We start from the raw sequence: 136,525 nt of genomic DNA on the forward strand, positions 1-136,525 counted from the left end.
GTTTCAGTTCAGTGTGTTGTGCAAATTCAGTCACTTTGATTTGTCATCCTGACTTATGGTTTGGTGGGTGGGGTGAGCCAAGCCAGTTGTGGCTCACTGTATAAACCATGTTTAATCAAACCATAGCTTAATGCAGTGTGTGAGCCCAGTCACTGAGGTATTGGAAAAATCTCTCCTTCCCCAATACCACTGAACCTCAAAACTGCAAAAAGACACATCCTCTCAAGTTGTCCAGGTACGGGAAAAAGAAGTATCCTAACTCTAGCACGTAAGAAATAAACTTTTCCTATAGTTGTACCAATACCAAATGATGAACAGATAGAGCAAGTCTTCTTTTCTCCACCTAGAGTCAGGTATACTATTAGGTGCAATAAAACAGATACTTCAGAGATGGATAGTTTGATTTAGTATATTACGTGAACCCAGTTGAAATTTTATCAGGTTCAGCTTGAGTTGCAACCCTGAATAACTCCTTCTTGTGTCCAAATGTGAGGAGTAAAGGAGTCGTGTCTTCCTTGATATTGTAGTGGTGTTAGAATTTCTACCCTTCCTAGTCTTTCTTGCCAATGAGAATGAGTTTCTGTCTATTGAAAGCTTGTTTTCCATTGTTAATGGCTCATAGTACAAGGACTAAGTTTCTTCCTTGGCAGTGAGCCCCGAGAGCAAGTTCCAACATGCTGTGTCCATGGCAAACACTGTTTATCTCTTCTTCTGCTCAGTACAATGTAATCAGGTTCTCTTTCCTAAAGGTGGGCACTGTTTCTGGAGGTGGTAAGTTCTGAACTTCAGAGAATAAGGTGGAAGTTAAGACACATGTAAGTGTATTTTTCATACAGAGACAAGGGTCAGAGGATGGCATCTTATTAAGTACCCCTCAAAAAGCTTTCCTTTATGTCTCAGTGTGTATTGCAGTTGTGTGTTCCAGCTTGTAGATTACAATGTGTAGAGAAGTAGCCAGGTTAACTTATTGCTGTAAAAATTAAAGTTGTGGCATTTTGAGAATTGATGTATTTATATGAGTGTAGCCTTTATAGGATAAAGACCACTTCATCAGATGTATGCAATACTGAACCCAGTTGTACGTATGTGGTGTGTATGGAGAGTAGTGGGAAGTTTGCAAAGTTTGGTATAGAAAAAAATATGTAGCAGTGACTTTCACAAACAACACTTTCTGGATTTTTGCCACTTGACAAAATATATTTCCCTTTTCTGGATAATGTTTCATCCATCTAGTTTATGAAAACTTATCCAGTACTGTATGTACATTGATTAATTTTTAAAGAGGCATAAGATTCTCTGCTATTTTGTTTTGAGGAGGGTTTTTTTGGTGGGGGGGTTGATCTGTCCCAAGATGCAATTATTCAAGAGAAAGATTTTCCCAATAGGTTTCTGTAGCTATGCAATAAGCTTTGCCCAGTGATTTTTTTTCTCAACAATTTTCCTTTCTCAGGTTACCTATGGCACCTGTGGAAGCTCTGTATACCATTCTTCAAGATGAGATCCAGTCCTTTGAGAAGCACATAAGATGTTGCCAGCAGGCTTTTGACATTCACACTCTTTACAATGTGTTGTTGCTGCTGCTCCATGAAGATGATGGTGTAGTAGAGATTCACAGCCTTGAGCAGCTGGAAAAGCTTGTGAAGTCCAAGAAATGTAACAGACAGGATATTGTGAGAATTACAGTTAGTGGTGATAAATCTGACATTGCCAACTACATTTCTTGGTTTGTCTCTTATGTGAGCTATCTAGGTTCTTTGAAAGAGGAGTTTGATGCCAAAGTTGTGTTTCCTTTGTGTGAGAACCTTTATGTTAATGATGACTCACTGGACAGATTGCTTTCAGGATTCATGAAAGGACGCAGGCCTCATGCCACAGTGTCGATAGCACATACGGCCAGGCAGTTGTTTGCCCTCAGAAGGAAATGGGCCTTGCTCCTGAAAAAGGGCTTGATCTGTGAGCAAGCCTTCCATACCCAGAGCCTCCTTGATCTGCAGGGCTTTGCTTATATCCAACCCTTTGTGAAGATCATGAGGCTAGTCCCAGATCTTTTTCACAAGAGCTTAGCAGCTGCTGAGCTTGCTACGCAGTGGGTGAAATACCATGCCAGCAGGCATAGCTCCCACCAAGAACACTCACATCCCATCCTAATCCGGAGGTGCAATGGCACAAGAGTGATGGAAGGCAGTTTGGACCATCACTGGTATGGTGCATCCTTTTGCCAGTCTGAACTACCTCTAAACCATCATGACTATATGAAGACCTGGCTACCACCTAAAGCCAACAACAACAACGATAATAGGGACATGTATAAGACAACAATTATCCAGAAAAGGAATCAGCTGCAGGAGACCTATGGGGAGCTCTTGTCCCTGCTCTGGCGGGAGGAACGTTCTTGGACACTGGAAGGAGAGATTCAGGAGGTAAACCAGAGGATTTCAGATCTGCATGTGCAGCAAGAGGCCAAGGAAAATGAACTAGAAGCCCTTGAGCAACAACTAAAGAAAGGCAATTGGAATGTATCTAGTGCACAGTACCAAAGAGACCTCTGTGAGCTGAATGCCTTACGGAGGCAGCTTAGGCTGGAGGAATACCGCAAGAGCATCTTGCAGGGAGATTGGCTACTGGAGTTGGAGGTCAGGCCAGTCCTTATACGACCAATTTATACAGTAAGAGTCTAGGTTAATAAGCTGTGGAAACTCAAGGATGGTCACAGTTCTGCCAGCTCTGGAACAAGATACACACCTTCCATTAGCTGTGGGGAACTGGGTCCTGAATAAATTCAAAGGGCAGTGTACTACATTGGGGGATATAGAGGCCTTCTCATAATGTATTAGTGATCTTGTGTCAAAGAATGAAGAAAATGAGTCCCTTTTGTTAGGTGAGGCTGTTAGGCAAAAGGGGCTATTCTGAATTACTTAATTCTGCTAGACTTGCAGAAAATACCATGTGAAAGATTCATGTCATTTTTGTTTGCCTTCCAGCTGCAGGAACGCTGCCAGAAGCTTATGAGGGTGTTGCAAGCCAAAGAAGAGATTCAACATGATCTCCAGCCAGCTGATAGAATTGATTCACACTCTTCCTGCAACTCAGTGGGTCTGAACATATTGAGTTCTTGTTCTTGAGAAGGAAGAGAGCTCTAGCCTACAGTGATATTGTTAATATACACTTGGTTTCAGGGGCAATGCCCCATCTGGCTTTCCCTCATCTTTATTCCACATAATATATCACCTCAGTCCTAGCTTCATAAGCTGTATTGTAATGTGTTCTACTAAGGGCTGCCATTGATGATTGTCTGGAAGCTGCAGCTGATGCAGACTTAGCAATACATCCCTTATCAGGGATGTAGATAATGTTGCTAAACTACAACTTTAAGGAGTTCTGTCAATAAGAGTAATGGTGAAAAATGCTGGGAATTATAATTAAAAAACAACTAGGAAAACCTTACTTTATCATCCCTGATAAAATAATTTATGTGCTTATAGTAATTCATTGTTGATATTCTTGATACTTTGGAATAGGGCAACTATATACAGTATATAACTACTGACTAAAATATTTTACTGTGGTATCTTGCTTGTTGGAAAGTGAACCCAGATAATGAGAGTCTTTCTCGTGTCCTGGAAAGAACTAGCCTGCTGCTTGGAACAGAAGTCCTTCCTGGACTTATGGAGGTGAATATGTGTAGCTCAGGGTTGAACTGTGGAGTCCTTGGGGTTCTCTGAGCTTGGTTCTTTTCCTGTAAATGTTTCATTACCCGGCTAGGTAACACCTTCAGTGCTGGAATGGGATGGGGTTTGCTCTCTGTTTATATACTCTTGCATGCCCTGCCAGTGTTGGTGGGGGGGGGGAGGGTTTGTTTTGTTCCTCTGGTAGTTCCTTGATTAGGGTATTGTTTGCTATTTGCTTGTGTGCCTAGCTGTAACCTCTGCTTATCTTGGTGATAATTGCTGGTGAGGAGCTGTTCTGATCTTTTGTCTCTTTTGAATAGTGTGTAGATGCTGTTTATCTCTATGTGTCTGTTAATTGCTGCCTTGTCTGAATACCAAGCTTCCAAGAATTCCCTTGCATTTTTGGATTTTGCTTGGTCTAAAATGCTGACAGTTTCCCAGTTAAAATTCCTGGTCTTGTTCTCTAGTTCTGTTTCAGCTACTTCAGCTGGGACATAATTCAGATTTTCAAACAGTTTGTGTGGTACAGAATGGCTGCATGATTGTAAGACATTCTGTTAAATCAAAGATGTATAATTGGGATGCTTTGCTGTGGTTAGACAAGTCATTTTTTCTACTGGAATGCTACATTTATCAAGGGGACATTCTTCATGGTTTGGGGGCATTCTGTATGCTCAGTTTGCAAAACTGGTCTTGCAGCTGAAATGACCACTTCCTTGGTAACAAGGAAGTATTTTCCCAGGACAGAATTTCATCCACCAAAAGGCTTTTTGGTCAAGCAGAGGAAAGGAAAACAGGAACCAAAAGCTGTGTGCTGAAGATAACTAAATCTCAAACAAGAAGTAGTCGCTGGCATTGATGAAATCAGTGATGACTTAAAGTCATGGCAGTCAAAAAATTCCTGAGCTAGCTGAAGCAGAGACACACATTGCTGACAAAGTTCAACCCTTTGTCGGGGTATTTTAGATCTGTAGCCCTGGGGTGTTCTAGGATTTACTCCTGCATCTGGAATGGCAAGAAATACTCCTCACTTGTCTTACTTGAGAAGGTTGCCACTGCTTCCAATCCGTTGAACCTCACTGTCATAATAAATGCAAGCTGTTGGTGCACCTTGCAGGAATGTGATCCTGTAAGTTCCTAGCTCAAGGGTGGGCAACTCAGGGGCTGCGTACTCTCTTGTAGCACTCCAGAGTTTGCATTCCTCAGATCCTTGAGTCAGTAGAAAAATATGTTGACATAAATGGTATTACCCCCATAGCCAGGTTTATGGATTTAATGCAGGACAGTTTCAGGCAGTGATTGGGGGATTCCTTGACTTCTTTACACCCTCTACCCAGCATTACCCACTTAGTAAGCAGGAAATCTACCTCCCCTTCCCTGCTCACCATACAGCGAGGTGGGGTGGGGTTGGCAGGATTTTGAGTAGGTGCCCAAGATGAAGGGTTTAGTTACCTTTCATTATCCAAGCAAGCACAGGCCTGTTGAGGGTTTGACATGGAATGCTAGTTTCCCCAAAGATCAGTATTCCCATGTTCAAAAATATTCTGGTCAGTAAGGTGGAGGAGAGTGTGGGGTGGAGCAAGAGTATCCTTATGGTCAAATTTCCTCCCATTTCATTCCAACCCGCTCCTGTATTCCACTGACTAGTCAGCTGGGGTTGTTTGCTTGTTTGTTTGGACACAGGAATGCCTTTCCTTTAGATAATCAATATTCCTGTGGCCCCAGATATCCCAGCAGACAGATGGGGGAGATTATAGGATGGAGTAGGAGCAGGCCCAAAGGCCTATCAATAGGGTTCCTTCCCACATCATCCTGCACCCTGCCTAGGTCCCATAGACCTGTCAGATGGGAGATTTTGTTTTTGAAAATTGATAGACTAGTGTTCAGGGCAAGCCCAAGGAGAAAGCGGAAACAGACTGAAGTCTTGTTGATTTTATCCTGCTGCCTTATATTCCAAACCTGTTTCAGTTTGGTATATCAACAACATCAGAGAAATTGGAGATTGAGATGATAAAGACTTTTGATCCGGGGTTAGAAGGATATTTTTTTTTCAGATTGGACTAGACTGAGTTGGGGGGCATTCCCCTGGGTGTGAAATGGGGTGGGTGGGCAGTGGTATCCTCTCAGGTCATTCTAGTCTATAGTTGATGTTGACAGTATGGTTTTTATACTATTTAGTCCTGGTGAGAGCAGGTTCAGAAGTGGGTGTGGTGTGGATGTTTTGATATTTATGATGGGAAGGGCAGAGGGTTTCTCTGGATCTGAAATACCACTGAGAGTGTGAGCTAAGGATTCTGATATGCTATCTGGACTGGGAGTGTTTGGTTTACATCTGGGAGTTAGATGGGATCCTTGCACCTGGGGGAGAGATGGTGATTGGAGATATGGTGGGAGACAGGGGTGGGCCACTCTCAGGAAGTCTTGCTCACTTCTGCTTCATTGACTATGCAAAAGCCTTTGATTGTGTGGATCACAACAAACTGTGGCAAATTCTTAAAGAGATGGGAGTACCAGACCACCTTACCTGTCTCCTGAGAAATCTGTATGCAGGCCAAGAAGCAACAGTTAGAATCGGTCATGGAACAACCGATTGGTTCAAAATAGGGAAAGGTGTACGACAAGGCTGTATACTGTCACCCTGCTTATTTAACCTATATGCAGAGTACATCATGAGAAATGCCAGGCTGGAAGAATCACAAGCCGGAATCAAGATTGCAGGGAGAATCATCAACAACCTCAGATATGCGGACGATACCACCCTAATGGCAGAAAGTGAAGAAGAACTAAAGAGCCTCTTGATGAGGGTGAAAGAGGAGAGTGCAAAAGCTGGCTTGAACCTCAACATTAAAAAAACTAAGATCATGGCATCTGGACCCATCAATTCCTGGCAAATAGAAGGGGTAGAAATGGAAGCAGTAACAGACTTCATTTATTTGGGCTCCAAGATCACCGCAGACGGAGACTGCAGCCATGAAATTAAAAGACACTTGCTCCTTGGGAGGAAAGCTATGGCAAGCCTAGATAGCATATTAAAAAGCAGAGACGTCACCTTGCCGACAAAGATCCGCATAGTCAAAGCTATGGTTTTTCCAGTAGTAATGTATGGCTGTGAGAGCTGGACCATATAAAAGGCCGAGCGCCGAAGAATTGATGCCTTTGAACTGTGGTGCTGGAGAAGTCTCTTGAGAGTCCCCTGGACTGCTAGGAGGTCAAACCAGTCAATCTTAAAGGAAATCAACCCTGATTGCTCATTGGAAGGATCGATAATGAAGCTCAAGCTCAGATATTTTGGTCACCTAATGCGAAGAGAGATCTCTTTGGAGAAGACCCTGATGCTGGGAAACATTGAAGGCAAAAGGAGAAGAGGACGGCAGAGGATGAGATGGTTAGATAGCATCACTGAAGCAATGAGCATGAAACTGAGCACACTCAGGGAGGCAGTGAAGGACAGGAAGGCCTGGCGCAATATGGTTCATGGGGTCACGAAGAGTCGGACACGACTTAACGACTAAACAACAACAACAGCCTGTAATAAGGCAGTCTTATCCATGATCTTATCAAGGATGTGAGGGCTGATTTGGTGTGTATACCCAAGACCTGGATGGGCATGGAGAATGTATATTCCCCTATCAAAAGATGTGCCCACTTGGGTTTGGAATGTGGCATCAGCTGTGACCCCAGGGCAGAGGCAAAGGCAGGGGCGGGGAGTAGCTATTGTCACCTGGAAGACTCTTGCAGCTTTCAGAGGTGCTGCTCCACAGATAACCAGATTATAAGACAGGTTTGTTTGTGAAATTGGACTCTAGGAAACAAATGGGATGGCTCCTACCATTCTGGTCCCCTACTTCCTAACAGCTTTCCTGTTGAGGTGCTTAATGTCATGGCAGGGTTGTCAGTGACATTTCCCAGGCTTATGGTATCGTGAAATATCAGCCTGCCTTCCCTAGCAGCTTGGAAGTTCATGGCCACCATAGCAGCTATAGACCTGACCCAAGTCCTTGAGGGCCTAGTGCACAATGGTGTGTGGTTGTGGTTGTGTGCGTGCGTGTATGTGTGTAACACATTTGTCTCAGGGCAGTGGCAACATGGTCTGTAGTTGGGGATGTTATTTGTTCTTTGTCATGGACGGATCACCTTTTGATTACTCTAGAGTTTTCTGTATTTGTCAGCTCAACTAGGTAGACCAGACCAGAAAATCAACTTCCCAAGAAAGCTAATGCTACTTTTATTGAGATTGGTTTTAATAACAGAATCTTGCAAGTCTGGTTATACTGTATTCCTCCTCCTTCTTATAGTTCAGTGAATTAGGGAGGCATCTACCTGAGCCACTCCCAAATGTTATCTTGTTGTTCTAGACTTAAAAATTGCTTCAGCTCCTTTTGCCTAGATAACATTTCCTGCATATTTCAGTCAAGGTCACCTTTTCTTCTCTTTACAATATTTGCTCCCCACTACAAGGAGGAAGGACAATTTGATTGGTCTGCCCCAGATACCTATTGGTTTCAGAGGGTGTTTGGGGAAGTTCTTAAAGATCTGGTACACAGTTTGACTGAATCCTTAGTCACTTCTTGTAATGAGAAGATGGCAATGACCCTAGATCAAATTGTGGCTGCATGCCCTCTATCTGCATGTCAATCCTGGAGGGTCCCTAGTTTTTAGAGGAACTTTGGTAGATGAAACAGAAAAGATACTTAGAGTGCTGCTAGAGAAAGAAGAGCAAAACTGATTGAACATGGGTAAGAGCCTTTATTAAAGATTTCACTGTGGTGATAAGAGTGGCAAAACATAGTCATTTTTCTATTTTTATTGTGTCTGTGGATTGCCATCTGGCAACCCTGTATAAGGTGACCCAGTCCCTCTCAGGGAAAGATGGATCAGAAAACCATCTGAAGGACCACTGTGAGGATTATTCAAAGCATCTGTCAAATAAAGTTGCCTGGATTTGCTGAGTTGGACTCCAGCTGTGCAGGTCTGGTTAGTTGACTGAGGTACAGTCTAGCAAGGTTATTTGGGAAGAGTTTGAGTCTGTTGGCCATGAGAAAGTGGGCCTCAAAGCTGTAAGCATGGTGATCTGAATATTAGGTCTACTTCTTCCTGATTGGTCAAGACCTCCTGTGAGGTGACATGTTGTTGGATTCAGGTAGTAATGATTGTATTCTTTAGGGAGGGAATGGTTCCATCAGCACTTAAGGAGGTGGTGGTCCATTCCTTCCTCAAGAAGCCATTGCTGGAATCAATGGTGTATAATTTCCAACCCGTCTCCAACCTTCCCTTTTAGGGGAAGATTGCTGAGAAAGCAGTCAGCTGGCATTCCAGAGGGCTCTGGAAGAAGCAGATTATCTGCACCCCTTTCAGTTGGGCTTCGGGCCTGGGAACAGTACCAAAATGGCATTGATTACACTTGTAAATGACCTATGATAGGCCTGGGACGGTGCATCCATCATGGCCCTCCTTGATATCTCAGTAGCCTTTGATCATGGTATCTTTCTGGACCAGCTGAGGGGGTTGGGAGTAGGAGGCACAGTGGTTCTTATCCTTCCTCCAGTGTCAATTCCAATCAGTGTTGATGGTCTAGCCCTCTATATAGTACCTCAGGATTTGATTCTTTCCCTGTTTAACATTTACAATCCTATGTTCTGCAACTGAAGATGACTTTGGATTCTTCTGCAGCATGCTGGGGATGAGACAGAGGGGGCATGACGTATAATTTAAACATGTTTAGTGAGATGTCTTTGTGCTATGGTCAAAAGAACATGAGGATGAGCCCTATGACAGCACCAACATTCAGCAGCAAAATGGCCAATTTCTAGCAATGCAGTTTTCATTTGATTTGGAGATTATTTTAAGTGTAGGGTTGGGAGCACAGCCATAAGACAAAATACTTCCATTCCCATAGTTAGAAAACCAACTCTTCCAAACCAACCAAAACACTGTGTGAAGCCCTGCCCCTTGTCCTCCAAAGGCATTTTGCAGCCCACAAGGAGGCTGAGACTAAGTTACAGCTTCCAACCCAGAAGAAATTGCCCAGCCCTGCCTTAGTTCAAACTTCACCTGAGGTATAGTAAATAATATAAGCAGGCCACCATCATACAGTTTTAGTCTTGGCTATAATATGGAAGTAATGATATTGGCCAACTTTACAGGATTGTTGTAACAATTCATAGGATAACAGTTTAATAGAATGTGTTTTGAACTTATGAAAAGAGCTATATTCATGCATGCTCCCTCCACTGGGAGGCAAGGAGGGGGTAAACAATGAAACGTGTTATGATATCGCAGGGTAAACTCTACCTCTTTTGTACTTGCATTGTAACGTTGCACACAAGTAAGGGCAGAGCATGCATTGTGACTGTGTTTTGTCATTCTGATGAAATCTTGGCTTGCTGTGGATCCCCTGGTACAAATGCTAAGGATGATCATAATCTTAAAACTGATATTCTGCTGACACTGCTCTTAATAATTTAGAAGCCATTTCACAACTGTTCGCTCCTTTTCCTAAAAGTAAAATTTGCCAAGAAAAAGAGGAGGAGAGGGCTTTGGGGGGCACAGTTTGAATAAACTTGTCTATAAAACTTGTGCCTCAAGGTATTTCATTAAAAGGTGAGTATGTTTTTATTTAAGATGGACATGCTTTCTCTAACAAAATCAAGATGGGTGCCTGAAAAGCAGTTCCAGGGGGGTGATATGGAGTGCAGAAGGATACTTCACCCTTTTCTCCAAGCTGTTTCTCTCTTTTCACAAGGTCCTGGGGATATTTTTTCTTTCTGGTTCCTCATCTAGAGCAATCTTCTAAATTTTGCTTACATTATAAGCATTCATACACAATGTATAGTTGGCAACTTTTGCACCCATACCAGAGCCTTGATAAGTTTTTTAATGTTACTTAAAGTTACTTTGTTTTATAGAGTTCTGCATTTGTCTTTTCTTTGATCCTAAACTGGAGTACATTTTTAATGAAAATTGGAGTACAGTTTAATCAACAGAAATAAATAGGACTGGCATAGCTTCTTTGGTGAGGGGAGCAGAACACATGCTATGCCTGCATAAAATCAAGAGATTCAATTCTGTGTGTTTCCAATTACAAGATTTCTGCTGGCAAGCCAAGGACAGGTGCCTGGCCGAGACATTTGAGAGCCATCAACAGTCAGAGTAGATTATTCTGATCTGAACTGGTACAGGAAATGGCAACATCGTTTATTTATAAACTGGACTGAGGCTTAAGGAACACAAGAACAACCTTGCTAATAACCATCTGTAGAAAAGGCAACTCAGAATGCATGCCCACATGTAAGAGTGGGAAGGAACAACCTTAGTTGAATCTTTTTCTCTGATTCTACTTGAGTGGTGCTTTGTTGCTGAATTTTCCATTTCAGAAGCTCAGAAAAGGAGCCAGGTACAACATACCAGTGAAGAGTTTATTGGTGCAGCCACATCCTTCCTATTACATTCAGAGGAGTTGTATTGGGGTCTCTGCCCCAACAGTTCAGGTTTGCTACACAGGGCACGATGGAGGTCACTGTCTGTGGGTGGGGTAAGCTGGCAGCCAGCTGGGAATGAATAGAGGAATCTATATATGGTTTCATGACAATCCAGCCCTCAACAGGCAACCCCTGAGGTAGGTGGGTAGGGACAGCCTCCATTTTATTAACAGAGAGAGGCAATGGACCAGAGTAGTGCCATGAACCAAATTCTTACTCCATATGGTTCTCTGCCTCACTAGAAGCAAGAGTCATGGTGGCCCTTTTGAGTATACCTTTTATTCCACTTACATAATCTCATAGAACAGATTTATGGAACAGGACTTCACAGTTCACTAGAGTCCCTGCATAATGACCCAGTAGGACAGCACTATTCGAATCTTGCGCTGAACTTCTGCTGCATGGTGTTTGTGCATATGTTTAGCCTATGGATCAAGCCACAAATGCAATGTCCATGACTGAACGGATGCAACTGAAAAAGGAGCAGGCTTTTCAGATTCTGAAAGTTCAAATTTAGTCTACAAAGCCAATGCATCTTTCATGCAGTTTAGCCCTACAAAATCTGATCTTTATATGGCAGTTGTAGAAGAAAGTAGCAGGACTAAAGAAAAAGAGAACTAGGCAGTTGTCAGTGGGAGATATAAGGATGATATGGGCTTGAGAAAAAGGCAGAAGGTTTTAGGGTCAGATAAAATCCAGGAGGTAGGAACTATTGCTTTGCCATATCAAGAAGCAAATGAAGATAATCCTTTATCCCTATAGAGAGCTCATACAATACAGTGCTTCAAAACTACAAATGCAGAATATTTTAGCTCTCCCCTAGAGACATCTTAGTTCACTAATTGTGAAGGCCAAGGTATCAGTAGCTTTTCTGGAGATGTGACTCTGTTAGACCAGCTAGGGCTGCTTAAAGAAATATTAAAATGAGTAATGCAATGACCATGGAGGGACCAATGAACAACACAAGAAGAGCAAGGAGGGTAAAGCATGGAAGAATACTAAGTGGAAAGGAGGTGACTGAGTACAACAAGCAGGCTTGGTGGATCAGATAATTAATCAGATTAGGTTCTAGCCTTAGCTCCTGAGATCCCTAGTTGTTTGGTTGCATGTCTGACTCCCTTTGCCAAAAAGGGGAGAAAAACAGCTTGAGAATAGTATAAAATCTTTTTTGGATTATTTCACTGTTAGAACTATATGGATCATACAATTTTTACTCCATCATTAGTCAGTTTGTTCCTGGTATCCAGGCTGTACCATCAAATTTTACTTGCACTTCTTTGGACAACCAAAGAAATGGCAGAGTACTGTGCCCAAACAGATGCATGTGCCCATGAATATTGCACAAATACCACATTCCACTCGCTGAGCAGATCAGGGTACTGAAAACCTTGCTGGTACACACTGCAATTTGTGGTCTTCAACAATCCTTACTGCCATTCCTCAAAAGGAAAGGATCAGAGTTTCCCATGAACACGAAATCCCAGGCAAGGATATCATGCAGAAGAGCAGGTGTAGTGCACTCTCTTGAACGGTTATGAGACTAAATGGCTAAAGTTCAATAAGGAAACACCAGCTATTCCTCCACTTCCTGCCACCACCCCAGAAAACTCTTAGTTCTGAAAGAATAGCATTGGGCTTAACATTCTGGAAGATTCAGTTGCCTCTTCCTTTGTTAACCTGCTGCTGTTTTCTGCACTGCAAAGCAGTGTAATCTGCTTGACTTCTCCAGACAGGAGGCTAATAACAACTGGCTAAGGTGTCTACTCAGGTCAATATATGGCACACCACTAATACAATAAGGTCTGTTCAGAAGGAGCATGGGTGACAGTGGCTGGAATTATATTCTGTGTCTGTCCAGAAGAAGGCAGCAACTCCTCCTGCTCTGCCTTGCCCAAGTTCTCTTGTGGTCTGGAGCCTCTGGGAGGGTTGTGACTCAGCTGCCGGTTGGACTAGACCTACGATCAGTTCAAAAGCCATTGCTTATTGGTGGTTATTCAGGAAGAGCATGAGGAAAACAGCTTATCCCACAAAGCCAGGAAAGAACCAAGGCCAGTAGACACATACCAGCTTGCTCATACTGGCATGTGAAGTTCATTGTACTCATCTCGCCCATCTTCATCAAAGTTTGGCTCTGCATCTTCTGAGTCTAGCTGCAAGTGAGAGGGAAGGACAAGAATAAGTATCCCTTCAATCACGGTGGGCATCTTTGTTACAAGTCAAAAGCCTCAGGGCATGGGAAAGTTGGAGGATGGTATAGAGATCTCTGGGAAAATGCATAACTGCTATTCCAGTGCAGTAAGGAAGGTAACATTAAATTGCTTGTTCTTCCTCTTCAAACGGCACTTGCATGGCACACTTTATAATACATGAGACCCACTTGACAAAATTAAACATGTATAATGGTCAAAAAGAGATTAGTTGTCTTAGCATCTTACCGCTTTGAGTTCTCTTTCCTGGAAGAAACGTGGCAACAGGAATCGCCGCAGAGGAACTGTCATGATCAGGACAAATGGGAAAGCCAGTGATGCCACTGTGGATTTTACCACCCATAGCAGTACAATGCAGGCTAGTTGGATGCATGTGAAGAGATTCATTCGCCAAGTCTTCACCTGAAGGAGGGAAGGGCGTTAGCTAGGCTAAGCAAATTGCACATATACCTGTCACCTTTCCTGTGCCCTTTAGAGAGGCAATAAAATGCCAGTACAGTACAGTACATCAAAATGTATAAAAGACAAAGGAAGGTTGATAACAAGAAGAAGGGATACTTGGAGATGATGATGATGATGATGATGATGATGATGATGATGATGATAAAAGTATCGTCACAGGATATAAGCTGTTCCAAGTAAAGTCAATTGCAAAAGGTAGCTTTACTTGGAACAGCTTATATCCTGCAACGATAATTTTAATACATCAAACAACAACATCTGCCTATCCCAGGTCCTTGGGAAGGACTCGATAGGTAGATAAAAATGCCAAATCCAGGCTAAACATCTGGCTGACTGTGCGATCAAACATCATCACCATCATCATCATTATCATCACCATCATCATCATATAAATGACTGTGGCAAAAAAAAGCAAAGATAGTACCAATAGTAATAGGCACCTTGGGTACAATCCCAAAACATCTGGAGCACCACTTGAACACTATTGGCATTTACAAAACCACCATCAGTCAAATGCAGAAGGCATCTTTACTTAGAACAGCTTACATCCTGCAACAATACCTTTAACACCATCAAACAACAACATCTGCCTATCCAGGTCTTTGGGAAGGACTCGATAGGTGGATAAAAATGCCAAATCCAGTCTAAACAACTGGCTGACTGTGCAACCAACAATAATAAATTTATATGCCGCCCGACTCCCAGTGACTCCCAGTAAAGAAAACTATGGGAAGTAGGAGAAAGAAGATAACAGGAATAGAAACATCAGACAGTAACTGTTATTCAAATACACAGTCTCTATATTCTTAATAAAAGCATTGTCTTTGTATCCCACCCCAACTTCCACTCACTACTTCCACCTATAGACACTCTTCACTTTGCCATCCACTGGACTCATCCTTTACCTTCACAGTTCCCTTGATATACTACCTTGATAACATAAACGTGATCAGGGTGATGCTTGGATGGCATGAAGATAAGGAGGAGCCGTTCATATAACTGAATGCCAGTCAATGACGTCACACCCATATACAGAAAAACCCCGAACAGCACAGCCAATGGAATCTGACGCAGTATATTTCCCATGGCAATGGACAGACCTGCGGACAGGACACAATGTTCTATTCTCTTTCAAAGATACCAATGTAACCATAGTGAGAGTATGAGACAACGCCGAAAATGGCACACATGTAACTTTCCAAGGAATTCAAAAGAATGGAGCTGGCATACATACAGATATACAGATTCATAATTTGGAAGGCAGAGGAAGATCTGCTGATTTTCATGTTTCTATGATTTTCACAAAATCATCTGCTCAAAACTTCAACCCAACTAAAGTATTAGAGAGAGTAATTAAACAGAAGATGCTGGCAGAGCAGATTCCATTAACTCCATCAAATGAACATAATCACCACAGAGAACATGTTCCTCTGAGAGGACCTCACCAACAAGGCCAGCGATGAGCACTCCTGTCACACGCTGTTCTTTCACTTCCTTGATCTTTGGCTTCTCACCCGGTGCTATGGCCTTGCTCATTACAGTGAGGGCATTGACATGAGTGATGGAGCGGACAGTGGCAGCCGTGAGCCAAGGCAACCCCAAAAGGGCACAAAGTCCTCCCATTGTCCCAATAAGCAGCAAATCAAGATGGAAGCCTGACCCCTTTATCAGCTTCCGTTCTTTCTTGCTGACAATCAGACTAGAAAAAAAGAAGATGACAGCAGAACATGTATGAGCTTCAAGGCCAGTCTAACATTGTTTTGCTTTAGTAAGGGGAGTATAAAGAAGGCATGGTTTTAACTGTTTTGCAGCAGCTCTTTTTAGTTAGGAGAGAGATGGGGCATATTGGTAATAAAGGAAAAAGCAGAGCCAGCAGTTAAATTCTACACTGCAGATAAAGCTTCTTGTGTACTATGCAAATTGTAGTTACTGGAAGCAGATGGGAACGTTTTTGTGCAATGTGGATAGTAAGAATTTTTAAATTCTTCATTGCCTTGATTCTGACTTCCTCACTATTTCCAGTGGTAGAAACTGTGATTTTTAACATTTACTTAGGACCCACAGGATGATAAATATGAGTAACCCAATCTGTAACATGAAGGCCTGGCACTTACGTGGTGATCTGGGTTTCCATAAAGATAAGGATGAAGACCAGCAGTGCAGGAATGGCAGAAGCAAACATCATCCAGAGGGGGAAGGCCTGCTGGCTCCCTAAGGGATGGATGAACCAACCCCGTTTATCTGGGGCTGTAACTGACAGCACTGAGGGCACATTCAGCTTCTGTAGTGAGAATACAAAATATCAACACACCAAATGTTAAGATGCTGCATGGGATAATAGCACACATGTAGATACACAGATTTTCAGTTCTTAATAAACCCTAACGCTACCTGTGCTACCAGGTTGCATGGGGTTAACTGCCTATCTTCATAACAGAAGTCAATCTTGCTTGAAAAAGAAATCTGTGTGTGTGCGTGTGTGTGTAAAATAGAAACTGCCCCAGTGAAACACTACTCAGAAAAGTTGCCATGTCTAGCACTGAAAGGCTAGTTGTACAAAGCCCACAATATCTCAATACCCTACTCCCTCATTTCAGGTTTACAAAGCTAGTAATTTGGCAGTTTTTATTTATTTATTAAATTTGTGTGCTGCTGACTCCGAATTACTTTGGGAAGCTCACAAACAAAAACATTTAAAAATTACAGTAAGAAACAAAAATAAATAATAAAAGATGACAAAGATGACAAGAAACGACAGGAAAAGGGAGAAAAGAAAAGAAAAAAGAAAAGAAAAGAAAAGAAAAGAAAAGAAAAGAAAAGAAAAGAAAAGAAACCCACATGGAACACAAAGCTGAATCTTCCAACATTCTACCTCTCTCAACACCTACTCACTCCCTACCTCCCCAGGCATCAGGAGATAGATGACTTATGCCTCCCCCCACCCCAATCTGGAGATTTCTTTAGTTCTGGATGGGGTTACACTTCACCAGACAAAGGTGGTCTGGGCCTTTGCACTATTCTGTCTAATTCATCAACTATACATGTTTCTGGATTGGGAGATCCTGCTCATGTACAATTATGCATTGGTGAACTCCTGTTTGGACTACTGCAGGATGCTGTTCTTTGGGCTGCCCTTGAAGACCATCTGGAGCTACAATTGGTCTAGAATGCAATGGCATACTGTAGTAGATCTATGTAACACCACTACTTCAGGAGCTGCACTGGCTTTCTATAGGCTTCTGGATGCATTTCAATGTGTTGATTATCACCTATTAAGCCCTTCATAGCATAGCATTGGGTTATTTGCAGGACCGCCTATCTCCAGTTATGTCTGCCCATATGTGGCTGTCTACAACAAACAGTGTAAGGACTGTAACAGCCACTGTGTAGGACAGACAGGCAGAAGACTAGCAGAGTGCATCCATGAACACCAACTAGCAGTCAGAAGACATGTTGAAAATTCCTTAAGTTATTTATTTATTTATTTATTTATTTATTTATTTATTTATTTATTAAATTTATATGCTCACAACACATGGACAGACTCAACCATAGTTTCAGCTGGGAAACTGTGAGCATCCTAGACCAAGCTAAGTCCAAAATGCTAGGGAATTCCTGGAAGCTTGGCACTCAGACACATCAGCCATCAATAGATACACGGAGATAAACCACATTTACACTCCATTCAAAAAAGACAGTAAGAAAGCTAGGAAGGAAATAAAAGACCAGAACACATCCTTACTAGCAGCCTACACCCAGATAAAAAGGGACTAACACAAGACAAACAATCAAGCAGAAAACAATAATCAAGGAGCTACCAAGGAGACAAACAGTCAAACAGACAAACAATCAAGCAGAAAACAATACCCTAATCAAAGAATTACCAAGGAGAAAACCACACCCCCGCCAACACTGGCAGGGCAAGCTACTGTACATAAACAGGAAGCAAACCCCACACCCACTAGCACTGATGATGTTACCTAGTCAGGTAATGAAACATCTGCAATCAAACAACCAAGCTCAGAGAACACCAAGGACTCCACAGTTCAACCCTGAGCTACATATATTCTGTTCTATTAATACCCTAACTATCTAGATTCACACCACAAAACAGCATTTGGCGCTATTTAGAAGCCCAGACAAACAAGTAGTTGTTTGTCCTTAGATGACTCCACATTCAGCAAAAGATCCCACTGAAACAGAGGTCAGTTAATCGATATACCTCACAGCATGACTGGGACACACTTTATTTTCTGCATGGCAGCCTTGTGAATGGAATGCTGATTAAAAGGCATGAATACAGGCTTCTGCACACACAATAGCAGACTCAGGTTAACCCCAAATGCCTAGAAAAATCAATGTCTCTTATTTCCCATGAGAATACTTGGGACATGCAGCACCAACCTGTGTATATGTATCGGTAATACTATAGTCTACCAGAACCATGACAAGTATGGAGATAGGGATTCCAAAATCTCCAATGATTCGCCGGGCCTACAGAACAAATATGGAAGAATGAACATAAGACAAATTGGAGACATTGCTGGGAGATCTTCTGAACCCAATTTTTTCTAACTTCTGAAAAAATGCTGATCATGACATAGAAGGATGATTCTCAGTAAAAATACATTGGTGAGGCGGTATAGTAGTAAATAATACACCTTCTGAAGGATAATGGATACATCTCTAATACTGTATGTCTCTTTATCTCTACATTGCCAGTTCCCATAGAAGCTACCTGGACAGATTCAAGATGATTTATTTTGAATGCTCTCCAGGTTTAAAACAACTCCAGAGCATTTTCACTTTTAAATATAATGGAATTTGAATACCCAGATTTCTATAGAGACATGTTCAAGTTCAGCATTGCAGGAAGGAGAGGGAGTACCATTTGATTCCATAGCTATGATTTTGGCCAAGCTATCTATTAAGAAATTACACAATAAGTGCCTCAGAAGGATTATCTTCACATTACTTTGGGGAATTTTAATTTCATTGGGTATCAGAATGAAGAAGACAGATAACTCAACTGAAATGGCTGCATGGGAGAAAAGCCACTATATATTTCTCCTTGGAACCAGATCTTAGGCTTACCTTTCCTCCCAAAAAACGGCTGTTCTTAAACTTGCGCATAAAGAAGGCAATGAAAAAGGTCCCCAACATGAGGATGAGGGACAGAAGGGCCGTGTTGGGCTGCATTCGGATATCCAGAGCCATAGAATCAGTAGGTAATACGCTAGAATTCAGATTTCTTTGAAGATACGGTGGATAGAATCGCAGCAAAGGATGTTCTGCAAATATCTGGGAATGCAGTATAAGAAAGAAAGGCATTTACTACTGTATCACTCCTTTCAGCCAGAGAAACTATAGCTGTTAAAACTTTTTATGCAGAACCAACATGAGAGGAGCTGGTAAAAAATAGATCAAAAATTAGTAAAGAGACAGAGCCACATGCCTACCATTTATTTTAAATTGAATCCAAGAGCTGGTATGAGCAGCTAGCCCCAAACTCCTTGGAGAAGGCTTACCTTGTACAGCTTGTAGAATGTTTCATAGATGAAGATGAGGGAGATGAGGAAGGCAAAGATCTCCTGGGTGAAGGGCGTAATGTAGCGCACTAAGAAGCTGCCTTCAGCAGCTACAATGATGACAATAAAGACAATGAGCCAGAAGCCAATCCACACCCGACCTGTCAAATATTCGATGTCCTGGCTCTGGCAAAACTGGCAAAAAAGAAATTGGGAGCTTAGAGACATCACCTAAATCTGCCTTCTCACATTGCATAGTTTCTTGCAATGACAACAATCACTGAGGTTTACCGGAACACTGCATAAAATTGCAGTAGAGATAGTATGAACCTCAGTTTGTATGTGGAGCAAGTTTCAAAGAACCAACAATGGGTTCCACTTAGCCCATTTTTGGTCAAGTACTTCCCAAAATCCACTGCCTTATTCTATCTAAGCCTTACCAGGTTGCTTAGAGATAGAATTGCTCATTACCTACCCAACCTTCCTCCCTATATAATATATAGAATCCTAGCCACATAACTGCCAAGCTCACTGAAGTCACAGAGGGACCCTCTGTGTGCAAAGTTCCTTGCATGCAAAGAGAGAAAGTATCCAAAGCAGCAGAAAAAGCATCCATGTTGGTCAACTATTGTTGTTCACTATTATAAAGCAACACACTGCCATCTTAGCTAAGGCAACACATTTATCTTACATTATGGCTTTGAGATCAATGCATAATTTGCTATGCCCAATTTGCTGAAATATGAATAATACACAATTAGACCTACAGACAACTATGGGATCCATTGGTAGTGATTATCAGACATTTTTTTTACAATATGAACCATCACTAACTTTAAAGAGGCCAAATCTAGATGTTACTTGAGCAGTATGATAGTTTCATAAAAACATGTTAGCAGAAAATAGCAGAAAGGTCTTTGTGTAGAATGACTGCTATATGTTTGGAAGCAAAACTCCCTCATTTGTAGCTAGCTTCAATGAGAAAGTAAAAATTGTTTCAGTACAGGTGAGAAACACTTCATACAAACCATTTCTCACATGGTCTTATCTGTTCAGTATTTTGACAGCAACTATAATATCCAGATAATGTGTGAATTAGACTATAGTTGAGATTTACAGGGTGATGACAAATATGTACACTGAAGTGCTATAGAGACACATCAGAAGCAAAATGTGATATCAAGGACTGTTGAAGTAAACCAAGCGAGAAATTATTTTCAGGTACCTTGTAAAAAGCTTCTTCAAAGACCAGCAGGGGCCCTGAGAAACCAATGATAAGGAGTGGCTGCGCACTCAGAAGTGAAAAGAGCATGCCCAGCACTGATGTGGAGATAATCAATTCCGAAACACCCATGAGACCATCTGTCTTCTCACCTGTAAAAAGAAAGCAATGTCTTTAGGACACACCACAGTGTTGCACATATAAATATGCATACAGTTCCTTTTCATATCTGGGTCCTAAATAAAAAAAATCCTATCTTTTTCTCTCAGTTGCCACTGTCAGTGAGTCCATCCATGCATATTTATTCTACTACCACACCTGGATTCTGGAATAGATTGCATGAGGTCCACAATTACATTCTGACAAAACACACACATACACACCTCTGGCTGGGTTCCTACATCACACTAAGCCTGATTTATTTAACCACAGCTTGTTGAATGATCCATTATTGCCTGGGTCTATATATTGTGCTAAGTTATAATTCATGGCTAATAAGCCAGAATGGCTAGAATCATATAAAATAATCATATAAAATACTGAGTCTAACCAAATAAACCACATCATGGCTTAGTGCAATGTATGAAGCTAACCTCTATGCATAGTTCTCAGGGCCAAATAACCTGAAGAGGACTCAAAAGAATTGATTACTTACCAGTAACTATGATTCTACAGTGGTCATCTGTGAATTCACACATGCCTGTGCAATAAGCAGTCATGTTCTATGCCTGTGCAATAAGCAGTCAGGAATGCTTCAGAGCTAATTTTTTGGCACCCTGTGGCAGTCTTTAAGGCAGGACTTACATCATTCTCCCACCAAAATCCTTAGCTCTGGAATATTCCAAAGTATAGGGGAAAATCCATATGTGTGAATTAGAGAAACCCTCCTGAAAAAAAATATAAATTAGAGCAGAACTTGGCTGCTAGATTTTGAGCTGATTCAGCAAGATAAAATCATACGGTGAACAAACTACATTGATTGTCTATCTGCTTCCAAGCTGAATTCAATGCAGTGGTACCTACCTTTAAATTCTTTAATCAGAGGTGGACAACCTCTTTTCTTTCAACAGCCCCATTCCTTTGGGAATAATCTGTAGGGAGGTGCATGTCAATGGAGGGACTTAAGCAAGCAGGGAAAGAGGGTTAAAGCCAAAACTGAAAAGGGCCACACATGACTCTGATTTCTATTCTGCTGCCCCTTTTTTACCTCCTCCCCATCCTCCAATGCAGCAGTCAAGACAGGGATGCTCTTGCCAGAGGTCTGAATAGCTTGATTGCAGAAATCCTGTGCTTTCTGAAATCAGGCTGAGGGCCACTCCTGGCCCTCCTGCCATGCGAGGCTCATCCCTGACTTAAAGTTGTGATCCAAATACTTATACCAGCTTGCCCATGTCTTAAGGCCTTCAACCTTCTTAAATGTCTTCTTCAGAAAAAGCATTAGACACAGTGTGCACTAAAGAAAGGGTCTTTCCTCCAATGGCATCTAATTATCAGTACAATTTTCCAGGCACCTCCAAGTGCAACGTCCAGTGCACTAATGAGATGAGTTAAGTTTTGGATAGCCTCACCATACATAAAACATCTAGAAAAAGAAAAAAAAAATCTGAAGTAATCCCTCCTATTGTGTGAGGTGTGACAGTGATGTCACACCACTGTGTGTAATATTTATTTATTTATTCATCATCTTTATATAACATCATGACATTACTCTAATTTCTTGCAGCAGTAGCCACCAAAAAACAATTTGATGTGTGTGTATAAATAAAGTCAATCCCTGGTTGTAGGAAAAAAACCACACTCCTGTTTAAACTGGTTGCTCCTAATATAATAGAATAAAAGGAAAACAATTTGAACTATCTTAGGAAAAAAAGAGAAAAAAATAATACCTCTCCCAAGTATGGCAGCTTTTTAAAATATAATGTAGCAGCTTATTTTAAGATGTTTTTATTTCTTTTGTTAGATTTATTAATGATTTTATATATAATTATATCTCCATAAAGGAATCCAAGAAATCTCCCTTTCAGAATCAGAACTGCTTAATTTGTTGTTACATTACATGTCTGATACTAAGCAAGTAATAAACATATTGGCAACTGTGACCATTCACAGAATAGGAAAGTAGAAGAACCAGATTCAAGGTTCCTCCCCTCCAAAACTGTTCAGTGGCGAAGAGGACATCCCCCGTCAGAAAAATGTGTTCTCCTACTGATAGCTGATTAAGGGATAACGCCTGTATACTTCTCACTGCTGTTGGGTAATGTACGTGCATTCATTGGCCTCTAGCACTGTGATAATGTATGATTAATAAGGTAGGAGTCTATTCTGATTTTCCTTCATCTGTCTACAAGAAGAGATAGAAATTAACTTCTCTCCTTTCCTGCCCTTATCCTTTCCCAGTTTAGACCCCTGGGTTGTTTGCTAACAGAAATCCCACTTTAGCAACATAGGGAGTGATAGAGCTTTTGTGGTTGCCATAGAAAATGAGACATGCAGTAGACTAGAAAGCCCTAGAGCCAAGTAGGGGTGAAACAGATCAAACTTGTCTGAATGCAGCAAGAGCCACATGGAGCCTATCCGCTAGGCCAGCACAGACAGGCACATGAAGCAGTCCCAGTCACTCAGCTAACAGAAGCAAAATGTCAACCTCCTGCTCAGCGTCTTGGGCAGCACAGAAAGACGGGAACTAGCTTGAGCAGAAAATGCGTGGGGAAGTGGGAGGTGAGGAAAAAGGAGGGCGGACTTGTTACCTAGCAGTCCCCCAAAGGTGATGGCAGGAGAGAGAGCAGCGAAGTAGATGAATAGCACGGCTGCGAGGCACTGGCTGTGCAGGGCATCTCTGAGGTCACTCAGATACTTGGGGTACCTGCGCTTTATGTCCCGCACCAAACCACCAAAGAAAATGCCGGTGCGCTTCAGAGGGTCATCCTCCTCCTCCTCGCCCTCTTCTTCTTCTTCAGCTTTCACCTCACATAGCTCTGGAAAGGCATAAGTAGAATAGCAGGGATGTGGTCAGAGAAGCTTGAGACAAAACATCTTTGCACACTAACATCCTATTGTTTGTAGTCAGTCAGGTGCTCAGACTGAGGTTTCCCTTATTTGCTTTCTACCAATTGCTATAAAGTCTGCCTTCAACATCTACTTTGTTACTGCGTCAATTTTTAATAGCATCACCAATATGTCAAGAGTATGTCATATCTCACCCATCCTACCCTAGCTACAGTATGAATCAGAAGAATTAGATACAATAGGCAAGGAGAGAAGAGACCTTTGGATTCCTGAAAGTTTGTTTCTTTGATGGACTTCTTCTGATCCCGCTCTCTTCTCTTCCTCAGCAGCACTTTCTGGAAGGTGGCAATTGATTTGAGCAAATCTTTCCCTTCTACTTCTGATGGAGGAATGACAATGCTACAGTCTAGGAACTCATTGATGGCATTAAGCAGATCTTGGCGGTCATCTGCCATGTAAGCAGCTTCATGGAAATGCTAAAAACCAATGGGGAAACATAGTGAGACACACTGACAGTATCTTTTCACCTGTCTCTGCCCACCCCAATATTATTGGTTGGTGGTGTAGTCCCCAACTCAAGATAGGCCCCTCAGTTCATTTTCAGAGATCAGTACTGATCCAGGATCACCACAGGTTCCTCTTAGTTCTTTAAATTCAGACTGATAACATAGTTCTGATTCAATGAGATGCCAACTATATATGTTCCAGCTGCCCCTACTTATCTGATATTTGCCTTTTATTACCATTTCGTTCCCATTTTGCCGTTTGGGGAAAGTGTGTGTTTGTGTGGATATGCATGCATGCACACACATGCATTTCTTTAAAATTTTATTGAAAAAAATTGTTACTAACTTTCTTCTAGAGTCTTTAAAGTTAACTTCAGTACACAGGCAATTAAAGGTAATCTTGATTCCAGTACATAGACAATTAAATGTATTGACAATAAAGCATCATCTGGTGCTGAGGTGAAAAATGTGATCTTCCAGTTGTCGCTGAACTCCAGTCTGCAGCAGCCCCAGTCAACTTGTCAATAACGGATACTGGGAATTACAGTTCAGCAATTTCTAGGGTAATATTGGTTTCCCATCTCTGATTAAACACACAGTCTTTTCACACAGTGTAACTTAATAAGATTCATATTCAACTGTTAAGTATGATAACTTGTTATATGGTAATTTCATTTTTCCAGTATATCTTAAGTTTTAAAAATGCTCTGTTTTCAATCATGGGACGGGGGGAGGGAGGCAGTGAACAAGTGGATTTTTTTCTTCTTTGCTTTAAAACAGATAGAACATCTGCTCTATCATAAGTACAATGAGATTTGTTATAAGATTAAACACTTAGAAAAATAAAATAAAATTGCTCTGGTCAGTTTGGTGTACCCTTACATCAAATAAAACAGGCTATTTCAGAATTAATAAGCAAAACTTTAAGCAGGTAGAAAAGAAGTTTCAGAAATTTTAGTATTGGGAGGAGAGAATTGAAATAGTGATCTTGGGATTTAAAAAGTACACAGAAGTGCTTGTTTTTCGCTCTCAAACAATGGAGGGAATGAAACTGCTATGTAGTATTTATTAAGTAGTCTTGGGCATCTAAAAGTGCATATCCACCAACATCTTTCTCCCTCTTCAGTACTACACTTAATGTACAGCAGAAGTCTGGAGAAATTATTACCAGAAGATTCATCCACATAAAAACATTGCTGAAAGCAAATAGACACATACAGCATGTGCCAATAAAAAAAAACAAAAAAAGAAACCCTGGATCAATTGCCCGACAGAGCTGGCCTGATAGGAAATGGGGGGAAATATACTTCTTATCACAGTGGTTTACCTCTCAATTTCTCCTGCTAGACCCTTGTGATTATTTGGAAGGACACTTTTCACACAAAACATATAACTGAATAAGAAAATAGAAACTAAAACATAGCTGCAGCTCTAAGCCAGCTTTTTTTGAAAATCAATCCTGTCAAAAATTAACGCCATCAAAATTGCCATCAAAAATTAACTTCAAAGGACGTAAGTTTAACGTGGAGGTGTTCATGTAGAATGTATCATTTTTTTCCCTCAGAAATCTAACATGTAGGACATTTATTTTCCTCCATACACTGCACTCTTGCCCTTGAGGTGTCGTTTATACCACTCCACACACCCCTTCATGCTGCTAAGATCTCCATTTATGCTTGAGCTTCAGCCTGAACCAATAGCCAAGTCTTTACCTTGTCTGACATAAGAGTAGAGATTGAACGTCCAATCTCATGGTAATCCACATTGGACTGACTTGGCCCTAGCAAGACAAAGATGAAGCGAACAGGAATTGGAACTTCCAGGACTGATTCCAGGAACACAGCTTCATTTAAACGGACAAAAGCCATTGATGGTTGTTCGAGGAATTCAACACAACCTATGAAGAAGGGAAGAATAAAACCAGATGTACTGGATCATATAAGCCTTTTGTAACAAGAAGCATTATTATTTTTGTAACTAGAAGTATTAATTGACAAGTATCCAAACTGGGGAGTCCAGGCAGAAAGCACATAGCACAGTCAGCTTCAAGTGACATCTAGTGATGCCTTATTACTTCAACTGCTGTTAATACATGGCTGCAACTAATATAGGCAACTCAAGTTATCTGGGCGTTCAGAGTTGGCAGTTAGTGTGTCCTACATTTTTGAGAGAGATACGAAGACTGAATTTAAAAATAATAAACTTTATCAGTGTGCAATTATTCTGATCGAAAAACCAATGCAGCAAAGCCAATTCAGAAATTGCACTTTTTTTTCCTACATACATAAATGCAGCCAAGAAGAAACAGCACATATGTTAATTTTTTTGGAAGACTGGCTTTTCTCAGTTAAGAATTTCTGGCTGAGGAGCTAAGGTTTCAGAACAAGCTCATAGTTAATAGGTTCCTGGCTGAAGTCTTACTACTTCAGTGGAACATAAGTTGGGCCCTAGCAATTCTGCAAATGTGCACGCGCACACACAATGATTGACAGTACCTGTATTCTGGCTCTAACATGATGCTTTTGGGCAGGCATGGAAATTAGTGGGACCATGCTTAGCTTCCTGGTGGGGCTCAAATTCCTGTTTTCCATACCTTATGAAAGTACTACCAGTGGTAATACTACTACTGTCAGTGAATGATTTGTGGTTTCCCTTATGTGCTCTGTTTCCCTCCTTTTATCTAATTACTTTGATATGGGCAGTGTGTGCTACTTACTGGTCTCTGTACTGGTAATGTATGAGAGTGGAGTGTTTATTTCATTTCATTTATTTTATTGATTTTACTATACTTATATGCTGCTCCAATCATGCCTGACTCTGAACAAGTTATACACCTCCCAGAATAGAATAAAACTAAAATTTGACAGTATAAACACAGTTGGAAATACCTCAACTACCCTGATTCCATGAGCCCTTCTTAAGGTCTTTGTACTGGATTTTGACTTACCAACAAGCACCACGGTGGCCTCAGCATCATCAGGAATCTTCTCCATCAACTTGAGGTATTTGCCACGATGTCCCTCAGAGCTGTGAAGGTGCATGTTTTTCTGTCTCAACAAGAAATATTTTAATTAGCCTGAGCTGTCTCTTTGTGATGACTTTCATATGCCATGATGCTAGAATAGCCCTTGACTTTGTATAATATATAAGCTACACTCTAGTTAATAAGGTCCTACAAGGTACAGACTTTAATCCCTTGCTTTTCTACATGTTTATTTAAGGTAAGTCTAAAGACTGTATCCCCCTTACACATTCATTCATTTGTTAATAAATTCATTAATTAATTCATCCATTCAATTCATTCTCAAGGCCACTATATTATACTAATTACTCTAATAGCACTTTCTTCATATATTCATACTCTTGATCAAGTCACTTCTCCAACTTAAATTTATGGAGTAAATTATGGAAGACCCTGAAATATGTGCAATTTTGCACTAGTGGTAAAATCCAGCTTTTATTTGATACAAGCTTTTTAAAAATCTTTTTGTTTGTTTGCTTTCAGTGCACACATACCAATTCATAATTCATATACTTACTTTTCTTGAACTTACACTCCACTGTAAATTAGTTTTACAATCAATTCAATCTGATCCTGTAATGGGCAGAAGGAATAACCTTGAGGAACAGGAGGAAGAGCCACTACCAAGACAACGGTCAGATAAAAGAAATCTGAGTGCGGGTCAGAACTGTAACCTGAGAAAATGTCTCAGACAGGATGCTCCCTAGTTCTCATAAAGATAAAGGGAGGAAGGGGGGAAGCGCATTCAGAGTTGCAAGATTCTATAATAAACTTACTACTTGTAATTGAAGTAGTATTAGCCTGCATGACTTGGGTTTCCTAGTCTGGTCTACCTTGAAGAGCTGACATATCCCTGTTGTTACTCACCTCTCTGTACTCAGGGTCATGGATTCGCGGTTCTGTCATCTCAATCCGCTCTTCTCCCATCAATGGCATGCAAGTGTCAACTGTGTGATTGTGATTGAGATGATGGTTTCCCACTATAGAATTCATGCTGGAGTTGGAATGGTTCCGGGGGAAGAATGCCTCCTTCTCATCATTGGGGTGGCTGAGGAAACAATGTGGATATTAAAGAAGCTAAAGAACCTTGGCCTGATTTCTCTAGTTAAAGAAAACAGTTGCTCTTGAAAGTTCTTCAGATAGCTGTCCTAAAACCTGACTGAAGTGGAGAGAGAGCATTGTTCACTCTTGGTGTGTCCACAACAGCAAATCTCTGCTCATCTACCTTCCAGCCCCTCTACATATTACAGAGCCCTGATTTTCCTGCATGTATGTAGGTTTTCTGGAACTTCATATATGTTATATTTTTCCTGTTTCAGGCCAGCCAGCACTTCTATGCACCCTCTATTCAATAACTTCTTTAAAAATTCACCAAAAAGTTCTCTTGTTCTCCTCAATTGCCTCTTATCATCCCTTGGACCTTGCTTAATCTTTAGGATGCAAATTTCTGTACTATGTCATAGTTACTTATACTTCAGTAGTTCTTCCTTTTCTATTATATCTTTATCCACAGCCCCAATTAACTATATTTCTAATTTCACCATTCCATACCGCACCACCTACCTATGCTTGAGCAGTAGGGCCCTCAGGACATTGGCTCTGTCTTCAGCCTTGATCTGATCTGAGATTATCATAGTTTCTACCACCAGATGAGCAATGCCTGGTAATGTTGTTTGTTCCAGGTCCAACAAAACAGCTCCTGAGATCAGAAAAACCAATAGTGGAAAGGCACAGGAATTATTTCATAGTCACAAAATTTCTCAAGCAGATTGTCTCCTTCTACTCTTACTTCTATTTCTTTCTCTAGGCTAAATAAATACATACATACATACATACATACATACATACATACATACATACTGAACTCATACTATGTTAGCAGCATCAGAAATACCTGCAAAATAGGCAAGTAAAGGCTTTGAGAAGCATTGTTTATTCATATGAATGAATCTGTTGTCATTGCATAGGTTTTGTACCACACTGGCCTTCACATATTACGTAATATCTTATAAAATTCTGAATCTTTACTTGGGTTCAAGAGTCTTATAAAAAAGATAAGGAAAAACAAAGCTGAATCTACATTTAATGATTTGGTGTCCTTTTCTTCTTCCATTATTACAGCTTATGTTACATTCTGCCACAGGACTAGGCTGACAGTGACTACAACCATTGATCATTTTCTCCTTTTTATAAACAAGTTTATTTCAATCCTAAAAGTTCTTCCTTTTAGGCCTTTAAAAAGTTTCTTTGAGTCAAGAAGCAGCTTGATGTCAATATAAGTTTCAAGCCAAAGTCTAACCTCATCAGGGTTACTCACCATGGGCAATAGTCTTCCTGAGCTCCAAAAGACTGCGAAAAGAGAGTGAGGCAACATGAGGCTTCCCCCAGCGTGCTGTATCCTCTTCCACATCCTCCTCAAATTTGATCCAGCGTGCTGTCTCCTTCCAGTGCATGTCCTGGTTCTTGTCCACTATTAATTCATTCAGCTCCACAAACACCTAAGAAAAGCAAGACAGCTACATTCCAGTACCCTGCCCATTTTTTGCTATTAGTTTTCTTTATAAGAATGGCATTCCTAACTGCCCTGTTATACGGATGCTGCAGGGAAGAAATAGTGCTCTTTAGCTCTGCCCTGACAGCACCAGATATTCTGTAGATGACAGATACTTAACAGCATCAGAAGTATAATTCAAGATGAAATGCGGGCCATTGCCTATCTCTTCATGCAGATTCAGTCACTCATGTCTTAGTCACCTCCCAACTGGATTACTGCCATGCAAAATGTGGCGATGTGGGCATTTATGGGTGCTGGTTCTTCAACACATGCGACACTTCTGCTTTGCGAGCTGCATGGGTGTGATGGGATGTAACTACAAAGAGGAGAGTGATGTGGGAGATCAAGGCTATCAGGAAGGAGGGGGTGCATTCCAGGAAGGGAAAGGAGGCAAAAGACAACAGAGTCTGCAGGGGGAGCGTGAGAAGAGTAAGAGATTTAGGATAGCCACACTCTAGAATCTCCCAGGGTATATCCGCTAGTTGTTGTAGTATAGATTTAGTTTGGCAAGATTCTGTCTATAAGGTGTAAGCAAATAAAGGAACTGTACTTGACTGGACTATTTCATCGTTATTTTTGGGCTGGGCCTGACAATGGGCTACCAGTGTGCTTCTGGGTGCAATTCAAGTTGCTGGTGGTTACCTTTAAAGCCCTTCATGGCTTGGGGCTGGGTTACTTACAGGAGTGTCTCTCCCTAGTGGAGTCTACCTATCCTGTTAAATCTCGCAGGAGAGGCATGCTCTGGGTCCCATCCACGGAAGCCAGGAAGAGGATCTTTTCTGCCATGGCACTTGCCCTTTGGAACATCATCCCCCTCAAGATCAGACTTCCCCTCACCCTGCTGGCCTTTCCCAAGGCATTAAAAACCTGGCTCTGTTGTCAAGCCTGGGGCCCTGATAATGTGGGTGAGCCCATTTCTTGGTTATATTGACTGCGGGATGTTGTGATTGTTCTTGATTGTTATTTTATGTTATTTGTGTTTTCAATTATTGGTTGTGTTTTTACTTTGTTTTTCTTTTGTTTCAATTGTTAGCCACCCAGAGTCATGTATGAGATGGGTAGTCATATAATGTATTAAATAAATAAGTAAGTAAGATGTGCCAAAGACATGCATAATGTAAGAGAAGGTAGCCTAGATTCACATCCTAAATAGTCTATAACAGGAGTGTATAATCTCTTCCAATAGTGTGCTGGAGGACTACATTCCAAAAGTTAGTGGATGAGGCTAGGACAAAAACGAAATTTGATTTTATGTCATTTATATCTATAGCTAATTAAAATTAAACAAAGGTCATATTATATGATAATTCTCTAGTTATGCATTTAATAATTCTCCCTTCTTTCACATGAAATATTGAAATTTTCAGATCACTCTGAGGGATGCTTTCAGGAGCCACACTTGGCCCTAGGACTTCAGGCTGTACACTTCCAACTTATAACTATAATTTTCCCTTCCAGACCATTTTTCCTCCCTGAACACATTGTCTCGTTTTATTTATGGAGAACCAGATAGCAAAATTAGACTGGGACTGCCTGTCTATACCCTAAAGCAATAATCTTGGTAACTAGGTTTAGGCTAATTCCTACAGACCAATCTTATCATCTTTGTTGTTCCTGCCCTTATGGAAAGCAATTTACCACCAAGCAATAAACTCAGCAATGCATAAAGGTGCTGGTGTTGCCATACACTGCGGGATTCAAGAGGGCAAGGCCATTATGGTACCTCATGGGGTTTTCGGTCAAGCTTCTTCTTTTTCTTCTTTTTCTTGAAAGACTGCGAGGACAAAGATGTTTTGCTGGATCTGTTAGTTTGGCTCCGGGATGGTTTCTTAACCAGATGTCTCCTTACTCCTGGATTATCTTCAAAACGATGGCCTGGAATAAAGGCAGGATAGGGCATGGGTACATAAAACAGAAATGTCCTTCTATAACCAGAGCTGCATGAATGCCATTAACTGCTCAATGGAAACACAGATCTTTGTTAAGGACAACAGAATTCGGTGCTCAAGAAATGCCCCATTTCCCAGTAATGCATAGATATAGAAATGTATAACTTTTGTAATGCATGATGAAAACTCAGAAGAATCATGTTTTATAACACTGGAGCAAAGTAACTATCAAATCCAGAATAAAATTATAAAAAATATACAAATATATATTACTTATTTTATTTTTATGAGTCACAAAAACCTCTTTCTCAGAGCCAAATCTGAGAAACCTTAAATAAAATGATGAATTTTTTTTTAAAAAAGTAGAGCTTGGTATATATGATTTCTCTCATAATTTCTTTCACCTCTGCTTCTGTCTCTGAGAATTGTCTTATGTTGAGTCAGACCATCAGTTCATTTTGCTCAGTACTTCCTACTCTAATTAGCAGTACTCTCAGTAGAATTTTCCCACCCAGACTATCCTTAGAGACGTTGAGGGATGAATCTGGAGATTTTCCATATGCAAAGCACTGTGATGAGCCATACCCCATCTCTGCCTTTTGCCTTCCATTCAATTTTCATTTAAACAAATTGCTATTGCAACAGAGGTAGCCACCAGAAGCTCATTTTTCACAATTATTTCCCTGTATGAACAGGTGCAGTTACAAGTGTTTGGCAAAATATCCCTATTTAAAAACAGCTATATGCAAGTATTGTCATGTATTCCATGAAGCATAGCAGAACCTCTGTTCCCCTGTTTTGTTAGATGCTACAAAAACATCAGTGAAAATCTAAGGTGGAAGCATTATGTTGTGTAACCCTTGGAGTCTCATTTGCATCTATGGGGAGTGAGAGAAAAAGCTTGTTATGGTGTATGTACCACCATAATAAGATTGCTAGCAGCATATAACCAGTTATGTTCTAAATCTATCCAGAATATAAAAGCACAGATAAAAATCCTTTAAAACTCAAACTTCTGGGTACATAAAAACATTTTTTGCAGAAGACTATATAACACAGACATGAGTGGGCCCCTTTGGGGAAGGTATTTTTCAGTTGGACAGGAAAGTTCTCTCCTCTGCTCCTTTAAATAAGAAATCTCTAATAAAACAAGCATCTGGAGCAGGGTCCCTTCAAGTTAGTGACAGCAGAAAGGGAACTCACTGTACTATACATACTTTATTATTATATTCATCAGTTTTCCACTCTACCCTTCTTTCAGTTTCTCTGATCCTAATGCAGCACTCTTAATTGTGTTATATTACATAACCACACAGTAGTACTCCTCACAGCAAACATTTTGACCACTGCTGATTGCTCATCCAGTGTAGTCCCTCTGCTGAGCATTACTTACAGGGGAATGGAGAAAAATCTTTGAAGAGCCATAAATCGATGAGCTGACTGCATGTTGTCTTTTAGATATAGGTTCATTAGATGGCATAAGCATTTATATAACTAAATAGTTTGCAATATGTTTAGCTCCCTGTTTCTTTGCTCCTTTCCCATTCATGAATATAAATTGCGAAAGGCATAATCTTGCATTTTGTTTGGTACCCCATCAAAAGCTAACGTGCTTCATAACGACAAAAGCAACCTCTGAGTACACAAGCACTGGATTCAAATGCTGCAATGCAGTGTGGGAGAGTTGTCTCCTCCAGTATAAAATGAGAATAAGTAACAGCTGAGAAGGGTGGATTAAGTGGGTGGTACAAGCCAAAGGCAATTCTTGGGAATTCTGTTTTCCCCCTCAAGACATTAGAAAGCCCAGATAGCTTGAAGCCTATTGCCTCATCCACCAATTCATTCTCCTGAAGAAGCAATGCTGACATTATATAGCTTTTCAGTTTGGGAACTCAGGCCGCTAAGTTAAATATAAATTAAATCTATATGAGCTGAGTGTATTGTTTTCCCCAGTGGCTCTGTCCCTGATTTGAGGCCTGGTGAAAACTAGATCCCAATCTTTCCCATTTTCAGCTGCACATGACAAAAACCAATAACTATTCATCAGTAATAAAGCACTGAAACTAATTAGAACTGTTACAGTGTACAATTATACCTGACAGTCATCATTTTAGTTGGAGATTTACATAGCTGACTGATAGAATGAAGAAACAAGGGAATGAATGGGTGAATGTGTGGGTGCTGCATATATTTTGTGGCTTTTGTGGGTGATGAACAGTGGGCGTGGGTGCAAGTGTTATTATCTACATTTAGAGTAGTATTAGCTGTACCCAATTTATAGGGTGCTATTCACCTATTTTTGTGGCCTCTTCAAGTGCCTGATATCCCCTTGAGAAAGATGATGGGTAGTACTCATTCTACAAAAAAAAAAAGAGAGATGTAATCTAAAACAAATCTAATGTTTTAATTGTCAAAACTGTTGTGGAATCCATTTCAGATTGTAGCAATTATTCTTCAGGAATGGGAGATAACCAGCTTGCTCCACAGAGCTATTTTTTTTAGTCTAATTGCACGTATCCACACCAGAGCGATTTGTTTTAGGGCGAAAAAGTTTAGCAGGAAAGATGCAGATTGTTGTACGCTGCCTATATTTTTCCATCCAGTCGGGCTAATAGCAGCTTTTGAGACACTGGATTAAGTCGTGCTCAAGATTAACTAGGACTCTGGACACTGTGTATAATATTGCTCATTTGCTTTCTGTCATAGATATTCATGAAGATCAAAATGAAAGGTTTTAGGCCCTAAAGGACAGAGTTTTGGACAAATCTGAGCACTCTCTATCCCCACTCTCAGCACATTTAACCAGTGAGCCTGCTCAACACTGATAATAGCAACTTCTAATGGGCTTTCAACCTATGAATATATGTTTATGAATGAGTTCATCTATCTTCAGTAAGAGAAACATGTCATAGCTCATAATGTACAATGTGTGTGTGTGGAGTGGGTGGATGAGCGGATGGTGGATGTTGAAGGAAAGATAAATTGCAGTTAGGCACCAAAGTGAGAACTAAAGATCTTGCTAGTTCGTTCACGGATGTGTGTGTCTGATGTATGAGTGAGGAAATATAGGTTGTAGTTAAATGCCTTCAGCTTCACATCTCCAAAATATTTGAACAAGTAGCCTCCAGGACAATAGAGAAATCTGAAAATAAACCTTTGGGATAGGGTAAAGTTAAGCAAATAAAAATAACTTTGTATGGGCAAAGAATCATTAAAAGCACAGGTGGACAAAATTGCTGTACCCTTAATAAAGTAATAGAAAAAAGAATTTTGAAAGGTACAACCTATAGTGATAAGATATATTCAAGATAAATGAAGTTTGTCATATTTTAAATCTGATTGTCCAATGGGGAAAAAACAGTCTAAGTGAAGTTGAGAGTAAATGTGTGAGAAGATGCACATATATATAGCTGTACATATGAATCCTAGCACAACTGCAGTACTTACGAGTCGGCTCCAAACTGGGATAACTCAAGTGGTTCTGAATGGCCTCCCATAAATCATAGTCTTCAAAGTTGAGAGCAAACTCCTCAAAGTCGTCGTAATCAAATGAATTATGGGCACAGACAGCTATCTCTATTTCTGGTCTGTCTCCTACTCCAGTGTCCTTTACTGTCTCCTTTCTGTTTGGAATGGCCATTGCTATGTTCTTTAGAAGATGAAAAGTCTTGGGTATGTGGCAAAAAATAGGATTTAGGTAGGAGATGAGTTCCTCTTCTCTGAAATTTTTCAGACAGCACAACATCCAGTGCCCAGTAATTTTGGATAGGATTTGATAAAAAATATTCCCACTGACCATCTAGTGAAAAAACTAGCACAGAGATTGCATCTGCTTGTTTAGAATCCAAGTGGGAATATATTCGTGCACACTGCCAAAGCCAGCAAGGGGGTTCTGTAGGAGATCCAATACATGATGTGCTGCTGTGCTGTTTTCCTTTGTGACACAGCCTACTGTGCCCCTTCACATGCTTTTGATATCTTCATCTACTGAAGCTTGGAAAGTAGCCTATTGACATCTTTGTGTCCTGAGGCTCAAAACTGCATTTCCATGACGTCCCTTCTGTGTTTTTGCATTGAGAGAATGAGAGAACTAGCATGTTCAGCTTTCGGGGAGGGGGGGAAAGTGCAGAACATAGCAGTAGATAGATATAATGTCAGTCCCAGACACACTGAAACTTTGTACGATTTGAGACCATGATAGACCCTGCATTAGATGCAGATTCCAACTCAAATGTAGCCACTCCCTCCAGAAATTGAAACACATAGTTCTCTCAGAACACAAAAGGCGAAGATAATTTTAAGGTAAGAAGGAGAAAGCAAAATCCTAAAGGTTCAGCAAGGAAGATACTGGGTTAGACCTAGCATCTGAGAATTAAATACCATCCAGTAAATTATGGATGAGTGGTAGTACAGGATATAAAGAGAATAAAACTGAGCTCTCAGGTAACAGAAGACCATATTGGATTGCAGATTGCATGGTCAAATTTGGAAAGCAAGGTAAGTATTTGAGAATTTTCTCTCCAACAAAGTAAGGCCTAGAGGGTCCTCATTATAATAGACTTTGAGTACAGTGATTTATAACATCTTGTAGGATTTATAACATTTTGTAGGATCCTCAGTGCCTAAGCAATTTGTCAAAATATTTCACCAGTCTTGCTGTCTTCTTTTCCTGACTTTTATCCCTCCCTCCCTCCCTCCCTCCCTTCTGCATCAAACACATCACATGTGAGATTCCTACCATAACAAGAAAAATCCCCTGCGTAGTCCTAAAAAGCAGAATTTACATTCATGTTTCAGATTTTAGGCATAATTGATTAAAGCCTCACAAGTCAAAATATCCTATAACTTAAAATCATGTATCTCCCTCTTATTCTAGACTCCTGTGCATTATACCTAGTATAGTCCTAAAATGACATTATTTCTGGGAATTGAAAGCATAGCTGACAATATTTCAAAAGAAGTATATTGCTTACTATGTTTTGGATGTATGTTTTTACTGAAATAGATGCAAGTCAGAGTTGTTTAAACTAACTTCAGAGAGCAAAGTAAACAACTGGAATCTAAGGAATTACTTAGATTTTTTATCTTAATAAAAAAAAAGGATGATCAGAGGGAACACAAATAGAATTTTACAAAATTGCAACTTGTGCGGACAGAGAAACTAAATAAGCTATTTTCTATTTACATTCCTTTATACATTTACTTAGAAGTTAAATATCAGTGAACCCAGAAGGATATTTGGGAATAAGATGAATATAATTGGGCCATGATCTACCTAATACAAAACAAAAACAAACCAGTATTACATTATGTTGCATGGCCATTAATATAATGGCTATGTTGTGATATCCAAAACCACAATGTTTTTCAGACTACAAATATACCAAAGTATATCAAGTGGGTATCCTGAGCATTAAAAGTCTACATACATCCTTCTGTCCCTCTCATTAAAACTATTACACAATCCAGTTGCTCGTTTTTAATGTAGCAGGGTAGTTACTCTGATGTTTTTATGGCCCTCCCATATTCACTCAGTGCTGCACTAAAGGCAAATTCCAGCAGACAAGCACTGCAGCCATCACCACCACTACCACCACCACTAGGGACAGAATCAAGGACCAAAGCTGAATCTCACTTTTCATATCATCAAGGTCAGCAGAAGCCAGCATCTGAGCTTCAGCTTCATCAGTGGGGATTCGTTGGTATGTGGCATTCTCTACAGCAGTCATGCTGCCAATGCACACTCTCTCCTTCAGGTCATAGTTTGACCGCTGCCCACTTGGCACCTGACTCCATGGTCTGCGTTTATCCCATCCCCGAGATACATTATCTCTGTATTCAGGAAAGCTGTGGAGGCAAGAAAGAGCACAATGATGGCACAGAAATAATAACTGAATAATTGAAAGTGAGGACTTATTCCTCGTAGGCAAAGTGTACTTCCAGAATTAGGAAATTGGAACAAGACTAGAGAGTTGCTCTGACTTCTCTTTTAACCTAAATCAGATGTAACCAATTTTTATTCTGTCAAGGGTTGCATTCTGTCAAGTGTAACATTTGGAGGGCAACACATCAATTCCACTTGCAGTAAAGCAAGTGGTAAGTGGTGCCAGAAACCAAACTGCGTGGTCCAATTCACTCTCTCTTTCTGACAACTTTTTTTCTCTTTCCCTCCCCCTTTCACTTTCTGGCACCCTCTTTTTTTCTCTCTCTGAAGTAGCAGCCTGCCAGGAAAATAATAGATTAGTTCAGTCCAGAAGTGTGAACTAAGTGTTTGGAGAGGGTTTTTGAAATCATGTTGAAGACTATAAAAGTCTTAGGTTGCGGATTGCCTATCTTTGTCCTAGAGAATTCTTCGACTAAAGGACCAGGTTGCAGGTTTCTAAATCTTTCTTAATCTGAAGTACAATATTCCCTAACTGAAAAGATAAATCTTGAAAAGCTCTTTCTCTCTTCAGTTGATAGTTCTTGTTAGTTTGGCAGCTATGACATCCTTAAGGTTCTGTTTTAGAAATCATACAGGTAGTCCTCGGGTTACAACTACTCATTCAGTGACCGTTCAAGGTTACAACGGTGCTGAATGAGGGGGACTTATGAGCAGTTCTAGGAGCTCCTGCTGTCGCAGTGTCTCCATAGTTATGTGATCGTGACCCAGGTGCTTGGTGCCTGGTTCATGATTATGATGTCACAGTGAACCACGGTCACATGATCGTGATTTCTAATGTTCCCTGCCGGCTTACCACAAGCAAAGTCAATGAGGAAACCAGCAAGAAGTTGCAAGTCGCTCCCATCCTTGTCACTTTTTTGCCCATCTGAGCTCCGTAGTGCCTACCTGCAGCACTCCCCCCCCGCACACCTGCTCACATTCTGTAGCACCAGCCTGCGGCACTCCCCATCTGTCCATAGCTCTCACCCACAGGCAAGAATTATATAAATCTATACTTTTATTAAAGTTTTTAATTTTTTAAAATTTAGATTAATAATTTTCCCTTTTCTAGTTCCTGCATTTCTGACACGAGACAAGATGAGACCCACTGGCCTTCTTGCCAGGGACTCCTGCCACTTCCTGCTTAACGGCCCGCACGGTCCTGGGGTTACAATGGCAACTGGGACTTTACTTCATGCTTTATGCGTATCACTTAGTGTCAGAAATTCCAGTCCCAATTGCCATTGTAATCTGAAGACTACCTGTATTCCTCACTGTTTAAGTTTGCATGTAAATATTTGAACCAAAGACTCTCGGAGTATATATGTAAACCTCTAGCAATGCAAGCTTCTAGAGATTTCTTCTAGATCAGAATGCATATACAATTGGTTTTTGTTTTGCCTTAGAGTCAGTATAGACTCCTGGAGACTGCCTGGACAAGTCCCAGCAGTTTTCTTGGCAAGGTTTCAGAAGTGGTTTGCCACTGCCTGCTTCCTAAACTGAGGCAGAGTGACTGGCCCAAGGTTGCCCAGCTGGCTTCATGCCTAAGGTGGGACTAGAATTCATGGTCTCCCGGTTTCTAGCTTGATGCCTTAACCACTATGCCAAAATGGCTCTCTACAGACAATTTACCTGTAAACGAATCCCTCCCACGTATAATAAGAAAGCCTAGAGGGCCAGATGGCTAAATTCCTGACAAAAAAACCAAGTTTCCTTGAGGTTAAATAGCCATGGAAGAGTTTGCTGGAGGCTTGTTTGTTTGTTTGTTTGTTTTCCTCCCAGGAGAAGCAACTAACTGTTGGGAAGGAAAAGATGGAATTTCAGCTTGTGCAGTTGCATCTTCCAGGATCCAGGAAACAATATAACATAACCCAGGCTTCTAGAGGTAGAAGTAATCAGAGGTATATTAGGACTGATTTTATTTTGCATGGGCTCAAGGCAAGTTGCCCAGTTTTCTTCCAAAACTAGCTTTTCTCTGAGGCTTCATTTCTTCTGGATGGCCCTACCCATTTTCCTTTGTTTACATCTGCTTTTTTGAATTCTAATCCTTTTCTTGAAGCCAAATACCTACACATGCTTTTGTAGCTGTGTGTCTTAATACACTCTAAATACTATTTTAAACCAATATATTAGTATTAGTTTGTGTCTTGGGAAGTTGGAATCTGGTAATATTCCTTGGAAGGTCAAGACCTCTGCAGATTAACTACCAATATTAGACTTAAGATGCCTTCGTATTTTTCAAATTAACGGAAGAAATAAGGCATTTTCCTTCTTTTGGCCTTCTTCCTATCATCCTGGTTGGAGGAGGAAAAGACATCCATACTGTTCTATGCTGGCTACATTACATTATTTCCTCAGTAATGAAAGAATATGCACTCTTCTTTAAACATTCTAGAATAGAAGATACATATTAAATTTAAACCTGGATGAGCTCTGTCTCAAATTAAGCTTATCCCATCTATACTACCAGAGTGAACTCTTGAACCTGAACAGGGAAGGCATCCTACTACTTTGTCCTGCATGCCTACAGCCTAGGAGAATTCCAAAACATAATTAATCTCATCTTACCTACTGGAAGAGGTAGGCCCTTTCTCTGGCAGCAGGCTGGAGAAACATGGGACTGGGGAGAGATTACTGTATTCCTCTGCCACATGAAATGACAAAGTGCATTGGGTGCCATGAGCTTCCTCCTCCTCTTCCTCAGCCTCCTCAGTCCCAATGGTAAACTGAAAGAAGCAATGCAAAGGGTCAAAATGACACAATATCCAGGAAAGTAATCTTCCTATTACTTTGGTTAAAGTTGAAAAAAACAAGGGACAACGAACCCTTAATACCAGGGGAAAAAATGGCAATGATCCCATTTTTTTTTCCTGTCTGCTTTTTATCAGCCAACAGTTTCATACTTACATTGAGCTATAGAGACTCCTACCTTTGACAAATGGGGCATACACATACCATACACACAATGCCTGATACCTCTTGATATATGGATTCAGGAATTCTTTTAACCTTCATTCCACCATATCTAATTCTTGTGCATGAATCTCAAGCCCATAACTCCTCTTGCAGTGTGGATTAGAAGTCTCTCACCTCAACACTTCTTTCAGTCAGTCCTGCTGTTAATGTGCCAAAAGACCTCTCCTTGGGAGAAGATTCAGTGTCAGAATCTGCTGAGATTTCCTTCTCTAGAACCTCTTCCCCTTCAGATTCTGCTTCTTCTTCTTCCTCCTCCTCTTCTTCCTCTTCCTGGATGGTTGGAGTGACTTTGGAGGGAGGCATAGACATCTTCCTTGCCTTTCTCTTTTTTTTCTTTTTCCTATTAGAGTGCAGACGCCTCTTCTGGGTCTTGGGGGGTGGAGGGAGGTGGGTGGACAGGGGGTGATGGATGTGGTGGGATGTTTGGCGATGGACTGTGGAAAAGAAACAGGGAAGGGATTGTATTTTGGAGAGAGAAGAAAAAGCTTCCTCCAAAGCTCAAAAGACAAAGGGAAAAGGAGAAGAAAGAGAGGAAATATATCCACCTAGTAAGAAATTTGGTTTTTCTTACCCCTACTGGGATTTCGATAATACCACTAAAAAAATATGTATTGATTACAATATACTAGAATCATATGTATTGATTTATACTGCATTTTTCAGCCACTATGTTTCAAAGAGTAGCTTATAGATTGATTGACTGATTGATCAGTAATAAAAAGGCATTTACTGTTCTCAAACTTGTCTAAAAATATATACTCCAGCAATGTTAATGTATTAGCAAAACTACTAGGTTCTAAACTTTCTGAAATAAGTTTAGCAAATCCTAATATCTCAAAGCTTCACATTGCATTAGGTATTGGTCTCAAATCCAACCTCCAACCTAAAGATACTGAAAGATAAAATGTCTATGTTTCTCCTTAATACAATGGTTGGGGGAGGGATCTTACAAGTGAATTTGCTATTTGGCAGTGGATCATATAGGTAATATAATATATTTATTACGGAAAATAATTTGAACATGAAATCAACTGTTCATTTTGTTTTGATTCAATATTTGAATCAAATAAATCTTTGAGTTTAGCTTTCCCATGCTGATAACTCTTCACATGTAGATATAAAAAACTGATAATCTTACTAATGTAACATAGTAGCTGGAAATAATACAGTGCTGTAATCTAGAAACCATTGCATTGGGAAGCTTGCTGTGTCTTTAACATTTGTCAACAATTAAATACTCCTAAATCTGTTTTTCATTCTAAGATTTAAGCTATGTCATGCAAATCAAGAGTTTGGAACAGAAAACATGGACAGCCTTACCAGTACATGACTCTAGATGGCAGTCTACACTTTTGCTAAAGTAAAGATGAGTATGTAGAAAATATGTAACAGTAATATATAAAGAAACAGACAGAACGTGAATTAGCAGCAGTCAATGGGACCAAGTAACTACTAATATACAGAGGAGGCAAAGTGTTCTGGGTAAGGAATCTTATATAGTTTCAGCCTACTACCCAGTGGGCTCCCTTCCTAAGCTAGGTAGAATAGTCTTATAAGAAAGGCAGGAGTCCTCCCAGCTTGTTCTGCAGGACTTCGACTTATATGTGTAAATCACCTTGAGGAATGGCTCAAGTTCATGACTCATTTAGCAGAGCACATATAGTACATCTAATCTGTACTGGATGGAATGGTGATGGTTTGAGAAGAAACTTTCTACAAGTCTGTTATCATGGACACATCAGTACCTGGAAGTATCTGCAGGGAAGAGGAACTGAATAATCTTGCTTATCCTGAGAAGGTGATGTTCAATTGGACTGGCACCCTTTTTTTAACCAATGTTCCTCTTATTATTGTTCAATTTGCTTCATTGCCATACTCCCTTGTAAATCAAAGGCTCATATGACCTTATCTAGCAGGAGAGGCTACTTGGATATGACCATGTCAACCATAAGTGCCAATTTTCCCACTCTAGAAGTCAAACGTGACTTTACTGAATCACCTACCAAGCTAATAGGAAAAATCTCATGTACTATCAGAAAGCCACTTGTCCATTTGAAGACTAGCCATAGTAATGATTGGGGGGGAGCGGGGGGAGAGAGAGCGAGAGAGACTCATTGTTCTCCACTACTCTGCAGTATCTGCACAGAGGTGCCAACTAAAACTTTTCCAGTAGTCAAAGTCCTTGTATTTGGGACTATAAGAGGAAAGTGTACACTATTGTTATGAGCAACTTGTACAATATTTCCAAGAAACAACTATTCCTACTAATAACAATGCATCCATAGTGTAAGTATGCTGCACGTACTTCCTAAGTGATAGGATAAGATAAATAAAATGTTTGCAAGATAGCCTCTAGATTGGAAATCCTATCTTGCATAGAATAATATGAGCATACTTGGTGTACAACTGGATTCTGATTAGCAAACATTAGAAGGGTATGTTGCATGTAGAATGGATATGACTAAGATTAATAATCTAACAGACATCTTCTGTATCTAACAGCAGTGCAGAATAGTAGTTAAGGTATCAAACTATAAGCAGGGTTCTAGTCTACCCTCAGCTTTAGAAGCACATTGAGTTACTTTAGGCCAGTCAACCCTTCTAAGTACAACCTACTGTATCTCACAGAGGAGTTGTTCTGGGGCAAAATAAGAGGGAGTGCTACATATGCCACTATGAATTCCTGAATGAAAATCAGGTAATAAACCTAATTAATAAATAAAATGTATTGTGTGAAAGTTCTAATTCACCAAAACCATGACAGGCAGCAGAAGTGAGTTTGTATGGGCCCACCTAATAATGACCATGGAATAGTGAAGATTACAACTTGGAATGTAAGAGTAAATAGCAAAGAATATGAATTAACAAGCAACATGGAAGGAAAATAAGTAGGTAAGTTACGCGTCTCTGAAACAAAGAGAAAGGAGAAGGCTGTAATAGAGCTGAATGAAGGTGGTCTGATCTTATGGAGTTGATGAATCCATGCAAAGACATGAAGGCTAAAATATACTGTATGTCAGAAGGTAGGAACTGATATAATCTAGGTTGTTGACTGTTGTTGGCTGTTGCATGTTCTTCCAATAATGGAGGAAGCAGGGATGTACTCTGGGAAAAATTACGGAACATTCTGAATGAATGAGATGGAGGGAATATTTTTTAAGTGTTATGGATGGACAGATAGATGCAAACAACATGATAGAGTACAGAAAATATGATTGGACCTTTTGGATTCCCAAGAATGAATAAAATGGTATCCAATGAGAGTCTGCTTAGGAAAGGGTTTGTTCATTTCAAATACACTGTTAAACATAAACATATAAACATTTATATACATGGCAAAGGAATGAAGACATAATGAAAACCATAATTGATGTCATTGTTTATGATGGCAGATTGAGAGAATTTGTGAAGGATACAAAGTTGATAAAAGTTTGTGAAAGTGGAACTGACCATTTTTGGTAGTAGAATTTGGGATAAAATGGACATGGAAAAAAGGAAAGAAGTGAAAGGAACAACAGTGAAAATAAAATGACTGCAGGTAGAAAAAGACTGATTCTAATTCTGGAAAAGTACTGAATGACAGATCAATATCCCAACAGAAAAAAAGGATAATGGACACAAGAAAAGAGGATAGGAAAGCTGCTTGGAGCAAGAACAGGGTAAAAAAAGTGCTATGTCAGGTCACTGAAGTGTCTGGAATTATGCTGATGAGAAGTATGCATAAGGATAGTTGATATGATGATGAAGTGAAAGAAGCTGTGGATGAGAAAAAATGCAAATAATATGATTGCTGCAAAAGCTATTACATAATGTGTACAGAGTGAAATCTCGATTTAATATACCTTGATATAATGATTTTGGAGGCAAATGGACCAAATTTCTGTGGTAATTTAGTATTATACACATAAAGACATTATGCAAATGACACAACTGCCACAATGATGTAATTGCATATTTAATGGACATTTGTAAATAATGGAGACATTTTCTACCAATAAGCATGTAAAAAGGGGGTTTTATTGTATTTGCAAGGACTGTACTCAAGGGCACCATGGAACAATTAAAATTAAATGAGGCAGAGAACATGCAGAGTGATTTTGATGAAAATTATATAAAATGTTTTGGAAGTGGGTATAGAGAGCTAGAGTGAATGGAATTAAAAATAAAAGTGATCAAATTATTTGGGAGGAAACTGAAGTGAGGAAATGCTACAAGGAGTATTTTAAAGATCTGCATGGGAATGCTAGTGATATGTTGAGGAATGGAATTGAAACAAATGCTATAAATGTTTTAATTTTTCAGTGTTTCACATCAAGAAATGCTGTGGTAATATTGAAATATGTTAAATGTGTAGGTGGTATAACTGGAGAAATGTTAAATATGGATGTGGTTTGCCTATAGAATAGCTGTGTGACTTTGTTTAATGTGTGTAAAGACTGCATTTGTGCCTGTTGATGGAAGAATGGCATTATCGTTCCCCTATATTCAGGGAAGATAGCAAGAGGGAATGCTTAAACTATAGGAAGATTCATATGTGTGCCTGGGAAGGTGTTAGGCAGAATTCTGATTGAAAGGGTATAAAAGGTGATAATGAACAAAATTTGAGAGATAATATGCAGCTTTATGCTGGGCAGAGGGAATGAAGACCAGATATTTGCACTTCAGCAGGCCACTGAGAAATATATTAATATAAGGAAGAATGTTTAAGCACATTTGTTGACTTATAAAAAGTATATATTAAAATGATTTGGTTTGATTTATGGAATGTTTTCCAAGAATATAGGGCAGAAGTGTGGTTGCTGAAAGTGATAGAGCTATATATAACGGAAGTAAAGTATGCCTGAGAATAAATGTTTCTGGCATCTCTAATGACCAAAACTGGAAAAGGTTAATCCAAATCACATACCTTTCTGAGCTCAGATCAGTAAAGTCTAGTAGGAAAAATGATGAAGTAAAAATACAAGAATTCCAATGAGTGTTTCACTATTAAACCTCTATATAGGCAATTCAGAGCAGCTAGCTTCTTATTTTCTTTCTTGTGCTTTTTCAATATAAGGAAAAAGAAGTTTGTTTCTTTTGAGAAGGAGGGGAGGCTGCACCTAGAGATAGTTCTGGAAATAGCTGCTAGTGTCCTTATCATTATAGGAATCAGCTTTCTCAAAATGGAATGCTTAGTGAATGCCACAATAGTGAGCAAGGAGAATGACAAGGATGTGTAATGTCCCCTTGATTGTTTAAGGTATTTATGGATAAATTTACAAGGAATGCTTGTGGTGACTGCATATGTGTATTAGCTGTGGATGGGAATTTATGTCGTCTTTTGTAACTGGTGATGCTGTGTTGTTGATTGTGAATGCAAATAATTTGCAATGAATGTTAGATAGACTGTATGATATAATGACAAGGAGAATGGATCTGAATATTACTATATCAAAGAGCAAGATAGTTGGGTTTGACAGGAAAAAACTTAGTGAACAATTGCAAATTACACATGGAGAAAAGTTGAGAAAGTATATTTGTTTGATGAAATACTTCTTAAAGATGGGAAATTGAGAGTGAAATGTTGACATGCAAATGAAAAGTAGTAGATAGTATCTGGTCTGCTGTGATGAATGAACGTTGAAAGAGGAAAAATGGCTGTGTATAACAGCATGTTTCTGTACATTTTGTTTGGACAGAACTCTTCTATTTTTCTTTTATTTGGAAGTGAAAGTTAGATAGTCAGCTGAAACATCAAACTAAGCTGAATTCAGTGGGAATGGAGTATTTTAAAAAGAATGTACAGTAAAACCAGAAGAGTTTGTCAAGAATAAATGGGTGATGAATGTGGATTGAATACAAAAATGGGTAATCATTTCTAAAGAAGTATGTTGAGGTGGTTTGGACTTAGAGAATGAATGAGGACCAAATTGCAAAACAAATATATGCAGGCAAAGTCAATGGGTTGAAAGGGGCATAAAGATGAAGAAAATCATGGTTGGAGGGAGTTGATTAAATTCTCAAAAATTGAGAGATGTTTAAATGCAATGTATAAAGCAGCATGTAAGAGTTTCTTCTCCTGCTGACTGGAATGACTGCTATCAAAACAGGGAACAGATGTAAGTGACCAGCTGTCATAAAAGAGAGCAGTTTTTAGCTCTCTTCATAGGAAAACTAAGAGGAACCTAACAAGAGTGTTGCTGTCCTAATTGCTTATGTATACGTGTCTCATTTGAAAGCAGAGTACTTGCTGGAATGCTTGTGTTGTATCATTAACCTTTCTGCTAATAAATGCTATTAATGAAGTATAGAAAAATCAGAAGGAAACCATAAGAAGGGCAAGGATAAATAATATCCAAGCAGATTCTGCTCATACAGGTAAAATATAACTAGCTTAGTTAAACTTTCAATATTCAATTTATTTGGAATTCTGCAAGTGAGATTGATGCTTTGCTTTCTGTTTTGTCTTTCCCAAACAAATCCTGTTTTATATCCAGATTTGGCTATATGATTTTAAATGGAAAGTCTTATTAAAACCTTTCTCATGTGTAAGACTGCAGAACTGCGTATCTATAATTAGTGTTCACAGGATCTTCCCAAAATTTTGTTAAGTGTTGTATTTCTGGGCTTTGGTTAGGAAGATCCAAGTACCTTTTCTTCTATAATTTCTGGAGTTTAGCTAAAAGGAGAAGTCCTGGCAGAAAGCTAAAAACTTCCCACCTGAACAGACTTAGCTGAGACAGAAGATTCAGTCTGATTGGTGGCAGCCTACTGAAATTATTTCTGGGGACTCCCTGGAAGAAGGAGTACTATGCACACACCTTGAGGAGCTCCTGGGGGAAAGACAGAATATAAAACTTTTTTTAAAAAAGAGTCTGCTCAGGGATTCAAGTCTTAAAATTATTGCCATTTCTAATATATCACAATCATCCTGAAGAGATAAAAAAAGAGTTAGTCAAAAAATGAATGCAAAAGAAGTCTGTCACTGTTCAGTAATTGCTATTCCTTCTAATTTCTTTACTGAAAGGATCAGATATGATCCAGAAATCATAAATGCCTGCTCATCAAATTTCAAGGACATTCTGTGCAGCTTAATAGCAATAAATCTATCCCATCAGTTCTAGAGCCTGTACATGCAGGTAATATCTAGCACGGATAAGGGCTATAACTGTTTTATAAATAAACATCACAGCTAGAATTTTCATTTGGAAATATAGAATTTTGACATACAATAATCAGCTTTATGATGTAAGTAAAATAATTGTGTAATGTTGCTGACATTCAAAATCATTTAACCGGAAGGAGAACGAAAGTACATTAAGTGCAATAATGTATCATATTGAAGTGTGGCAATGTATTATGGTACTGTTTCCCCATCTGATGCTTCCAGACTCCAATCATCCCCAGTCTGTATATCCATTGCAGGGTAAGCAATCTGGATGGCATCAAGTTAAAGCAAGTTGGCCACATCACAAAGAAATATTTGATTAATCGAGTGAGGATGATTTTGATAGGAAAAATACATGCCCACCTCTCCTGAAAATTTGTTTTCAGAACCAGTTTTTTCCTATGCACTGTATATTAGTAGTCATTCGTGCTTGGAACTGAGGGCAATTCCAGATGGCAAGTTAAACTGTTTCTGTATGGCAGCTTAATCTGCTGTTCCTAAGGCTGTCCATTCTGGACTGCAGTGGCTTGGCAATGAAACCAGGGTGGCATTCAGTCCAAATGACCAACCTACTGCAGGTTCTGACTGGTCATTCCTCTCCTTCCTGCCCTTCCCATCCATGCAGGGAAGGCAGGCCTCACTGGCTGGCCTCTGTGTGGGCAGGTTTCCCAGGTCCTGGCTTTTCCTTTTAGGGATTGTTCCCTCCCCATCTGTCTTTTTCTTTACTTCCCAGATGTTTGCACATATGGCTGCCTTCATTTCCCCTTTGCAGGTTGTTCTTCTCTTGAAAAAAACTATCTTTTTTTCTTTTTCTTTTTTCTGCCATTGCTGCTTTAATGCTGTAAAAATGAAAGGAAAGGGATCATTCCCTGGTTCCTATGTTCCATGGTAGGTCCATGGGAACTTTGTAAGGGAGAAATTCTGGTTCAGCTTTATAGAAGCAAAAGTTGAATTCAATCATTTCACCCTAATATACCCATGTTGCAAGATTTAGGAGAAAAACAAGAAAAGAAATTAGCTTTGTGGTACTGTGAGCAGGGGGTAGGCAAGGGGAGCATGTTTCACCCAGTCTGGACAGAAACCAAAAGAGTCTGGGAGATGTAAGGGCTGAATGGAGTGATGAGCTTCTAGAGAGGGTAGGAAAACAGAATGAAGAAAGTTCATTGACTTAATGGGCCACTGTTGGATCAACCACAAGATAATAGAAAAAATGGCAGCTGCCAATCAATGGAGCCTGGCAGTCCAGGACAAAATGACAGCACTGGGCAGTGATTAACCACTGGAGTGGAAGGGGCATGCCAGGCACTGTAGCCAATCAGAGTGGGCCCTTCATTAGATGAGAAGGAAGTGCTGCCAACCATCTGCTTAGAAGGGCTTATAACATAGGACAGAAAACAGCAGTTTTGAAGCAAAGCAAAGCTTCAAAACACAGGCAGGGGGTGCATTTGCAATGGGAGTAGATGGAAGACAACGTCATCTGTTTCTGCACTCAAGTGGTAGGTGTCCTATATTAGTAATGGGGACAAGCTGATGTGGATCTACCCTGAGAGACTGATATCACTAATAGCTTTAGTATATCACTGCCAGCAAAGCTCTCTGGGTAATTACCGATACAGTCCCAAGATCCCATTGGTTTAAACTTGAAAGGGCAGAGTCATCATTCAACAGACAATTACAAAGGAAAGAGTTTATTAATTTTGTGAGATAGCTGAATAATAATTATGAGCTGCCCAGAATTGTTGAGAGTTGGGCAGCATACAAATTTAATAATAAATTATTATTACTATTATTATTATTTCAAATAAGATAAACCAAGTTGATATGTGTTATATGGTTTAATTGCAAAGGGAATTGAAATTTATTCCTGTACTTCTGATATTTATTATTCTTGCACTGTAATTGCAGATGTGCATGAATTAGTCTGCAGAAAAATAACTAAAGCTTCCAGCACCTTTATAAACCTTAAGCAACATTTGGACAGGCTGATTATAAAGTTGTACGCAAGACCACTTATTAATCTGCTTCACAGCATATAATACGTATTTGGGCACAGGCCTTTCATATAATTAAATATTGTTCCTACCTGAAGGTATTATTGTTATTGCTGTATTATTGTTTTGCATTATGGTTCTAACTAAAAAACATTTTGCAATTTAAATCTTTGCAAGTTTTGTTCTAATCAAATTCCATGAGATTCAGGTAGGTGGAGGTTACACAGCTAAATGCTAACATTTAATAGATCTGGAGTTCTGTGTGCGTATGTCTGTGGCAATAAGGTAAACAGGATGGAACTGAAATCAGATCTTCCCTTCTTTTAGCAGTAACATTTCTAGAACTCAAATAGGTTCCATATTGATGGTTCTTTACCTAACTGATTATCTTAAACTAATTTAAAAACAATCTTAGGATCAGGATAAAGATAAATATAATGTAAAAACAACAACAACAACAAAATTCACAGTATTTTTCAGCTGTTATGGGAGCTCTAGTTGTTCCACGGTCATGTCTTCCACAGATATAATTATAGGTATGCTTGTCTGCTTCTCAGTAAGACAGAAAAAAATGCTGATTGAAAGATAGGAAGGTCTAAAATGCAGATCAGGTCCACAAAAATATTTTGCACAATTATTGTTTAATAAAATATAATAGTATTTTAAATGCCAAATATGTGAAACTTGCATTCTCAAACCGTACTTTTCTTAAGATCAGCTTTCATTGCCAATATCTGGGATTTGCTACAGAACTTTTAGGACCAAAACATATACATATCTGCTTCACCATTAAAGTTTCACAGTCTCAAATTCTTAACATTAGCTTTTTCTATGTTCAAAGTTTAACATTCGTTTAAATGTTCCATTTGTTTTAGTTTTAGCCTGGATGGATATACTGTATGCTACACTGTATTATACACTGTTTAGAACAGCATAGTAATCTATGGTGGGATAATCTAATTATTAATCTGCTTCATAGCATATAATTGGTATTTGCGCACAGGCCTTTCATATCATTAAATACTGTTCCTACCTGAAGGCTGTGCTTGGTCTGTGGTCTGACAGTAAGCTAGGACCAGCTTACAAGACTTACGTACATTCAAAGTCGGTCTCACAGTAGCTGCGGCCTTGCTTTTCCTGGTCTCGTAATGCAGACTTGCTGATCAGGTCTCCAAACCGTTCAACAGCCAAGGTCTTGTCCAAATCCTCGTCGTCCTCTGTGCCAGGAAAGGCTGCCTCATCATCCCCACCATCCTGCACATCAGTCAATAATATCATGAACAAAACAAAGGAGTGTCTCAGTACCATCATCCCTTATTCGAGAGAGGCATCAAAAGTGCAGATCCCCTCCCTTTGCCTCCTTTTCCCAAATAACGCCCTCGGTCAGGTTTCCCCACTGTACAGCTTCAGAACAGAAGAACTGAGAAGGCATTGTAGGATTGTTGACCCCAATCCCAATTTCAAACTTGGACCCTTCATTTGACTGTTCTAACCTGGTTTGCCTTCATCCCCAGATTAGGAATCTAGCAGAGGTGGTTGCTCGGATGTCTGTCCAGATATCCTAAAACTGTAAAAGTGAGGAGACTGTGCCTGGGTGTATCAGTTCGAGACCCTCCTTCACCACCCTCATTCTCCACTCTCTTTAGGATGAATATGAGTAAATCTGATATCTAAACTGTCGAGTTCCTTCCCATCCCCCTCCCATTCCAGAAAGAGGGAGACCCTGGGATCTTCCGCTCTTCAGGGAAGTAGGCAGGGATAGCATGGGTCAAGGGACACGTAGATTGACCCTGGAATATACAACTGGAAGAGGAACATACGCAATGTAGATCACCATACTCCACATTACACCAACTGGGGGCATCCCGCTGGCTGCCTACCAGCCCTTTTCTCCCATCTCCTCTGGTTCCTTTTCGAGTCTTCACCACAGGGCCCAGATACCAGGTCTTATCCTCTGCTGTACCCCAAAGTCTTTCTCTTTTTTGTCATTTCTATAGGCCTTCACACCCCCAGTCCCAAGGATATAAACTGAGGATAGGAAGAAACAATCATGAAAGTTTAATCCTGGGAGCTCTCTCAGTTTGGGCCCTTTCAGATCTTCAGCTCCAGCCACTGGTAAAAAACATTTGTCAATTTAGCCTGAAATGCTGGTGCCAAGCTGTTGTGGACTCCTCAGTTACTATGGAAACACAGTAGGCCCAGCGATGGCAGGTCTTTGCTGAATCAGAGGAAGCAAAACAGGTCTCAGCTCTCCAAACGCAGCCAGAAACATTTAGCTTTCGAGAAAGAAGGGGAAGACCCTCATAAGACTCTGCCCTTCTGTTGCCTGTACAGGTGAGTTTCTGCCACAAAGGCAAGGCGGTCTTAATCAGAGACAATTTCCATGGGGGAAGCTGGGTTAATCTCTTGCCATAGAAGTAACAGAGAATCCTGTGCCATTTCAAAGAGTAACACTTTTATTACGGCATAAATTTTGGTGACATCTAAGGAATTGGAGTGTTGTTTGTGAAAGCTTACTAGATCCTGTTATAGATTTGTTAGTACTGTATTTACAATGCCATGAATTCTCAATTAAAGTCAAGGCTCAGCCTTGGAACTGGTTTTCAGCAACAAAACTGATTCCCACTATGTATAAATTATGATGGGATATAAAGCACATAGTTTAGAGCATACTGAGTAGTTACACCCCTTCTTAGAAATAACATGATTGTAGGTAAGGACACACAGGTGAGTATTCTACAGAGACTTCAACCCCTTGACTCATTACTTTAGACATTCAACACTGCTCTGTAATAGTATATCTGATGGCTTTTGAAGCAGCCTATCAGTAAATAGTCAATTTGCTTTTGGTGTAAGGTGCAGGGCTGATACAGCATCACATTTCCTTCTTCTGGAAAATTACAGAGAGCCCATAGAGCTAGAGACTCCAAATGTCATAAATTACATCTTAATGGTTTCATTTAGAGGACTTAATTTGGGGACTAAAAATGAAACAAAGGTCAGCCATTTCTTACATAAGTGTGTTTTTCAAATTCAGGGTGGTTTGCTTTCTGTATCAAAAATGCATAAGATCCATTTTTGAACTAAATATCACAAAATGAATCCCATTACCTGTTCACTAGGGGCAATTTTGTAAGCGTAGCAACAGGGTAACATTATAGTTGCAGACTGACCTACCCTTCCAAGTAGTTAGCTGTTATTGACTTGAATTAAGCTGTAGACAATTGCCATATTAGCAACAGATCAACATTATATAGCATGACATACCAGTTTCTCCTATTCTTTGCCAACTGCTTTGTATGTAATACTATTATTTTTATTATAAAACAATAGTAATAAGACAGGCAGTGTAAGATTTTATAGAATGCAGCCAATTATATAAAATTATTTATTCACAGAAAGTTAACCTTTCTAATCTTTGAAATAGCACAAGGAAAGCATACCAATGTAAATTTAGAAAAAGGAAGTGACCTCCTCTTTCCTGCAGGTATCTGTACTGCCTGAAAACCTGAGGGTCAGGTGGACTTCCTAAGCAATGTGGAATGAGAAGAATCACCAAAAATCAGTCTGAGGTCCACCCTATTAGACTACTATTTATTAGATTTATATTCCATATTTCCCAAGACGCTCAAGGCAGCATACATTCCACTCCATCCCCAGTTTTATCCCCGCCACAACCCTGTCAAGTAAATTGGGTTGAGAGATAGCAACTTGCCCAAAGTTATCTAGTGAGCTTCTGTGACTGAAGGTGGACTTGAACCTAGATTTCCACTACCTTAACTACAACATAAGACTGCACCTTAAATATTATACTGCACATCTCTCTCCCAAAAACCTCTTCATCCCATACTGTTTAAGGGAGCCCTCCACTCTCTAGGGAAGATTTTTGGGGAATGCAGATGATTGCAGGGAGAAGAAGACAATAAACCTTTTTCCTGTTTATTGCCAATATCTCACTTCTGAATATGAAAAAGGCAAAATGTTGGTAATGAATTCCAGGGAGTAAACTGTTAATCTGTTGCAGGAAAAATCAATTGAAACTCTTATGGTACTTTAAAGACTCAAAAAACTAGTACTATGCTAATGTCTCAATAAATCTGTTTAGGTTTTAAAGTGCCACAACTTTTTCCCAAGACTTCCAAATCTTTAAAGTGCTATAAGACTGATAAAAACAACTAGTGGTATTTTTCAATGATGGGACCAATAAACTACTTAGTCTAACAAAGTGCTTGGACTCAGAAGAATGTGAGCAACTTCTAGCTAAAAGGCTTGTATTTTAATCATTTTCCTAATTTCCAGTTTCCATATCTTTTCATTTTTGTAATGCTTGAAAATCAGTCAAGGCATTTTTTAAAAATTACCTGCTGTACATTGGTGAAGATGCCTCCCAAAGGAGCAGTATTCCCAGCTGCCATTTTAGTTTATGATCTATGGGCCGTCATACAATGTTTGGGCAAGTATCAACCTTTCTCTTTCATTAACAGGCATCCAATAAGTCTGAGACGTGGCATAACCTGTGGAGAAAGGACATAAAGCATTGGCAAGTGGATCAGAGAAATGGCAGGAAATTGTAGCTACAGCTGTGATGATTACGAGCTAATGGAAAGTAAGAGCCACTGTTCAGAATCATGCGACACTCTTATGCATGACATTGAGTTCTAAATTAATTATAAACACTCAGAAAAGGAACCTGGATATTGCTGTGGACAGTTCAGCAACTTGCTTGGCTCATATTGCATACGGCTGAGTGTTAGGATGTACAAGGAATGCATAGCACAGTAATAATTTAATAATTCAGAAAGTCATGTGCCATCATAGTTGCCGGTCCCATGAAGTAATGAGGGGAATGGGAGTGAATGCCCACTGGATGATCCTGAGAGTTAATTGAATAGACTGGGGAATGAAACAAAGTGAGATCCCACAACAGATGTTTGCAAATAACAATAAAGGGAACAAATAATACAAGAGTTAAATGGCAGCCATTTATAGCTAATCAGAGGCATAGCTGAGTAATCTCTCCATTTGTGTAATCCTTATGTAGTCACTGGGTCTCACAGAGCAGCAACTAGTCTCTGAATAGCTGTCTTGGGATTTTTTGACTGTTCTTCAAAATAGTTGCAGAGTACATAGAATTGCTTTATCTTTGATTTAAAAAGGACTTGTGAAAGTATTTTTTGTTTCCCCACTGGGCTAGATTTAATTATTTTATGATTTGTTTCAAGATCAGGTGCTGATCAATTTTTAGTTTGTATTTCCGTAAGTTGATTAGAGGAGGCCAGTTAATAACTATAGATAGTTTTCTCTAGAAGAATCAGGAGCTATTATTTTCTTTAGAAGAACAGCAACTGTCCCACAGCAATGGAGTTGTTTGTTACAAATGGACACATTACACTGATTGTAAAGACTTTCCAAGTAAGCAAATTACAAGGTTAAATAAATTTAATTATACACATATGTTTTAGATTTCTAGTTTGCCGACCTGAACCAGAAATAATTTAGAGTTCTTAAAAGGCCATGCAATCAGCTCATCTAAAAGCATCACTTCATTATATAGCAACTGTTAAAAAACATATCTATACAAGTTTGTAAAGTCCTGGACTGTGTGAAGAATTTTATGAAATGCTTAAATTAAGACAGTAATAGCTTTGCTGGGCAAGAAAAACTTCCCTTGGGCAACAATAGATATTGTCTAGAAGACCAACACTATTTTATTATAATGCTCTAAAGGTAAGAATACTTGAGTGGAGCTCTGTTCTTGATGACCATAGAGACACAACCATACAGTTTTCTACATTATATGCAACTATAGCTAACTTTAATTTTTAAAAATGCATTCTATTTTTAGTTTTGATTCACTTAAAAACTTCCAAATAAGGTTTATAATAGTGTGGCCTGCTGTTGATAAATTATTTCATCCTAAATAGTACTAAGAGAAGCTTCATAAACTTTAGAGATATTGCTCTGGGGATGTCATCTATAGACTTCTTGCACTAATGATAATGCTGTCAATGATAGCACCCCAATTCGGAAATATCCTCCTCCAAGAGATACAAGTGGCACAAATATTATAATCGTTCAAGTGCTACATTAAGACTTACTTGTTCTGGCATTTTAGAAGGTCATATTATTATAAGTCATCCATTTATACCACCGTATTCCCATAGGACTTTCAGTGGTTTTACAAGAATACACAAACAACTAAAACATCCGCATTCCTTTTAAAAAAAGAAACCTTAAAAACATGCAAGAGCCAAACTCCACTCCCCCCCAAAAACAGGTGTGAGGTCCCAAATGTCCTCTGGAAGAGCTCTGTTTTCAGCTGTTTCTGCAAGGTAGCTAATGTCAGATTACTCTAAGATTAGTCTTAGATTAATCTAAGCTCTAGTGGGAGGCCATTCTAGAGAACTGACGCTGCTACAGAAGGGCAGTGTCTCCAAGCCTCACCACTGCCAAACCTCCCAAAAGTGGGGAACTACCAGCTGCTTTTTCCAGCAAGATTGAATTTGTCAGGCCAATTCTAGTTTGTGAACGCGGTCCTGAAAACAAAAATTAAACATTGGTCTCCTATCCACTTATATCATTTTAGATACTAATGCTCAAAGTACAACTCCAGAGCTTTCTTTTACATAATACCACTCATTTAGCCAAAGGTATTCATATCCCTAACATCTGCTTATGATCTTATTTTCTTTGCTGTTGATATGTTCTCTCCCATGTGCTGAAACAGCAAATCTTGAGATTCAGATGTTGTATTCTGACAGGTTTGTTAGAGATTCCCACCAACATTCCTGATAGGATTAGAAAATCATGTATTTTGCAGGCACTGCACAAGTTCTAATATTTTAAAATATGAAGCATTATTATTATGCAAGTTTAATTCTATGAAGTTTGCTATTGTCAATTCTGACTGGCAATAGGTTTCCAGAAACTCAGGCAAAGATCTTTCTTTTCTTAAAATTCTGAAGATACCACGCAATAAGACTATCATGTTTCCTTTCCCATTCCAATAGCCACGTTCACTACTTTATAAAGTGCAGCAACTAACGTTAAACCTAAGGCTTTTACAACTGCATAGCAGAGAAAGGAAAGACTTTATAATATTAGGTGGGGAAAAAAATAAATAAAATGTGTTCTCTTCCTATTTTTGGAAGCTTTTATCTCATACCTGTTTGGAGACATATACACTGTCCTAAACTCATTAGAGGAGGAGTGGGATAAGAATGTAGTAAATGACTAATAACATAAATGGATTTATAAGGAGTCTCCTACTTGAGCACACAGCCCCCAAGGCATTCTCAGACTTCTTCACTGGCATCCACAAGCCATCCCACCCAAAGACATTTTTTTGCAAATTGCACACTTGAAAGTTGGAGTTCAAAGAAAGAAAAGGCAAGAACAGTTGAGAGCATGGTGGGGCTCATTGTGGAGTGTTAGAGTTTGTGGTGATGTGCTGAAAATGTGTGGCAATAGGACTGGGAGGAAAAAATCAGTGGCCAGTATATTATACATCATGCTCACAAGCTAAGGTTCAAATGGTAACTGTTCTAAATGGCAGCAATTTAATCATTGAAAATTTGTCCATGATGGGTACTTGGAACTGCAGGCACTCAGAGGATAGAGAGAAGGAGCCGAAAAAGAGTATCACTAACAATAGTACATAGAACTGTGGAAACCCCACCCTTGATACATAAATCCTGAGATAATGGCCTAGAGTGTAGGAAGCAGGAAAGGGACAGCTATGAGATCAGGAGACAAAAGGGTTCTGTGAGAAGCAGTAGCAATAGAGGTGTTTTTTTGTTAACGAAATGAAGATTTTTAGATGATGATTGGGAACTTCTCTTTAAAATAGGGTTTCTATCTGTTTTTCCTGGTAGAGCTCCTGTGTCTTGATAAGCAGAAATCGAGAAAATGATGCTTAGAAATATAGGAAGCTGCCCTATTTTGGGGGGGGGGGGTCATTTAACTTAATACTGTCAACATTAACTGATATAGTCCTTCAAGGTTGCAGGCATGAGTTTTTCTAGCCCGACTACGAGATGCCAGGAATTGACCCATGAGGTACAGAGTTAAGAAACACAGATGAGTTCCTGATATGCATACTTCTATTAAATAACCGATTGACAATCAATGTATTAATAAATGTGTTAATTTATTATTATGTATTTTGACACTTCTTCTAAAAATTGTTGTTAATGAGCCAGATGGGCCACTGGCCTAGAAAATACACAACTTACAGAATAGTTACTGATTCTTAAGGCATATTAGTCTTGCTTGCAGTTTATCTTTCTCTCATATGAACTGATATTCTCTTACTGATTACCCAGACTCTTATTTGTATATCGGACCATTTTGCATTCAGACTATGGGCATATCATATTTTTATTTTGCAATTATACACTGCTGAATGCAGTAGGAACACTGTTTGTAATTTAGGTTTTTCAGACCTATGGTAATGAACAAGGAAAAGCAACGGGAGGAAGAAGAGGACAGATTTGATTAGAGACAGACGTCACTCGCAAATTATAGGTTGTTGGTGCCAAAAGGAAACAAGGAGAGAGGGACTGAATATGCGACATGGCAAGAAACAATTGCTCAAAATCTCACATTGTGCATATCTGAAGTTCAGATCTGACCCTGATGAGAAATGGATGAAGACATACAGCATGCACAGAGGGACAAGAGAGAGATAATTTTTACATTTACTATGGTAATAGGAATTGCCTTCTGTGAGTAGTACCGGAGCTCACACCCACCTCACAACCACACCCTCTGAAATGGAAGTGTTGGCCACTAATTCCAAATATGCAGAGCTAATGATAGAAATGTACCTTACACTTCTTCAAAGACAGTCTATTCTTTGTTACTTCTACATTTTCTGTCACTGAGACCTGCCATTGAAAATACTTTCCAGAGCTGAGTCTTACCTCAAATAAAATCCTTATGAGCAATAAGGAGATGGTGATTCCTTGCCTGAGGGGATGCACTGGTTCTCGTCTTGTCAGAGGACTGCAGATTTAACGAGCAGGATGCTACTTGCACTTCTTTTGGCATGCCAGAAATACTGGATCATATGCTGCTGAGAGGTGGGAGTGTACATACACTTCTCTCACACACATATGTGTGCCTCAGCCCCCTCTTTTCTCTCTTGTATTTGCTGAACAATTGTAAGGCACACTTACATCCTGCAGTCTACTACCCTGAGAGATACTTAGAATACCCTTTCTCGCAGAAAAGGTCTGACACTCTGATGACTGGAGGCTAAAAACTCTTCTACAACAAGGCAGAGAGAAGAGGAAAAGCTCTTCTAAATGGATCCTATCATGGAAACCTGGGCTCTGCTACATGGGGGAAATCTCTGCCTTGCACCTGGTAATGTCAGGGTAATGGAGATGCTGGATCAGAATGGGAGGGAGACAGGAGTGGGGGTGGGGAGGAAAAGAGGTTATACAGTACCTTGCAGCTGCTGAGAAGGAGAGCTGCTTGCCTCCAGCCAGGGGTCCACAGAATGCACACTGCTGCAACTGCCCTTTTCTTGCCCTCCTTCCTCCTGCTGAAGATCACTCAACATGTGTCCATTTCCCTGCTAGTGGCTCAGGTAGGGCGGCTGTGCTAAGACACCTCCTCCTCTTCAGTGCAGCAGCTTTCTGTTCCTACTGCAGGCAGCCATCCAGTGCTACGGGCTCTGCTTAGAGACGAGCTGCACATTGGCTGCTCCTCTCCTTTATTTGAAATTCTGTGTGATGGTGAGCTGCAAGGCTATGAGTCACTCGCTGTTTTTTGCAGAAGCAGACAGCAGCTGAGCAAGTGGCTATTCTGGAGAGGGAGGTTGGAGGGAGGGTCACAAGTAGCCTCTCTGATACAGTGACATTGGCATCACTGTGCCTAATTAGCATGGTACTGGGCTCACCCTATGCACTTTATGGGTAGGCAACACAGCATACACTCATTTATGCTTTCATGTATTCTCCCAGTTCCACATAGTTGTGTGTGTGTGTTGTATTTCAGTGTACAGTGTTCCATATATGATGTGAGAGCTATCACGGTCTTTGATTAAGCTGCTGCCAGAGAATCACTGAATGTTGCTTCCTCTTAGGAATTCTTTAGTTGCCTATCTCAATCTGCACTCCCCACCATGTACCATGAGGGATAAAAATACCTTCAGGGTTGCTGTAAGAATGATCACTGGACGATGCATGCGCAGCATTTAAACATGTGTAACAGTTTCATTTGTAATACAAATAATCAACCAATTACAGAATTATACTGACATGTGCTGTAAACAATAGAAAATTCTTGCTGATAGACTATAAATGCATTCACATGCATAGGTGTACATTTAAAGCAGCTTCTAGTTTTAACCTGATACTGAAGCCAGGTTAGAAGTTACGGAAGGGAGGGTATTTTGATTATCAGTTGTAATAACAAATCAGTCCTTCATACTGGCCAGACAATACTTGTTTTGTCTTTGTTGTTAGAATCTAATTATTCATGCAGTTTTGCCCCCTTGGAAATTAGAGCTGGTAATTTGACCCTCAGCTATTTTCTCAAAAGGATATAAACAGAAATGACAGGAGCAACTGTTGGTGCCTTATAATAACTCATCTAACAAGAAAAGCCTTGACATGAAGACTCAAAATTTTTCTCTAGGAACAGATGAAGCAGATCACATATTAAGGATTCTAAGGGCACTTCCACCTGTCATTGCTTTTGCATTTTACATTTACTCCCTAATCCTCTGGAGAGCATTTCTACACAAGGCAATTCAAGACTTCTGTGAATCCCAGAGGTTTGGCAGGTGAACCAATCTTCTTCTGACTCAAATGTAACCCAGATCACAGAAAAAAAGTTGTCAGTCTTTTTACAGCGATGAAACTCTCAGAGTAACCATTTCACCATTGGAGGAATTCTGCTTTACCTCTCCTTCTGGCTCCTGAGTTTCAACCACATCATAGGCCCTTTAACAGGTGTGCTGAGATGCGGTGGACTGGTCTGTTCCTGTTTCTCTTTGACGGAAATGTGTTAGACACGCACAGCAACATGCGCCTGGGCTTTTTTTTTTTTAATTCTTTCCTTTTTGCATTGAGTGAAGGGATTTGGGATATTCCAGTGGAACGGAAACTTTCAATTAAGGTAGAAGTGCCTTTTCCATAACTTTCTTTGGCCTAAAAGGTATGATTTTATTTATAACTTACTGTTTCTTTTTTCCCACCACTGCAGTCTGCAACCATGGTCTGAAACATTGGGAAAGGGGTTTTTTTTGTGTGCCTTCGAGTCAGTGTTGACTCTTGGTGACTGCCTGGATTAATCCCTGCAGTTTTCTTGGCAAGATTTCAGAAATGATTTGCTATTGCCTTCTTCCTAGGGCTCAGAATATGTGACTGGGCCAAGGTCACCCAGCTTGTTTTGTGTCTAAGGTGGGACTAAAACTAACAGTCTCCTGGTTTCTAGCCAGGTGCCTTAACCACTATCCCAAACTAGCCCTCTGTTGGGAAAATGGTTGGCTGAAAATCTGATGACATGCTATTTTCACAGCTTTCAATGGGACTTTTAATAATATGAGGAATAATGTATGCTAGCCAGACAGCATCAACCCACAAAAATCATGGTGTTTTCCTGAATGGCGGGGGGGGGGGGAGGGAAATTACCAGACAAATGTTCACAAAGAATTCTAAAAATTAACTCCACTTCCTTTTGGATGGAATGGAGATTTTTGTTATTGTTGCTCTAGACCTAATGTTACTTTGCATGGTGCACTAATTGAATGATACATTTTTGCATGCTGTTATTGGTCATGTGGAGGGAGAGCACTGGTTGTGATCTCAGCTCCTAAGGTCAGCAGAGTGATCATTGGTGGGTTACTTTCAGACTACTTTGGAGAGAGTAGAGAGTGGAAATGAAGCCTGAGAAAATGTCCTCAGAAGTGGTTTGAAGGAGATCAGTGATTGTCATTCAAAGACTTGAGATACTAGTAACAAGGAATGAAAATAACTGCTTGTCCTGAGCTCCTGCAGGTCCTGTAATAACCCTCACCAGAAAAAACAAAAATAAAAACAGGCTGGTGCTTTGCATGACTGCTAGTGCAGAGCAGAAGAGAAGGGAACACTGACAAAATGCACCTCAATTTCACCCTGCTCCTTTTGTCTGAGTTGCACAAGACAGCTTACAAAGCTGTCAAGCTAGAATTTCCTTCAGAGATCTGAAGCTCAGGAGACAGGAGTAGGGATCTTTCCAATGAGGAAAGAAAGCCACTGGTTTCCCAGGAGTTTCAACTAACTAAACCAAGCTGCAGCTGAATCAGAATAAATTAGCTCAGCTCTTTGGCACTGTTGGCATCATGAGTACACAGAAATCTAGTGTGTTTCCAGATTAGTGCAGAATCACATGGAGAAGCACCCAGGTGTTTCAGGGACCAAGAAATTATCAATTTTCCTTCAGCTAATTGGTTTATTATTTCTTCTCCCCATTTTTTAATCTCTTTTCCTAAAGCTTGCTAAATGCTTTATTTTTATATTATGCTCATTAATATGGGACCCGAGCTCTTACTATTCTCTGCTTGTTGTGACTGTAATTTAGATAATACGGATTATGGATAAAATTAGTGGATATAATTATAAACTGTTTGGGGTGGTGCACTATAAATAAGTATACATAGTTTCCATACTTCATTGATATAAATAGTGAGCAATTTCTAAGTAAGCAATTTCAGACACAATTTAGTGGCAGCTGATTTTTAATTTTTAAAACTGCACATTTTAAAATGGGGCAAGGGAACCTGTGGTCCTCTACGTGTTGAGGGCCAGTATGCTCAATGGTTATGAACGAGAACTGTAATTTTGCATCATCTAGAAAGCTGCAGGTTACCCGTCGCTATATAACCAGAAGACAATAGCAAAATTAAAATGGGAAGTACACAAGAACAGATGAATATGGTCATGAATATTAAAATTATAGAATTGTGGTTTACAATGGATGTAAATAAAAGAAAAAATGATTGAATTTTTCTTAATATAAATAATAATCTAGTTTTGACTTGCCGTTATAAATCGGTTTTTTAAAAAAGGGAATCCTGAGACTTTGCTGCAGCCATTTTACGGCTAGGTTTATGGAGCAAAGTAAGCCATCCGAAATGCATGAGCCCTACTTACTGTTCTGGAAAGCACTGAAAGTCCTCTTCCCAAGCTCTCTGCACATGCTTAAAGATATTATGCCAGGTAGTGGGGGGCTAATACCGCCGTAAAAATCACTTTCAGGCTTAAGTTCACAGACACCCAGAAACTGCTGAAAATTTGGTTCCAGCGACTTGGGGCATCGCTTGCTATTCGGATGCCGGGGGGGGGGGGGGAGTATTTCTGAGGGTGTTTTTTGTTCGAAGTGGCATGGAACTATTATGAGCTTTGGCTATTCCTCATGGAGAAGGAGGGCTCTGATGGCTTTGGGAAAATTTACAAGACCGCGAGGTCGCCGTTACAAGGAACTAAGCCGACGGCGCGGGGCGGCTGGGAAGGTACGATACGAGACCAGGAGCGGGACTAACTCCCTCCATTTGGCGGAGCCAGAGGACACTCTCTACAATTTTGTACGTGCTCTATGGTAACGCGGAAGCGACGAAAGGACTGTGTACCTTGTTTTCTATCTATGGTGGAGTTGCATCGGTTTCCAGAGGCGGGTTTAAGGTTTTTCCAGGTGGTGGAGGGGCTGCGCGAGCGTTACCATGGTTACCTCCAGGCCGGCTGGCGCTGCCTGTATCATGTGCTTGTTGCTTTGTCTTTCCTGCGCCAGGCTTCCCTTTCCTGTCACAGAACGCAAGGAAACCTGGTAATTTCTGTACAGTACTCTGCGGCCTCCTTAGGGTAGGTAAAAAATTTCCTCTGGGCTTCTGTCGCTGAGGGTTCGTTGGAGGGGTTAAGTGGAAGAAGGGCTGCTGCCCCTTGCTTAAATAAGAGGGAGGTGCCGGGTTGGATAATTGTGGTCCCTGTCACGCGCCTCCATGTGAGTATTGCAACATTTGGTTTAGGAAGTGCCTGACTTGGCCTTGAAGCCTGAATCAGTTTAGCTCCAGATTGTGCTTGGCGGTTCTAAGTCTTTGCACAGAGAGGTTTATTTCAATCACTTTTTCACTGGGCTTTGACTATTTCTCAGGCAGGGATTGTGGTTCGCCAATCTCTGCTTTCATGAGCATGTTGGTTAACTACAGTTCTTTTGAATTAGCATGTGTTGAGATATCTAAATATGGCTTGATTTTTTGGTTCCCAAGAAATTATCATTATTTCTTTTTTTTCCCCTCTGTCTTTGCAGATGGCACCCTCTGTGCGCAAGAAAGTAATGCTTCAGAGCCTAGCACAGTTACTACGGGATTCTGGTGAGGTTCTAGTGGTGTGGAGAACTCTATTTTGAAACATTTGGAAAATGGTCTTAGCTCTACTCAGGATGGAAATAAATATGGACAACCTTGGGTTTGCCTTGCTCTTTTGTCATGGGATGTACCTATGCAATTACTGCTTAAATTAATAATAATGGTTGCATATTGAAGCTGTAGGTTCAGGTGCAGCAGAGTTTTAGATTGGAGAAAACAATTAATTGAACTTTCATGGTTAGTGTTACTGAGCAAAACACAATGAGTGTTTTTTTCACAGTGTGTACTTGTAATAGATATCCAAGCTAATCCAAACTATGATGCATGTACTAGGTTAAATGGAGATATATTAGAACCAGGTTTTGCCCATGTATTCTTTTGAATAACTTTCTCCAGGGATATGCTTTTCACTCTGTTCATTCTTCACTGAGGCAAATTCTGTTAGCTGTGTTTGGGCAGCACAATGAAACCCAATTGCCCAACTGCTTTTTGTGGTTAGCTTATAGTTCTCTGATTGGTATGAACCCAGAAAATTGGGTTAGATCAATAAACAGTGTTTCATTTAACTTAGTATAACTGTACTTACACCTTTATGTTTTCTGAAAGGTTCTGAAGTATAGGCTCCAGACTTCCCTAAGTGCCATTTCCCAAAGAATAAATGTTGTTTCATCTCTGCAAAGCATTTCTGTTGATGGTGCTTCTCATATATAGGAAATTTAATTGCAGTTTTTCCAGTTATCCAGCTATGCAATCTGGGACAGTTCCCCCAATCATTGTAGTGAATGTAATACTTTAAGTATATAAGGGGGTTGTAGTTCAGGAGAGTGGAATATGCTTTGTATATCACTCTGTGGAGTGTGTAGAATAAGATCTTTGTTTCTAGATAACATCAGTTGAAATCTGTAGTTTGCACCCTATGCTTTTAAATGTGAGACTTTATGCCAAGTATAGCAGTAGATCTTGACTCTCCAGACACAACCCAGTATTCAGAAATTTGTTTAAAGTAAAAGTCCACAGATAAAACATGGCTTTATTGCATATAAGGTAGAAGACACACACACAGAAGTCAAGTGCAGTCTTTCTCTTTCACTCTGTATGTCCAGGGTTTAAATGTTAGGCCTTTCCTTCTTGCCTTTTCAATACAATGATAAAGTGTGGCTCTCTTTCCAGCCTTATGGTTGGGAGGCATCTGCTTAGTATGTATATAATGTTTCTGTCTAGCCTAACAACTAGTTAACTAACAACTAGTTCCTCCCTTGCCAGCTTCATCCCTTACATCAAGGGTGGCAAATATGACACTTTTACATTATATTATTAACTTTTCCTTTATGCAGTTATTCTATGCAGTGAGTATACATTGATCTGTTAATGTTAATCTTTTTTTTTTCTTCAGGGGACTTGATTCTAGATGGTACTAGCACCCTGACCTTATTCACTTCCACACTTCAGATTCTCAATCAGATCTTTGAGCAGTATCTACTACCACGAAACCAGAATCATGGCTTCATTGCACTTTCATCACATCCTGCTGAAACATCTGCTATTCTTCAAGCCCAGTTTCTCTTTGATGTCTTGCAAAAAACTCTCTCACTGAAGGTGTGTCCTGAAATGTGAGGTTCTGTGCAGTAGATAATCTGCTTTGGGAAAAAGCTTATACCTTGCAGTGGGGATACTTGGGTTGTATTGATATAACTGTATGTTACAACTGTGCTGTATAATTATGATGCAGTAAAGGATCTGTGGTCTTCAGATGTTGCTGAACTGCAACTTTCAACAACTCCAGCCTACATAACCAATGGTGAGGGATACTGAGAGTTGCAGTTCAGCAATATATTTGATTGATTATGTGTCATCAAGTCATTTTCGACTCTTAGCAACCACAAAGATAGATTTTCTCCACCAACTTCTAGACCGCCATATGTTCCCCAACCCAGAAATTTGGATCAATGCTGTTGAAATTCCATCTTAGAAATGTTAACTTTGCTTTCACATAGGACATTTTGTTTCAAATACTCTGAAATCTTAACAATCTCTTTACTAACATCAAGCACTGAGAAGCATCACAAATTGCAAATCTAAATAAAAATGTGAGAAAAGGGAAGGATCCCTAATGCAAATTGGTAAAGAGTAAATTAAACTAGATAGTATAAAGCTCTTCATGGCTGTTCTTTAATCTTAAATATTCAGAGTTGAGGGAAATTATTAGCCCATGAAATCCTCTTAGTCTGAATTAGGTTATTAGTCCATTTAGTCTACTGACTAGTCCTAGCTCTGTGAGATCTACAGGGAAGCATACTGCATAAAATCTTTTTAAGAAGCAATGGTGATTCAACTGGACTGGTTCAGCTCCTTCCTCCAAGGCTGATCCCAGTCGGTGTTGATAGGGAGTGAGAGGTCCAACCCACAGCCCCTACTTTGTGGGCTGCCTCAGGGTTTGGTGCTCTCACCGCTTCTATTTAACATCTACATGAAACCATTGGGTGAAATCATCTGGCACCATGGGATGAGATATCATCAGTATGCTGATGATACTCAACTATGTATCTCCATCTCAGGTGACCTAAGTGATGCTGTGGCTACCCTTTCGCAGTGCCTGGAGGCTGTAGGGGCCTGGACTGGGGACAACAGGCTTTAACTGAACCCTGGTAAGACAGAGTGGCTGTGGGTACAGGGAGCCTCAAGATCTAGGAGCTTATCATCCTTGGTTCTGGATGGGGTTGCACTACCCTAGACAGATCTGGTGCATAATCTGGGGGTGGTCCTCGACTCATGACTCCTGTTTGAAGAGCAGCTGGCAGTCATGGCTAGGAGGGCCTTTGTGCAACTCTGTGTTGTGCGTCAGTTACGCCCCTTCCTGGATCAGGAGGCCCTCTGCACGACCACTTATGCCCTAGTCACCTCCCGTTTGGATTACTGCAATGCACTCTACATGGGGCTACCCTTGAAGAGTATCTGGAAGCTACAGCTGGTGTAAAATGCAGCAGCATAGACAGTTTTGAACGCCTCAAGGGGGCACATATAACACCTCTGTTATGTGAGCTGCATTGGTTGCTGGTTTGCTTCCGGGACCAATTCAAGGTGTTGGTTATTACCTTTAAAGCCCTTCATGACACAGGACCTCCTCAGGTTATCTGAGGAGCCATCTTGCCCCCATTATGTGAGCCCACCCCACTTGGTCTGGCAGAAGGGGCATGTTGCAGATTCCACTGGTCAAGGAATTTCGGCTGGTGGGGTCTAGGAAGAGGGCCTTTTCTGCTTTGGTCTCCACCCTGTGGAACACCTTACTACCTGAGGTGCAGGCTGCCCCCAGTCTCATGGCTTTCTGGAAAAGTGTGAAAACTTGGCTATGCCAGATGACCTGGGGGCCTGATGGGGGCTCGCATTGTTGGAATTGGCTGGTGGAATAATTGATACTGCTCCCCCATCATCTTGAATTGTATATAGTTTTTTTTAATAGAGAATTATTTTTTAGCTAATTTTAATATGGATATTTATATTTTTACTGTTTTGGATTTTAATTGTTAGCCGCCCAGAGTCACCCTCTGGAGGAGATGGGCAGCATATAAATTTAATAAATAAATAAAATAAAAATAATGAAATTGCTTTAAGTAGGCTTATTTCACAAAAAAAAGTATGGAAGTTGATGATGTCCTTGATGAAATTACAATATGTCTAGAGTGTTCTCTGTTCTGTTGTTTAGAAACTACTGTGTGGGCAACAGCAGTTTCTGCCAGGTCTAGCTGGCATAAGACTGAGGAGGTGGTGAACAATTGGCAAAGGAACTAGCTTCCTCTTGGCTGCAAGTATATATCCATGCCATCTGTTCAAGCAGACAAAAAGCAGATTGGGGATTTGGGATGTGCTGGATTTTCTGTTCGTGAATGTTTAGCAATTTGGTCTTAAGATAACTGAAGAGATGTGTAGTGGTAAATAACAAGGCAAAGTGAATATGAGTTATCTGATTGAAGGTGGAGGTCTTGAACAGTAGTACAGTATTACAACTCTGTTCTGCAGATCTCAGCTGTCTGCATAAAAGATTTAAACTGAACAGTGTTTACACTTACTGAACTTGCAGATATATTTTAATAGTATGATCTAGGAAGTTTTGTGTCTTTTTTCCTTCTGTCACTGTTTTCAGCAGGGGGAAATGACAAAAGAAAAGTCCTTTGGGGGGGAAGTTCCTATTCATTAAATACTGGACTTGTATGTGGCTCCTTTTATTTTTAAACTTTATCAGGAATAACTTGTATGAAAGAGGTTTTTTTTAATAATCACAAAAAGTGATACATTTTATTTTTGAGATCTGAATCAAAACAGAGACTATCTATTATTCTCTGGAGTCTAAATTTTCTTTGCTATGTTAGTTGTATCTCCTGGTCTTGGGTATTACAAGGCTAGAGATTCTGCATAAGGAAGTGTATAGAATCATCCCATCCATGGTATTCAGAAATTCTCAAGTAACAAACTGAGGAGGACGGGGGAGAATCTACTAGAGTGTTGAAGAGAGTCAAGGTTGGAAACTTCATTGGGAATATATGTCATATAAGGCTTCATTAGAGGCAGTAGGTCTGAAGCAGCCCAATCAAAATTGGGCAGGTACCATACTTTATCCTTTTGAAATTTAGGTGGTTTGTACATTATACTTTTTCTCCTCTATAATTGCTAACTATGCTTATAATTTATAAGTATGCATATCAATTAACTTGTTAGGCAAAGTAGCAACATATTGGGTGGGAAAGAATGGTTAGGGATGTGAAGAGGTTAAGTCTGTGTCACTAACTTGAGCTAATAACTGTAAGGTTTTTTTCCTGTCAAAGAGAATCTTATTTCTATGAAATGAGCTTTATTGGGCAAAAGACTTGTAATCTTTTCAGTAAGTTCAGGCTTTGATGGTCATGAAACATTTAGCAAGAGCAGGGATTATGTACAGGAAGGGATTGAAATATGCTTCCTATTTTGAGATGGTTATGCTGTGGAACTCTTTAATTTAGTATAAGAAATTAATTTAAAAGTGGTGTTTGTGTTGTTATTTAAAGAATCTGAATTCAAGTTAAACCTTTAAATTAGAAATGAGATAGTCTTCTTGAAACCTATTTGTTACAGCAGGTGGTCTATGAGAACATACAAAGCTTGCATGGTGGACACTCCACTCTGACCAGGTAAATTGCTGTCTGGGTAAAGGTGTGCTTGAATTGTTAGAGAGAGTTCACTTTTTTAAAAATTTGAAACCTCTTTAACAAAGCAGAAGGGAACATGATGGTATTTCAACCTCCTGTCATGGAACAGATCCTTCGATGATTATCTAAAGTCCTCATGTCAATTTATCACTATACACCACTTGATGTGCTGGTAAGAGCTTCTGTTGCATACCTTTGCCCCCCTTCAAAGCTTCTTTTCTTCTGAAATATTTTAACTAGATAATAGCATATAGTCAGCCTATATATTTTTATGATGACTTTATCATAAGATTCCAGTTGCAGTCTCCTATCAGTTTAAATAATCATCTTTGTTCCACTTTGTTCTTCACAGAACTTGCTCTATCATAGCTATTGTTTTGGCTGTAGATTGAGTTTGGGGCCTTCCAGGTTGTATCGTATGCCTGCTGTCTGTAGTTGGTGTTAGACTTACCTTGGTTTTAGACTTAACAGAATGTAGAATTTAGGTATATTCTTTGACCTCTGTAGGAGAAATTGTGAAAATTATTGATGCATTGTGAGTTAGGAGTTCATGAAAAAAGTGTTAAGGAATGGCATGATAAGTAGTTTCATATGATATAAAAGACTGCTTTAAATGCATTATTTTGTTTGTTGGAAATCTAAGAGTAATTAATAAATCCTGAATGAAATCTATATCCATCCCATTTCTATTCATTTTTGCCGTTTGTCTTCCTGAATAAGTTGTTTTAATGTGGAAAACCAGAAAATAAAGTAGGGAAAATGAACCCACAGGCTGAATTACCAGGGTGTTTAGGGTACCCTGTTGTTGCTTCTCTGAGATGCTCAGATAGCATATTCATGCAAAAGTGTATGCCTTAGGACTCTGTGGAAGTGTATGCCTTAGGACTCTGTGCATCTATTGTTCAGCATGCAAGTTATGGCTGGATTAGAACACTGGAACTCTGGAACTGCATACTTGGGGTGCAACATTATGCCTACACAGAGTATGTGTTTACTTCTGATGGTTATTCATTCTTTCATTTGCTGTTTTTTCAGAGTAAGGATGAACATTTTGAAATGGCTGCAGCTTGGTTTCATAGAACTTTGTGGGAGGCAGAACTGCATATTTGGGGATACATGGGCTTGTAGTATTGAATACCTCTGCTAATGGTTGGTGTTACTCTGTCTTTCTTTTAGCTTATATATATTCCTGATTGTTCTCCATCAGCTCCTGTGAAGATTTCCCCCTTTAAATCATTGCGACGTTTAGAGGTAAGTTTCAAATACTGCTGTGGAGTCCTTTTAAGTATAGAGTAAGTGCTCTGTGGGGTAAAGTAGTGCTTCTCAAAAGCATATATAGAAAGCTGGATAGTGGGGATTTCATAGCTAAGATTTTTTCATAGTATTTGAAACTAATTTTAGTTTGCTGCACAATCTAAAATGAATCATTCTAAATTTAATATAACAATTATGTAACAGTGTGGAAGAAAGGGCTCAAAGAGATCACAACATTGCATAACGAAGATGCAACTGTATTTTTGCAAGGTGGTACTGTTTGAGTTAAGAAAGAATACATATGAAATAAACAGGATCCTACTATACCAGAGCTGGACTCTACAGAACTTGTTGAAATACAGCTTTTAGAAGTGACAGCTAGCAGGGGCGTGGATGAGAGATGCTGGCAGTTGTCCAGATGCTGGCAACATCTGGATAGAAACAGTTTCTTTACTGCAGTCTAGAATATGTATTCTCATGTCTAGAGAGGGGGTTATTGAACCTGCAATGGATATTCTTTTATATGCATGCTTCTTTGTTTCCTTACTTTAGCTGAGGTGTGTTCCTCTGCACTGTCTGCGGGGCCTGAGGTTTGTTTATTCCCAGTTGGAGGCTTTGACTTGTTCCAGATGTGTGAACTCCCTGGAAGTGAGTGGGGATATTCCATATTGGACTTTTTTTCTACCTTGGGAGGAAAAGAATTGTTGGCAAAAGTTATGCATCTTGGAGAGACTATCATGAGGCACCTGCATTAATATTTTCCTGATGAGTGTTATAGAACACCATGGTTTTAAGCTGAAGTTCACATAGAGGAAAAGGGAGGGAATTTTTTTTCTTAATAAAATTGCTTCCTCCTGGCAGCTTCTTGCCCCACAAGGAACAGTTTTTGGTAAGGAAAAAAATGGCATTCAATCTCTCTCATTTCCTTCTCTCTCAGTGAACTTCCTCTACAAATTGTATGTTCCTGTATTTGATCTGGCCCTATTCTTGTTCTTAAATACCTTTTGGGAAAGTTAATGAATTGTAATGAATGTCATGTATAGTTTAATAGTAAATGCAGTTACATGCTGTGGAGGATAGGTTGCTGTTTGACAAGACGAACACTTTTTGTAAAAACAAAATTGTGGCAGTTGTTGAGAGCTAGATTATATAACATGATGATTTTGCTATGAATGTATGAATTATGATATGTTAAAGAAGAGTTAAAGTGCCTTTTTTCTATCAAAATCTCGTGGAAAATTGCAGTGTGATTTCTTGCCAGTTTGTCATCAAAATTCAGCAGTGCGGTTGTTGGGACTGCAAAAATGGTATTGTAGTTGCCCATCCCTGTTTTAAACAGACACCTTATTACGCACGGTCTGTCCTGTCTATGAGTGTCTAAGCCATTGGGCAATAAGGAGTCCATAGTTATGCATGGTACTTTCGAGCACCACCATGTTTTTTTCCCAAGGGAATGGACATTTAAAGTGCTTCCTAGTGTGAAATGTCTTTCTATCTTGAAGCAAAAACTTAAATGCAAGTTGCTGAGAGGCACATGTGGCCACCTTAATTTTAGCACCCTGTTATTCATCTTCTTTATTTACAGGAGATCCTTTCTGCATGTGGAGGAGATCTCAGTTCTGCACTTCCTTGGTTGGAGTTACAGACAGCCAACTTCAGCTATAATTCTATTGGAACCTTGGATGATTCACTGGTACGTTGTGAAAGTAAGGTATGGCAAGTGGTGAAAACTTAGTTTTTTTAAATGGAATACTGTAACAGGAAGATTGCTAGAAATAAGCACACAGTCTAATAATAGTCTTGTCGATAGTCTTTTTCCTAGTTACTATCTTTCTCAGAAAGTGGGGTAGGAAGGATTTCTGAATGATTGTACTATAACTTGCCACCTGATCGCTGGACTAGTTGTTCCTTGGGTTTGATCCATTTGTCATCATTAAGCTCTTATTCTTTCTTTTCTCTATTAAGCAATTATTGAATGTCCTGAAGGCTTTGGATCTTAGTCATAATCTCATCCAGGACTGCCAGCACTACCTGACTGTAAGTATCTGGCAGTGAGCTCAGTGCTACCTTTCTGAAGTCAATTATGCCAGTTAACAAGCAGCCCTTTTTTACACTGATTCTAATGATAACACTCTGCTAAAGCACAATCTGCAGCTGGCATCCCAGGCAAATCAAAGGAAACACCAAATTTCCTTGAAGTGTTCAGAGACATTCTATTGCCACTTAGTACTCCATTTCCTGTGTTTCTGCTCTATAAACTCTCTTTAAAGTTCCTTATATCTTTTCAACTTATTTTATCAAATTCAATAATATATTCCTTCCTGGAATTAAGAGACAGTTCTGAATAGATAAAATATACACCAAAGGTAGAGTTATTCTGGCAGTCTGAAAACACACTGTCACAACACTACCATTTTTGATTTGCTTCTATCTTGCCTTCTGTTTTCTAAGGTTAAAAATGTTTATTTAATTTTTGTTTGGCAGGAGGCTATTTTAAATGTCTATTACTTTTTCACTTAATTATAGGTATATGATCTAATAAAAATCCCAGCACAAAACTCCAGTTTGATAATAATGCATGTGGTTATTCTTCATTTGCTTAAATTGAAAGGCATTTTAGTTGTTTTAATTCGAAGTTTACAACATCTAAAAATATATAGAATAAAAATCTTGAAATCTACATATTCATAAACTTTATGTCACGATAGTCTCTTAATTTTCCCATAATGTTAACATCACCTAGTGATTAAATATGTATCCTACCCATAAGAATAGGGGCTTATAGTAAATTCAAATTTAATTTTATGCTACAGACAAATTTTAAGGAACAGTTGGCTTTCTTGCTGTGCTACTCCATAATATTATTAGTACCCTTTGTGATTTATGGATGGATAATCATATGCCTTAGGAATTCTCTTGTACTAGGTCATTCTTAGGACTGTATGGGTTAAAATTATTATCTTGAATCAAACCTGAAAGCTAATAAGCAGTGAGTATAGCTGTTCATAGATTTTTGCAGTATCTTCTTTTCACCTTTCTAGTGGGGGTGGGCAGTTGCATTGATGCTGTCACTTCCAATATTTTATTTCTTATTTATTTATTTTGCTTCTAATCTGCCCCATTAGTGAAGTTCTCTGCGTGGATTACAAAGTTACTTAAAACTTCAAGTAATACATTAAGTAATGTTTTTAATTATTTATAGCAAGAAAATGGAGAAGCAATAAAGTACAATAAATAAATATTTTAGGGAAGATCAAAAACCTATCAAGCCTACCATTCCAGTGTAGTACTATACAAAGCATTTAAATCACAGTTGAATATAGAACTATAGAAATACTGGACAAACAGGAATGCTGGTAGCTGAATTTGGAAAAGTGGTTATAGAACCCAGGAGACAGAACTAGATATGTTGCTCTGAGTATTTGGAGACAGGAATATTCCATAAGCCTTGATCAATAAGGCTGTAGCTGTATCTGGACCAACAGAGTGTTCCAGCAGTGATTAGCAAGTCAGGTGCCCCTAAAAAAATAAGTGGATTGTCATTCTTGGATTTCTTGAGAATGAAAAACAGTTGGATATTATCAGTGCACTAATGGCACATCATTCTACATCTTTATCTAATACTCTTCTTATATTAAATAAAAACAAGTAATCGGGTAAGGTAGTAAAATTCGGTAGGGCAGGCTTCCTGAACATAGTTTTCTGTGTACTGTCCAACAGTATCTCCTTAACAAAGGTCACTGAGTAAATTGTAAGGATATTCTCTACAAGAGAATAGCAAGTTACTCTAGAACTGGAATTCTGTACAGACCAGAGGGGATTAAAGCAGTCGTCCAATTGCCTCCTGCTCCCTAGCTCAATCTGAGCCTCACCTTTTACATACCGTTTCTGGGTGAAAGCTACTTTTGGTCTGCATTCCCAGCTGATTTAACACTCTGAAGTCTTTGGTGAAGTATATGAAAGACCTGTACGTGAAAGACCCCACGTGAGCTGTAACATACGGCGGGCATTAATGAGAAAGGAGGTCCAATACATTCAGAAGAAAGCCCAGATTGGGGAAGATGATCTAGATAATCTTAGGGGATGAGGGCAGTTCATGCAAAGAAAAAAAAAAATCTCTTTTTGTAAGGGTTACAGCAAATGTATTTAAGTTTGAGTGGGTCTGCCCCCACTCAATGTTTAAAATCTGTATCTTCATCAAGAAATCAGAGATTATAGTAAAACAAATTAGCAATTGCACTAAATGCTTCCTAGATGGGAGAACTGCCAGTCCTCTTTGGCTACTGGTATCTTCTTGCTATGTAGTTATTGCCCTTCTTATTTCCAAGGACCTCATGTGGCTGTCATGCGCTAGTTGGCTAAGAACAGAGTTTAGGTCATATGCACCATTGGCAGAGTATCTAAATGTTTTAAGATAAAAAAAAGTGCTCTGCTAAAGATTTTAATCTTTTATGCTTTCATGAACAGTTTTGATCAGATATGACTAGCTGATGGGGGATACTTTTTATGTGTTTTTAGCCTGAGGCCCCAGGTAGGTGGCAGCATGTAGCTACCTTTGACTGATCACAAAAAGCTATGCAAAGTTGGAACTGGGTTTATATTTGGATGGGAAATACCAATAGGACTAAGCTGGGAAGTAAAAAGTAGAAGAAAATTCCACAAGAAGGCAATGGCAAATGACTGTTGTTGCTGAGAGAATGACATGTGGCTATGAAGTTGCCAAGAACTGAGCTTGATTCAAGGAGAATTTACTTTCAGTGTGAGAAAGAGAATGGGAAAGAGTATGAATGCTGAGATTTCCCCTCTTCTCTGTGCAGGTGCTGACGGAGCTGGAATACTTAAATGTGGCCTATAATTTCGTGTCTAAGGTGCCTGAACTTGGACTACATAGCTGGGCTAAACTGGTGACCCTAATTCTCCGGTACAACCACCTAGACAACATTAGAGGTAAGACCATAGTGGAAGGGCCAAAGGCTTGCACAAAAGATTGGAGTAGATTGGAGACAGGAAGCATAGTTTGCAAAAAGTTGCTTCTCTCTGTTTGTACTTATTCTGCTTGCATCTTCACAGGTGTGGAACAACTGTCAAATCTTCAGCACCTAGATATTGCCTATAACTTGTTGCTGGAACACTCTGCCCTAGCACCGTTGGCTTGGTTGCACAACATGAAAAGAGTGAGTATTTATTGTTATGCTAGAGTATTAAGGGAAACAGTGGCCCACAGTAAGCACTGTGTAAAATTGAACACTACAGAATCTGGAGAATGACTTGTCAGCAGTAATTGCAAAGCACTAGTTGGTAGGAGTCTCTCACTATTGTATGAGTTCAGTCTTGGATAAACAAGCAAATGTACTGTAGTAGTGAGAAAGCTGGGCCCAGAATGCTGTTTCAGATTTCCACTTTGCCATGAAACTATCTCCCAGAGTAACCCGTGTGTGGGTAGGGAAGAGATTTATAAATGCTACCTTGAGCAATATGGGGGAAGATACACAGCAGTTTTATAAAGGATCACAGCAGTACGGTATTTTTTAAATCTCAGGAAAACGGAGTGAGAGGGGTGAGTTTGGGGGAATGAATATAAGTGCTCTTTTTTTCTCTCTCAGCTGCATCTGGGAGGAAATCCTTTATGGTTCCATCCGAATCACCGGCTTGCTACTCTAGTGCATTTATCTCCTAGGGTTATTTCCTGCAGTGTGAGTATCCAGCCTGAGTTGTCAGTTCCCATAATTGCAGTATGAAGAAACAGTAGCTTCATCTGTTTAAAATAGTTGCCAATAAGACCAAGTCCTGTGTTTAGATAGCAGCTGACTTACATATTTCTATTATAGTGGAGCAGCATAGCTGTATGGCTGGGTCAAGCAACTAATAAGTGCATAAGGTGAAATTATTATTTGTACGAACCAGACATGTAACTTGTATTTATTCAGGAATGTCATCACCTTTTTATGAATAATTAAAAGTGAGATTGAACTAAAGTGATTAGTCAACACAGGACTGCAAAATGTGTAAGTATTAAGTAGGGCTAGGACCAGGATGAGAGCCAGTTTGGTATAGTGGTCAAGGCATCAGGCTAGAAACTGGGAGACTGTGAATTCTAGTCCCACCTTAGGCATGAAGCCAACTGGTGACCTTGGACTAGTCTGTCTCTCTCAGCCCTAGGAAGGAGGCAAGGGCAAACCACTTCTGGAATCTTGCCCAGAAAACTGCAGAGACTTGTCCAGGCAGTTGCCAGGAGTCAAAACTGACTTAAAGGCACAAAAAAAAAAAAAAAAAAAGGACTAGGTTAATGGGGGAAAACAAACTTATGCAACTAAAATGAGATATTTCTTTGTTAGCTATTAGATGTTTTTGTGATGAATTGCAGCAGGAATTGGAAGCCTGCGGGCCAAGTTTTCTCCCAGCCCCATTTTTATAGCTCCCAGAGCTCCCCAGGATTATGCTACCAAAGTCAATGGCAACATTGTGACTGTGGACAACATACCTAGCTTTTCCATTATAAAGAAAGGGCTGAAAATGTTTGCCCTGCCTGCACCACTTGGCATCGTCATATCACTACAAGTAGTCCTCTTTTACCAATGGTAATTGGGACTGGGAACTCCATCGCTAAGCGACACAGTCATAACATGTGACATCATGTGACTGCATCAACTTACAATAGCAGTTCTGGCAGTCCCAGTTGCTGCTGTTAGGCAAATCCTGCGCAGTTGCAGTGTCCCGTGGTCACGTGATCATCATCATTAAGCAAATCATTGTGAGTTGTTAAGCAAGGACATCACGTGCTCACCGTTTGCGACCTCCTGCTGGCTTCTCTATTGATTTTGCTTGTCTGGCAGTGAAGGTCACAAATGGCGATCACGTGACCGTGGGATGCTGCAATGTCATAATCGTGAGCTGGTTGCCAAGCACCCAAATCACAATCACGTGACCGCAGGGACACTGTGATGGCCACAACTCTGATGACCGGTTGTAAGTCCCTCTTATTCAACACCGTCATAACTTGGTTGTTAAATGAGGACTACCTGTAGTCCCTTTGGCCTTTGAGGGCCAGAAATATAAAATAAAAGTGCAGTGCCCCAGAAGAACAGTGTTACACACCAGCTTAAAGCAGCAAGTTGACCCTAGGGCTGAATTTGTATATTCTATAACTGAGAACTGTAACTTGTCTTCTCAATATAGAGTTAGCACAAATTCTACTTTGCATATTTAGGAGTTGGTGGGCTTGCTGAAAAAGTAGGATTTATATGGCACTATGTAGAGGACAAGAAATGTAAGCTGCTCTGTTCCTATGTTTTATTTTTTCTGTGATTACCATATGTTTCCACATAATAATGTGGGAAAAGATTTTTATTTGCTGACTCAAAAGAGTTTTGTTCCTTATTTTTTGTTTTCTTTAAGTGAAGAAAAGTGGAGTACAGCTTTCTTATAGGTTTCATTTTGACAGGGAATGAGTGTGTGGATGTTTTACTGATACATACTTTTTTGAAATACCAGTTCCTTCTTGATGAAGAACCCCTGTCTGTCTCCAGTTTACAGGTAGGAAGACATACCTAAACTCTTATTTTTCAGGTTTGTATTACAGTGAAAATTTGGGTTCAAAATCTCCTTTCATCTGAAGTAGTTCCGTTCTGAGTTTTCATTACTGAATTGTAGAATATCTAGAAACCAATAATACTTTTGTCCACGCAAGCAAAGTCATTTCCTTTTGCGTGATGAATCTCACTTTAGTGGTGATACAAAGTAGTTCCTCAGAATTGCTAAGGTGGCATTTGCACTAAAATAATATTAATAATAAAAAAGGAAGTAAAGCCTCAGGAAGGATCTTCTTACCCATTTATAGCTTATTCTATTTTTTTCAGCACCACTCAAAGCTGGATCATGCAGTTGCTCAACCACTCTGCACTTCAGGCTCAGAGAGAATCTTGATAAACCGGAATGCCCTGGAAAGTTCATGTGCTGCAGACCAAAGTGATAGCCAATCCCCCAAAGACAGCACATCTGTCGGACTGTCATCTCGGAAGAGAGCGAAGGTGGTTCTGCCACTATACGTGCTCAGGGTTTGGAACTGGCAGGATTGGTAGGGGTGAGGAAGATAGAAGAGGTCTTTGTTCTCCACTGGGAGCTTCAGTACTATGTGTTTAGTGATTGGAAGGGTGGAGCAACTCTTTTTGAATAAGATCTAATATTAATCTAGTAACTGATGCAACATTATGAGAATATCCTTAATTGTTTAAAGAAGTTGGGATTATGGAAAGGTTCCCAAGCCATCCCTTAAATGTGTGACTGTTTCAGCTGAAAGCCCTACAGTAGACTGGAATCCCAAACACTTTTTAAAATGCTTTCTTTCTTTCCAGAGGTGTGACACAAATATGGTGAGGTTAGTGTAACTTAATATTTAAGTAAAGAACATGGGAGAGTCAATTTTAGCCATTATTTATAACTTGGTTTTGTTACAGGGGAAAATTAAAGTGCGCAGGGCCAGTATTTCTGAGCCCAGTGACACAGAACATGAGTACAGAACTCAACCTCTCTCAGAAGGTGAGACTTAAATCACTATGGACCTATTATTTGAGATAGGATATGCATTGAAACTGTTTTCAGATCTTTGGGTTGGTTGGGTCTGTCTTCTCACAGGTATATTTCAGCAACATCAGGCAGAGATGGAGCGCATGGACAATGTTCGGGATCGCTTTGGGGCAAACTGGCTCCTGTATAGGCGACACCTGGAAGCAGATGGACCCAGAAGATCTACTGTCCACTCTAGCAGCCCCACAGGAGACTTTCTAGGAAGCTCAGGTGGGACATCGGAGAAGAGCAAGAGCACCATGCAGGAGCAGAAGCTTCCTGATGCTGCAGAAGGAAAAGAACTGGAACCGCCTGATCCTGAAATTGTGGTGGAAAATCCCAAAGCAACAGCAGAAAGGGATAGATCGATAGCTAATGAAGATAAAGATCAGGAAGAAATACTGGAAGGTAAATAATGCTGCTCCTGGGCCACTGTCCATTTCTGTGGGTAAGTGAGACTCTTCAGATGTTTAAATTCCACATAGGGATTCTCTCTCCCCCACGTGCATGTACGTGCACATGACATACCTATATTCGTATGCGTGTGTGTGTACTGTTTTAAAAAACATTTAATTTTTAAATCAATATACATAAAGATGTTACACTTAATAACAATTGCAAACAAAACTACTGAATTTCATTTCATTTAAACTATCAGAATTAGTTAAACAAAACATTGGATGAAATCTAGACTCTATGGAAATCATATTTCTGATCTTGCCTCTCTGCCAGTACAAAGTCATCTCAAAGGCTGAGAGGTGATATATTTAATTGAACCAAATTTACTTGGTCCACCATAATATTAATTTTAATAAGGAAACTACCTGTGGACATGCTCAAAGCAAATGTAGTAATGTTCCACAAAATTCATTACTTAAATTAATAATTAAAATAGATGCCAACCTTTTTTAACCAACTGCTAAGGAGTCCAATATGTCAGAAAATGTTTTTTTGCTGGACTAAATGGGTTTTTAAAAAATAAGAAATGTTCTAACATTTCTTAACACTCAAGCCATAGATTTTCTATATATGATACTCCAGTTCTGTATTCCAAGTTATTTGTATATTATCCACATATTGCTAATTTCTTAGTTTTTGAATCTAAATTGTTGGTTTTGCCTTTGTAAAAACTCCAATGCAGATAAAAGTTCTGAAGCTTCAGGGTTTGCTGAAAATTCAGGGCCAAACAAGGAGCATAGCAGACATTTTAACTGAATATATTGCCATTCAGCTGTTTTTCAGTAAATTATAAAACCCTGAGTTTATAGGGAAGGATAAATGCAGTGAAACTGTATATGACTTCTAGACTGTATATGACTTCTAGACTGTATATGACTTTCAAAATATTTTGAAAGCAATGAGTATGTTAGTCCTCTTAAATATTTTTCAAAACCTCAATTAATGACTAATTTTTTTATAGAAGGAGCAAACACCTAGTATTTCTCTTTTAAAGCTACTGCTTTCATATGAAGATTGTGGTTTTAATCCTGATTTCAAAGCGTATAAATAGTTTTTTTTGTTAACTAGTAATATATTGGAACAGGGATGAAACTAAATGTGTGGGTTCAACTGTCTTACTGTGAATATTATTACTTGATAACATGGAAGTCCTGGAAAGTTTTGGTTCTAACTGTGGTAGGAATCTACTGATGTTTCTAGCACTTATGGTTCAGTCATTAAGTCGTGTCCGACTCTTCGTGACCCTATGAACCATATCACGCCAGGCCTTCCTGTCCTTCACTGCCTCCCTGAGTTTGCTCAGTTTCATGCTTATTGCTTCAGTGATGCTACAGTCAGGTCCAGAAATATTGGGACATCGACACAATTCTAACATCTTTGGCTCTATACACCACCACAATGGATTTGGAATGAAACAAACACAATGTGCGTTAACTGCAGACTGTCAGCTTTAATTTGAGGGTATGTACATCCAACTCAGGTGAACGGTGTAGGAATTACAACAGTTTGCATATGTGCCTCCCACTTGGTAAGGGACCAAAAGTAATGGGACAGAATAATAATCATACATCAAACTTTCCCTTTTTAATACTTGGTTGCAAATCCATTGCAGTCAATCACAGCCTGAAGTCTGGAACGCATAGACATCACCAGACGCTGGGTTTCATCCCTGGTGATGCTCTGCCAGGCCTCTACTGCAACTGTCTTCAGTTCCTGCTTGTTCTTGGGGCATTTTCCCTTCAGTTTTGTCTTCAGCAAGTGAAATGCATGCTCAGTGGGATTCAGGTCAGGTGATTGACTTGGCCATTGCATAACATTCCACTTCTGTCCCTTCAAAAACTCTTTGGTTGCTTTTGCAGTATGCTTTGGGTCATTGTCCATCTGTACTGTGAAGCGCCGTCCAATGAGTTCTGCAGCATTTGGCTGAATGTGAGCAGATAATATTGCCCGAAACACTGCAGAATTCATCCTGCTGCTTTTGTCAGCAGTCACATCATCAATAAATACAAGAGAACCAGTTCCATTGGCAGCCATACATGCCCACGCCATGACACTACCACCACCATGCTTCACTGATGAGGTGGTATGCTTAGGATCATGAGCAGTTCCTTTCCTTCTCCATACTCTTCTCTTCCCATCACTCTGGTACAAGTTGATCTTGGTCTCATCTGTCCATAGGATGTTGTTCCAGAACTATGAAGGCTTTTAGATGTCGTTTGGCAAACTCTAATCTGGCCTTCCTGTTTTTGAGGCTCACCAATGGTTTACATCTTGTGGTGAACCCTCTGTATTCACTCTGGTGAAGTCTTCTTTTGATTGTTGACTTTGACACACATACACCTACCTCCTGGAGAGTGTTCTTGATCTGGCCAACTGTTGTGAAGGGTGTTTTCTTCACCAGGGAACGAATTCTTCGGTCATCCACCACAGTTGTTTTCCGTTGTCTCCCGGGTCTTTTGGTGTTGCTGAGCTCACCGGTGCGTTCCTTCTTTTTGAGAATGTTCCAAACAGTTGTTTTGGCCACGCCTAATGTTCTTGCTATCTCTTGGATGGGTTTGTTTCGTTTCTTCAGCCTACTGATGGCTTGCTTCACTGATAGTGACAGCTCTTTGGATCTCATCTTGAGTTGACAGCAACCGATTCCACATGCAAATAGCACACTTGAAATGAACTCTGGGCCTTTTATCTGCACATTGTAATTGGGGTACTGAGGGGATATCATACACCTGGCCATGGAACAGCTGAGAAGCCAATTGTCCCATTACTTTTGGTCCCTTACCAAGTGGGAGGCACATATGCAAACTGTTGTAATTCCTACACCGTTCACCTGAGTTGGATGTACATACCCTCAAATTAAAGCTGACAGTCTGCAGTTAACGCACATTGTGTTTGTTTCATTCCAAATCCATTGTGGTGGTGTATAGAGCCAAAGATGTTAGAATTGTGTCGATGTCCCAATATTTCTGGACCTGACTGTATCTAACCATCTCATCGTCTGCCATCCCCTTCTCCTTTTGCCTTCAATCTTTCCCAGCATCAGGGTCTTTTCCAAAGAGTCCTCTCTTCACATTAGGTGACCAAAGTATCTGAGCTTGAGCTTCATTATCAATCCTTCCAATGAGCAGTCAGGGTTGATTTCCTTTAAGATTGACTGGTTTGACCTCCTAGCAGTCCAGGGGACTCTTAAGAGTCTTCTCCAGCACCACAGTTCAAAGGCATCAATTCTTCGGCGCTCAGCCTTCTTTATGGTCCAGCTCTCATAGCCATACATTACTACTGGAAAAACCATAGCTTTGATTATGTGGATCTTAGTCAGCAAGGTGATGTCTCTGCTTTTTAATATGTTGTCTAGGTTTGCCATAGCTTTCCTCCCAAGGAGCAAGCGTCTTTCAATTTCATGGCTGCAGTCTCCGTCTGCGGTGATCTTGGAGCCCAAATAAATGAAGTCTGTTACTGCTTCCATTTCTACCCCTTCTATTTGCCAGGAATTAATGGGTCCAGATGCCATGATCTTAGTTTTTTTAATGTTGAGTTTCAAGCCATTGGGTCTTATTGGGAAAGAAATTAAAATTTGATTTTAGATATCATGAAAAATGGATGCTTTGAAATAATTCTAATTTTAAAATGATAGGAAAAGTTTTGAGGGGGAAATCATGAACCAAAATGGAAATAACTACTGTTACTTTTAAAATTTTTGAAAAGCATGTGTCTATCTCGATATAGTCACACAGAAAAGAGCAGCACAGGGACAACAAATAGATATTGATTGAGTTAACTATTGAATCAATTGCCTGTAAATAACATTGATTGATCCCTATCTGCATGTACCAACATTCTCTCTTATGTACCCACTACTTGAACACAAAAACAGGTACACTCACACATATTTTGCTGATGGAGATGGATGAGGGAAAGAAATTGCTGCACTGGGAAGGAAAGAGTGTAAGAACAAAACTGAATAGAGATGGGGTAGATTAAGAGATACTGAATAGGGAAGGAAAGAAAAGAGAGACTTAAGCACTACAATTAAAATTCAACATTGAAGTTCAGCAGGCAAGCAGCTCCAATTGAAACTAATCTTCAAAGGCTTTCAGGTTTTTTAGCATCTTTGTCTGTGGTCATTCTGAATTGTATAAATAAATAAGTACTTTCTCCCATTCTGTTTTCTTCTATTCTTCTCTCAGAGAATATGAGATGGGGGCAGCCCTCCATTTGAAAAATACCCTTATTCTTATTATGGATGTCCTTCTGGAGAAATTTGTTCTGTGATCCTCTAGTAAAGACAGCTCACCTGTAAGCCTGGGAATTTGTAGGGGTTTACTAGAATAGTGTATATAGTAGCTTCCTGCAAAATTCAAGAACTTGTGAAATAAGACTATCTAACATTTAATGTTGGGTCATTGTTAGAGGAACACTTGTAATTGTCAAACAGTTCCTGTTAAACACTTTACACAAAACACATTTTAGTGAAGTCTAGTATGTTTTAATTCCATTGAAGTAAACGGTTGTGAACAACCAAGATGGTGATAGTTTGTGACCAGGTGAGGATTTCAGTTCTTTGCTCCTTTACTAAGTGTAAATGTGTTCCTCTCAATTTCTGGAATCTGCCACTGTTATTAATAGAATGTTCTGCAAGTGAGCTTTTATTGCTTCCCTCATCTGTGATGGCAGGATCTCAAATGTTGCCAAACAAACTAAAAATAAGTTCCACAGCCAGAGAACATGGGTTGTCAAATCCTGTCAGCTTATCAAAAAATCTTCGTTCAACAAATCATGTTGTGTTGTTGATGCACTTTGAAGGACAACACACCCCATACAAGCAAATAACACTTTGTGAGAAATGCAAAACTTAATGCTGTTTATACTTTACTTTCATTAAAAGAGATCTCAAATTGTGTCTTTGATCTTATTTGCCTTTGGGATATTTCTTACAGAGTAAATGAAGCTGCAGTTTTCCTCTGCTGTTTATAAAGAATGCTCTTGTTCAGTCATACTAAATGAAGATATTGAAACTATTTGTTAGAAACCAGTTTTTGGAGTCTAGTTCCTTCTGTCATGCAATTTCCAAGTACATTGGTAATACCCCAAAGTCAGCATTGTAATACAAGCAAAATCATGTTGTGTCTGTCACAAAAGTATCTTTGATTGCATCACATATCGTTGTTAAATTTCAAAGCTGTCTCATTTTCCATGGTCTTTGCAACCCCCCAATTTCTGTGGATAGGCTTTAAAGATCTGGGATTTCATGCATTCTTATCTGCTAAAACTGAATAGGATGCAGAGGAAGCTAATGCGTATATTTTTATTGGCAGTGGATCTATGCCAGCCTGTGCTAGTAAGCCAGATAGAGGGCGATGGCGACCCAGAGCCAGACTGGATCTTCCTGCGAGTCACTGCGCAACATGTTATGGAGGTGGAGCTGAGAGCAGCCAAGGTTTTACACAGGCTGGAACTACAAAGTCTTCAGAAAGTAGAGACTTCAGAAATGCGCTGGAGAAGAAAGGTGATTTCAACTGTTTCCATGCAAGATTTAGTCTAATAAGCTGACTATCATGCAGCCCAGACTGTCACTGCCCAATGGTTAACTGGATCTGTACGTGGATTTGCAATTCTGGGAATACCTGCAGAAGATCTGGTTCGCATGCTGAGCTCAGCTGTACTGTGTTTGGTTTGATTTTGGCGTAGCGAGTTGTGTGTATCTGGCCCTAGTGGTTAGTAAGCTGTGGCTTACAGCTTTTATTTTGTGTGAATCAAGAAGTTTTGTCGTTTAGTTAGTTTTGGCTCCAAGTAATTTGTGAACCTATAGGCACTCCCTAGAGCAGTCAGTGGTGCTGAGCTAATGGTCTCAGTATATAGGTTCGCTGTCTTGCTTACCTCTCATTTTTGCACTGTAATGTAGATACTGCAGGACTTAATCAAAATCTTTTCCTTCTTGAAGGGAAGCTGTTCCTTCCTTGGCGTTTCACGTTCTTCTGCCTAAGATTTAGTTTCCTCACTTCCACTGATTGCATTAGAACTAGGAAATTCAGAGCTAAAACTAGGAAGTTCATAGCTAAACCTGGCAGTTTCTGCATAGGTGGCTGTAGGAATTTGGAAGCTGTAGAGAAAGCCTTTATGGTTTGGGCTCCTCCCACCTGCTGTTCAGTGCTGCTTCTTGGCACATCTTTAAACCCTGACAGTTTGACATCCATAAAGTGAGTTTGGGCTTTGCAATAGCTTAGATCTGCTTTGTGGCCTGCATATTATTTGGAAGTATGATTAGAATGCATACAGCTCAGTTGTCTGGGTTTTTTAAAAGTGGACTTTCTTGGAGACATAATGAACTGTGTATCATTCACAGAAAGGCAGTGTGTAAGTACTTGGAAACTGGAAACAGAAATCGTCAGTTTGGGAAACTTTTCTTTCACCTTGAGGAGGTAAAATTGCTAGTCATTATTAATGCAGGCAGAAGCAAAATGTATAATACAAATTCTTAATTTATAACAGCCACAGACAAGATATTGGGTGGCAGTCAGGCACAGAGTAGCACATTCTTATCCATAGGAAAAGTGAGTAGCTGCAACACTGATCTTTTTGCTGCTCCCTGAACTTTGAATAGCTTATATCTATACTGATACTTAATTATGGCTTTTTTTTAAAACTGGAGTCAGTATCTTCTTCTGACTGGAAAGTTATTTCTTTTTGGAAATAGGACCTGGAGCGTGAGTTTCCTGTTCTTACCCTCTATTTCAACTATATCTGCAAGGACCGTCAGAAACGTTGCTATGTAGTATTGGATGACCATCCTGAACTGCGTATGCAGGTGAGCACAAAGCCACTCTAGAAGGGAAAGTTGCCCATTTTTTTAGAGAAAGTAAAGTGGGGGCAGTCTGAATCTTACTGAATTTGGGAGACGCATAGTTGCTTCAGATCCACAGTGGACAAATGGGAAATCCACAATAGGAAGTGAAGACAAAAATGTTCTACTATTTAACTCCCTGTCTGCCTACCTTGTGCATACTGCATGTTGGTCCTGTAATAACTGATAAGCGTCTCTCTAATCCTTCTTTGAAGCCATCTATGGCAATTATGACCATTCACACTTTGTTGAGCAAATTCTGTAAACAAGGCGTTTTTCTGTCTGGAATTTATTTTGACATTAATACAGTATTTACACTTGTATCCTTTACCCTCTTCCCCAATAGAATGCATTCTTTATTCAGAGCTGTTATAAAATGTAATCATATAGTACATGAAATATGGTAGTTATTGCCTTGTATTTTACTCAAGTCTTACCACTCTTTCCAGGATTTGCTCAGAGTGCTGGCACCTACCCTGGAGAAAAATAGGAAGAACAGAGGATTGGCAGAAGGTCCAAAGCTCCAGTGTCTAAAATGCAAACAGGAGTTCCTTGGGTTCCAGATACTTCAGTTACAAAGACAGGTCTCTACAAAAGAGAGTATAGCTTTCTCTGAGCAAGGTATGGGGTATGGTGTGGGCTAAAATCCTGCATCTTACAACATGATTCCTCTCTGTGCTGTTGGAATAATGGAGTGAGGGAACAGTGACTGATGGCAACAGCCACTAACCCTTTAAGCCTAGAGAGCTCTCTTAGAATTTTGAGCATGTGTTGCAGATGATGTAGCAAAATACTACATCACCCATATCCCTGCTTATCTTTGTCCTTTTTCTGTGGAAATTGATTATGTGCCATCAAGTCATTGTTGATACTTAGTGACCACATGGATAGATTTTCTCCATGACGATCTGTCCCTTAACTCATCTTTTGGGTCTTCCAATGGTGCTCTCATTGCCATTGTAACTCGGTCCGTCCACCTTGCTGCTCATCGTCCTCTTCTTCTCTTTCCTCCACCTTTCCTAGCGTTAGAGTCTTCTTCGGAGACTAGGTCTTTGCATAATGTATCTGAAGTGGGATAATTTGAGCCTGGTCATTTGTATCTCAAGTGAGAACTCTGGGGTGATTTGTTCAATGATTCATTTGTTTGTTTTCTTGGCTGTCCATAGTATTCCCAAAAGTCATCTTCTGCTTAAACTTTATATATCAAGAATGAGATACTAGGAAATAATTAGCATTCTGTATACAAAGATCTGGGGAAATAGACACACTCTAAACAAACCACTGAGTTGCTGCCACCCATCATTATTTTCCAAGAAAGCATGAGGCCCATTTAAGCCCCAGATTAATATTTAGAAATAAAATTAAGCTGGTGCTTTGCTGTGCAGTATGCCACCTTTTCATTTTTTTAAAAAAATTAGTCTTTTAATGTAAAATGTCTTGTGAGACAGGAGGTCTGACAGATAACAAGAGTCATGTACAGTTCTTCTTTGAATCTGAAATTACTTGCTAGGCTGGTTTCTCATTAACGTTTGTTTGTAACTATACTTTCTAGATCCCTAGAGATCTGGAACCTTTGAGTTTATTTAATATCCTATATTAGGGAGGGTTTTTGCTTTTTAATGCATTGATTCTGTATTGTGTTCTGAACATATCAACACCTGATGGAATAACATTTAAAGTGTTGGACCAGGACTGGGTGACCCAGCTTCAGGTCCACTTTCAACTATGTTAACTCACTGGATGACTCTGAGCCAGTCATTCCAGCTCAACCTACCTCACAGGATTGTTATTAAAAGATAAAACAAAGGAAGATTCCAAAACAAGCTACCTTGAGCTCCTAAAGAAAAGAGGGATATAAATGTAGTGAAGTATAAGAATAAGATTTTTGTCTGGTTTTATATTTATTTTCCATCTGAGATAAAATATTGCATTATTTGATATACTCATTTTCTGCAACATTTGAATGGATTCCTTTTAGAAGAAAAATACTCTGACACTCTATTTGATTTCTAAGAAAAAAGTTCTTTGTTCAGGATTGTATGTAAAAGGCTAACGTGAAAACGCTGTAAAGCACTCTTGAAATAATTAGCCAGAGATTCAAGAAGAGGATGCGGAATGTCTCTGAGGAAAAGGCAGGGTGGCTGATTCATAGGTCCTGAGGTTGGTTGGACAAGGAAGCTTTGGAAAAGAACCTGGTGTTTGATTTATTGGACTAAGTTGGTGATGCAAAAAAATGGTTTTCTTTTCTCTTCAGATGTTGCTGCTTCCAGTGAGACCATTATCTGCCCTGGTTGCTCTAGTGATCATGTGGTCATCTTACCGTGTGATAGGCATTCGAATGCACCAATGCTCTCTCAGGATTGCTTCAATGAAAGCCAGCAGGAGGCAGAGTCCAGAAAATTTTACATTGGTGATGACAGTAACTCTGAAGCAGGAACCAGTTCCAGTACCCAAATTCAAGAACTTAGTAATGATCATGGCAGCACAGCACATTCCAGTTCTCGCAGTTCTGAAGGAGCTGATGCTTCCAGGAGGGATCTGAACTCCAAGAGTCAATATTCCTCCCTCAGCCACATAGATACCAATGGAGGGAGCCTGATGGGAAGCTACCATTATGGTACTTCCCGTGGCCGCACCCCTTCCCAGCTGTCCATGAGCTCAGAGCAAGAGGAGCATTGGAACCTTAGTCCCCGTGAGTAGCTACTAACATCTGATGTGGGCCTTGGTGTGGTATAAATTATGGGAAGTTGATGGACATCGGAAGCAATAGTGATATAAGCAAGATCCTCTACCCAGAGTCAGTTTAATCCACATGTTAAATTGCTTCCCTCCAAGCACCCCCAACATTGTGTTCCTATGTAAATAGAGGATTATTTTGCATCAGCTATAGAACAGGAGCACCACCTGCTGGTAGTTAAGGCATTGTATGGCTATTATTTTAAAAGTCTAATGATTTTCAGTTGTTACTTAGAATGCAGCCAAGAAGTTTGCTCACTATGTGGTGTAAAGCACTGCTAAAGTTTTAATAGTAATTATATGTACATTGGTAGTGACAAAAGGAGGTTAAAACTACAAAAAAGAAAATTAGGCATGCTTGCATTAGGCAAGTCTACATTAAAAAAAGTGTGAATGAGAAATGCATCTTTGAATTTGTCACACAAACCAAAATCATCTGCCTTGTATGTGGAAAATTCTTTAGTCTGAACTTCTGCAGAAGTGAATGTCTAATTATGAAGTGAATGTCTATTATGAAGTTCATTTAGGAAATCAGCAGTGGGGGAGTGGTGGGATCTGAGAGGGAAAGACAGTGGAAACTAAGGAAGCAAAAGAGGATAGTAGAGATGGAGTGCAGACAGTTCTGTGAACAAGGAAAAGAAAAGCTGGAGGGATTACTGGAAGAGGTTTTCAGGGAGACCTGTACAGCGTTAAAAAAAAAAAAGGAGGGAAAGTTGATTTATATTTGAGAATAGAGTTTTTGTAGTTAATAGAGCAGATCAGCTTTTTGAATTAATGAAAACGGATCAGTGGTATTATTACTGTACCCTGCCATTAACTTAGAAATATGTTATCTTAGAAAATGAGAGTGCAACTATTACTGCATTTGTCTTTGGATCTGTCTCTGTTTCCAAGTGTAACAAAATATGCTTTGTTTTAGGGCATAATTTTGATGTGTCAGAAACATCCATTATTGCAGAACTGTGAGCGGAGGGCATCTACATACACATAGGATGGTATTGTTTTGTGTTGATCTGACTGGGCAGCCATTTGCATCTTTCTGAATGAGATGTGATGGCTTCATATATTTCTAAAAGCTTCTCTGACTTGGATAGTGAAGATTTGCACACTCTAGAGGGGGAGTTTCACTTTCAAAAAGCCATCGCTCAGTTTAACTGAATGGAGTTTTGAGCCCTTCTTACTTAAGCAGTGGACTAATGGCCATATTGAAAAAGATCTAAAATTGGTAATTATATTTGGTGTAGGAATAAATGACAGCCCTCTGTCAACTTAAATGATGCTGTTGACCACTCAACCCATTGAAACCAATTCATTAACTCTAACGCTTTCCTTTCTTAGCCACCAACAGTATGTTGGGCATGCGAGACTTATTCTCTGTGGACCATCGGCTAAAACTTTATTTAGATATGGAAGTCTTTGAGAAGGCAGAAGAGTTCAAATGTTTTCTCAAGGTATGAAAAGCAGTTCTCCACAGGGTTGCTATTGGGAGCATACCTGGAATTATTGTGGCATAATCATTTTAGCATGCTCCTTCTAGGTAGCAGTTGTGAAAAATGGACGGCCTGGGGAGTTCCTAGTGCTCTTGGTGGCTTCAGATGTCCAACTTCATGTGTTGGAGGTAACTGGAGAGATAAGGTGAGTAGTGCTGTTTTAGGGATGTATCTCTATGCTTAGAAGTGTGTCTTGAAGGTAGTTGACAATGCTATAGCTACTAGAGTCTTAAAACTAATCAGTCTGTCTCTGTCTCTATTATGCTGAATCAGATACTGTAATCATGGGGAAGAGGTCTTTTTCATCCCTTGGTTCCTGAGATTTTTTAATAGGAGGTGCTAACAACTGAACTGGGATTTTTATTCATAGAAAACAACTACCATATTACTGAGCTGTCTCTCATCTCCTTTTTAATTTCTATACCTTTCTTCAGAGCAGTCTTCAAAACAAGATAAAATTCCAATAAACCAAACACCTTAATGTTTAAATGTATCAGAAGAACTGTCAAAATAACAATTTTGGGGGGCACTGAATGTTAAGTACGCCAACCCAGCCTTTCTGAGGAGGAAATTGCGCACTAAGAAAATTATGAGTCTGATCACCACTTACCATACCTTGGATGGGAGAACAAGGAGCCTCATTTATATAGAGCTCATTTATATAATGATTTGTTGCAGAAGCAGGCATTCTCCTCCTAAACTGATAAAAATGCAGTGAACCTTTCTCACTGCTACCATCTGCCAAACAAACCATCCTCTATTTTTTACTGGAAGAGTAGACATCACCTTGCTAGATGGTGACATGCTGTTTGGTTCATCTACTAGGGGACAACCATCAGATTGGCTAAAGAAGGGAGACTGTCACTTCCTGTCTGATCTCTCTTGCTTGGAGGTGGGATTATGTCATCAAAGCTTACATATGGAGTTTGTGAATCCCCGTGTCTCCTATACACTGCTACTTCGCAACCAGAGCCGCTGCAGAAGATTTCTCCAATGCTTGACATGTAAGAAAAGATATTGGGCTACGTTCATGATCTAAGCTTTTTGTCCAGTTCCATGTGAGAGAAATGTCTGTCTGAAGATAGCTTGTATGATACAGTAGTGCTAACCAAGTGTTGGTATCAGTGAACTTCTGTAAACTGTTTAGGTTTCAAAAATCAGTTGAAGTGAGGCAACAGTCTAGTCCTGATACACACCCTTTGCTGGAAGATTCACCTTAGGTTATCAAGACTTCCTTTAATGTCTTCATGCAGACCTCATAGAAGAATTGCCAAGTAAAAGCAGGAGAAAAGTCCCAGAAATCATTGTAGTAGAAATGAACTCACAGCACCCATTATGGTAAGAAGCTCATTGCCTTTGTACTGTGCAAGTAAAAGTAGCCTTAGAGTTGATGTGACATGCCTGGGATATGTAGCGGGAGGTTCAACCTGTACAAGAGGCAGATCAAGGCAAGTGAAGGTGAATATACTAACCAATATATTGCTAATTACTTGTGCCTATGCTGTAGGCCATTGATTGACAAGGATCTTGCAAGAGAAGCTGCAAGTGGTTCAACCAGACCATTCTTCTACTTACTGACATACCTCATCCAAGGTATGGAGACTAGTGTGTTTGTGTGTTCCTTACATTGTTTTTTCAACTGTACAATAGTCTTGTAATTGGAGTTTTGTAAGTGGCCCAAGCAATTCTTTTTTCCAGGGTCTTCTGCATTTCCTGTGACTTTGCTCAGCACTCGTAGTAATATATTCTTGGTGGAAGAAGATCATCAGTGGCAACAAGTCCTGCCTTCTTCTGGTTCAGGCAGTGATATTGAGAAACAGCCCAAGGACTGCATCCTGCTGAAAGCAAATGAGTCAATCAGTAGCATCAGTGGTGTAGTACTTTACCGTTTCTCTCCTTGTGATGTAAAGCTGCAACTGTATGATGAGGTAAAAAATGATGTATGAGGCTTCCTTCTGGGATATTAAAAAATTCACAGGTGTGGGTGCCATTAAAAAGGGCTGTCAAAGGAACATGAGCATTGTTGCATGGTTAATTTATCTCTTTAATTTTACATATCTTTTACTGTGCCCAAGGTAAATTATAATTCAGGGGGAATCAGGGTCTCGGGGGAAATTTAGCTCCGTTTGAGTTTGGAATGGAACTTGAATTGAGAAATACACTTCACTTCCCAGCTGAGACTTGCTAACTGAGGTTAGTCTAGGGGCTAGTTCCTAGTAAACTGAACACCATCTTTCCTTTTGCAGGTCCTAAAAGTGGAAACCACTTGGCATTTGCGAACAGAATGCCCTGACTTGCTGGCTGAATTGGTGGAGTGGCTACGTGTGCCCTGGGAAGAAATGTTCTCAATTGCTCTCCGTAAGACAGTACTAGAAGTGCTAGAGTGAATTGAAGAACTCTTGACTACAGTGTTTCTGTTCCTCTTGGATTAGAAGAATAGTTCTTGCATCACCTTCCAGTCTTTGTTGCTCATAACAATTTTAAATTTTGCTTCGGTTGGAAGTTTTAGCAACATTGGGTAACTGCAACTGGATAATTTGCATCCATCCTCTTTCTCAACATCATAGACCCTTGGATGTATGCAAAATGTCTTCAGTGACTGTGCATGGGTCATATCCTGTGAACCAAGAGATGAGTCAGGCCAGCCTGGCAGATCGCTTCCTATTGTACTGAAGGAGATTCCAGAGTTAAGGTTAATCCTGCACTTGTCACTTTTTGTTGGATAGCAGCTGCTGGAGATTGTGGTGGAAGTTATGCAAAGTAGTTAGATGGTTCTGGACTGTGCATAGAACTGGATTATGATGGATCAGAAACATGAGCCTGGAACTCTCACTGCAAATCTGTGAAACTTTTTGACTATTTTTGCTTTATTATGCAGAACTCACTATCCAGACTGGTTTAGAATATAGGCTGGAATCTATGACCCTGTGCTGGAAGAACCTTTTCCTGGGTTGTTTTGGTTATTGGAATAGGGATATGAGAATTCTTGTATATTTATGTCTCTGTGCATGCAGAGATATTCATGCACTCAGGGTACAAGTCACTGGAAGCCATAGCCTTCCCTGGACAGGACAGAGTTAAATTTTAAGTGTAAACTTTTTATATATGGTGTTAAATAAAACTGGTTTTTATGAACTCTTTGCTTTTTCTGAGATGATTTGGATGAACATTTTGGGGCTAGTGGCCATATCTGAATTTTGAGAAAATATTGTGGTGCCATCAAAAGAAGGCTAGCAAGTGGAAAACTGCTTGTTCCTTCTGAGAAGAGGGGAGGGGCAAGAACAAGGACATGTGTTGTCAGACAAATGTAATTCAACTTACTTGTTCCAGTTAGTGGTGGGCAGGATTTCTCAGTGATTATCTTACATAAAGGTCCACTAAGGTGAGCCAATTCCCAAGGTTTTAAAACACTTAAAACTCTTCTTTTTCCATGACCTTTGTGAAGGTGGAAGAACTTGGTTGCAGTACCTGATAAAAGTTTAAATTCTCTAGTGCTGATGTTTGATAATTTTATAAAATTGATTGTTTATATACAGAGAGCACTACTACTACAGTTAGTCCTCGTTTAGCAACCATAATTGGGATCGGCAACTCAGTCATTAAGTGAAGTGGTTGCTAACTGAAACTACAACTCTGCTTATGATTTTATTTTAGCTTTCCTTTGCTTTACCGACCTGCAAAGGTTGCAAATGCAAGGACTGGTCACAAAGTTACTTCTTCATCATTGTCGTAATTGTGAACGGTCGCTAAATGAGGCAGTTGCTAAGCGAGGGCTACCTGTATTGAGTTGAAAAAAATCTTGGCTAGCAGCAGTGCTCTTCACAGACTTGTGGAAGCAGCTAGGCTTTAGATTTTGAAAAGAATTAATGCTGCTACTCTTCTTCTGATGCTTATGTAAGAAATCCTAAGTCATGTGTAATGTTATCTCTAGGTCTTGATAGAAGTCTAGAAAGATCTGCATTTAATAGTGATCAGAACTTCGGTAGCATTATAGGGAACTAAGTGGAGGATATGGCAGCAAGCCTAGTAGTGATCTCACTTTTCTAAGATTAACAAGTAATTTTAAAATATTTTTTTTATAAAACTTGTATGTGGCTTTGCTTAGTAGGCTTTGCTAAAACCAGAAGGGAAAAACTCATGAGTGAAATGCAACGATTCAAGGATATAATTTATTCTAAAGGAATAGGTCAGACAAAAGGGAGTAAGTAGCTTTATATGAAATCCTAGATGTAGAAAATGGAGATCCAGGAATTTCAGCATAAGGCTTCAGTTGACAGCATTTGGGTTAGAATACAGAGGAGCAGAACCAACAATGGTACTATTGTGGGGCTGTGCTACAGAGTGTTAAATCAGAAGATCTGGATAATGCCCTTCTGGGCCAGATTACAGGACTTTCATGGAAGAGATTACATATTAATAATGGGAGACTGGACATTTGTTAGAAAAACAGATCATCTAAGGCTGCAAGGTTTCAAACATTCCAGAAGTGGTCTTTTTGACCGCTTCATGTTCCAGAAGACTGAAGTAGAGACAAGAAGATCAGCTCTCCTACATCTCATCCTATCCAGTAGGGAAGGGCTAGTTTGGGAACCTTGCAAGGAAATGACCATATCATCTTGGGTTTGAAGAGACTATAGAAGGGAACATAAGATTCTGGAAGTACAATCTTGCACCATTTCAATGCAAGGGAAAAAAAATGGCAGCTTAGGAAACCAATGTGGAGGCATAGGGGGCTTCTCAACTAAGCTAAAAGGGACATGTATGAGAAATGAAAGATGGCTGAAATCACCAAGAAGGTATACCATTAAGTAGCAAATGTCTGTAGAAAGAAAGTCAGCCTAAAGCACAAAAAGAACTTAGGTTCAAAAGCAACTTAAAACTTCACTATATCATTAGTAAGAAGAAAAAAGGGAGGAGTGGACCTGTTTCTTGGAGAAGATGGTAGGATGGTATTAGGTGGCAGGGAGATGGCAGTGCTCCTCAGTTTCAACTTTTTCCATCTTCTATGATTAATGACATAAGCAGAACAAGAGATACAAGGAGCAAGAACCAACAAAGTTAGGGACCACCTGGTTACTATGAATGAGTTTAAGCCTCCAGGACCACATCAATTATACATGAGTGTCTTGAAGGAGCTTACAAGATGACATCCTGGAACCCTTTTCTGTCATTGTTTAAAATTGTGGGGGATGGACATAGTGCTAAAGGAATGGAGAAAGGCAAGTGTTGTTTGGACCTTAAAGGGAAAAAAAGCACCTAAGTTACTATAGAGAGAGCCAGTTTGGTGTAGTGGTTAAGGCATCAGGCTAGAAACTGGGAGACTGTGAGTTCTAGTCCTAGTTTAGGCACAAAGCCAGCTGGGTGACCTTGGGGCAATCATTCTCTCGCTACCCTAGGAAGGAGGCAGTGGCAAACCACTTCTGAAATCTTGCCAAGAAAACCACAGAGCCTTATCCAGGCAGTCACTAGGAGTCAAAACTGACTTGAAGGCACCAAAAGAAAAAAACAAAAAGAGAGAGAGAAAGTAACTATAGACCCATCGACATGAAGTTAATACTGGACAGAACTCTGCAACAGATTATTCAGCAATTGGCTTGTGAGAATTTTGGGAAGAGAAAAATGATTGCTTGACAGGAGCCAGCATGAGGTTATCAGGTCATATCAAGTCAACCCAATCTCTCTCTCTTTTTTTTTTTTGGTAGAATGAACCGTTTAGTTGATCATGGGAATGTGGTAAACATAGTGTACTTTGACTTCTGGAAAATGTTTGACAAAGTCATGAGATTTCAGTACAGAAGTTGAAAAAAAGGGGGCTGGGCTATGCCATACTAGGCTGCATCAACAGAAGTATAGAGTCAAGATCACAAGAAGCCACTGGTCCTGGGCATTGCTCAGATCATGCCTAGAACACTGTGTTCAATTCTGGCCAATGCATTTTAGGAAAGACACTAAAAAATTAGCAGACCAGAGGAGAGCGATCAAGATAATAAGAGGCCTGAAAAGAAACATTTATGAGGAACAGTTGGAGGCATAGCTATGGTTAGCCTGGAGAAGAAAACAGGAAGACAACAGGTCTTCAAGTATCTGAAGGACCGTCACATAGAAAGCAAGGTAGACTTGTACCCAAAGACAAGAAGCAGTGAGTTTAAATCACAAGGAAGCAGATCTTGATTGGAGATCAGGAAGAATTTCCTAATGATAAGAGCTATTCAACAATGCAATACTGTAGACTGTTTCTGGAGAGGGGTTTTTCTTTTGGTAGAGGTGGATGTCTATCTCTTTGGGATGCTACCACAGTGGATTCCCGCACTGGACAAGGGATTTGACCAGATGATCCCCAAACTCCTTTTCAATGTTTACATTTTGATTCTGTGTTAAGCTGTTGGGACTTTGATTCTTCTTGCTTGGAAGGCCTTTAAAAAAAAAAAACATTGCAGTTGAACTATGAGACAGATAGGCATCGATAGCTTTGCGCTACTCAGACTTGGGACTGTATTGAATGATACAACCTCCTTCCCAAATTTCCTCTCTCCTCTTGTTCCTCTTTTTCTCCTCCTGTTGAAACTTTCTATTCAGAATGAGATGAAAATACTTTCTTCCTGTATCTGCTTGGAAAGAACCCTGGCAAAAGTGTGATCTGTTCTTTCACAGTGCCCTGAAGCATAAAAATCACAGTATGTTGCATGACCAGTTAGCTGACCTTCTGCATTCTAAAGAACAAAGGATGTGTTGATTTGCAGCCCCAGCTCACAAAAAGCTGAAGTGGGGATGGTAAAACTGCAAGAGTTGAGGCTTTTGTTGATTCTATAAGGATACTGCATAGGCCTCCTCCACAGCAGCTGATCTTTTGCAATATACCAGCAGTATATAGACTTGTAGGGAGTACCCAATGCTTTAGGAACAAGTTCCTATCTTCCCTCTGCAAAGCTGCATTTTCCACAAGGTCCTGGTCCTCTTCAAGTAGCTCTTGAACCAGTAAAAATGCTTTACAGAGATGATCTGTAAAAAAAAATAGTTACTTCTTTACAATGATTGATCATCCAGAATTTTTCTCTTGGAAGAGCTATGAGTGATTGGCTGTTCATCTGTATGCTTAGGTGGGGCTCAGAAGGACACCTTTGTGAAACCCTGAAGAACTGCTACCGGTCCGTATTAATCTAGACAGGCCAGTGGACTGATTCCATATAAGATAATTCCATATCAACCCTCCTTGTACGCAGACTTTTGATTGGCTCTGCTAGATCAGTAAGTGGAGACAGAGCAACAGTTCCTAGTGTAGTAAGAGCTGATCTGCTGTGTTTGCTCTATTGGCACATCACAGTATCCTTTTAAGCTCAAAAACATTGACCATGGTGGCTAGGAATGACAGTAGCTGGGCGCCCTTCGATGGCATCAGGTGATGGGAAGCTGCTCTACATTTATCTGTGTTCGGTCAGATTAGATTTCTCTGGATGAAGACACAGTGCCAGTGAAATTCTGTAAGAGACACTGTAAACATTTTTTTTTTATATAATTTTTTTATTTTTTACAACAAACACAAACAAGAGCATACAAAACATAAAAACCATCTTCCATCTTAAACCGTGTGTCAGCCAGTTACCAATCATTTGTGCCATCCTTTCATAGTCTTCACTCACCATTTATATAGAGTCTCATGTCATCTATCCAACACATATTTATATATTTATCAGTTATCAATTATTATTCATTTGTGACTAGTCTATCTATAACACCAGCTTTCATAATAAGATTTGTATCATTTTTATCCATTGATTATATATATATATATATATATATATTTATAGAAATTTATATAAATTTGTCAAGTTTCTATTATATAATTTGCTGATCTATTGCATTACTATATCTTTTCGTCCAACCATTGATAAAACAGATCCCATATCATATAGAATTGTTTGTCTTCTTGCTCTCTAATTTCAAATGTCAATTTACTCATCGCTGCACATTCCATAATTTTCTTAATAACTTCCTCCTGCATAGGTACTTTTTCATTCTTCCAATTCTTAGCAAATACAATTCTAGCCGCTGTCAAAACATTTACAATCAGATATTTCAGTTCTTTACTATATGTTTCCGGTATAATTCCTAATAAAAATGTCTCTGGTTTAAAGTCTATATGTTGTTTTGTCATTTTTTCCAGCCATGTGTGGATTTTAATCCAATATCTTTTAGCTTCTGGGCATGTCCACCACATATGGTAATATGTACCGGGCTTCTGATGACACTTCCAACATTTATCAGACTTGTTCTTATACATTCTCGCAATCCTCGCTGGAGGTAAATGCCACCTGTAAAACATCTTATACAAGTTTTCTTTATATGCAGTTGACATTGTCATTTTATAGTTTTGAGACCATAGTTTTTGCCACTTCTCTAAATCAATTCCATGTCCAAAATTTTTCCCCCATGCAATCATTGTATCTTTAACCTGTTCTTCCTCCATCTTAAATTCTAGTAAATGTCCATAAAGTTTTTTGATCACCTTTTCATCAGTACCCATCAAAATTTTATCTAAAACAGTCAGCTCATCATAGATACCTTCTGCTTTAAAATCTTTATCGAATCTAGATTGTATTTGCAAATATGAAAACCAATTCATTTTTATACCTTGTTCTTCCAACGCTTGCATAGTTTTAAGTTCACCCTTTTCATTCAATATCTCAGTATATCTAACTGTTTGTTCCTTTTTATATGTTATTGGATAAGAAAAGGCTTCGATAGTGGATATCCATCGTGGAACTTTTAAATAATATTGTCTTCTTGTCTTCTCCCAGTTTAAAAACAATGCCTCTCGAATATAGTGCCTTCTAAAATAGCCCTGTGTTTTCGTTCCCTTATACCATAAGAAAGCATGCCAGCCCAACAACAGGTCATGTCCCTCTAAGGTCAATAATCTATTATTTCTTAAAGTTATCCAATCCTTTACCCACATCAAATTTGTCGCCTGGTAGTATAATTCCCAGTTAGGCAAGGCAAACCCACCTCTTACTCTTGCATCTTGTAGTAATTTAAGCTTTATTCTTGCTTTTTACCCTGCCAGATGTATTTCAATACAATTTTATTTAAATCATCAAAGAACTCTTTCCCTAGACGAATTGGAATTGTCTGGAATAGATATAATATCCTAGGCAATATATTCATCTTAATAGTGGATATTCTCCCAATCATTGATAATTGTAAATTCTCCCATTTTGTCAAATCTGTTGCAATCTGTCGTTTAAATTTAACATAATTATCCTCCTTCAATGTACTACATCTTGGTGTAATATATATCCCTAGGTATTTAACCCTGTTTGTGACCTGTATTTCTAAAACTTCTTCCAATTCTTTCTTTCGCCTTGCTAGCATATTCTTTGTTAATATCTTTGTTTTATCTTTATTTATTTTTAAACCTGCTACTTTTCCATATTCTTCTATCTTTTCAATTAATTTAGATGCTGTTTCCAATGGGTCCTCTAGTATAAATACTAGGTCATCTGCGAAGGCTTGCAATTTGTACTCTTCCTTTTTGATCTTCATTCCTTTTATTTCTTTCTCTTCTCTTATATTCCTATTCAACACTTCTAATGTTAAGACAAACAACAAGGGCGATAGTGGACAGCCTTGTCTCGTCCCTTTTGTTATGTCTATCTGTTCTGTTAAATCTCCGTTTATCATGATTTTTGCAGTCTGCTTATAATATATTGTTTCAATGGCTTGGGTAAATTTTTTACCAAAGCCCATTTGTTCCAATTGCAGTAACATAAATCGCCAATTCACATTGTCAAAGGCTTTTTGTGCGTCTAAGAATATCAAGGCCATTTGCTTTTCAGGGTGTGCCTCATAGTATTCCAGTGTGTCCAGAATTACTCTCATGTTGTCTTTAATTTGTCTCTTTGGCAAAAATCCGTTTTGATCGGCATGGATAAAATTATTTAAATATCTTTTTAGTCTTTCTGCCAATATTGAAGCAAAAATTTTATAATCTGAATTTAGTAGAGATATAGGTCTATAATTTTTAACCTGTTGTGGGTCAGTGTCCTCCTTTGGTATAAGTGTGATATATGCTTCAGTCCATGTTTTGGGTATCCTCTTCTTTGTCATAACCTCATCCATAACTTCCAATAGTACTGTAAACATTTTTGAGATCTTTGTATTTGGGCTGTCTACAGAAATATCAACATAATTATTAATCAGAAAACATTTCATTTACAAGCTGGACATTAAATAATTTTGGGGGGTGTTTTTGTGCTTGTTGCTGGAAACAACAATAAAGTCAAAATGCACTGACTTTAGCTCATTCCCATTCCAGGGTTACAGTGTACAAGCATATCTCTACTTTGAAGGTCTTGGCAACTGTCATTGGGCCCAGACAACATGCTGAATCAACTCAGTCAAAAATGTGCATAACATGTTACTTTAGTTAGTGTTAACCTTGGTTAGTTTTTGTGGCTTAGTATGTGGTGTAATCCAACCAGTTTAATTAATTTATGGTTCAGTGTATTGTGTAAACTCAGAAAATAAGTTGATTCAGTAACTGAGCTAAATATAATGTGTGAAAGTAGCTAATTCCTTGTTCTTAGCTATTACTCTGGAGAAATTTCTATGAGAACAAGTCATATGCTAAAACTAAATTGCCTCTGAGCTTCTAATGAATTGATTTGATGTAGGCAAAGAAGAACCTGGTTCACAGATTATATTAAAGTATGGCTTGTTTAAGCATCATTTACTAACGGAATCATAATTGACTGGATTCATACAGAATTAACTGATATGTGCCATCAAGTCAGTTTCAACTCTTAGTGACCATATAGATAATTTTTCTCCAGGATCACACAGAATACCAAGTCAAAAACTATGATTTGCAAACAAGAATGGTTGAGTTCACAACACTGTAAGTCAATACCAAACTACGTTAGAGCTTAGCACAACGTGCAAATCACTAATATTAAGAGTGTCCCTTATTCATATTTTAGAGATATGCCTATGTAATTTTTGATCTTGTTGCTTTTTCAGCTTTAAGATTTAGGGCATAGAGAAAAATCAAATTTTGACTTTTTAACTAGCAAAGCTGGGCTGGTAACTTTCCATAGGTTAGGTCAACCTCTTAGATAATCAGAAGATGCATGTCCCAACTAAACCACTGTGTGGTGCTCCTGTAAATCCTTGTTTGAAGATAGGAGTGTAATAAACCAAGCAGCATAAAATGGGATAGAGAGTAATAGGTTAGCCTTATTGGAAAATTCTGGCAGATCACATGCCTGTGTCTGTGTGAGGGTGAGTGGTTTGCTTCCCCATTGCTTCCTCCTTATGCCATTATAGCTTACTTAGGGCAGCACTAGGAGGTTTAGTGACAATCTGTTGTTGGGTACATCTATGCTGTCATCATTTCCACCCCAAATTCCTCAAATCTTGTCTTGGAACAGTCCACAGTTGTGTTTGGAAGATGGGCTGGGAATGGGTAGAGGATGACAGGTCACCCACTCCTACACTTAATAAGCAATGGGTGGCCCTTACTGGTAATGGAGCAAGCAGGAAGTGAAATTGAGCCCCAGAGTTATTGCTTTCTTTTTCCAGTTAATTTGGAAAATGCAGGAATGAACATATCTGGAGGGGATATGGCTGGGAGGGTCTGAAATAGGCTGCATAAAAGGCTGTGTTTACTTATCATGAAATGAATAATAGGGGTAGGTTGCAGAACATCTCTTCCTGTGTGTGTGTGTGTGTGTGTGTGTGTGTCTGTCTGCCTATCTATCTATCTATCTATCTATCTATCTATCTATCTATCTATCTATCTATCTATCTATCTATCTATCTATCAACCCATCTCACAAAAATGTGAAATGACACAGGAGTTATATTCTTCCTGATATTGTTTACCACAACTTACATCACCTCTTGGCCATGCTAGCTGTTGAGCCAATAATTTCTGGCAGGAGGGCACAGAGCACCCTCTCCCCCACAATTAAAATGACTGATAGCTCAAGATCGCTTAAATTTTACCTTAATGGGTGAAAATACCCTAGAGCAAAATAGGAGGCCTGTGTTAGCTAGATCCTGTACCTTTTTTGTATTGTGGTTATTACTGTTTTAATCTTTTAGTGCTGTTTATTTTTATTTCACTTTAATGATTTATCCTCTGTGTTTTATGGATTGTAACCTACCCTGATATCCCTAGGATAGTGTGTAAGTTATCAATATTTTAATACGTCAATTATGTTTTGAAATAAAGTGCTGTCCCTCTCTGGGTGATGCAACTTCCAATTTTAATAACTGAGAGATTATACTATGAACTGAAAAACAATTACTGAAGATTTTCTTAGGTGCTGTTGATTCATCAAGGCTGCAGATGAGTTAAACACAAATAAGTCTGAAAATTGTGACTGAATTTAAAAATAGTTTTTTTCAATACTTTAAGGATTTCTTCACACAGTGCACAGAACTGCAAGTATTAATTTATAGAACACCATCTTTCTCCTTGTTTGAGCAAATTAAGCTAATCTATCTAACATGAAGACATGCTTGTTTCTCCATCAGAAATCATGATCAGCCATTGCAAACCAACTTTTAGACTAAGGCTACTCTATCCCCAGAGTGATGTCTATGTACAATTGTTCTCTTTCTGAGCCACTACCTTCAGAAAGACAATATCTTTTATGGAATATCCTCTCTGGAGGATTGTCCTTATCTTCCCCTATCATGCACCACTCCCTTTCAGGAAGGGAGTCAAAGCTTCCTCTTCAGCCAGGTCTTTTGAGTTGGATTAATAATGATTTCAGCAGCTTTTACTGGGGTTTAACTGTTTTATAGTTTGCCTTGGTTATAACTGTTGGCTGCCTTCCATGATCTAGAAAAGGTGAGGTCCTTCAGGTCTCCCAACAGTGCCCTCATTGCCACTGTAACTGCATCCATCCACCTTGCTGCTGGTCGTTCTCTTTCCTTCCACCTTTCTCAGCATAAGAGCCTTCTCTAGGGAAACTGGGTCTTCACATATGTCCAAAGTAGGATAATTTGAGGCTGCTCATTCAAAAATGCTAATTGTAGCAAACAGTTCCCTTCCAAAGTGAACCCAACCGTCTTATGCACTAGAAGGTGTCTGGTAGACATTGTTAGTTGGGAAAGGGATCTTAATCTGAAGAAAAGCATGATGCTGTCTGTAGTCCCTTGTGTGCGGCAATTCTAGGAATAACAGGGAATAACAATGATTTTAAAAAGGGCCTTAGAGTGACTTTCCCAAACTAAGATTGGTCAATCATCCCTCTCATTGCTGATTGCTGGGTCTTAGTAAAATAATGGTGGATGTAGCAAAAAGAGATCTATGTAAGTTAATTTGCCAGAGCTGTGCATTCTTCCTAGGTCTTCCCTTTTGTTACAAGCAAAAGGCTTAAGCTTTTCAATGACTCATCAGCAGTTCCTTGGAACCTCAAATTCAAAAGATGTCTGGAAACATTTTCAAGGCTATTAACCTTTTGTTCAACCAGGAGGTAAACATTAACTCAAGCCAGTCACCTGGCCCAACCTCCCCTGCCCTTTTGTCTCTTTCTCTATTGTTAGTTTTGACCACCTCTTTGTCCCTCATTTTCCCCAGGTGGGCCTATCTGGAGTAGAAATAATTTTCTTCCAGGAAACTACAGAAAGGGGCAGCGAGCCTTGAATTTCCCTATCCCATCTGCCAACCTTTTGCTTATCCCAGAGAGAAACCAGGATGGTCCTCCTGGGTCCCTGAAGCAGCCCTGCTGACTTGAGCTTCACAGCCTGGAGGATCCATCTGGCTTCACCTGATCAGCTGGATCCAGAATAAGACAAAGGACCAGTATACTGATGCTTATCTTCTAGGGAGCCAAGTAGGTTCACTGAGCAAGCCAGGCCAAGAAGAACTGGCAAGCAGCTCTTGACAGCAGCCTCTAACTTCCCCTCCTTTGCGGTCGGTTGGGAACTGTGTGCTAATGCAGCTCAGCGCTGCAAAAGAAAGGCGATTCTTTCCCCTTCTCTCTGCCTCTCCCCCTCTTCAGTTCAGAAACTGACTATGTTCTCCATTCCCAAACAAATTGCTGCCTGTGCAAAAGATGCTCCTCTTCAACATATGTGTTTGGGGGAGGGGCAATATAAATCTTGCAAGTTTCTGTCTTCTGCTATGGCAAGAAGCTTAAAGAGTGCTGGCTTTCTTTATGTGGCAGGTTCGCTGCCTACCTTCTCTTTCTATAGCTGAACACTGTATAATGTGAATCATTTTTGAACCCTCCCCTGCATCTCTTGCCACTCTGAATTTCAGCTTCAGCTTGGTCTCGTTGAATCGAATGTGCTAGTCTCTGCCTTCTTTATCTCTCATTTAACTGAATAATGTGCTAAATTTCCATAATTATGAACTGTATTTTTTGTTTGGTATGCCATTAGCTTCAAAAATTCTTGGTGTTAAATTCCCTGTAGATTGACAGCTGGTTATTATTTGATTGCCCTGCCTACAGTAGTCTCAAATAGCATTTAATAAATTATAGTGATTGGTTATTACTTATACTGTAGTTTCTTTTCTGAACTCTCAGGACATATACACCTGCTTAGCAACCTATAGCATTTAAGGTCATGACAGAATTGACTCTGTAGCAGGCCCCAGTTTGTAACCACTGAAAGAAAAAAAAAAAAAAGATTGAATTGTAGCTCAAGTCTGAGCATTTTAATCAAGATGTTTATTTCCTTGTATCGATGTACCTATTGTCCAGCTCTTTTGAGGTTCTCCAGAGCCAATCAGAAGTTAAAGCAAAGCAGACAACATTCTGAATCATTTATTTTAGTCATGTGCTTCTCTGAAATATAATTGTTTGAGTTTCTGAAGTTAAATTTAGAGTTATAGTTTTGAGATGGAATTTTGCTTTCCTTATGAAACATCATCCCTCTATAAATGCCTTCTGCATAGCTAGAAGGGAAGGACAATGCTTTGCAATATGGATCCCAGGAAAACTTATTTTCAGTCTATGAGTAAGCACACATAAAATAACCATATTGCCATTTCTGGCTACACATACATATATACCATAAGTCATTTATGGACATTTTCCTGTATATATATACTTAAAAGGCTGTTTGGCTGCTTATAATTCTAGTGCAGATCTTCATATTAAATTATTACATTTGTGCTCACATCCTCCAATACTCACTATTCCTTGGATAGGCAAAAAACTGTAATTCATGTCTGTTTCAGAGATCTTTCTCTAATTTTTCTAATTTTTTTTTTTTTTTTGAAATACTGAACTTACAAAAATGTTCAACCCTTCGCAGTTAAGGTTACAACATCAGTTTTCAGTGAAGTCTTCATCCTCTTGTTATTGCAGTTATGCAATAACTACAATTTATATCCCAACTTTTTCTCAAGGGGGACGGTGCTGCTGCTGTCCACGGCAGGTTTCAGCAAGTTGGCATTCCTCAAAAACTGCAGGCATTCTTTTATGGCCAGTCTTGTTAGAAAGACATCTCATAGGACATTTTATAGATCTCTATCCTGAGGGCAGAAAGACAGTGTGGAACTGGTCTTCTTCATAGCTTTAAATATGGGTTTTTCTCCATCGTTGATTCTTAGTCTCCTCCCCTTAGTTTCTTTGCACCAGTCTATCAAGTGTGAATTTACAAGATAAATTGACTTTACAAGATAAATTTACAAGATAAATTGTTCATGATTCCACAACAAAATGTGGTATTTGGACCCTGAAGGCTTGTAGCATGTATGCAGTCCTATAATAAAGTATGTGTTTCTATGTAGGAACATCTCACTTTTCCAAGGTATGAGGTTCAATACATCCAGTGTTTTTATATACCCTCAAAGCAACTCATCTCTAGAATGTTTATGGAGGAACAAGAAAAAGAGATACAGTGGGGCAAAAATGTGATTTTCTGGATTTTCCCCCCATTTTGTCTCTCATAGTTGAGGTACACCTATGATGAAAATTACAGGCCTCTCTCATCTTTTTAAGTGGGAAAACTTGCACAATTGGTGGCTGACTAAATACTTTTTTGCCCCACTGTATGCTTATTCCAATTAACTGTATACAACAGAATGATGGATATGTGGCTGCTCTAAAAACAGATTAGCTTTGAGCTATAATAGTTTTTGTAAGTTAACACATGCTTGTTCTATTAATGTTAACCACAGGATTTTTAATGGAAAATGGCAGTTGGCCATTACTACTTAATCATATCACTGAACTTTGGGAACTTAGTAAAGATGAGCTGAAATTTTTTATACATAATTTAAAGCTTCAAGATAGTTGTTTAAGGTTTTCTCGCTCTTCATAGAAGAGGATGGCACATAAAACTGGTGTGACTTTTAATAACAATGAAATGTTATGAAGATATATGCAGAATATGTAGCCTAACAACAAAGTGGTGTTCAGATGTAAAGTGCTGTGAGCACACCAGTTAGTTCCTGCTGAATGTGATTAATAAATCATTGGTGGCTTCCTCTACCAGTTTGCTTACGGGTTGTCCAAACCAGGGACTTTGGCACCACCATCACAGAGCCTCAGAGCAGCAAGTTAGAGTTCTTTCCTTGGACTATCCATTAAGCAAGTAATTGGAAAAAGCCATCTGTATTTCTTTCTGTGTACCTGCTTATGGGAGGAGCTAATGGGCATAACTGGAAGTGTGTGTCAAAGCACAGTTGGAATGCAGTGTTGCACAAATACCATCACTGAGATTGGGGGAGAATGACTGGGCTAAAGCGTTCCATGAAGTCCCATTAATAGTTAAAGATCTCAGCTAAATTCTTGTGCTTAATCCTCTTTTCTTACACAGACTTAATTCAATAACTGAGCTCATTCACTCATATGTTATTAGAACTGCTTATATTCATATTTTACAGGTAGTCCTCACTTAGCGACCACAATTGGGACCGGCAACTCTGTCACTAAGCAACATGGTTGCTAAGCAAAACGTCACATAACCACAACAGGCTTACAACCTCACTTCTGCTGTGGTTGTTAAGCAAATCAACATGGGTCACTAAGTGAGACATCGCGTGACCGCGACTTGCAATTTTACTACCTACTTCTTCATTGACTCTGCTTGTTGGAAGCCGGTTGTGAAGTGCACAAATGGCAATCATGTGACCCCTGGGATGCTGCAATGGTTGTGAATGCCTGCTGGTTGCAAAGTGTCCGAATGCCAATCACCTGACCATGGGGTTGCTGTGATGGTCATAAATGTGAGGACTGGTCATGAACTTACTTTTTCAGTGCTGTCATAACTTTGAAAAGTTGCTAAACAGGGCACTCATTAAGTGGGGTCTACCTGTGTTATTCGAGAACATTGTGAGGATCTCAGAAGATGACATACTGAATGAGCTCCCTGCAGCCATAAAGTGATACAGCTGGTCTCTGTTGTTTGGGGATGTTTTGGCAACTTTATCTTACATAGCTTAATGGAATAAAAGTCACACTAATTCTTTTTTTTAACCATGAAGTAGTCTATTCACCTGTTAAAGTCACATCCATTAATGTCTGCAAAAAGCATCTGATGTAAATGGAATTTCAGTGAAGACAAATAGAGAAAGGTCCTCATATACAAGCATGGAACAGACACAGCAGGGTGCTTCTCTGTGAGGGCTGATTAGCTTGGGAAAGGTTTGTCATCTATTTAGCACTACGGCTAGTGTTAAAAACCTTTTCAGAGATATTCTTGATTTGCTAAACCAATCAAGATAGAACATCCTGTGTTATCTATTTAAGCTATCTCCTTACCTCCTAGTAAAACTAGCAATACACTGTCCCATTAATTGCCCACTTTAGAATTACAGACTAGTTGCAAAGAAAAGTCAAGGCTTCTTTTCAATGCCCAATCCTGCCTTATTTATGCTTCTTTGGGCTATGGTACTAGTAGGGATCATGTGGCTGACACAGAATCAGTTGTAGTGCTAGTAGCTCCAATTTAATTCTTCTCTTGTGTTGCCACACTCTGATGATACCATACAAAGAACAGCTTGAGCGTCCAAACTGTGGCAAAGCGCCAGAGCACTTGGAAAGGCCCTGACCCACAGATATGAATTGGAATCTGTGGCTTTCCAGATTCCAACTCTCATCTATTGCAAAACTTCAGGACTCCCTGGAGCTGGAGTGCAAAAAAATATATGTAGGACTACAGCAGATGGAAGCACCTGGTGAACTGTGTCTGCGTTCAGAAGCTAAGCAAAGTCAGGCCTAATTATTAGTTGAACGGAAGACCAAGAAAACTACTTAGAAGTCTTAAGAAGAGTTGAGTTCCACTAAAGGAGACTTTGTTTCACAGGTGCCCTAACTTTGGGCTATTTCCTAAAGTGCTGTTTTAAAATAATAGTATCCGTTGGATTTGGGGGCAAAGGTTTGAAAAAAAAAAAAGCTTGGGCTGCAAAGCTTGAAAAGCAGTGGGTAGACTGGGATTGCTTTAAAGCAGATAAAATAGAAGAACAGATGCCGAATCTTTCCTCTGCCCCCTATTTTTGCCCCCTGGAACAGCTTCAGCACTACCTAGTTCGCCCTATGGGGCCCATTTCCAGTTTCACCTCCATTAGGAAAAACAAACAAGACTGGGGAGAGAGGTAGAGTTCGGTGGGCAGATGAGACAAGTATAGAAAAGAATTTGATGCCTATCTTGAGTTGCTGCTCCATGGCTTCCACTCTTCCAACCTTTTAGTAACCTCTATTCTGTTTTTTAGACAGGGTTGGTATTTGCACATGGCTGAGAGAGGGTGAGGAAGAGAGGAAGTGAACAAAGCTTTCTACAAGTTTCTTGGACTGCAGACCACAAGGGAGTCACTTCCTGTGTCTGCTTATGGCAGTAGCCCTTCCCTTACCAACCTCCTCCCTTTGGTTGTCAGCTCTCCTCTCTCAGAACTGACTGATCAACTTTTTCCATTCCTGTTTTTTGTTCCGCAAACCCCAGGAGGAGAGGCCTCAAAGCCAGCCCTCTTTCCCTACCTCTGGCCTCAAAGAAGACGGGGGGGGGGGTTTCTCCCCCCTCAAATATGCTTTTGCAGCAGCATGAACTTGACTTATGTTGAATCACCAGGCTGTGCTGTCTTTTGTACCTGACCACAGTGACTGCCAAAGTTACCAGGAAGCAAGTGCTCTGAACTTGCCTATTGCCAAAAAGACGGTCCTCTGTTTGTACAGAGATTTCTTCCTTGGAAGATTGCATAGCAACTGAAAAACAAATACTGTACCTCCTTCTTTCCTCAGAAGAGCAATAGACTTGGGAGGAGAAGCTTCTTGGGGATTTTTTTGGCATATCACTGACTTTTGAAGCCCCCAGAGGCCTTCTGGTGCTCTCTAAAGCTAAACCTGATGAGAAATCTTGGTGGGCAAGAACCTTGAGGGATTTGCACAGTGTGCTAAGCTAAGCCCTCATTTGTTAGATATACTACAAATGGCTGAGTTCACATAGCATGCTAAGTCCAAATCACTCCCTCTTAAGTCATTTAGCACATTATCTGAAACCCGTCCTTGTGAGAAAAGGACAGTCTTGCAAATCAAGCAAGTGCTGATTGGGCTTCCAGAATGGAATTGAACTGCTGAGCTGGACTCCTGCCAGATCCAAGGGGGATACAAACATCTCTTAAAGTGGGGAGAGTTAAAACTACACCTATAGCAAGTCACTAAAATGGTTCAACTTCCAAGATTCAACAGCTGGCAACAGCTGTTGAACAAACTAAGGAAACTCAAGTTCTTGAGACCAACACTGAGACTTAAGATGTTGCAACCATGGAAAATGAGGAATGGCCACGCAAACTGATATTTTTACACCCAGCATGCTTGTCAGTATGACTGGGTAGCAGGTCATTGCTAAAATGCTGATGTGGGTGAAAGCTACTTTTGCTTTCAAGTATTTAGGCCTTTTTGGGAGCATACAATTTTGTACAGAAAATATTCTTCCACTGTGAAGTTCTAGAGGTTATATTATTTTCTCATTAATTTATACTGAAAGATCCAGGCAACCTTACCTATACAGCTAATGTGGGGAAAAGGCATGTTTATATTATCAGAAAGTTGCACTTCTGTATCAGTTGGAGTGTCACAGTGTTATATCTATACCCCTCTCTCAGTTTGGAGGCTTGGGCTGAAATCTAGACACAAATCTAATTCAACTCAAAGATCAAGGGGATCTCAAGGAAATGATGAATTGCTGATGTGGCAACATTGCCTGTAATATCAAAAATACTGTCTTCTATCTTTTAATAATATTGATGTTTTTTAATTGTGGAATATTTTTAAATGTTTATTTTATGGCTTTTTAAAATTGTATGGTGCTCAGATTCATTTTTGTCAGACCGGCAGCTATAGAAATATGATGAATGAATGAATGAATGAATGAATGAATGAATGAATGAATGAATGAATAAATAAACTCAATGGAAATTACTTCAGTTTTAAGTAGATCAGTGTTGGTGCTTTTGTCACAAATTCAGCCCCGCCCCCAAAGGCTTAAAACATTTATTTCAAAGTGCAAAGTTCAGAATTCAAATTCAACCCAATCAAGAGAATACTTAGAATACTTCCCATTTGGAAAATCTGTCTGTTTTTGTGTCTCTTTGCAAGAGATGCATGCCTCTTTTCTTTTTTAGTTTTGGAAGAACAGTCTAAGAAATATTAATGTTTTTAAAAATGTGGCTCGGATGTCATATGATCCCACTCAGGCCAAGGCACACTATCTCACCAGAAGGATTACTCCTCCCTGATGGTCATTGCTCCCTGAAATTCTGCAAAATGTAAATTAGCTACTTCCTTGCTTATCAAGCTATTAGCATTTTAAATGCTGTCCTTTAAGATTTTTTTTAAAAACTTTTGTTACCTTTGTTTTTTAAAAATCTGAATAGAGTTACATTAACATTCAGCCTACTTCTGATAGTAATCAAGTTGTCCTTCCCTTCCCTTCCCTTCCTCCAGGCTTGCACATCATTCCAACTAAATCTGATTCTGAGCGGCTCACAATTGTCCAGCCAACTGTGAATCCAGTCAACTGTGATTTAAGAAAGCACGTGAGTCAAGCAGGTAAACAACACAGGACATTTTTTTACTTATTCAAATAAACATTTGACTGAATGTTTGGCTGAACAGTGGTAGCAAACAATCCTGCTTAAGTACTTTTTGGATTGTACTTTATGCTTCTGCAACTGTTCTTGCTAAAAATGACTTGACTCTAGCTACCCTTGTAGAATTTAAGAGCAGAGTTTACCCACAGAATTTAAGAGCAGAGTTTACCCACAGCATAAAAGAAAGATTAAGGATCCAATAGTTCATTGGCTTTGAAATACAATTTGATTGTACTATTTGTTAGCATATGTGGTCACAAAGCTGTTTCAAAGTGAATGTGCACTGGAGCCAATGTTGGGATTCTTCAGTTGAATTGCAGTTGCAAGAATTAAATGAAAAAGAGTTTTTTTGGAATGTATGAAAACATCCCTACTGTAGCAACTGTAATGTCGAGAAAAGACAGTAATATTCTGCAAATGATGCACGAATGTTTAGTGTGTTTAATTATTATGGCTTTCAAATACTTATTCTACAGAAATCCACTGAGAAATAAATCTCACTGTTTAGTTGGGCTTTACATAGTTAATGCTCAGCAGGATTGCGGCCTTTAAAAAGGCTGGGGTTTTGCACTGTGCTGGTTTTTTTTTTAGTTTTATTTAATGTGTTGTATGATCTTGTAATGATCATAAGCCCTTGTGACTTATAGATCATGGTTTATGCATTGCAGTGTATAAACCCAGCCAATTATGGTTTATGAATAAATCCTATTTAAACCATGGGTTACTACAACATGTGAAATCAGTATTAGAGTCAAAGGACAGATATTTGGTGCTTAAAGCTAGATTGAGAAGAAGAAGTAACTTTAGCAAATGAGCAGCTTTCATTAAAAAATTAAAAATTAATTAAAAAATTAAAAAATTAATTAAAAAAATTAAAAAAATGTCCTGCAATGGACTTGGTAAGGGTATGTAAGTTACAGGCATTCAAACATCATTCTCAGGGAAAATGAGCTTTGACTTTTTTATTGTTACTTGCAGTTTCAATGAGAACAGAATTCCTTCACAGCAGAACTCAAATGTGTAGAAATAGGAGTAAAATCCTGTCATTCACAAAGAAAACGCTTACAAAAACAGTAGAAGGAATCTATTTGATGGTCTATTAATATCCAGTACAGTATCCAAAAGCATATGACATATATAGATTGCGATACTTAAAACATTCTTTTCTACATTGGCATTCTGGTCCTGTCCTATATTGCTTTAAAAATAACAATCTGCTCAGTACAGACGTTTAGGATTGCTATAGCTGTAGATGCCAAACTTTGCAGCTCCATTTTAGCCATCCAGGGTTTTTACTGATGCTTCGGGTAAGATTTCTAAATTGATAGAATATTCCCTATGTGGACTAAGGAAATCTATTACCCCTCAGTATACTTCTGCAATTTGGTTGAAAATAAGCTCTGCATTTTCCCAGCTCATTGTGATATGTGTTAGCTTGAAAACTTATGTGGGAATGGAGAAAAAATAGTTACAATTCAAATTTCTGCCAACAAAAAAATCTCTTTTAAATATTTTAAATATTTTTAAATATTTCTGTTTGCAAAGGGAAGGAAGGAGAAGTAGAAAAAATTAATACCTCAAAAGAATTGTTTTCATTTCTAGAAGGTATTGCATTTTTGCAGAGTTCTGCCAAGGAGGAGGATAGCACATCTATGCAACTCTGCTTGGAACTCTGAGTGATTTGCTCATGAGGAATCATAATAGGATGACATTGCACGTGTAATATACATGTCTCTTTTCAGTTTCTCTGTGATTTGCCTGGCATGTTGTTCTTTAAGTAAGACTATTACTTAAATAATTAGCAGAACAGAATACACATGAGCTTGCAAGATTTCTGCTTTCAGGATCTTTGGTTTAGTAGGCACAGCTTGATCATGGATGTGACAGCACAAACCTTCTTCTGATCTAAGCCTGCAAAGGGTGGGAGAGCAGCACATCTGAATCCGATCTGAGCGATCCTGGCCTAAAAGGTTCAGCCAATCCACCACCCTTTCGCTGGTTCCTTTGTCGCTCCTAGCAGTTGGTCGACAGGCCCTCCATACTTCTTTCTCTGGGCATGGCCTAGAGAATTCCTTTTCTCAGCGTTAACATCTAAGACCCCCCTCTCCCAATGCATATTTTCAAAGGGGGGTTGAATGTATCTGAGAAATTTGAATGAAACCCTCTGCAATTTCTAGCTAATGGAGGAGTGATCAGTAAGGAACCAGTGGTTAATTTAACGACCATAAAAATATGCGTTTGTGCTTTAAATGGGTTTGGATCCTTGCCATGCAATCGCAGGTCCGGGTCTGGAAATGTATGCGCTGCAGTATGGAAACAGCGTCTTGATGCTGCGAAGTCCGCCTTCTTTCGAAGGGAATCCACGGTCTGACCGGTTCATTATATCAGATCCTTTAACTAGCCTGCAGGTTTTGTTTGCCCTTTCGGTTACTTTGTCCTCCTGTGCCAGTGCGGCAGAGGACCGAAGGAGACGCTGAGCTAGTCCCAGCGCGTCTCAAGTAGCTCAGCCAGTTTTTTCGGACAAGGAGCGCGACGGACCGAAGAGCAGCCGCCGCTGAAGAGGACCGCGGGCGCCGGGCGAGAGCGCAGCTCTCCGGACACTCGCAATTCCTACCGCTCCTGAAATCGACAGGAGAGCAAACCGTCTCAAGTCCCGCCTCTGTGCGGCGCAACTTTCTCCTGCACGTGCTTTTCCCAGGGCGAAAGATTAGTGAAGCTGGCAAAAGCACAGCGATGATGTCTGGACCGGTCATTTCCCAATTCATACGAGTGTGATTACTTTTATTCCCCGTCGTGTTACGGCCGTCCGCACAGTCATCACTCTGGTTTGTCAGACGTGCATGACTCACTAGGTTATCCCTTTTGTGGATTCCGCAATGCCGCCGAACTGGTTCGAAGTATAACTTACTCTTGAACAAAAAGCGATACTTCCTCCCCCCACCGCCATGAAAACAAGAGCGAGTCTCGGCTCCCCCCCCCCCCCGCTTCCCCCGCAGCGAACTGCCTCTTTTCCTTGGAGGAAAGTTTGTTTTCCTCCCCGGCGCCGCTGAGATCGACAAAGAAGGCGGGCCGCGTGCGACCACGCTAACTGGGGTGGGAATATCTGTCGACGTGTAACACACCCGTTGAGGCACGCGGGCTTTTTGCCCGCTCACCTCGATCTCTCATTAGTCAGCTTCGGGTGCTCCAGCGGAGGGAGGAGAGGAGGAGGAAAAAGGGGCGGGGGGCGGTGACCGTCTGCAGCCCCTTTGTTCGGGCGGGCGGGAGAAGCGCGATTGCACAAGGCGCGCGTCTTTGTGAGGACTGCCGGGCGGTTATCCGGTAAGTGGGTTTCCAGGATGTTGGGGAAGCCCTCTTGGGATGGGATGGGATGGGATGGGGTAGGGGGAGTTCTGCCTTCCCGAAGCAACGCGGTCCCTCTGCAGTGAGCCCAGTCCCGCTGCGCGTCGAGACGGCGGAGGGGCTCTGCCGCTAACAGGGAACTCCCGGGGAGGGGAATGGAAGAGTGGGGGTCACGTTGGGGTTTCTTGAGAGTTGGAGGAGCAGCAGCCCCCACAGGATCGGGTTCATGGCCTTTCCCTCATTCTCGGGTTTCGGGGTGGTTGCGCTCTCCGAAAAGGAGGAGGATTTAAAAGTCGATTCTCCCGTTATGCGTTGGAAGACTTTGATTTCTTTGTGCGAGACAGTAATGCTATTCTTCGAAATGCATCGTTTCGAGCCGTGATCGCAGTGCCGTTCCTCTGCCCGCGATCGTGCTCTTGGGCTCCCGATTGTACAAACGCGACCCCCCCCCTCATTTTGCTCCGGACCCTGGTGCCATCCTCCCCCCACCCCTGATTCAAATCACAAACATCCTTAACGCCAAGCTTATTTTAATCATTTCTTGTTCCCCTGGGAACAAAATCAATTTGGGGCAAGATAAAAAAAAAAAGAGAGAGAGAGAGAGAGAGAGAGAGAGAGAGTAACGTTTAATTGGAGAGGGGGCAGAATGATCGACCTGGGGCTTCAGAGCTAGCAGTTAAATATTAAAGTGCTTCACGTTTTATGAAGCAGATGTTTACCCCAGTTTGGTAGGAAGTGTCCAGTTGGCAGTCAGTACTTGAAATTATGTACAATAATGGGTGAGAGGAGGCTGGACATAATGTCCAAGATTATACCCACATGGGATTCGGTACATCTGGTTGAGGTAGAGTGCCTAGGAAAGTCCACCCCTCACTTACTTGGCAGAATCGTGCTGTCTCTTTTCTTGGGCAGGAGTCTAAGCCAATCGGTTCTGTGATGTTCCTTGGCTCCAGGCACATGGCTGGTGTTGACCATTTTTTTTTATCCTGGGCAGCTTCTTGCTCCCCCCTCCTTTGAATTTTAATAGTATTCCTATTCTTCAGATGCCTTGAGTTCTGAAGAAGAGTGCCCCTTTGTGCAGGCTAAGGACTCTGAACACTGAAGGGTAAGGTGTGTGGAGAGTATCTGGTTCTGGAGAGTTGCACAAATTAGTATTTCTGGAGGTGTTAAACTGACTGTGTAATTGGTATTTGCGAATGCTGTTATCTGATCAAGCAAACAAGGCTTATCAGAACAATCTAAATTACTTTTGTCCAGGTAGCAAAACTGCGGTTCTAGGGGTAAGGACATTTCCTGGGGATCTTGTTGATGTTGCATAATTTTTTTTTTTTTTTTAACTCACCACTTGCTTCCTAAAAGAATGAAGGGGAGAGGAGACAAATTTTTCCACTCTAGTGATATGGAGTTGAAAATTGTTAAAGCAACTAGAAGAAAAATTCTTCCCTTCCTCACCCCTGGCCTTTTCTTTCAGGCCATCCTTATGCCATTTCCTTACATGCCTGAAGGACTAGTAGAGAATACGATAGTAATTTTCTGTGGACTTACAAGATTTATTTGAATGGATAGAGTTATTACTTATCCCAGACTGTAAACTGCAATTTTAAGATTATTGCTACACTTGCACCTGTAGACAGTAAATGAAGCCATACATTTAAGTTAAGTTAGAAATCTTCTAGGGTGGTTCTTGACTCCATTCACTTGTCCTTTTTTTGAGAGGAAACCTGTTGACTCTCCTTGGACAGAGAGCTTTAGACCCTGCATAGTATTCATTCTTCTTAGCCACAAGGAGCATGAACTGATTGCAAAACTGCCTAAGCCCAGAGTTCATTTGGAAGCTGGGTAGCTCCTAAGTGCCTGCATTGTGTGCTTAAGGAAAATAATGCTGGGTCCACACAAAGTGCATTTGTTAAACTGAAGTAATTGAGTTCTGAATGCTCTGAAACAGCTATTCACACTGAGCGTGCCTTCTCATATTACATGATTTTTATTTTGGACATAGTTGAGCATAAAATATTCCTTGCGTTAGAAATGTTTAAGTGGAGTTTCCATATAGCGTGGGGTGGGGGGTGGGACAGACACAGGCTCCCAGGATCTCGTTTAATTTGCTTTATTTATTACAAGTCCAAGATCTGTCATCCAGAGATGGTGGGCGGGGGGGAGGTATTTGATGGGATTTACAAGCTTGTTTTGAGTCTTGGGAATAGAACAAAGCTTACAGCCATTCGTACACACACACATTCACTGTTGCTACCCCCAAACTTTCTGTTTCAGATGTGTCGTTTAAGGAAACAGGGTGCTTGGTGGTAATGGTCATTTTTTGATGCTGTCTAGCAACAGATTCAAATCAGTCTTCTCCCACCTCTGGAAGCAGCAAACAGGAAAACTCCAAGTTCTTACTAGGATGCCTTCAAGGCTTTTGTAACTGAACTTGCGCATAGATACCTTGATAACCAGTGTATTTTGAATTTTTTTTTTTTTGAATTTGCTATCAGTAAATGAGCTTAAAGTGCAACTTGAGTTATGAAGTGAGGGAGAATATCTGTTATCTCGCTTCTTTAAAGGAGATATTTAAAGATCTGAGCCAAAGGCAACTGCCTCAGAACTCCTCCTGGACTTCTGCCCTCTCCCTCATCCTGACTCAGGACATTCTGCTCTCTGTCCCACGCATCTGGTCATCTGTATGTATGCTTTTGGGTAAATTTAATTTTTATTCTGCTATACATATTTTCTGGCAGACATCGAGATTCCTAGTTCTTTTGCTGATTAGTGCTGATTAGGTAAACAAGTGATAATATCCCTGTTGGGTTAGTCAGCTGGATTTGATGACATATTAAAGATGTTAAGGTGACCGATTTAGGGTAGAACACTCATCTGAGAATTAATTTGGAAACCGGAAAGACTGTGAGTTTTTATGTGTTACTCATCATGTGTTACTCATTTATTATTAAAAAATCAAGTTTTGGGGGGAATCCAAGTCTTGTAGTAAATGAGTTTCTGTGAGTTCAAAGAATATTTTCTGAACAATTGATAAGAATGTGTTCTATATGCATAGGTACCTCCAAATATATGACATTGCTAAAACAATCCTGTGTGCGCCTACCCTAACCCTTCTGAATTAACCTTGGGTTAATTGGCACACTCCCAGGATTGTCCCTTTAAAATTAGTGGAATGTTTCACTGTTTCCCCAACGACATTGTTTGTTTACATGAACCTTTTAGGAATAGTCCTTCACTTTTACTCCTGAGGATCTTTCTCTTTCCAGGGGTAAGAAAAAAATGCAAATACAAAAAATAGAGCAAAGAATGATTTTTAAGTTGTGCACTGATGATGTCCTCAAGCATCATCTCCTGGAATGGGTGGAAAGACATAAGCAAATTCTCCTGCTATTAAGGAAAGTGCAGAATGAAAGCATTTCTCATTGCTTCTGTTTGGGTACTTTGAGATGACCTGGCTTTATCACCCAAGATTAGCTGATTAAAGAGATTTCTTGGGGAAAAAAAGTTGCAAGTGGAACTGAGATAATCTAGAACTTCTTGTGATTGGCAAAGTCAAGGGTCTTGACTTGCTCCTTGATCAGATCTGTATTCCCATCTGGAAACTTGGGCTCAGTGTCTTGTGTTTGATGCTCAAATAGACTACGGTACTCCTCACTTTGGATGATGGGAGTAGGAAGCGGTGCTCATTAGGGAGCATGCTACCTTTGACCTGGGCAAGCAAGTGTAAATGCAGAACAGAACTATGCCCTAGGCTTACGGCTCCTGCTATGTGGCATCCTTTTATGGGTACCTCCCTTACTTCAGGACACATTGTATGTGAGCACTGGAGCGTCATGCCCATCCCAGTGTACCAGGATGTGGCATCCATCCAACAGCTGAGACATACTGACTCACAGAAGGAGCTGTTGCCAAACCTCTTTCATTGATGTTAGGGCTAAATGGACAGTGAAGGAACAGGGGGAAAAAACTTTACTAAAAATTCACCCTTGCAGTTCATTGCTTCTGTCCAGTTTGGTTGACTCATCCCTTCAGCCTTATGTATGAAGTTTTGTGAAGTCTATGAGTTTTTAGGGAGATGGTGTCTTGTGCTGAACTTACACTTTGCCTTCAGTACAAAAAAGCATCTTCTGATATTGTTGGTGGAGAGGATTACAATTAGCTGGGAGGGTTAGAATTTACATGGAATCCAGCCCCAAGGAAACATACAGGCACCTGAATTGTGCCTTTGTTTTTCCTTTAGAGACAATATTAATTTGGGAGAGGAAGATTAGGTGAGGACTAGAGGTGAGATGCCTTCTCCTCCGAGGTGCCATATCTCAACCCAAGTTGGATCCCTTGAAGCTGCCAGTAGTGATAGAAGACCATGAATTTGCCTTGAGCTGAGTCTATGAACTGTGAGAAAAGAGGAAGGGAAGCAGCAACTGCTTTCAGAAATATGTTGTAAGTCTATTCTGGGGGTGACAAATTGCCACCTTTTAAACAATGTATGGTAGCCAATATGTGTTAAACTGGCAAGAATCCATGGCCAATTTTGTATTTCGTCTGTTTGCCTCTATGAATTCTCGTGTTTCCAATCATCTATGTGAGTGTATGTGTGTTTATGTATAATTATTGGCTAGAATACATTTAAAAAGGTAAAGTTGTACTCAGTTGCTATGGAGACTGTATGGTGGTCAATTGGCAGAGCATTAGAGATGTTTTCAAAACTGAAGTTAATTTTTTTGAGGAAATGAAATTAAGCTTGATGTCATTCTGTTTTAGTGCTTTGTGAAGGCCTGGGGAAAGAAACTGGGAAGATTGGGGAAAAACCATTTTCAAATTTGAGAATTTCCCCATCTTTTAAGTAGAAGATATGTTTGGATAAATCCTGATTAAATACTTTAATTATAAGAATGTAAGGCTCCTAAAGGGAAGTTTAAATATTATTTCAGCTATCAGATAATCTCTCTGTATGGCTCCCTATAAATAAGTCAATGAACTGTAATAAAAGTAGTCTGCTTTGAGTCAAGCTTGGTTTCTGGTGACATAAAAGACATGTCGCTGTGGTTTTCTTAACAACAATATGGAAGTGGTTTATTGTTAACTTCTTCCTGGAGGTGAAGTCTAATCAATTTTGTGGTCCTTGTCCAAAATCTCATATGATATCAGGTAGATCCACTGAGGTCTTATTATAGTTGGTCATCTCATGAAATCTTAGATTTCATTTGAATGCAACTGATTTGCCTTTGAAAAATATGCAGTTCAAATCAAGAAACAAGATAGCAAGCAAGAACTTAGTGTATTTTAGTTCCTGTACATGTACTGAAGCCCATGAGGATTCAAAAGAAACGTTCAGAATCTAAAACTGTTGAATTTTCCGGGAAAGTTTTCTTACAAGCATTTGAAAAAGCTTCTTGAAGTTATTGCTTATAATAATACATAAACATAAAGTTTTGGATGACATGATGTCGGTTTTATGTGGTTTTGTTAAAAGGAAGGAAGGAAGCCTTAAAGTACTAGAGAAGGCGAGCCACTTACTTCCCTCCCAATGTTTTGGATGCTATGCTGCTGGAGAAGAAGGCCTTGGGGCAGGATGGCACATGTGTTGCTGGGGATCCCTGTCATGCAGCATCAGAAAACTCTTGTTTCATCCCCATTGGGGATTAAAATAAAGTCTTCTGGAGTTGTGTCAGGGAAGGTCATAGATCACAAGTCCCCTTCTCTACTGACATCACCCCCAAGCATTTTTCTGAGATTCACTAACCCTGACATTTCGGCAGTTAATTCTTCTTATTCTGGGCAATGGGAGATGAAAGAAGGGGGGAAAAACATCTTTGTTCCGGACAGATCATAAGGCAGACTCTCCCTACTGCTGCCACTCCAGGATTGCTCTGCTTGTATCCTTTAGTATTTCCCTTTTATTTTCTTATCTCAACACTTTATTATTTCAGTTTTCCCTAATGCTTTATGCTTTCAGGGGTGGAGGGAGACGAGTGGGGAAGGGACATGACTTATAGAGTGGAATCATCTGACATATTTCTTTCAGCTTACCCTTTTGCCTATTGTGTTTCCTGGCTGCAGGCCTACGCTGAGCCAAGATGAGCTGGAGTTTCCTGACGCGCCTCCTGGAGGAGATCAACCAGCACTCAACCTTTGTGGGAAAGGTGTGGCTGACTGTGTTAATCGTTTTCCGCATTGTCTTGACTGCTGTAGGTGGCGAGTCTATCTACTACGATGAACAGAGCAAGTTTGTCTGCAATACACAGCAGCCAGGCTGTGATAATGTCTGCTATGATTCCTTTGCACCCCTTTCGCACGTCCGTTTCTGGATTTTCCAGATCATTGTAATAGCCACTCCCTCAGTGATGTACCTGGGCTTTGCACTGCACCGGCTTTCACGCCAACCCCCTCGGAAAAGCCGGGCCCCTGTGGTGCGACGTGGTGCTGTCCGTGATTATGAGGAGGCAGAGGATAATGGTGAGGAGGACCCCATGATCTTTGAGGAGATCGAGCCCGAAAGGGAGGTGAAGGAGTCCGAGAGCCAGAAACATGATGGCCGCCGGCGCATCAAGGACGATGGTCTGATGACTGCGTACGTGCTGCAGCTGCTCTGCCGTTCGGCATTTGAGGTGGGCTTTCTGATGGGGCAGTATGTGCTTTACCGCTTTGAGGTTAACCCCTCCTATGTATGCACACGCAGCCCCTGCCCTCACACGGTGGATTGCTTTGTCTCTCGCCCCACTGAGAAAACCATCTTCCTCCTCATCATGTATGCTGTGAGTGGGCTCTGCCTGCTTCTCAATGTCTGTGAGCTCTTCCATCTGGGCTTTGGCGGGATCCGGGATGCACTCCGCGGCCTTAATAAGGAAGATGCTCCACCCCCAAAGCCCCAGTATGCCCAGAAGGATCCCTCTGCACCCCCAACCTACCATTCTCTGAAAAAAGAGCCCTCCAAGGGCCAGTTGGTCAAGGACAAATTGGGCTACAGGGGAGAGAGCTTGGCAGGCATGGCTACCGAGCGCTACCCTGTGGCATCAAGACTCCCCGGCCACGAATTGGAGCGACTGCACAAGCACCTCAGGATAGCCCAGGAGCATCTAGAAATGGCCTTTCAACTGCAGCCGGAGGGTACCGCCAGCCCTTTGCGAAGTAGCAGCCCTGAATCTAATGGGCTGGCGGCGGAGCAGAATCGCCTCAACTTGGCCCATGAGAAGGAAGGGGCAGCTTGTGAACGAACTAGTGGTAAGTGGGGTGAGGAACAGGCTTTCATTTGGAGTTCAGTGCCAGTGTCTTAGAAAAGTCAACCATCGACAAGCAAGAATTGACTATCTTGGCAAGAGCCCTTATTCTAAATCTAAACATGGTTATGCTTAAAGAGCAGTTAGTGTGAATGGTTGCTTTCTTGGGGGCTATTAGGTGTTGGGTCCATTTATAGGCTCTCTGAAGCAAGTGTGCCTCTAGGCTCCCTTGGCTGAGAAGGCTGGCTTTTGCAACATGCCTGAGACAGAGCAGATCAGTCAGATTTTTTTCACCAGATGACCCTTCTCAAGTTGGTGAGTGGCAACCACGTACGGCAAATGAGCCTGGTGGAAGGCCGAATTTGACACTGAGGGGAAACGATTGGAGCGGTTTTGGTAGTTCTTCTGAATCGCATCAGTAATACATACACTTCTCATAATTTCTCTTTTTATTAAAGATTATAATTACAATAGTACTTCTCATAATTTCTCCATGAGGTTTGAACTGCTGGAGCTGTTTTGCCCTTTCCACAGCTGTCAGATTTTTGCTGTTTGCTAGGGCAGGCATGAAAAGTCTGGCGTAGAAAAAAACATGCATGGAAGCTGATGGCTAAATCTCAGCTGCTATATGGTGTGAAGCAGCAGAATAGGAAGAAGATATCCCCAGGGGATTAGCTAGGAACCCCCCAAGAGCAAATGCATGTGTGGGGGACAGAGTCTGTTCATCAGGGATTGGAGTGAGAAACTCTAATGCTTTTCCTCCATTTTATTTCCAGGTCTCTGAAGCGCTGGACAACTGCCCAGGTGGCAAGAAGAAATGGGGGGAACTGAAAGCATGTGCATACGTGTGTTCATTAGCCTGATATGTGGAAGTGCCCTGAGGGAAGAATCGGGAGACAAGGATATGCTCTGATCCTACTTCTGTGGAAGATAAGGGAAAAGAAGATAATATGAGTCCCCACATCCCAGATCTGGGTGGGTGGGGAGGCTGTAGTGATGTACTTTCAGAAGTCTTTGTATGTGTGTCTTTTTATGAGTCCAAAAGGGAAACTTATTTTTTTACTTTTATACATGTTGTAGAGGTACTATTGTTCTGCCTAGGGGGTGTTCTGTTTCTTTTCTCTCTCTCTCTCTCTCCAATGGGACTGGATTAAAAGCGACATAGCAATTGCCCTGCCCCCCCCCTTTATATTATTACAGTTTACGTCTTCAACTTCCCAGGATTTTCCTCAGGATTCAGCTGTACACAAGTCAACTCCCTCATTTTCTTTTCCTCTTCCTTGATCCTGGATAATAGAAATGATTGGTGGCTGGGCCAAAGATAATTCTGCTGCATTCCAAGATGCTGGTTTATGAACAGCATCTGCCTTTCTTGCCCTCTGTGGGGTGCTGTGCTCGGTTCCTCCTAAATGGCATGGGGACCAGAGTCACGTTTGAGTCATCTCAGAGACAGACACAAAATGTGTTTTTATGTTTTATTTTTTTTATAATTTACTGGAACAGTTCTGAATTTTTGTTCTTTTATATGGATGTATAATATATACATATATATATTTGGTTAAAAAAAAGATTTTTTATAGCAATCCTGAGGTCTTGACTCTTTTTGCAGGAAAAAAAAAAGAACAAATTAGTAAGAATTTTGCACAGTTGTGGACTTTTAGGATGCCTTGGTTATACTCTAAATCCTCACTAACTGAGAAGCCGAAAGAGGTGGGGATCCCAGCTAATGAGTAATGTAAGGCAGGAGAAGGCACCCTTATTTACAGCTGGGCTGAACTGTTAAAATATTTGGGACTTTCCAATGCTGTGGCAGTGGTGTATGTGTATTATTGGAAGGATAAAGTTAATAATTTTGGGCTATTTCTTTTCCATTAAAAAAAAAAGTAGGTTTAATGCATGAAAGCTTAATGCACCCATTTTAGTCTTGCTTTTTGCAAAAAGCAATGAAATGTACTGTGAATTTTAGGATGGGGCTGGGGTGTCTTGTAAGAAGTGCCTTATCCTGAGTCAAAGTTGTGACCCATTTAACACAGTAGCATCTTTCAGGGAGGGTGTTGCCAAGGCAACAGTATGTAAGAATATAGGCAGTGTCCTGTCAGATAGGACTCTTGGCCCATCTAGTCCAGCAGTCTGTTCTCACAGTGGCCAACCACAAGGAAGCCCATGAGTGTCCCAGCAGATGGCCTTCAGGGTCAGTCATGCTGCCATCAAGGCAAATAGCCACTGACTCTTATGATTTTCATGAATTGGTCCAACCCTTTTCTGAAGTCAGCCAAGCTGGTAGCCAGCACCACATCTCGTAGTAGCAAATCCCAAAATTGAATTACATGTTGAGTTTAAAAAAAAAATCCTCTTGTTTGTCCTGATTCTTCCAGGATTCAGTGTCTTTGGGTGACTTCCCAAATTGTGCTTCCTGACAGTCATAATGATATCAGGGAGGAAGCAGGAAATGGGCCCTGATTGAAAAGCAGCATTTAAACGATAAGGCATCAGTCCAAGATAGTTTACTTGCAATGTTGCTTTGAAATTGCATCTCTGGGTCACCCTCCCTCATAATGATCACCCTCCCTCAGTATGATGCTTCTAGCCAAGAGTCATCTTGAATGTATAGGACCACAACCCCCTAAAATATTAAATGAATTGGTGTGTCCCCCACATGAATAAAACAAATGATTCAGTCAGTCCATCATTCTGCTTCAATACTATTAAATCAATACAGGCTGATGGCAGTTTACAGAACAGTTGATTACTCCATTTAACAGTTAAAGTGTTCATGGTAAAGATTAATTAAAACAATAATTAAGACAAGGATAAATATTAAAAGTGAACATGAAAAATAATTTGTAACAAAAACAATAACAGATAATAAATAATTCAAAGTAAAATAAAGATGGCAATAGCAAACTATTCAACCACAATTCTTTGGAAAAATGTCCATCTTGTGGCTTCCAGAATGTTAGAAGGGATGGTACAAGTCTTAATTCTATGGGGAAGCTGTTTGACAAGGTAGGAGAAACAACTGAGAAACTGTACTTCGTGGTCTTTATTCCTCTCATTTCACAAAAGTGGGGTACAACCAAGAGCTTCTGGGATAAACACATTTGATGGGCCAATCCAGGCAGGAGAAGGTAATCCTGGAGGTACCTAAGTGCCAAGTCATTGCATGTATGGTTTTATAGTGCATCAGCAAACCTACTGGTAACCAATATAGGGCCTGAAGAACAGGTGTAATGTCTTTTGGATGGATAACATCCACTAGTGGCTGAGCCAATGTACTTTGCATCAATTACAGTTTCTGGGTGGTCTTCAAAGGAGCTAATGAGCCAAAAATGAGCCATCTAGAGCTCATTGCCTTAGTCTAGTTGAGAAATGATGAGAGCATAAACCACTATTGTGGGATGGTATTGGGGCTAGGGTTGACCGCTTGCATTAAATTTGTACATTTTAATCTATATATCTTGGGGTTCTCAAATTTTGCAGCATCATAGTTGTCAAATATAGGTTTGCACAGGCAAAGTGAGAAGGAAAGCCCAAGTGTGTTTTGACAATGCCCTACATTTGCTTGTGCAAGCCTGATCAATACTTAAAAGAATTGTGCCCTGGTAAATTGCTAGGGCATCCTCCCCCCACCCCCACCCCAGCGCTCTCAGTTAGACTTAACAGTCTCCCCTCATAGAGTATTATAGGCACATGTGAAACCTAAGTTTGTTTGAGAAAAGGGTAGCTTAGAATCTTGTCCCACATGTTATTAGTTTGGACATTTGTCTCCCTCACTGGCAAAATCTCTCATGGGACTAATACTTGTCTATTTAAGACCAGTATTGGAGATATCAGGGTTAAATAGGGACTTTATTATATAGGTAAAGTATTAGGGAGGTGCAGCATTTCCATCCAAAGTGGCAAACTTGTTTCAGACCCAGTGTAGGCATGCTTGCTGAACCTTAAAGAAGCTGTCTTTTTCCATGGGTGTTTTACTTACTGAGTCGCTTAGAAGTTGGCAACAGGATACAACCATGTGTTTATGCATAGCAAATTTATCATAGTCATTACCCCTCTTTTTTCCTTCAATATATCCTGTAGTGTGAGTAAATGAAAGTTCTGCTAATGCTCTCCTAATTCCCCCAATGATTTGTGTTGCTTCCTCTGCAAGAATTTCTGTGAATTCCCCCAACCTGCTGCTTTCTGGCTGTGTTGGACCAGCCTTTATGCTCCCCAGCCACTGTGGCTGAAATCATGTTACCTGGCAATTATGGAAGTCCAACACATCTTATGGGCATCAGGTTGTGGAGGCCGAGTTGTTGGAACAGTTCTCCCTCACCTTCATAGAGAAGTGGCTGGATTGAGGTACTTGGGCCACATGCAAGGAGAAGAAGAGGTGGAGGATTCAGATTTGTTCAATTCACTCTGTCTTTTAAAACTACCTTGTGAAGGGTAGTCCATAAATCATTTAAGTTTATTATTAAATCGGAACAAGCTAGCAGAGAGAATAGTGCCTTTCCTGAAAATTATTATATGGCAGGGAGAGTGCCTCTGAAGTGGAACTCTGGAAAGAAGTGGGTTTCAGCGTAAGGTCACACTAAAGGCCCTTCTCCTACAACATTCTGTGGGTCACAGTGGCCAGCCTACTGCAAGCATGGGCAGGAGGGTGATAACCCTCTTTGATGGCTCTTCTGTTATTTTTCCATCAACCCCCATGCACCTTTCCTGCAAGGTAAAGACCACAGTAGCTGTGGCCTCCTGGCTGAGAATCTAAACTATAATCATGTTGGGAAGCCTTTCTCATGGCTCTCCCATCCTACCTTCCATCCTTTTTGAGGTATGATGATTAGAACTGTGCATTGTTCGGTGTCCAGTGCTCTTCTGTGCAGCAGTCTTTGTATATTTTGGAGAATAGTCACTGCCAGCATAACTTACCAGAGTTGGGGGCAAGGAATGAGGCAGTGTTGTTACCTACCATGCAGTAAACATACCCCCCAAATCCCTTGTTCTTACACCTGCAACTTTTAATGTGAATAATAGAACAGAAACACTTTTTGGTCACCTTAGAGAAGACATAGGTGGTGTTCACCTGACACACTTCCTTTTGGTTAAATGAACCATGGTTTATTCAAGTGAAACTTCTGGATTCATCCTGTATATTGAGCCATTAAGTACACACGTTGGGTTTGCACTGTATGCTAGGCTGAAATGGGGTTGAGCAAACAGCCACAGAGACCTCTGAAATATCTGGACAGTGACATTCTGCCCTGCCTGCGAAATCTTAAAAGGGAAAAGGAATTGCACCTTTCTGCTCTTTCAACAAACACTGCTTTCTCTGAGCTACGCAAAAATCAATGTTGCCTCCCAAGGAGGGGAACCAAAATGAAAGAACTCTGACTGTATTTTCTATTCATCTGCCTTGGGAGCCATCTATTGACAAAAGCTTGTATTACCTGCAGAACATAACTCGGCTTGAGTACAGTAGCATCTCAGCTAACCCACGGCTGGCTCTCACACTGCTGTGTCTGCTCCCCAGTGCTATTCTTGGAATTTGAGGCCAAATTGATCCTCTGCCCGGCTGCTTCCTTCTCCTCAACAAATACTTTGAAACTTACCTGCAAGAATTTACACTGAAATGCCTACATGAAATCAAGATTGAAACATACTTGTTTCTTACATGCATCATACTGTGTTCCATCGGTTTAGTAAAGTGAGCACTTTAGTAAAGTGAGATGTCCCAGGACTGGCATCTTTTTCTTTTTTTGTAAGATACTGAATAGTACTGAGGGGTTTCTTTTAAGGAAAAAAAAAACTTTATTTAACCGTCACTGTTTTGGAAACATTTCTAATTGGCCCTTTACAATGAATGCTGATTAGGATATAGTTTAACAAAACAAGGGGACTCCTACACTCGGGCCATCTCACCACGTTCTCATTAAGGATACTCGGTAGCTGCAGGCAGGACTTCTAATGGGCTCCAGGGGTTCATCCCATCCTCAGCGCTTGTTAGAGAACCATTGGCCTCTCTTTCAGCCATTTTCATAGTGAAGTTGACATTTCCCTTCATGGGTGGAATGTTTACCAAGTGACAATGTCTACTGGCAAAGGCAGGCATCATCAATTCCTAAACCACGCTATACTTGTTGCACTTAACTGGCTCTTTTCTTGATCAGATACTTCATAAAATAGGCCCACTTTCCTGCTCCCCCAGCATTCTGATAAGAGCTATGGGAATTAGAGATGCTGGCTAGAAAACCCTGCTAGTCCACTCTAACAGCCCCTTCCTATTCCCCAGCCTTCAGTTCACTGGAGAGAGATCAGAGCTGGGATGGCTGAGAAGCCAAGTGTAAGCCCTCTGCTACAAGTTTCTTCTTGCTCTTTGTAGAGCCCCAGGGATAAACCTGTGTCTGAAAGAACACGAGGAAGGAAAGACACAGTGAAAAGGTAGCATGCCAGGACTGAGGATCATTAATGAAAAATGGGCATTTTTTTCCTCAGTTTCTTAAGGGAAACAAACTTGCAGATCCCTAGAGTTCAGAAAATTTGCAGGGCAAGCTAGCTGTGTGAGACACATTCAGCTGCATGATTGGCAAGATAAATATCCTGCCTGTCTGTATGTTTTCCATGTGCATTCTTTCTGCAGATTCTAGGTCCTATCTGGCCTTATGCTGCTCAGATAGTTGTACTATTCTTGCTGCCAATCCAAAAAAAGAGTGTTTGGCTTTTCTGTGATTGATAAGAATCTCTACCACCTCTATTCTTCTCCTCAGATTATGAAACCCCTGAAACTCTCCCTTTTAGCTTTGGAGACCAAGGGAGAATTTCTGGTCCTGTTTAGAGACACAGGTCCAGGACCCTCAGGCCAAACTGTATATGCCTTCTTTTGCTTTCCTTGGGGGCTGTCATCAAGAGGGAATAAATGGAGGAGGAGGAAGACTATTTAATTATATCCCTTCTGTCTGCTGAATATCACCCTCTCCAACCTGAATTTACATCTTAAGTGTAAGATGTGGATCTTACACTTTTTCTGTCATGGGTGGGGTAGCAGCTAAGCAGAGGTACTTTTGAGTGGACAAAACAAAAGGAGAAGATTAAGCAGCTTCTTCACCCCAGTATTGGTCTTCCATTCTGATTGTAGCTTCAGTTAATAAAGTCCAAGGGCAAATGAGATGTAGTGGGGCCTCCAAAACTGGCTGTGAAGGGCAAAGGTGCCAGTCTTCACATTGAGCAGATAAGGCACTGTCTAGAAGTGCTTTGGTCCTGGGTTCATATGAAGAAGATACTTGTTGCTGAGGGTCTAGAGTGAACTGATCTGAGCAAGACAGTAGTTTCCCATCAGGAGAGCATTTTACTGCTAAAGCTGAGTCTTTGCTATATGCAGACACAGTCCTGGGTGAGGATGTTGGGGACTGTCTCATACTTGAAGGAGTAGCCACCATCTGAGGTGGTACGGACCCTCAGAGAGTGCATGGTGCCTGGCAAGGCAGCACAGCACAGCTGGAAGTTGGGATTGTGTGTGAGTGAGTGGATGTCAGAACAGTTCCCATGACAGTAATGAAACACAAAGCTGCTAGGATGCACGATCCACTTGTCCCATCCTAGTTCTTCAAAAGAGATATTGAGGGAAGCACGGTGGCAGTTGCCATGGACTGCAGCATTATCTGAAGGCCGCTGCAGCAAATTGAGAGCAGCTGGTGACCAGGGCACTGAGGAGCGCCGGGCCCGGTCTCGGCCCCTGGGTTTGGTGGTTGCTACAAGGAAGGGCATTTTTTCAGCATCAGCCACACAGGGGCAGCCTAGGCAACGAATAAAGAGCACAAATATATTCCGGGCAAGGTAAGGGAAGAAGGTTGTTCTGAAGTGAAAGACTGTCCAGCCCTCAGGAGCTGGCACTGCCATGGTAGCTAGTGGGACCCGGCCTTCATCAGAGAGCGTCAATATCTTTGCCTCTGGTGTGGAGCTGTTGGAGGCAGTTTCCGAGGGGCTGTTCTGAACTATCACAGGGCCTGTGTAGAACCACAGCTGGGCTGAGGTCACCACACGACTCAGGATATGTATTGAGGGTTGAAAAATGTAGGTGAAAACTCCCTCATCCTCTAGAAGCTCATCCGGTTGAGATGGTTCACAGGGTACATCTGCAAAATAGGAGAGGGGTTAATGGGACGATTGGCATTACATATTGCAGGCAACTGTTTCTCCCAGACTGGAAGAATGGGAAGTGATCCTTGAAGGAAGAAAGAAGGAGTGCTGATGACTCCTTGTAAATGTGCGTTTGTGTTCAACCCTTACTTCAAAGAACTTCCTGCTACTGTCTTGATTTAGACTTATCATTGATTTTGCACTCTTGGGGGAGAGAAAGGATGAAATCTTAAAACATGCCTTGTGTTTGCTCCAGCATTCTTTGACAAGATAGTTGCTGTGTTTGTATATTTCACTAAGCCATCGTTTATTAAATACCTTTTATATAATAAGCCACAATAGCTGAACTCACATCCAGAAAACATTGTGTACAAGCCACGCATTTGGGTTCTCCCAAATGCTAAACCAAAACTGCACAAATCAGATTATGACTTAGTGCAGTTTGTGAACATGCATCATCTCCTTGCTGTCATATAAATTTGATAAATCAATGAATAAATAAATAAGATGTTAAAATGGAAAGCTGATTTTCAAGATGCCCAAGTGCTGTATGAACAATCCCCTTGCGTTCCTAGCCTGCTACACTGAGGCAAGAAGCTGTTTGCAATGAGCATCTGGCCTTCTTTTAGGAAAAGCACAGGTATTCATGTCTGATGCTGGGTGGATCTTAACGTGATTGCTTTAACTGATGAATAGCAATGAAGTTAAAAGGCTACTCCTGCCATGCCCTGCAATAGAATGTTCAAATATGCAAATTAGAAAACATTGGGTGGTACATGAAACAGAGCAGTCAGCTTGTGACTCATCTGAATTTTCCTTTATTTGCCATATTGAATTTTAGCAAACAATTTTGTTCCTGTTCCTGCCTTCTAGAAACCAATTGGTAACTCCATGCTGCCATCTCTCTCTCTCTCCATCTCTGTCTACATCTAGCACCTTTTCTGATTTACACATTTTATTAAAAAGCATAAGCTCACGCCTTTTAATAAAATTTGTTAGTCAGAAAAGATGCTACCGGACTCTTTCTGATTATATGCTTACATGTAACACGAGAGCAAAGTCTTGCACTGGCAGAAACTGGATCCAGTAAAGATATTGCCTGGCTTACTCTTGATGTTTTTCATCTGTTCATTAATACATAATATATGTGTACATCATGCACACCTGCATGTTAATACTAAATTCCTGAGAAAGTGCTGGGCAAGCTAGAGCTGCCAAAACTGGGTTGCAAAACTCTGGACAGCTGCTAGATGGCAGAAAAGAGATGCAGAAAACATAATTCTTTCGTCCTGTAAAATGAAAATCTAGACTTTTGCAGCTCCAATGCAGCAGCCCTAGCAAAGCTGTTACAGAATATGTGGGTGCAAGAGAGATAACATGATCAAAGTTCATATGCTTCCAATGAGCCATTTCTCCCTTTATGGAATTTAGATTCTCTTCCTTTACCCTCCCCATTTTTTCTGCATACTATCATTACATCTCATTTCCTGTTCAGACACAAACCCAGGTCAATAATCTGGATTGCGGAAAGTTAAAGTCTCTTTCAAAGGTATTCCCTAAGGAGGCAATCCTACACATAAGTACCTGCAGAATCTGAAAATAGTGAGGTTTATTTTAGCGTAACAAAAAGCTTAGGTTGCAAGTTCATTATTAAGTCACAGTACAGTGTTACCTGCCTATTCTGAAGTAAGTCCCATTGAGTTCAGTGAAACGACTCTCAAATAAAAGAATATAACACTACAAATTGTGGCTGAAGTAATATGCCTTGTTATCTGGCAGTAAGTCCTACTGAATTCCATTAGACCTATGTTTAAGTAGACAGGTAAGGATTTATCGTTAATTGCATTAAATTCAGTGGGACTTCTGAACAACTAGAGAGAAAACTGGGGTCTACAAGAAAAGTGAAATATTCAGAAACCACCAGAATGCCCGAAAGCTCTGTTTACACTGTGTGTAAACTTTTCTGATCTGGCAGCATCAGCAGGATTTGAATTGCTGAACCTGGCTTAAATTTCTGCTATAGCTGAATTAAAATCAAGATGTGTGTGTGTATGTGTGTGTGTTTGCCTCTGGCATGAAGTTCACTGGTATATGATTTCTTAGAATCATACAGTTGGATGTGACCTAAAAGATCATCTAGTCCAACTAGTCCTGCTCTGTGCAGGATCCATGACATGTGCTTGACTTCTGTCCTTGTCCTTGCATCTTATGAAATGGGTTAGATGATAAAATCAAGTCTGCCCTATCTTCTTTCTTTCTTTCTCTCAGGTACATCAGGATACTTTTTCTTTTCTTTTGGTTTCAACCCACCCAGGACTCCTCCAATAATGGTTCTGCTTACCTTTGGATGGGAAGGCAATCACTTGGGATGTGTCTTCTTCCTCCCAGCTATGAGCAGCTGCTGTGCCCAAGGCATGCCTCCTGTGGAGCCCCCTTTGTCCCCCTTGGGCCTTTTCGCTATGGGGGACAGGACCAAGGGACTCCAGGAAATGTGCTTTGATTCTAGCCAGGATGAGATGCCTGTCAACTTCATCCCTGCTGCAGCCAGCAACAGCAGCAGGAGCCAGCAAGAAGAGCTGCAGGATCAACATGGAGTTGATCATGGGCAAGATGTTCAAAGAGCTCTGGTCCAACATGCGCAAGGGAATAATGGGCAGGCTGTGTGCAGTTCCTGCAGAAAAAAATGTTCTTGCATATGTCTGAGAGTTCAGGCTGAGGCACTGTTCCCAGATATTGCTTGGTAGCTCAGAATGTGTGTAGGGAAGTCCTGCCTTGCGGGTGAGGTGGTCTGGCTCTTCAGTTGCCTCCTGGAAGTCTAACCTACCCAGTTCATTCTGCCTCCTGATTTCTTTACTGAGCCAAGCTGGGGCATGATGGCATTGAGACTGTATCTGACACTGACGCAAATGTCTGCCAGCCATGAATATTATCTCCTGGGCAGCAAAACACAGGAGACGTCTGGAATGCAAGGACAGTGTTGCCTAGGGGACAGGACCTAGAGCAGGGTACTCTGGAGGAGAGATGGAAGTAGTCCCTGAGTTGTCAACACTGAAGCAGTGACAGAGGGGTGATTCTTCTTAGTTTCTCCCTAGACTGTCTGAAATTCAGGGTTGTCAAAGTGCTATGTTCTTGGGGCCTGATCATTCTCAGTCCCAGGCAGTTTTCAATCTAGGTCTAGATCATTCATATAACACCAAATACTATATCAAAGACTCTAGTAGGCAGCTTACAAGTATTTCACATATGTACACAACCTCACACTCTTGTAATCCACACACTACCACTCCCTAGTTTAGCATTCAAAAGGCTTCAGGTTCATTGGAATGACCTTTAAACATATATTAAAAAGGGTATACAAGTTCTACCCTTTAGCACACTGAGTAAGAGTTTAATATGGGTGTTACAAAGCAGTAAAAATTGCCTGTGAATATAATGAGATGGTTACAGGATATTAAAAGCTAACAGACACACATCTTAAGGTTGCTCTTTCAATCATTGCTCTTGATTCTAGAATGCCTCCTAGCCTGGCTATGGAGTATTTAATCCTAAAAGAGAGAAATCTTTGGGTGCTCTCATAGCCCTTTGTCCAGAGGAAAGCCTAAATGTGAAGCTCTCCTCGTACTGTTTCAGATTATTGATTTCTCTAGCTCAGTACTGTAGGACTAACATCCAGTTGCAGAAATCTGGATGACCACTAGATGACACCAAACAGGTATGTTCTGTGAATCTCTTTGCTGCCATTTAGTGTTCTTTTCAGTTTCTGCACTCAAGATACAGAACCCTTACTTACGTCACCAGTATTTCTATACAATCCGATGAAGAGAGGTCTTCCCCAATCTTTTTAATGTGGATCTTCATCTGCAGTATCCAGAGACAGGACCTGGGATTTTCAATAGCTATGACCCTGTCCCCCTTTGTGCTATATAGTTGACTGAAGTGAACTTTACTACCACAGAATCTGCTTCTCAAATGTGGAGGGCCAAACTCCATGACTGATGGCACAAATGTTATGCCGACTTCTCTGTTCAGGAGTCTTCAGAAATGTTAGACATACTTGCTGTAGAAAGTGCTTTTTCTCTGCTTCAGCATTATAAGTTGCTCCTCTTACTCTCCTCCCTTCTGAGTATGGCTGCGCATGCCTCAGCAATGATTAGGAAAAAAGCTAATACATCTCTTCATTCACTGAGTGAGCCCTACCTTTTTAAGGCTTCTGCACAATGCTTCTGTTTTAGGGACTCCATCTGTCAAAGTTAGTGCAACTCTCAAAGCAGCATCTCAATGATAGTTTCAGTCATCTTCATAACTAGGCACAATCCAAATATAGCATTAACAGTTTGGTACAATAGTGTACTACATTTCAGTTAGAGATCACAGCTTAACATGTACACCCTCAACGATCCGGAAATGGAAAGAAAACGGAAAAAAGTGAAATGGTGATTTGTGGATTTGCTGATTGAAAAAGGAGTTGAATATGGGACTGAAGGGATCTCTGTAATGTAAACTGAATGAAGGAGGAGGGGTAATAACTTTATTTGTAACTGCTGCAAAGGAGATCAGAAGTTGCTTCTTTAAATATGTTTTTCTTTTCTTTTTCTTTCCTTAACTGTATTGCTTTCTTCACTTTTTCTTTTATCTTTTTTCTTCTCTAATTTTTCTTTATATATTTTCATGTTTATCTTTTATCTATCTAAAATGTTTCAATAAAAATTATATTAAAAAAAGAATTCTACATAAAGAAGTGATTCTTAAACTACCTTTATGAAAGCCCATAAAAAGGAATGTTTTTAGCCCCTTTTAAAATGTTGATAAATCAGATTCCAGGTATAACCTGGTAGATATTGGTTCCAGAGAGCTGGTTTCAGAACCTTTTCTCATCTACTTGTGGCTATTTTAGCACTAGGATCAAGATCAGGTTAGGGATAAGGCACCTGAGCCACAAGCAGATATTTCAAATCACTGAGTGTGCCTATATCAGGCCCAATGAGTCAGCACCCGTAACTGAAACTGGTACCTTCTCTAGACATCCAGCCAGTGTAGGGACATGTGATAAAGAGAAGGAGGGATGCTTTGGGGAAGATCCAGATCAGTGTAATAGCACCGAACTGGATCCAGATCAGGGGATGGAGAGAGTAATAAAATAAGATGGCCAGCAGAATGCTGGAATAATTCCAACATGAAACAATCAAGTTGTGAACCAGCTGTTTGCTGCCTTGGTGGTGAGGACCTAACAGATCTTTTCAGTAATTCAAGGAAAGTTATGCTTTTTAGTGCATAAAGGAAGACCTTCCTTGACCTGGATTTCTAGGTTTCTCACCACAGAACAGGCCCACAGCTGACAGCCCTGAAAAAAAAAAAGACAGGAGATAGAAAGAGTGGGACAGTTAGTATGAAACACAACCATCTCTAGATAAATGTGATGTATAAATAAATAAATAAATAAATAAATAAATAAATAAATAAATAAAATAAAACATCTCTGTCTTTCTCATGTTCAGTTTGAGATGGGGGGATCTGACCGAGGTCCTTCAAAAGCACTTGCAAGGGGGGGGCATCCAGAATTGGGTCATCCAGAACAAAATAATATATGTAGATATTGTCAGCATAGATGAGATAATTAAACTGAAAAGAAGAAATTAAAGAATTCAAAGGAAGTGTGTGGAAAGTAAACAAAAGGGAACTTACACTGAAGCCTGAGACACCCCCACTGATGAAGACAAAGGTTAGGAGATACAACCACTCCACATAATAGAAAAGGGTCAGAGAAATGAGTAGAACTGGAACCATTGCACTAAAAAAACTCAGATGGGATAATAATATTTGATAGTTCAAGGTATCAAATGCAGCACAGAGATCTAATCAGACCAGCACTGAAGATAGTTTGCCTTGGCCACCAGCTGGTTGTTAACAGTATGAGCCACTTCTAGCTTGGTAGAATATCCCACGCTATAACCATGTTAAATGGGTTTGTGAGATTGTTGATGGTAAGGTGAAGAAGGAATTGAGAGAAAACTATTGTTTCAAGGGATTGAATAAGAATGAAAGGAGAGACACTGGATAAAAACTGAAACATACAGAAGGACTGAAGTATTCTATGCTTTTTTAAACAGAGGATGAAAATAAGCATCTCTTACATGTTGTACAAACTGGTTGGGAACCCTGGAAGTTGTAGTTTAACAAACCAGCTGGAGACCCACAACTTTCCCACCCTTTAATAAATGAACAAGTATAATGTTTTGGACTCATCGGTTTAACTGGGTTCTCTTTATCTAGTTTTAGGACTTGTGTGGAGAACATACCATGTTTTAAGTCATATTGATGTAGAAATACTGAAAGGGTTGACACACTTTTAAGCAC

General features: G+C 40.1%; 5 protein-coding genes across 16 annotated transcripts in view; 3 read left to right on the forward strand and 2 right to left on the reverse strand.

Annotated features, from left to right (window-relative positions):
- The window catches only part of LOC112541906 (uncharacterized), a 10,720-nt gene extending 7,276 nt beyond the window's left edge, over positions 1–3,444 (forward strand). Inside the window, exons 1-3 of one of the 3 annotated variants that reach the window (XM_025173310.2) lie at positions 1–771; positions 1,451–2,420; positions 2,982–3,444. The exon at positions 1–771 is cut by the window's left edge and continues 7,276 nt beyond it. In XM_025173310.2, the coding sequence (XP_025029078.1) occupies positions 686–771; positions 1,451–2,420; positions 2,982–3,122 (1,197 nt within the window). In that variant the 5' untranslated portion in view covers positions 1–685 and the 3' untranslated portion in view covers positions 3,123–3,444. Of the gene's footprint in view, positions 816–1,450 lie in introns of all 3 variants that reach the window. The other 2 variants (XM_088146330.1, XM_088146329.1) reach the window with 2 other exon arrangements.
- A 4,420-nt stretch (positions 3,445–7,864) lies between these two features.
- Positions 7,865–59,654, reverse strand: SLC4A3 (solute carrier family 4 member 3). 4 transcript variants are annotated; one of them, XM_088146324.1, is made up of 24 exons: positions 59,033–59,654; positions 53,941–54,093; positions 50,677–50,833; positions 40,556–40,875; positions 40,034–40,191; positions 37,178–37,389; positions 31,377–31,528; positions 29,417–29,597; positions 28,663–28,798; positions 27,967–28,147; positions 27,025–27,124; positions 25,790–25,974; positions 23,831–24,047; positions 23,313–23,540; positions 20,569–20,717; positions 19,344–19,538; positions 18,910–19,116; positions 18,220–18,309; positions 15,930–16,096; positions 15,228–15,514; positions 14,746–14,915; positions 13,582–13,755; positions 13,211–13,296; positions 7,865–13,101 (listed from the first exon to the last, which is right to left on the reverse strand). In XM_088146324.1, the coding sequence occupies exons 2-23, from the start codon at positions 53,992–53,994 to the stop codon at positions 13,219–13,221; spliced, it is 3,798 nt and encodes a 1,265-aa protein (XP_088002450.1). In that variant the 5' UTR covers positions 53,995–54,093; positions 59,033–59,654; the 3' UTR covers positions 7,865–13,101; positions 13,211–13,218. The 4 variants fall into 4 exon arrangements, with proteins under 4 accessions (XP_088002450.1, XP_088002448.1, XP_007438480.1 ...); XM_088146322.1 differs by having other exon boundaries at positions 7,865–13,296; positions 59,033–59,648; XM_007438418.3 differs by having other exon boundaries at positions 7,865–13,296; positions 15,261–15,514; positions 59,033–59,628.
- STK11IP (serine/threonine kinase 11 interacting protein) lies at positions 58,759–93,582 on the forward strand. 3 transcript variants are annotated; one of them, XM_088146326.1, is made up of 25 exons: positions 58,759–58,948; positions 63,875–63,938; positions 65,326–65,528; positions 70,286–70,360; positions 70,916–71,011; positions 71,949–72,056; positions 72,329–72,400; positions 75,181–75,310; positions 75,434–75,537; positions 75,967–76,056; positions 77,855–77,896; positions 78,220–78,390; positions 78,817–78,898; positions 78,995–79,333; positions 84,697–84,887; positions 86,076–86,186; positions 86,672–86,843; positions 88,477–88,914; positions 90,297–90,409; positions 90,496–90,593; positions 91,274–91,452; positions 91,702–91,786; positions 91,956–92,041; positions 92,147–92,376; positions 92,695–93,582. In XM_088146326.1, the coding sequence occupies exons 1-25, from the start codon at positions 58,922–58,924 to the stop codon at positions 92,833–92,835; spliced, it is 3,447 nt and encodes a 1,148-aa protein (XP_088002452.1). In that variant the 5' UTR covers positions 58,759–58,921; the 3' UTR covers positions 92,836–93,582. The 3 variants fall into 3 exon arrangements, with proteins under 3 accessions (XP_088002452.1, XP_088002454.1, XP_088002453.1); XM_088146327.1 differs by lacking the exon at positions 58,759–58,948 and adding an exon at positions 62,950–63,429; XM_088146328.1 differs by lacking the exons at positions 91,956–92,041; positions 92,147–92,376; positions 92,695–93,582 and having other exon boundaries at positions 91,596–91,949.
- Positions 93,583–114,629: 21,047 nt separating this feature from the next.
- Positions 114,630–123,636, forward strand: LOC103066777 (gap junction gamma-1 protein-like). Of its 4 annotated transcripts, none has more exons than XM_007435697.4 (3): positions 114,630–114,818; positions 120,897–122,057; positions 122,830–123,636. In XM_007435697.4, exons 2-3 carry the CDS (start codon positions 120,914–120,916, stop codon positions 122,835–122,837), a joined length of 1,152 nt encoding a protein of 383 aa, XP_007435759.1. In that variant the 5' UTR covers positions 114,630–114,818; positions 120,897–120,913; the 3' UTR covers positions 122,838–123,636. The 4 variants fall into 4 exon arrangements, with proteins under 4 accessions (XP_007435759.1, XP_088002457.1, XP_015744856.1 ...); XM_088146331.1 differs by lacking the exon at positions 114,630–114,818 and adding an exon at positions 115,515–115,944; XM_015889370.3 differs by lacking the exon at positions 114,630–114,818 and adding an exon at positions 117,115–117,517.
- Positions 123,637–124,950: 1,314 nt separating this feature from the next.
- Positions 124,951–132,999, reverse strand: INHA (inhibin subunit alpha). Of its 2 annotated transcripts, XR_015797158.1 has the most exons (3): positions 132,513–132,946; positions 127,978–130,167; positions 124,951–127,814 (listed from the first exon to the last, which is right to left on the reverse strand). XR_015797158.1 is itself a non-coding variant. In XM_007435705.3 (2 exons), the coding sequence occupies exons 1-2, from the start codon at positions 132,805–132,807 to the stop codon at positions 129,404–129,406; spliced, it is 1,059 nt and encodes a 352-aa protein (XP_007435767.1). In that variant the 5' UTR covers positions 132,808–132,999; the 3' UTR covers positions 127,822–129,403. The 2 variants fall into 2 exon arrangements, 1 of the variants encoding a protein (XP_007435767.1); XM_007435705.3 differs by lacking the exon at positions 124,951–127,814 and having other exon boundaries at positions 127,822–130,167; positions 132,513–132,999.
- Positions 133,000–136,525: the final 3,526 nt, after the last annotated feature.

This window comes from Python bivittatus, unplaced genomic scaffold (assembly GCF_059951505.1).
Source record: "Python bivittatus isolate LINGU-HERP-01145 unplaced genomic scaffold, Pbiv_v1 ctg000480_np1212, whole genome shotgun sequence".
NCBI lineage: Eukaryota > Metazoa > Chordata > Lepidosauria > Squamata > Pythonidae > Python > Python bivittatus.

Bases quoted from the DNA above. Each gene is read 5' to 3' on its own strand.
- SLC4A3 (XM_088146324.1), bottom strand. From the start codon at position 53,994: ATGGCAGCTGGGAATACTGCTCCTTTGGGAGGCATCTTCACCAATGTA. The intron at 24,048-25,789 runs GTAAAGACTTGG...ATTGGTTTTTAG, and splicing joins CTACTCTTATGTCAGACAAG to CATTTCCATGAAGCTGCTTA. The intron at 20,718-23,312 runs GTAACAAGTCCG...TTCTTTTTACAG, and splicing joins CACCTTTGGGGGACTGCTAG to GTGAGAAGACAGATGGTCTC.
- STK11IP (XM_088146326.1), top strand. From the start codon at position 58,922: ATGGGGGAAATCTCTGCCTTGCACCTG. The intron at 71,012-71,948 runs GTGAGTGGGGAT...CTTTATTTACAG, and splicing joins GATGTGTGAACTCCCTGGAA to GAGATCCTTTCTGCATGTGG. The intron at 72,401-75,180 runs GTAAGTATCTGG...TTCTCTGTGCAG, and splicing joins ACTGCCAGCACTACCTGACT to GTGCTGACGGAGCTGGAATA.
- LOC103066777 (XM_007435697.4), top strand. From the start codon at position 120,914: ATGAGCTGGAGTTTCCTGACGCGCCTCCTGGAGGAGATCAACCAGCAC.
- INHA (XM_007435705.3), bottom strand. From the start codon at position 132,807: ATGTTGGACCAGAGCTCTTTGAACATCTTGCCCATGATCAACTCCATG. The intron at 130,168-132,512 runs GTAAGCAGAACC...CCTATTTTGCAG, and splicing joins GATTGCCTTCCCATCCAAAG to ATGTACCCTGTGAACCATCT.